Below are 144,179 nucleotides of genomic sequence, written 5' to 3'. Positions count from 1 at the left end.
TCATTTTATGTCTATTTTCATCCCCAATTGGAGCCATATCAATTGGACTTGTAAAATTTCATTTTTGGTCCTTCAAAGTTGACTTGGTCATGCTGCCAGCAGCATGACCACACTCCCTCCGAATTTAGCTTTAATTCCAATCATCCCAACACAACTCATTTGGTCATAAATGACCATTTTTCACTTCACAATAGGTCAAATACATCATATGGCTCATTCTCAAAATTTTTTCCCCAAACCCTAGGTGCCAAGAACCCTAAATTTTCAACTTCTCAATTCTAAGCAATGCAAGGTAACCTCAACCTATACATCATATAAGCATCACTAATCAAGCTAGAAGGCATGTTTAATTAAATCAAAACACATCAATTCCATAAACTTCCATGGCTGCCAAAAATTCATTATTTCTATACAAGCATCAATTCTACCATTACATATGATATTTCAACTCAACTTCACTTAATTAACCTAAAGAAAAAGATTAAATTAACTTACCTCTCTTGTGAGATTTCCTCTTCTCCAATCCTTCAATTTTCCTTATCTTTTGTTTTTCAAGCTTCAAATCAAAGCTCAAGGAAATTTTTTCTTAAGGGAGTTGTGAAATTAATGGAGGTTTTTAGGGTTGTGAGAGCTTAACACAAGCTTTCATAGTGGAGGAAGAAAATGAGAGAGATGAGAGAAAAAGATGAATCGGCAAGAAGGAGAAAGAAAGAAGCAAAATGAATTTCTTTTTGTTTTTTTATGTTATTTATCTCTTAAATTAGCCATTTGACTTGGTCAATTATTGGGCAAAATTAATTTTTATTTTGACATCATTTGTGATGTCATCAAGATGATGAAATAAAGCTTTTTTTTCATTAATTTTTCAATAGTTCTTTAATTTAATTCTCGACTCCGAAATTTTTTTTTCTCTGATTTTATTTGACAATTAGGTCAGGAGTCAGCTCTCGGGGTCAATTGACCAAATTGCCCCTCACCGGTTCAACCCAGTTTGCAATTAATTCAATATTTCTTCCGGCTCCCTGACCTAATTATTTGACTGACTTAACAGTTCTTTTTCGTGATTTTCTCTTTTCCACTGTGTTCGTAAGGGTCCTAAGGACCGCAGCGTCACATTTTACGGTTCGAAATTTGAGTTTAAAACGACTTCGCAGTCCTTCCCGAGAAGGTCACCCATCGCTGTGACTCTCGGCTCGTTTAACTTCTTATGTTCTGTTTTTCTTATTTATACTTAGTTAATTGAACATTACTAATTATTTGTGTTTATGGCTTCTCTAATTGACTTAAGTGTGGTTCTAATCCCCTTAATTGTCCGGACCGACACCGGTCACTGGAACAGTGAAATCTACCAGGCTATGCAAACGGGGGTGTTATAGACATAAAATAAGTCTTAGTGGGCAAAAATTGATCATCTTCAACCTTCAAAAAAAACTAGCCGAAATACTCACCATTGAAAGAACTCCATAGCCGTCCATGGTGAGCTCCATGCAACCTTGATCAAGTCACCTTTTACACTAGATTCCTTCACTAAACCTTGTCTACACACCTTGGGTAGTAATAAGGGAGCAAGAAAGATAAGTTTTGGTGGAGTTTTGAAGAAGTCCAAAAGAGTTAACTGGTTATTTTCAATTCTTGTTTCATTAAAAGTGTAACTAAGGTTGTGGGTAGTTGAATTATGGAAGAATTTTTGAGGTTTGATGAATTGTTGGTGATGGAGCATTTTGGCAGCCATGGAACTTCATCATGTACAACTTGTCTTTGCATGTAAATGGTTGTTTGAGATGTTAAATTAAGTGTTTAAATGTATTGGAGTTGGTTTTCATGTATAAAGTTTGATTTGTAAGCTTGAAAAGTGAAAATGAAAGTTAATGTGTATGTGTAAATTTTGGGCAGCCTCAAAATGGAAATTATTAATGTTTAAATTCATGAAATGTTATTGAAGTATTGTACAAAAAAATGGCAGCCTATGTGTGTGGAATAGTAGTGATAGGTATGTAATTTGATAATGGAAGTATGTGTGATAATTAGAAGTATTTATGTATATATATTATTGGGTTTGAACTTTGTAAATTCTGACTGCAATTGGTGTATTTTGAAGTGGTTATATTCTATCCAAGTTGACCTATAATGTAGAGAATTGAATGGTTTTGGTTAGTGCCAAATGCAGAATGTTGTGGGGAAGTGAAGATGTAATTGGTAAACATGCGTTTGGTTTGGCGTTTGAAAAGCATGTAGAGGGCAGTGTGCAAATGGACCTATAACCCTAAGTGTGTGGCTCCAATTTGTATGAGGCCAATTGGAGGTGAAACTAGGCACAAAATGTGCCAACTTTCATGAAGAAAGCCTACCTAAATTCTTTCCAGAAAGTGACTTGAAAAATGACCAAATCCGTATTAGTGACTTGAAAACCTGAAAATTGACCATTTTGGCAGCAGTTAGTGTTTTGGGCATAACTCACTCAAAATAGGTCCAAATAACCTGAAATTTTAACCATGAATAGATTAGACATAAAGCTACAATTCTTATGAAGACAAAAAAAACCAAGAAATGATCATAAGCAAGTCAAATAGCTTGCACAGGTTCGGGTGTAAAAACTGCTAGAACCAGAAATGACCTAAAAATGACCTAAAGTTGCCATTTTAGTGTAATCTGTCCAGCTTTATTAAATTGACCATATCTTGGTCTATACAATTCAGAATGACCTAAAATTTTTCCCCGAGTGCAATAAGACATGGAGCTACAATTTTGCTTCTTTGACCAGAAGCTAAAAACCAAGAGAAGTAGGACTTTAAGCTAGACCAATCTAGCACACAAAAATTGAGAATTTGACATTTACATACAATGATGCTTGAAATAGTTTGGCAATGAATGCCAACTTGTACAAATGGTAAAATGCACTATATTGGTAGCATATTGAAATGCAAAATGTGAAATATTGGTAACTTTAAACCTAATTCACCTAGAGTGCATCAAGGGTCAACATTATTGGTTGACTAAGGAAAATAATAGAATTAATAAATTAATTATTGAACCTTATTGTTAGAGATAGTATAAATGAGTACTGAAACACTTCAAATTGTGTGCTTTAGTTAGCAAAGACTTAGGGAAGGGGAAGGAAACACTGAGTCAGGGCCAAGAGGTTACTCTTAAGAGGTTTGTGCACAATAATTATTTCTTTTGAATTTTCACTGGAAATAAATTATGACAATTTGTATGTTATTGCTTAAATTATGAAAAATTTTGTTTGAATGATATTTGATGGATACTTATTAATTGAAAAATATTGCAAATGGTTTGAAACCACAGCTATCATATATATTTGATTGAATTCCTCGCTAGCTTGTCTAGTGGGATGAATTAGCTTTGAATTCCCTCTCTGACTGAAGTGTTGAGGTGTGTGTAAGTTGAGGACGAATATGATGAGTACTCATTTAATTGCTAGCTAGCTATATTATTCCTCACTAGCCATTGGCTTTTGGGACGAATTGGACTATGGAATCATGATTAAGCTGTGTGTGTGATTTATTAATATTTATTGTGATATTGTGAAATGGAGTTTAAATTCTTTATGACATTCACTGTCTTTTGAATTTAACTATGATTTTAAGTATTCACAGTTCATATGATTTATGGTTTATGGTTTTAAATTGTATTTTCTTAATTTTGTGCACCACTGAGACATTGTTTCAGCGATAGCTTTTTCATTGCTGTCGCAAGTAGACAGACGGACAGAGCAGCAGAGTAGGCTGCTTGTGCCACATTTTGAGATTTCGCCGAGTATATCGAGTATATCATATTTTGTAGTTTTTGTTGTAATGTATGTGCACTGTATGTATATATTGTACCTGGTCTTGAGCAGTTGTAAACTAAAATTATAAATTATTTTGGCTTTTAAAAATATTTTGACATAATTCTCTTATCTCGGATTTTGGAAACACTGGAAATTTATTGTGTTGAACTAAGTTGATAATGTTGAACAAATTTATTAGAGCTTAGGATAGAACAAATTATTGGAAGTGCTTTTTACAGGTTTTTGAAGAACTGTTTTATTCAAAATACAGATGGCACTCTGCCAAAATTTTTACAGAAATTATTAATACTTCAAATGTGTTATTTGGTTTCACTTTAGTTAAAAAAAAAAATTAACACCTGTCAATAGTGCTCACCACTATAAAAAGAAGTAAGAAAAGTTTTAAAATCCCTTGTAGTATATTTAATGGGTTATCAGTAGACGAAGTTGATAATTCATTAGGTATACTACGTGTAACACCCCTAAGTTCGGTAGTGCGTTCTGCTGTTCCAGTGACCAGTGCTGTCCGGACAGCTAGGATGCCTAGGACAACATTTCAATATGAGTGAGGAGACATAAAATAATGAAATACAAGAAAAGAAAATACAAGAAAAATAAAGGAAAAATAATAGCAAAGAAATGTGATCAAGTTAAGCGAGCCGGGAAACCTAGCGATGGGTGACCGCACCGGGAAGTCACGGCGTGAACCGTTGACTAGCCCTGGACTGCGGGAAACCCTGGAAAACATTTTTAGGACTTAAATAGACCCTTGATGAAGAATAAATATCATTAGAAATATCAAAGAAAAATTAAATAAATAGTACAAAGAAAAGTGAGAAATCGAAAAACAGACAAAACCCGGTAATACCGAAAAATCGGGAACGTAACCCGAACAGGGGCATTATGGTCATTTGACATCCCGAATTGTCTTTTGACCTAAATGTCCATTAAAAATAAATAATATTACACTTAGAAAATGAAATGAAAAATTAGTTTAGTGGTACCTAATACAAATAGCTAAAATCATGGGTTAATGTGGAATAAATGCACATTTGGCTTATTATATGATATAATTTTTTTTAGTGGACCACTAAGAACATTAAATGGATTAAAAATACTCATAAGTGGGCAGATTTCTCCCACTCAAACCTCATCTTCCTCACTTAGCTCAACCATGCCGTGAATGAAGATGAAAGAATCCACCATTGACGTTTTGCATGAGCTCACTTAACCTCCCCATTTTCAACTCCAATCCTTTAAGTTCCTTCATAAAAAATGGTCTACACATCACAAGGAAGATATTGATACCAAATTTGAGAAGTTTGGTGAAGGTTTAGCAAGTTACAAATAAAGGTAAGTTTACATTTTTGAGAATTTCCTTGTTAAACTTTATGTTTATGTTATGGGTGTTAGTTTTGTGAAGGAAATTTTGAAGTTTAAATAGTTATTGAGATAGCCATTTTTGGACAGCCATGGGGTCACACATTTGATGATTTATTATGCATATAATTGATGAGAAATAATGTTGATAATGGTAAATTAATATCCTAATGAATTGTTTCACATATATATTGTGATTTTGGCACTTGGATGAGAATTGATGGATTGTAGGGCAATGTGGTGTTGAAGGACAATTTCGGCAGCTTGGGAACCCTTGCATAATTGTATGTATTGATGGAAATATAGGCAGAATATTGACCTAGAAGGATTGATGGATATGTATGTAGATTGATATTGTAAAGTGTATGTAAGATTTGTAATGGTTAGGTGTGTATGTAATGGTATTTAGAACTTGTAAATGTGAATTATATTTGGTGTGTTGAGGGTAATTGTAATCTGCCCAAAGTAATGTTAATGTAAAGTAGAAAATGCTTTTGGTAAGGTACCAAAACAGATTGGTAGGGAAGTGAACCAAATTGCAAGGTATATGTGTGTTTGAATTAGGGTTTGAAAGACATATAGAGGACAGTGTGCAAATAGACCTATAACTTTAAATGTGTAACCTCAATTGGTATGAGACCAATTGGAGGTGGAACTAGGCACAAAATTTGCCAACTTTCATTGAGAAAACATACCAAAATTTTGCTTGCAAGGTGACCTAAGAAAATGACCAATTCGGATTAGGTGCAATTAGGACCTGAAAAATGACCAATTGGGCAGCAGTGAGTGTTTAGGCCATAACTCACTCAAACCAGGTCCAATTGACCTGAAATTTTAACCATGAATAGTTAAGACCCATACCTACAAGTCTTATGAAGACACCAAAGCCCAGAAATGACCATAGGCAAGTCAAACAACTTGCACAAGTTCGGGTCCAAAAACTGGCCGAACCAAAGTTGACCAAATTGACCTAAAATTGACCTAATTTGATGCCAATTGACCAGCAATAGTGTAATGACCATAACTTGGTCTACTTAACTCGGATTGACCTGAAATTTTGCCCCGCGTGCAATAAGACCTAGATCTACAAGTTTGTAGTTTTGACCGAAACCCGAAAACCGAGGGAACTAGGCCGTCCGGCTAGGTCAAACCAGTATCCCGGAATCCAGCAAGTTGCATTAAAATGCACTAAACAAGGAAACGAGTTTGGCAAAACGTACCAAACCTAAAACCCTATCGAATGTGACATATTAACGACACTAAAACCTAATTTACCTAAAACGCAACGAGGGTCGGTATATTAGGTGATTAAGTGAATAATTGAGTTCAGTGCATTATTTACCAAACACCATCGATAGAGACAATTTAATTTGGTACTGAAACACTTCAAATTGTGTTTCTCAGTTAACAAGGACTCAGCAAAAGGGAAAGAAATACTGAGTCAGGACCAGGAGACAAATATCAGAGGTTTGTGCACAACGGCTATTTCTTTTGAATTTTTCAATTGAAATAAATTATGACTATTTGTATATTATTGTTTCAAATTGTGGAAATGTGTTTGGTGGACACTTATTGATTGAAAAACATTGTGAATGGTTTGAAACTGTGAAAAATTGTTTGAATGATATTGATGGATACTTATTGATTGAAAAGCACTGTAAATGGTTTTTGTGGAAATTGAAGTGAATTACGAATTGTGTTGCCATTTTGTGAATGAAATTATAACTTTGGAAATTTATTGGATTCTTACGGATCATTTGAATAAAATGTTTGGAAATGTTTTGACTCACAATTGGCATGACACGGATATTATGTTCCTCCTCCATTAATGGGGTGAGTGTGATTATTCCTCCCTCTTTGACTTATCAGTCTGGGGTGAGTATGATTATGTTCCTCCTCTTTGACTTCCCACCGAGGTGAGTATGGATGAGTACTCATTAGATAGCTAGCTTCCTCCCTCATTGATTTCGATTATTGGGGTGAGTATGTCTTGTCGTGGTGTACAACACGGCATATATGGAAAAATTTGTGTCATGACCTAAATTGTGTTATTGATTGGCAACATTGTATTGTTCAATTATTTGATCGAATTGTGTTATTGATTTGCAAAATGATATTATTCAATTATTTGATCGAATTGTGTTATTGATTTGCAAAACGATATTATTCAATTATTTGATCGAATTGTGTTATTGATTTGCAAAACGATATTATTCAGTTATTTGATCAATTGTGTTATTGATTTGCAAAAAGGTATTATTCAGTTATTTGATCAAATTGTGCATGAATTGGCAATACGGTATTCTTAAACTATTTGAATAAATTGTGTTATTATGAATTTTGATAATTTGTGAATTGGAGTTTAAATTCCTTATGACATTCATTGTCTTGAATTTAACTATGGTTTTAAGTATCCACTATTGATATGATTTATGAATTGTGAATTAAAATTGTATTTGGTTAATGTTGTGCACCATCGAGACATTGTCTCGTGATAGCTTTATTCTTTATCGCAGTAGAGACAGCAGTGAGGCGGCAGACTAGGCTGCTAATACATCCAGTGAGGGATTACCTGGTATAATGAGTATACCAATATTTTGCATTTAAGATCAGAATGTATGACCTTTGTATGTACATTTTGTTTTTGGTTTTGAGCAGTTGTAAATTCAAATTGTACCTTGAAGTTGTAAATTTATTATGAGTTATTTGACTTATAAAAATTGTATTATATTTCCTTATCTCAGACTTTGAAAAATTTCTATGGAATTGAGTTGAGAAATGTGTTGTATTGAGAAAAATGTTGGAGTTGAGATTTGGAAAATTATTGAAGTGCTTTTACAGTTTTTCAAGAAATGTTTTATCCAAAATACAAATGGCACTCTGCAAAAATTTTTAAATAAATTACAAATAAAACAAATGAGTTAATTATTTCACTCGTTCACCAAAGTCTTTAACACTGTAAATAGTGCTCACCATCGTAAAGAAGTAAGAAAAATTTTTAAAATCCCTTGTAGTGTATTTAATGGGTTATCAGTAGACGGAGTTGGTAATTCATTAGGTATACTACAGGATCATGTTATGCCTTACAGAGGGGTAGGGTGTGACATGTTTTTGGTGGTATCAGAGCAAAGTTTTTAAATTCTGTTTTCACATGTTATTTGAATATTCTTTCTTCACGATAACAACTGCTCAATATCATTGTTTGATACATACAGTACATTACATTATAAATATGCACTAACGGGAGGAAATCTCCTTGTATTATTGTACAGGAGGTCTAGAATCCTCGCATTGACTATGGAAGAGGGTGATCGTTTAGTCGATCAATCTATAGAGGCTGAGGTGCAAAGGGATGCCCCAGCCGTACATAATGTTAGTGGTTCAGTAGCACCAGCCCCTCTGATCTGCAGATTTCTGCTCGATTCGCTCGTGAGATGGCTGCAATGTCCCAACAAATGGTGGTAATGTGCCTACTCAAGTCCCAATCTGAGACACCAGTGGTACAACCACGATCTTACGCAAGGCAATATGATAAATTGATGAAATATGGGGCTCAGAGTTCAAGGGACGATAGATCCTCTAGAAGTCTGAGCAGTGGTTAGAGAGGATGGATAGAGTATTCAAGAAAGCGCATTGCAGAGGAGCTCAGATTTGAATACTCGGTATCTTTGCTCTGGGGATGCTTATGATGGTGGAAAACCATTCCCCACGATGCAGTAGAACCTACTGATATTAACATGGAATGACTTTCTCAGAAATTCAGACGAAATATGTCACGATGCTTATGTGGACCGAGTCGCAAGAGTTCCTAAGTCCAAACAGAGCAGATCGGTCGAGTATGAAAGAGAATTTTTCCGCCTAAGCCATTATGCAGTAAGTCTACTTTCTACCAGTAGGGAGAGATGTAAGAGGTTTGAAACCGGCTTGAAGCCTAGTATCAGATTACAAGTGGTCGGATTCAAACATAACAACTTCTCTGAACTATTTCTCAAGCACTAGAATTAGAAAGAATTGAATCTGAAGCGGCTCTTGAGAAAAAGAAATCAGAGAAGGCACAAAAAGAGGGAAAGTTAGCAGAACAGAGTTCTAGTGGTCCTACTGGAAAGAGGAAAAACTTTGGGGGATACGACAGAGATAGTAAGAAGTCTGGTAGAGATAGATCTTTTGGACAGAAACCACCTCGATCCGATCAGCAAACTCAACAGAAACCCAGAAATGCGCTGTCAGATCGACTTTGTGAAACTTGTGGTAAACCACATAGTGGGGTATGCTATAGAGCCGTAGGAGCATGTTTTAACTGTGGAGAGACTGGTCATTTTACTAGGGATTGTGTAAATCCAGGTCGTTCTGGATCATTTACTACACCAAAGGGATCAACCCAAGTTTCTACCCCAAATAGTTCACCATTAGTTAGTAGAGGCAAAGGTAGAGGTAGGGGTAGTACACCTAGAAGTCAGACTACTGTGAATCAGCCAAAACAGGGTGATGCTTCAACTAGAGTATACGCTATACGACAGAAAAGAGACTGAGACTTTTGACATCATTGCTGGTACTTTCTCAATTAGCAACTAAGATATATATATGTATTGTTTGACCTGGAATTTGCATATTTTTACGTTAGTGTTAGAACTATATGTTCTGTTGTTATTCCTTTACAGGGGAATAAATTTTGACGCATTAGTGATTAGCCCTTAAGATAAGGATTGTGATAATAAGTGAAATTAGTTTTGAAAGAGTTTATCGGCCAAAAGTATTTTCTAACACACCATAAATTATAAAGCTAATTAGCGAGCCTACTTAATGTAAGGCAAGAGGACGTAAAAGTAAGATGCAGTAATGGAATTGCTCTAGATGAGGGCAAGGAGGTTACTGTTAGAAATTGCTAATGGATATTGTAATCAGAATAAGATTCGAATATCAGTGAATTCAAAAAGAATAAAAGATAACAAAGTTTGATCTATTGGGATGTATCGTAGTAACTATGCAATGTTCTTGATGTTTATACTGTAAGCTGCAGATTACAGTACTGACTTGAGATTATTGTGTAGAGCTACGTACTATTCGATAGTACACCTAGATAAGAATAGTTGCCAACATCATCTGTTTTGGTATAGTTATGCCATGACAGAATTTAATTGTTAGAAATAAGTTTGAAAATCCTACTTAGGGATCTAAAACTCAAAAGTTAAAATATCGAAAGGTTATAGTTCAGTACAAGAGGAAGTAAGTTATAGAATATTGTGAGATAAAAGAGTTATGAAAGTAGAGAATTGAACAGTTGATTCATGTGTAACAAAGAAATATTACAAATGTGAGGAAGACTATGGACTAGAATGGTCAGAGGACCAATGACTGATGAATGATTCTAACATGACCTCAAGGGTCATTCAAGGAGCAACGTGAACCAAAATATTAGACAGCATAATAGTAAGAGGAGATTGGTGTTATCCAAACAAATTAAACATTGTATTAGATTGTTAAAAGTCTTACGATCATATAGAAAGGAGAAATAAACGTATGACTATTGTAAGATGGCTACTGGGTAAAAATTTCATGGACGAAATTTATTTAAGGGGGGGAGAATTGTAACACCCCTAAGTTCGGTAGTGCGTTCTGCTGTTCCAGTGACCAGTGCTGTCCGGACAGCTAGGATGCCTAGGACTACATTTTAATATGAGTGAGGAGACATAAAATAATGAAATACAAGAAAATAAAATACAAGAAAAATAAAGGAAAAATAATAGCAAAGAAATGTGATCAAGTTAAGCGAGCCGGGAAACCTAGCGATGGGTGACCGCACCAGGAAGTCACGGCGTGAACCGTTGACTAGCCCTGGACTGCGGGGAACCCTGGAAAACATTTTTAGGACTTAAATAGACCCTTGTTGAAGAATAAATATCATTAGAAATATCAAAGAAAAATTAAATAAATAGTACAAAGAAAAGTGAGAAATCGAAAAACACACAAAACCCGGTAATACCGAAAAATCGGGAACGTAACCCGAACAGGGGTATTATGGTCATTTGACATCCCGAATTGTCTTTTGACCTAAATGTCCATTAAAAATAAATAATATTACACTTAGAAAATGAAATGAAAAATTAGTTTAGTGGTACCTAATACAAATAGCTAAAATCATGGGTTAATGTGGAATAAATGCACATTTGGCTTATTATATGATATAATTTTTTTTAGTGGACCACTAAGAACATTAAATAGATTAAAAATACTCATAAGTGGGCAGATTTCTCCCACTCAAACCTCATCTTCCTCACTTAGCTCAACCATGCCGTGAATGAAGATGAAAGAATCCAACATTGACGTTTTGCATTAGCTCACTTAACCTCCCCATTTTCAACTCCAATCCTTTAAGTTCCTTCATAAAAAATGGTCTACACATCACAAGGAAGATATTGATACCAAATTTGAGAAGTTTGGTGAAGGTTTAGCAAGTTACAAATAAAGGTAAGTTTACATTTTTGAGAATTTCCTTGTTAAACTTTATGTTTATGTTATGGGTGTTAGTTTTGTGAAGGAAATTTTGAAGTTTAAATAGTTATTGAGATAGCCATTTTTGGACAGCCATGGGGTCACACATTTGATGATTTATTATGCATATAATTGATGAGAAATAATGTTGATAATGGTAAATTAATATCCTAATGAATTGTTTCACATATATATGGTGATTTTGGCACTTGGATGAGAATTGATGGATTGTAGGGCAATGTGGTGTTGAAGGACAATTTCAGCAGCTTGGGAACCCTTGCATAATTGTATGTATTGATGGAAATATAGGCAGAATATTGACCTAGAAGGATTGATGGATATGTATGTAGATTGATATTGTAAAGTGTATGTAAGATTTGTAATGGTTAGGTGTGTATGTAATGGTATTTAAAACTTGTAAATGTGAATTATATTTGGTGTGTTGAGGGTAATTGTAATCTGCCCAAAGTAATGTTAATGTAAAGTAGAAAATGCTTTTGGTAAGGTACCAAAACAGATTGGTAGGGAAGTGAACCAAATTGCAAGGTATATGTGTGTTTGAATTAGGGTTTGAAAGACATATAGAGGACAGTGTGCAAATAGACCTATAACTTTAAATGTGTAACCTCAATTGGTATGAGACCAATTGGAGGTGGAACTAGGCACAAAATTTGCCAACTTTCATTGAGAAAACATACCAAAATTCTGCTTGCAAGGTGACCTAAGAAAATGACCAATTCGGATTAGGTGCAATTAGGACCTGAAAAATGACCAATTGGGCAGCAGTGAGTTTTTAGGCCATAACTCACTCAAACCAGGTCCAATTGACCTGAAATTTTAACCATGAATAGTTAAGACCCATACCTACAAGTCTTATGAAGACACAAAAGCCCAGAAATGACCATAGGCAAGTCAAACAACTTGCACAAGTTCGGGTCCAAAAACTGGCCGAACCAAAGTTGACCAAATTGACCTAAAATTGACCTAATTTGATGCCAATTGACCAGCAATAGTGTAATGACCATAACTTGGTCTACTTAACTCGGATTGACCTGAAATTTTGCCCCGCGTGCAATAAGACCTAGATCTACAAGTTTGTAGTTTTGACCGAAACCCGAAAACTGAGGGAACTAGGCCGTCCGGCTAGGTCAAACCAGTATCCCGGAATCCAGCAAGTTGCATTAAAATGCACTAAACAAGGAAACGAGTTTGGCAAAACGTACCAAACCTAAAACCCTATCGAATGTGACATATTAACGACACTAAAACCTAATTTACCTAAAACGCAACGAGAGTCGGTATATTAGGTGATTAAGTGAATAATTGAGTTCAGTGCATTATTTACCAAACACCATCGATAGAGACAATTTAATTTGGTACTGAAACACTTCGAATTGTGTTTCTCAGTTAACAAGGACTCAGCAAAAGGGAAAGAAATACTGAGTCAGGACCAGGAGACAAATATCAGAGGTTTGTGCACAACGGCTATTTCTTTTAAATTTTTCAATTGAAATAAATTATGACTATTTGTATATTATTGTTTCAAATTGTGGAAATGTGTTTGGTGGACACTTATTGATTGAAAAACATTGTGAATGGTTTGAAACTGTGAAAAATTGTTTGAATGATATTGATGGATACTTATTGATTGAAAAGCACTGTAAATGGTTTTTGTGGAAATTGAAGTGAATTACGAATTGTGTTGCCATTTTGTGAATGAAATTATAACTTTGGAAATTTATTGGATTCTTACGGATCATTTGAATAAAATGTTTGGAAATGTTTTGACTCACAATTGGCATGACACGGATATTATGTTCCTCCTCCATTAATGGGGTGAGTGTGATTATTCCTCCCTCTTTGACTTATCAGTCTGGGGTGAGTATGATTATGTTCCTCCCTCTTTGACTTCCCAGTCTGAGGTGAGTATGGATGAGTACTCATTAGATAGCTAGCTTCCTCCCTCATTGATTTCGATTATTGGGGTGAGTATGTCTTGTCGTGGTGTACAACACGGCATATATGGAAAAATTTGTGTCATGACCTAAATTGTGTTATTGATTGGCAACATTGTATTGTTCAATTATTTGATCGAATTGTGTTATTGATTTGCAAAATGATATTATTCAATTATTTGATCGAATTGTGTTATTGATTTGCAAAACGATATTATTCAATTATTTGATCGAATTGTGTTATTGATTTGCAAAACGATATTATTCAGTTATTTGATCAATTGTGTTATTGATTTGCAAAAAGGTATTATTCAGTTATTTGATCAAATTGTGCATGAATTGGCAATACGGTATTCTTAAACTATTTGAATAAATTGTGTTATTATGAATTTTGATAATTTGTGAATTGGAGTTTAAATTCCTTATGACATTCATTGTCTTGAATTTAACTATGGTTTTAAGTATCCACTATTGATATGATTTATGAATTGTGAATTAAAATTGTATTTGGTTAATGTTGTGCACCACTGAGACATTGTCTCAGCGATAGCTTTATTCTTTATCGCAGTAGAGAGCAGACAGGCGTGAGACTAGGCCGCTAATACATCCATGAGGGATTACAGGTATAATGAGTATACCAATATTTTGCATTTTATCTTGTAATGTATGACCTTTGTATGTACATTTTGTTTTTGGTTTTGAGCAGTTGTAAATTCAAATTGTACCTTGAAGTTGTAAATTTATTATGAGTTATTTGACTTATAAAAATTGTATTATATTTCCTTATCTCAGACTTTGAAAAATTTCTATGGAATTGAGTTGAGAAATGTGTTGTATTGAGAAAAATGTTGGAGTTGAGATTTGGAAAATTATTGAAGTGCTTTTTACAGGTTTTCTGAAGAACTGTTTTATCCAAAATACAAAGGGCACTCTGCCAAAATTTTTACAGAAATTCCAAATAAACCAAATGAGTTAATTATTTCACTCAGTTCACCAAAGTCTTTAACACCTGTAAATAGTGCTCACCACTGTAAAAGAAGTAAGAAAAGTTTTTAAAATCCCTTGTAGTGTATTTAATGGGTTATCAGTAGACGGAGTTGGTAATTCATTAGGTATACTACGGGATCATGTTATGCCTTACAGAGGGGTAGGGTGTGACACTACGAGATCATGTTATGCCTTACGGAGGGGTAGGGTGTGACATGTTTTAGTGGTATCAGAGCAAGTTTTTAAATTCTGTTTTGACCTGTAATTTGAATATTCTTTCTTCATAATATAACTGCTCAATATCATTGTTTAATACATACAGTATATTACATTATAAAAATGCACTAACAGGAAGAAATCTCCTTGTGTTATTTGTTCAGGAGGTCTAAGATCCTCAAATTGACCATGGAAGAGTGGGATCGTTCAGTCGATCAATCAATAGAGGCTGAGGTACAAGGGAATGCCCCAGCCCTACACAATGTGCATGGATCAGCCCCACCAGCCCCCTCAATACTGCAGTTCCCTACTCAGTTCGCTCAGCAGATGGCTGCAATGTTCCAACAGATGGCTGATAACATGCCTACTCAAGTCTCACTACAGACACCAGTGGTACAACCACAGTCTTCAGCTAGTGTCACACCCTACTCCCCTGTAAGATGTAACATGATCCTATAGTACACCTAATGAATTACCATACTTCGCCTACCGATAACTTATTAGATATACTACAAGGGATTTTAAAATAATTTTCGTGAAATTTAAATTATCGATTAAAATCTGGTGTTATAAAATTTTTTTCAAAATTTCGGCAAGGTGCCGGCTGTATTTTGAGAAAACAGTTCTTCAATCCTATAAAAGAAAATACTCCCAATATGTTTTCTCAAATACAATTTCAATAACTTCATTTCAACTCACAATTCAAATCTCAATAAACAATCAATTTTCATTTTTAAACCAACCTCATCATAAAAGAAACATTTCATTGATTACAAGGCTCAAAAATTAATATTACAAAACTATTCAGGTAAATGAAACCTCAAATTTACATTTACAATAATTTACATTTAATTACATGCCAAATTATTTTACAAGAGTTTTTATACAACTACTCAAATAATTTACATACATATTATTACATACAAACATCAAAACCCATGTACATGGGTATACCTAAAGCTGATCTGAATGTCTCTTCAAAGAAACTTACTCAATTGCTCTATGCTCTTTTCACCTGCGACAGCATACAAAGCTATCGCTGAGTGGTGAACTCAGTGGTGCACAACTATAATTTAAAACATAGTACAATATACATTGACAAAATTTACAGCAAATAATTTGGAAATCCGAATATTCATCAAATTCCAAAACTCAAAATATTCATTGCCAATAATGTAAATCATTTGTATAAAATGACTTTGATCACGAAATTTAATTTATCAAATCATAACTAACCATTTAAGGTAATTCCAACAAAATCAATTATACATAAATCATAATTGAAATCACAATTCTTTATTATTCAAAAGCATTCTGTATCTCAAAAACCATTATGTATCTCACTAACTATGCAAGACTAATCCGAAAGGGCCATCTTCGGGGTGATTCTAACTCCCTATGGTCGGGGAGGTCGAATCAGATTCTAACTCCCTATGGTTGGGGAGGTCAAATCATTGTGCACAGTACACACCATAATAATGAATCTTCCACAAGGGCCATAACATAAAAAAAACTTAGATCTAACCCCTAATAAGAGGAGAATCTAAGTCTGTGCACGTACCATGGTAATCAAAATACAACTAACTCCATTGTCTTCTCAACAAATGAGAGAGACAGGTAAAACCTAGTCAAGCATCTATAGTGAGATATAAAATAATATCACAATCCTTTTAGTGAGCATAAATCACAATACAATTCGATTCAAAGTCAATTCCAATATCCAATAATTTTTTCATGCTCATCACAATTCAAATCATAAATTTGCATTTTTCTATGCAAATTACCCATCACAATTCAAAACATGTTCTATCACAATTTTCCAAAATATAATTTATTCAATCCACAACAATGCTTAGTACTTGTGGAAATACCATTTCACAAAACTAAATTCATACATACTATAACAATTTCAATAATTATTGAATTAAATCCAATGCTTGTTAAACATAATACATAAGAAAAATATATCATTTAATCATATGAAATATTCAGAACAAAATCAGTTAAAAACTAGTTGTGCACAAACCTCTGATAACTGTCTCTTGGCTCTGACTCAGTGTTTCTTTCCCTTTCCCTGAGTCTTTGCTAACTGAAACACATAATTTGAAGTGTTTCAGTACTCATTTAAACTGTCTCTAACGATAATGCTTAATAATTAATTTATTGAATACTATTATTTCCTTAGTCAACCTAAGATGTTGACCCTCGATGCAGTCTAGGTGAATTAGGTTTTAATGTTACCAATATGTCACATTTGTAGCCTTTTAGTATTGGTACATGTTACCAAATTCATTTCCATGTATATTGCATTTTATTGCAATTTGTCGGATTCCGGTATACTAATTTGACCTAGCCGGATGACCTAGTTCCCTCGGTTTCGGGTTTTAGTCAAAACTACAAATTTGTAGGTCTATGTCTTATTGCACGCGGAGCAAAATTTCAGGTCATTCTGAGTTATGTAGACCAAGTTATGATCAATCTACCAATGCTGGACAGAATGTATCAAAATGGTCACTTTAGGTCGTTTTTAGGTCACTTTTGGTTCAGCCAGTTTTAGGACCTGAACTTGTGCAAGCTATTTGGCTTAGTTCTGGCCATTTCTGGGCTTTGGTCTCTTCATAAGAATTATAGATATATGTCTTAACTATTCATGGTAAAAATTTCAGGTCAATTGGACTTGTTTTGAGTGAGTTATGGCAAAAACATCAACTGCTACCCAAATGGTGAATTTTCAGGCCTTAAATGCACTAATCCGGATTTGGTCATTTTTCAAGTTACCTTCCAAGTAGAATTTTGGTAAGCTTCCTTCATGAAAGTTGGCACATTTTGTGCCTAGTTTCACCTCCAATTGGTATCATACCAATTGGAGTCACACACTTAAGGTTCTAAGCCCAAAACATACTCTACCCTATTGTACATTATTCACCACTCATCAATTACACATTTAACACTTACCAAATCATTTCCTTCATGCCATTTCTGGTTTGTACCATAACATAAACACATTTTACTTCATATTGTTGGTCATCTTGGCAGCTTGTAACCACACTCAATATGCACATTATAGTACAGAATTTTCCAAGTTCAAATTACAAACAATTTAACCACATGACAAGCTCATTTACATGTTCAAACTCAAACCTTTATACACATATACAAGTTGCCATAACAAGCACCATAATTCAACCATATAATTCTACAAACCAAACCATGAAATAACATATTTTGGTCCACACTTCAAGTTTGCCGAATTGTACATCTCTTTCAATTACTTCAAAGCTTCCAAAATCAAGTGTACAATCACACACACATTTAGTATACATTATCCAATTTATTCCTACACACATAAACACTTTATCAACACTTTAATCTACCATTTATATGCAAGGATAAATTGCCCTTATTGAAGTTCCATGGCTGCCAAAAATATACCTCTCCCTTAACTCATCAAACTTCAAAAATCCTTCCACAATTCAACTACCCATAACATCCTGACAAGGTTTAATAAAAAAATAATAAAAAATATATACTTACCACCTTTAAACCTCTTCAAAACTTCACCAAAACTTGATTTTCTTGCTGCCTATCTACTGCCCAAGTGGTGTAGAATAATTTTAGTGAAGGATTCAAGTGGAAAAATGGCTTGGATCATGGGAAATGGTAGCTTGCATGAATTCGGCCATGGAGGAATATCTTTCTTCCATTTTCGGCTGGTTTTTGCAATGTTGGAGAAAGTGAGTTTCTGCTGTCCAAAATGAAGGTTAATGGTCCACTTTAGGTGTTAGTGGACCACTAAGTGGAGATTTAATGTTTGTTTATTCTTAAATTTCCAAATTCTCACATTAAGCTCCTGTCTTTGGCTAATTGAATTACGTACCACCAATTTAATTTTTCATGACATTTTCTAAGTGTAATATCATGTATTTTTAATGGACATTTAGGTCAAAAGACAACTAGGGGTGTCAAATGACCACAATGCCCCTGTTCGGGTGGCATTCCGGATTTTTTGTTAACATCGAATTTTATCGTTTTCTCGATTTCTCACTTTTTTTTGTACTAATTAATTAATTTTTCTTTGATATTTCTAATGATATTTATACTTCAATAGGTCTTTAATTATGTCTTAAAAATATTTTCCAGGGTTCCCCGTGGTCCAGGGCTAGTCAACGGTCCACGCCGCAACTTCCCAGTGCGGTCACCCATCGCTAGGGTTCTCTGCTCGTTTAACTTGGTTACATTTCATTGCTATTATTTTTCCTTTGTTTTTCTTGTATTTTCTTTTCTTGTATTTTATTATTTTATGTCTCCTCATCCATAGCTAAGTGTAATTCTAGGCATCCTAGCTATCCGGAAAACACTGGTCACTGGAACAATAGAACGCACTGCTGAACGTAGGGGTGTTACAATTCTGCCCCTCCTTAAAATAAATATTGTCTAAAAATTTTGCCTGGCATTAGTCTCTGAACAGCTGTGGGTGCTGTCTCCTCATATCCTCTTCACGTTCCCAAGTAGCTTCCTAGCCTGAATGATGGTTCCACAGCACTTTAACCAAGTGTATCTGTTTGTTCCTTAGCTGCTTCACCTCATATGCCAGAATTTCTATGGGTTCTTCCTCATATGAGAGGTCTGGATTTACCTCAATCTCTTTAACTGATATTACATGAGATGGGTGAAGGAACGGAAGTGTGAAAAACACAAGTTTATACCATTGAATTCAAAAATTTTCACCTAGGGTCACATGCATCATGCAAGATTTATTTTTATCTATTTGATTTCAATGATAAACAACATATTAAAACTCTTTTAATATGTTTTTGGATCTGTATTTGCCATTTAAGATTTTAAAATTAATCAGATTAATTTTAGAACCCTAGATTAAATCAAGAACGATTACACTAACCTCTTGATGTACTGCAGCGTGTCTGCGCCTTTGAGATTCGTCTTTAGGACACCAGATGTTGTCCCTCTAGCTTGTCCACACCAAGAACACCTATGGCAGCCCTTGACCAGATTCTAAAGCTTTTTCTATTAATCAGAAATTCAAGTTCTGCATTTTAAGAGATTAGAGATATAAACAGGACACTAGAAACAATTTCTAGCGTTCTTAATTCAAGAGATTGATGGCTAATCTCTTTGAATTGATGAGAGATGAAGAAGAATAGATGAAAACCCTCAAAGTGGCGTGACAAAGGAGAGGAGTGGCTGCTGGTTCTTTTTCTTTTCATAACCACACTTAAATAGCTAGGTTAACACATTAAACCCTTGCCACATGTCACCCATTTATTAGCTCTAAGTTTAAGTGACCCAATCACATTGTGGCAAGTGTCAAACTTATATTTAATCTTGATTTTAATCATCTTACATGATTAAAAAACATTTGGCAAGCTTATGTGTAATCCCATGTGTCACCATCTCATGGTGCCACGTGTCACACCAATGAAATGACCAAAATGCCCCTGTGTCTTAATTTTGAGTTCTTAACCCAAAATAATTATTTTCTTCTTCTAATTAATTTATATCAAATATAAATTAATTAATTAATCTCTATTAATTAATTTCTCATTAATTAAATTCATATTTAAACACTTTAAATATAAATTTAATTTATATTATACATCTAATAATCTAGATTTGGTTTCAAGTCATGCTAGGGACTTTGCAATCTAATTGCAAACCAAATCTATTTAATTAATCAATTAAACTCTTTAATTAATTAATTAAATCATATTTAATTAGGTGATAACTTGTGTATGTGTGTGACTTACTAGGCTCATCACTAATTGGCAATGAGACATGATATCAACTCTTAATATCATCAGAACTCTTTCTTACCATAAATGATTTCTCTAAATCATTTTATGAACCTCATTGACCATGGTTAACACCTAGCATAGCATGCCATGGCCACCCAATTAGTAATAAGGTTTACCTTAAATGAACCTATAATCATATGTTACCATGCACTAGAATCTCTCTGTTACAAAATCCCAACTCAAGCTGGAGTCATGGTTTATGTCAAACTCCATTTGCTATGAATATTATGTTCTCTTTTAATTCCAGTTCTTGATTAAAAAGATTTTCTCATCAGAAACTCTTTTCTGAATAAATCTATCTGTCCTGACCAGGAACTTGAAACATCAAGAACAATTAAATGAATATAGGATTTTATCTCTATTTACTTAGAGGAACAGATTCCATCTTGATCAACACCTACCTCCATATATAACTAGTAGGAGCCAACACATGCCCATATACCCATACACAGTACAAGTATGAAAGCAGTATCAAACTCAAACTACCTATATACAAGATAACTGTGCTATCTCAGGTCTAAAGATTATATGCACTGATATGATTTATGACAAAACATTGACAAGAGTAAACTCCATGTGCTTGTCACAAGTGTCACTGGTTCGGCCTACTTATCATTTATAAGTGCCTATCATGTTTGTTATATGGCATGAGACTCACCATTCCATCTTATTTATATCTCATATAAATAACTTGGGAACAAACATGAATACAATATTTTTAGATAAGTCATGTCCTTATTATGAAGTATCCTAGATTGTGAACCTATTTATGATACTTCGTGCTAGAAATATTGTCACTCATATTCTTAACAACTTAAGAATAATATTTCTAACAAAATATCAATGGATCTTTTCTATTACACATAAATATATTATGTAAATAGAAAAGTGGAAATGCCTTTTATTAATAAAAATATGTACAAGATACATACTAAATGATATGCTCTAGGGCATACTACTAACAATCTCCCACTAGCACTAGAGCTATTCATTACAATATCTTAGACCTATCTTCTCACGATGTCGGTCTAACTGAGTCTGTGACATAGGCTTAGTGAATGGATCAGCTAGATTTTCAGCTGATGCTATTTTCTGCATGGCTACATCGCCTCGCCCAACTATTTCTCTGATAATGTGGTAGCGCCTTTCTATGTGTTTGGATTTCTGGTGAGACCTTGGTTCCTTAGCCTGTATGACTGCTCCATTATTGTCACAGTGTAGTGGGCTGGCGACTCAATGGAAGGAACTACTGTAAGTTACATCACGAACTTCTTTATCCAAACGACTTCCTTTGCGACATCGATGCGACAATATACTCGACCTCTGTAGTGGAATCTGCGATCGTGCTCTGTTGGAACTCTTCCAACCGATCGCACCTCCATTACAAATGAACACATATCCGGTAGACTTTCTATCATCGATATCTGATTGGAAATCAGAATCGGTATAACCATCCAATTGCAAGTCTCCACCTCCATAAATCAAGAATAAATCCTTAGTTCTTCTCAAGTACTTAAGAATATTCTTGACAGCTATCCAGTGTTCCAAACCTGGATTGGATTGATACCTGCTAGTCAAACTAATAGCATATGCGATATCCGGCCTAGTACACAACATTGCATACATTAAACTTCCAATAGCCGAAGCATATGGAATCCTGGCCATCTTATCTCTTTCTTCAGGTGTCTTTGGAGACATCTCTTTAGAAAGATGGATACCATGTCTCACTGGTAACAATCCTCTCTTGGAATCAAGCATGTTAAACCTCTTTAACACCTTTTCCAAGTATAGACTTTGGGATAAACCAATTATTCTTTTCGCTCTATCTCTATATATGCGAATCCCAAGAATATAGGTTGCCTCCCCTAAGTCTTTCATGGAGAATATATTTGACAACCATACCTTTATAGTCGTCAACATACTTGTGTCATTACCCATCAACAGTATGTCATCCACATATAAGACAAGAAAAGTGATAGCACTGTCACTAACCTTCTTATATACACATGGCTCATCCTCATTTTTGATAAAACCAAAGGATTTAATGGCTTCATCAAAATGGATGTTCTAACTCCTCGAAGCTTGTTTCAACCCATAAATGGATCGCTTTAGCTTGCATACTTTGGAACCATCTTAGGATTCAAAACCCCTAGGTTGTTCCATGAAAATGTTTTCTTCAATGTATCCATTGAGAAAAGCTGTTTTGACATCCATCTGCCAAATCTCATAATCATAGTATGCAGCTATTGCTAATAAAATCCTAATTGATTTAAGCATGGCAACAGGCGAGAAAGTCTCCTCATAGATGATTCCTTGCCTTTGGCGAAACCCTTTCACTACTAGCCTTGCCTTATAGGTCTCTACCTTTCCATCAGAACCAATTTTCTTCTTGAAAACCCATTTGTTCCCTATAGGTATAATACCTTCAGGTGGGTCAACAAGATCCCAAACTTGATTATTATACATGGAATCAATCTCGGATTTCATAGCTTCAATCCATTTTGAAGAGTCTATATCTGATATAGCTTCTTCATAAGTAAGTGGATCATCTCCATGATCTACTTCTTCATGAGTAGACAACTCTTATTCTTCTTCATGAAGAAAACCATATCTCACTGGTGGGTGAGATACCCTGGTTGTTCTATGAGGAACAGCTGTAGATGTTTCATCAACGGGTATAGGTTGACTAGATGGATCTATATCCATCTGATCTATTGGTTGGTCAGAATTCTCCAATTCTAACTCTATTTGCCTTCCTTTGCCTCCTTCTTGAACAAACTGTTGTTCAAGAAATGTGGCATCTCTACTTATCACAACCTTTTGTGAAGTAGGCAAATAAAAATAATATCCAAAACTATCTTTTGGATATCCAACAAATCGACCCTTTTCTGATCTGGTCTCCAATTTATCAGTGTTCAGCTTTTTGATATAAGCTGGACAACCCCAAATCTTAACATGCTTAAGATTTGGTTTTCTTCCATGCCATATCTCATAAGGTGTGGAAGAAACTGATTTTGATGGAATCCTATTCAGAATATACAAAGCTGATTCTAATGCAAATCCCTAAAAGAAGATTGGCATATCAGTATAGCTCATCATACTACGTACCATATCCAATAGGGTACGATTTCTCCTTTCAGATACACCATTCAACTGTGGCGTTCCTGGAGGAGTCAGCTGAGAAACAATGCCATGCTCTCTCAAGTATTCATCAAATTCAGTACTCAAATATTCACCTCCACGATCTGATCGAAGAGCTTTAATACTCTTTCCTATTTGATTTTCTACTTCAGATTTAAATTCTTTGAATTTTTCAAAAGATTCATGTTTGTATTTCATCAAATACAAATACCCAAACCTTGATTTATCATCAGTAAAGGTAATAAAATAATGAAAGCCCCCTCTAGCCATTTCTTTAAATGGACCACATACATCACTATGTATTAGCTCCAAAATATTTTCAGCTCTTAGCCCTTGTCCAACAAAGGGTGATCTAGTCATTTTGCCCTGAAGGCAAGATTCACAAGTTGGAGTAGGCTCAGAGCCCAATGAGGATATAATCCCCATTTTCTCCAGTTTTGCAATCCTATCTTCTGCAACATAACATAACCTTAAGTGCCAAATATATTTTGAACTTGAGTTGGTTTTTCACCATGGCATTGTATTCTTTTAGATTGCTATACTCTGGACAGTGGAAACACTTTCCTACTGGCAGTGGAAACACTTTCCTGTTGGCAATGGAAACACTTTCCTATTGGTAGTGGAAACACTTTCCTTTGCCTTTGTCAGCTTTGGTCTTCCATTTCTGTTTAGCTATTTTCTTAGAAGGACCAGGAATCTGAGATTTCTTTTTCTTATTGCCCTTCTTCTTGTTGGACTTTCCAGTAGAAAAAGATGCAATCAAAGCTACCTCTTTTCCTTTATTGCCCGGCATATTCTTTTGGGCAATAACTAGCATGTTGAGTAAACTAGCTAAGGTGCATTCCTGTGTAGTCATACGAAAATTTGTCACAAAATTCCCAAAAGACTCAGGAAGGGACTGAAGGATCAAATCCGTCTGTAGTTGGAAATCCATGTTGAAGTCAAGATGTTCCAACTGCTCAATTAGCCGAATCATCTTGTGGACATGATCCCCAACAGTCTGTCCCTCAGACATCCTCATACGGAATAGTTGTCTAGATATCTCATACCTAGCATTCCTGCTGTGCTCACCATACAACTCTTGCAGGTGAAGGAGGATCTCACTCGTACTCTGCATGTTCTCATGTTGCTTCTATAACTCATTACTCATGGAAGCAAGCATGTAACACTTAGCTCTCATAACATGCTCCTTCCACTTGTCCAAAGTTTCATGTTCCTCTTGAGTGGCCTCTGGAGGTAAGGGACCAGGAACATTTGAATCTAGAACATATCCTATATGTTCAAGGTTCAAGACAAGTTTCAAATTTCTTAGCCAATCAGACAGATTAGGTCCTGTCAACCTATTGCGATCAAGTATGCTTGCAAGGATATTGGATGGTGGTGGTTGTTTTGTGCTCATTATTATCAGAAAATTAATTGCAGAAATAACCAGATTAATTAGTAAATGTATCATGTAATTAACCAAATATGATTATGGTCTTTTAATCAAATTGGTCTTCCCACTAACTTAGCGAATCCTACACTTCCAAAGTAGAAAACGGAAATCCTAGTTGGATGGATTTATAGTGGGTGATTGAATTCTTTTAATTCTATTGATCATCCTAAGGTACATCCATTATTGGAATTACAATAAACTATAAGTGAGCAACTCCTTGCCCATCACATCTCATGTGAGGTTCAATCCTTTACCTAGCCCCTAATGCTCAAAATCTCAGGTACATCCATTATTGACTTATCTTGCATTAGTTAAGTTGATCCCATTGAGCCAGTAATTATGCAAATAATTTTAATGTCCTCAGGTACATCCAATATTGGCCACTAAACCATTTACATATTTACAACATCTCATGCTTAACAATTATTCTTAAGAAAATCTCTTAAATTAATTGCATCTTATGCAACTATTTAAAATTTCTTAAAATAATTGCCCCAATGGAGGGCCTATGTTATAATTATTTTAATTATAGCATTTCCAACTTAATCATTTGTTTGGAAGATTTTATGGTCATTCTAATTACTATTAAGGTCTCACTTTGCACATTATCCATTTAGCATGCATATATCATATAATTGCATACATTCCCATACATCTCATGCATTTATGGATAATCAGTAAATATGGTATGATCATGGACTTTCTAAGGGATTCAATTCTGAGCCACCAAGAATTGAATCAGGGCATTCCTAGGTGCATTGCATTCATTCATTCATTTTACAAGAGTTGTTGAAGGAGTACATAATCAACACTTGATCTTGAATTCCTCCCACTGGTCCCACCAATGCTCTTGACCTCCTTGAACTTCTTGCAATCCAATATTACATGGTAATCCTTGGCATACAAAGGCGAATTTACAAGAACTTAAATAAATGAAATTACAACCAAAATTATTACAAACATAATAATACATGCCCAAAATAAATTAAAATAAATTAATTAATTTACAATCCCAAAGAAAAATAAAAGAAATAAATCCAATCACATTGGTCTTTTATAGTCCATGATCATCCATCATGCATATCACTATTTAACAATTAAATAAAATATACATACTTAAATTAAATTGAATATCTCATATTCAACTTAAAAATCCAGATTTGAATATGATTCAAATAAATTTAAAAATTCAGATTTGAATCTCATTCAAACAAATTTAAAAATTCAGATTTGAATCACATTCAAACAACTTTAAAAATTCAGATTTGAATCACATTCAAACATTTTTTAAAAAATCAGATTTGAATCACATTCAAATATTTTTTTAAAAATCAGATCTGAATTTTATTCAATCAATTTTAAAAAATCAGATTTAAATATGATTCAAACAACTTTAAAAATTCAAATTTGAATCACATTCAAACAACTTTTAAAATTCAGATTTGAATCACATTCAAACAATTTTTAAAATTCTGATTTGAATCATAATTTAATTGTGTGATAAAAATTCTAATTAAACAATTTAATTAGACATAAAATGGATCTTAGATCATACAACAATTGCACATTCACCATCCATTTACCTTTGCACACCATTGTGATGCATCAACCATGCGCACCATGGTGTTCATCATTTGTGCCGCCACCTTGATTTTGTAACCAGCAATAAACTTTTGATCTCATGATCAAACACACAATTAAATCATATAAACATCAATCTAAATGGCAAATATAGTGGCTCTGATACCAATTGAAGGAACGGAAGCGTGAAAAACACAAGTTTATACCATTGAATTCAAAAATTTTCACCTAGGGTCACATGCATCATGCAAGATTTATTTTTATCTATTTGATTTCAATGATAAACAACATATTAAAACTCTTTTAATATGTTTTTGGATCTGTATTTGCCATTTAAGATTTTAAAATTAATCAGATTAATTTTAGAACCCTAGATTAAATCAAGAACGATTACACTAACCTCTTGATGTACTGCAGCGTGTCTGCGCCTTTGAGATTCATCTTTAGGACACCAGATGTTGTCCCTCTAGCTTGTCCACACCAAGAACACCTATGGCAGCCCTTGACCAGATTCTAAAGCTTTTTCTATTAATCAGAAATTCAAGTTCTGCATTTTAAGAGATTAGAGATGTAAACAGGACACTAGAAACAATTTCTAGCGTTCTTAATTCAAGAGATTGATGGCTAATCTCTTTGAATTGATGAGAGATGAAGAAGAATAGATGAAAACCCTCAAAGTGGCGTGACAAAGGAGAGGAGTGGCTGCTGGTTCTTTTTCTTTTCATAACCACACTTAAATAGCTAGGTTAACACATTAAACCCTTGCCACATGTCACCCTTTGATTAGCTCTAGGTTTAAGTGACCCAATCACATTGTGGCAAGTGTCAAACCTATATTTAATCTTGATTTTAATCATCTTACATGATTAAAAAATATTTGGCAAGCTTATGTGTAATCCCATGTGTCACCATCTCATGGTGCCACGTGTCACACTATGAAATGACCAAAATGCCCCTGTGTCTTAATTTTGAGTTATTAACCCAAAATAATTATTTTCTTCTTCTAATTAATTTATATCAAATATAAATTAATTAATTAATCTCTATTAATTAATTTCTCATTAATTAAATTCATATTTAAACACTTTAAATATAAATTTAATTTATATTATACATCTAATAATCTAGATTTGGTTTCAAGTCATGCTAGGGACTTTGCAATCTAATTGCAAACCAAATCTATTTAATTAATCAATTAAACTCTTTAATTAATTAATTAAATCATATTTAATTAGGTGATAACTTGTGTATGTGTGTGACTTACTAGGCTCATCACTAATTGGCAATGAGACATGATATCAACTCTTAATATCATCAGAACTCTTTCTTACCATAAATGATTTCTCTAAATCATTTTATGAACCTCATTGACCATGGTTAACACCTAGCATAGCATGCCATGGCCACCCAATTAGTAATAAGGTTTACCTTAAATGAACCTATAATCATATGTTACCATGCACTAGAATCTCTCTCACATAAAATCCCAACTCAAGCCGAGTCATGGTTTATGTCAAACTCCATTTGCTATGAATATTATGTTCTCTTTTAATTCCAGTTCTTGATTAAAAGATTTTCTCATCGTAAACTCTTTTCGAATAAATCTATCTGTCCTGGCCAGGAACTTGAAACATCAAGAACAATTAAATGAACATAGAATTTTATCTCTATTTACTTAGAGGAACAGATTCCATCTTGATCAACACCTACCTCCATATATAACTAGTAGGAGCCAACACATGCCCATATACCCATACACAGTACAAGTATGAAAGCAGTATCAAACTCAAACTACCTATATACAAGATAACTGTGCTATCTCAGGTCTAAAGAGTATATGCACTGATATGATTTATGACAAAACATTGACAAGAGTAAACTCCATGTGCTTGTCATAAGTGTCACTGCTTCGGCCTACTTATCATTTATAAGTGCCTATCATGTTTGTTATATGGCATGAGACTCACCATTCCATCTTATTTATATCTCATATAAATAACTTGGGAACAAACATGAATACAATCTTTCTGGATAAGTCATGTCCTTATTATGAAGTATCCTCGATTGTGAACCTATTTATGATACTTTGTGCTAGAAATATTGTCACTCATATTCTTAACAACTTAAGAATAATATTTCTAACAAAATATCAATGGACCTTTTCTATTACACATAAATATATTATGTAAACAGAAAAGTGGAAATGCCTTTTATTAATAAAAATATGTACAAGATACATACTAAATGATATGCTCTAGGGCATACTACTAACAATGGGTCAGATCTGTACCTCCCTAACATGGACACATGAAAGACACTGTGTATCCTATCTAAGTTCGGAGGTAATGCCAACCGATATGCCAAAGGACCCACTCTCTCCATAACCTCATATGGTCCGATGAAACGAGGACTCAGTTTCCCCTTCTGACAAATCTCATAATCCTCTTCCAAGGAGAAACTTTGAGGAATACCTTATCACCCACTACATATTCAATATCTATTCTCTTCAGACCAATATAGGACTTCTGACGGTCTGATGCAGTCTTGAGTCTATCTCTGTTCAATCTGATCTTTTCCTCTATCTGCTGAACAATTTCTAGCCCAATCATCTTCCTTTCACCTACTTCATCCCAACATAGGGGAGTTCTATACTTCCTTCCATACAAAGCTTCATATGGAGGCATCCCAATACTTGATTGATAGCTGTTGTTATAAGCAAAATTAATCAAAGGCAAGTGTATATCCCAACTACCTTCAAACTCAATCACACAAGTTCCTAGCATATCCTCCAATATCTGTATTACCCTCTTAGACTGGTCATCTATCTGTGGGTAGAATGCCGTGCTGAAGTTTAATCTAGTTCCTAGGGCTCTCTAAAGACTACCCAAGAATCTAGAAGTGAACCTAGGATCTCTATCTGATACAATCAATACTGGCACTCCATGCAGTTTTACAATCTCATTTATGTACAATCTGGCCAATCTCTCTAACTGTAGTCCATCTGGACTGGCAAAAAGTGAGCAAAGTTGGTTAGTCTATCAACTATGACCCATACCGCATCATGACTATTCTGTGTCCTCGGAAGTCTCATCACAAAATCCATAGTTATCCGTTCCCTTACAATGTTTCATAGGGTGCCGTCTGTATGCTAGCTTAACACTTATTATTATATACAAATTCTGTTAGTGGAAGGTACCTGTCCCATCTTCCCTCGGATTCAAGGACACAAGTTCTCAGTATATTTTCGAGGGCTTATTACATTTTACAGGTTATTATTATCATTTCATTTCATTATTTATAGATACTCAATGAGTTTCAAAATTTACCTGAATCACTTGTTTCGACTGTCTATTCGTCTGAGGATGATAAGTCGTACTGATATCACTAAGCTTATAGCAATTACTGTGGTACAGGTAGTTCACAATAATGTAACTGAGTCACTGACTCTAGCTACCTTACAAGTGTAGTCGTTTGATAGGCTAGTTCTAAAGTTTTAAATTTCTTACTAGAATTTTCATATTTATTTCCCGTAATAGTACTCTATTCGGGCGCAACTATGTCAAATTATAGATTACTTACAAATATTCTTAATTTATTGTACCATGAGGAAGCACGTAGCTCTATATAACAATCCCATGTCGGTACTGTAATCTGCAGCTTACAATACAAATATCAAGAACATTACATAGTCACTACGTTATAACCTCATGGACTAGGTTTTCTAACATCTTATCTTTCTCGAATCCACTAATATTCTAAACCGATTCTGGTTACAATATCCCTTGATAATTACTAACAGTAACATCTTTGCCCTCTTCTAAAGCAATTCTATTACTGTAACTTACTTTTAGGTCCTCTTGCCTTATATTAAGTAGGCTCGCCAATTAACTTTATAATTTATGGTGTGTTAGAAAATACTTTTAGCTAACAATTCTTCCAAAATTAATGTCAATCATACTTGTTATTATAGTTTTTATCCTAAAGGACTAGTCACTAATACATCAAAATTCATTCCCATGTAAAGGAATAGCAACAGAACATATAGTTCTAACACTAACATACAACTAAGTAGTGTTGGGATCAAATAATAACTAATTGTTTCTTTCAAAAATTAAGAACTTACCAGCAGCTACATCCAAAGTTTCTGTTCTTTCTCCTTAGTGCATAGTACACACTTTGACTGGTGTGCTACTATATTGGGGTTGATTCACTGTGTTATAGTGGTGAGGAGTACCAACTCTATTTCTATCTCGACTCTGACTGACGGTCTATGAACTCCGGAGAGCAGATCGAGGTGCTCTAGTACAATCTCTAACAAAGTGTCCAAGCTTTCCACAATTGTAGCAGGCTCCAGAGGCCTTACGACAAATACCTCCATGTAGCTTATCACAAACATGGCAGAAACAGGTAGAATAGGAACTTCTGGTTGCTCGACAACTAGATCATGGTGTTCTCTGCCCTGATGATCCGCCTCTGCCATATCCCTGAGCTCGGGGTTCCTCAAATTCTTTTCTCTTCCCCAAATTACTGCTCGAGCTCTGACCCATATGTTTCTCCCTCTTCTCCATTTCACACTGCCTTTGTGGGGGTTGGGTTTTTACTTGAGCTTGAGCTAACAGAGTATCAGCCATTTGTTGAAATAAAGTGGCCATTTGCTGGGCCATGTGTGCAGTAATTTATACCGGTAAAACTGGTACAGTCTAGCCTTCAACACTCTGAGGAGCTGAGGCCTCAATTTGTACTTTCGCCATCACGGACTGTTCTATTTTCTCATTCTTCTCTTCCATATGTTTTCACAAGATTTTCTATTCTTGTACAACCAACAAAAGGAGATTTCTCTCTATTAGTTCATATTTATGATGTAAATGCACTATATGTATCAAACATTTGAGCAGTTGTAGTTACCGACAATAAGATTTCAAATTCACAGTTCAAAATTTACTTTAAAACCATTGCTCTGATACCACAAAACATGTCACACTCTACTCCCCTATAAGATGTAACATGATCCCGTAGTACACCTAATGAATTACCATACTTCGCCTACTGATAACCTATTAGATATACTACAAGGGATTTTAAAACAATTTTCGTGAAATTTAAATCATCGATTAAAATCTGGTGTTATAAAATTTTTTCCAAAATTTTGGCAATGTGCTAGCTGTATTTTGAGAAAACAGTTCTTCAATCCTGCAAAAGAAAATACTCCCAATATGTTTTCTCAAATACAACTCCAATAACTTCATTTCAACTCACAATTCAAATCTCAATAAATAATCAATTTTCATTTTTAAACCAACCTCATCATAAAAGAAACATTTCATTGATTACAAGGCTCAAAAATTAATATTACAAAACTATTCAGGTAAATGAAACCTCAAATTTACATTTACAATAATTTACATTCAATTACATACCAAATTATTTTACAAGAGTTTTTATACAACTGCTCAAATAATTTACATACATATTATTATATACATACATCAAAACCCGTGTACATGGGTATACCTGGAGCTGATTTGAATGTCTCTTCAAAGAAGCTTACTCAATTGCTCTATGCTCTTTTCACCTGCGACAGCATACAAAGCTATCGCTGAGTGGTGAACTCAGTGGTGAACAACTATAATTTAAAACATAGTACAATATACATTGACAAAATTTACAGCAAATAATTTGGAAATCTGAATCCTCATCAAATTCCAAAACTTAAAATATTCATTGCCAATAATGTAAATCATTTGTATAAAATGACTTTGATCACAAAATTCAATTTATCAAATCATAACTAACCATTTAAGGCAATTCCAACAAAATCAATTATACATAAATCATAATTGAAATCACAATTTTTTATTATTCAAAAACATTATGTATCTCAAAAATCATTCTGTTTCTCAAAAACCATTATGTATCTCACTAACTATGCAAGACTAATTCGAAAGGGCCATCCTCGGGGTGATTCTAACTCCCTATGGTCGAGGAGGTCGAATCGGATTCTAACTTCCTATGGTCGGGGAGGTCGAATAATCGTGCACAGTACACACCACAATAAGGAATCTTCTGCAAGGGCCATAACATAAAAAAAAACTTAGATCTAACCCCTAATAATAGGAGAATCTAAGCCTGTGCACGTACCATGGTAATCAAAACACAACTAACTCCATTGTCTTCTCAACAAATGAGAGAGACGGGTAATAACCTAGTCAAGCATCTATAGTGAGATATGAAACAATATTACAATCCTTTTAATGAGCATAAATCACAATACAATTTGATTCAATGTCAATTCCAATATCCAATAATTTTTTCATGCTCATCACAATTCAAATCATAAATTTGCATTTTTCCATGCAAATTACCCATTATAATTCAAAACATGTTCTATCACAATTTTCCAAAACATAATTTATTCAATCCACAACAATGCTTAATACTTGTAGAAATACCATTTCACAAAGCTAAATTCATACATACTATAACAATTTCAATAATCATTGAATTAAATCCAATGCTTGTTAAACATAATACATAAGAAAAATATATCATTTAATCATATGAAATATTCAGAACAAAATCAGTGAAAAACTAATTGTGCACAAACCTTTGATAACTGTCTCTTGGCTCTGACTCAGTGCTTCTTTTCCTTTCCCTGAGTCTTTGCTAACTGAAACACATAATTTGAAGTGTTTCAGTACTCATTTAAACTGTCTCTAACGATAATGCTTAATAATTAATTTATTGAATACTATTATTTCCTTAGTCAACCTAAGATGTTGACCCTCGATGCAGTCTAGGTGAATTAGCTTTTAATATTACCAATATGTCACATTTGTAGCCTTTTATTATTGGTACATGTTACCAAATTCATTTCCATGTATATTGCGTTTTATTGCAATTTATCGGATTCCGGTATACTAATTTGACCTAGTCGGATGACCTAGTTCCCTCGGTTTCGGGTTTTAGTCAAAATTACAAACTTGTAGGTCTATGTCTTATTGCAGGCGAGGAAAAATTTCAGGTCATTCTGAGTTATGTAGACCAAGTTATGGTCAATCTACCAATGCTGGACAGAATGTATCAAAATGGTCACTTTAGGTCATTTTTAGGTCACTTTTGGTTCGGCCAGTTTTTGGACCTGAAATTGTGCAAGCTATTTGGCTTGGTTTTGGCCATTTCTGGGCTTTGGTCTCTTCATAAGAATTATAGATATATGTCTTAACTATTCATGGTAAAACTTTCAGGCCAATTGGACCTGTTTTGAGTGAGTTATGGCCAAAACATCAACTACTACCCAAATGGTCAATTTTCAGGCCTTAAATGCACTAATCCGGATTTGGTCATTTTTCAAGTTACCTTCCAAGCAGAATTTTGGTAAGCTTCCTTCATGAAAGTTGGCACATTTTGTGCCTAGTTTTACCTCCAATTGGTCTCATACCAATTGGAGTCACACACTTAAGGTTTTAAGCCCAAAACATACACTGCCCTATTGTACATTATTCACCACTCATCAATTACACATTTAACACTTACCAAATCATTTCCTTCATGCCATTTCTGGTTTGTACCATAACATAAACACATTTTACTTCACATTGTTGGTCATCTTGGCAGCTTGCAACCACACTCAATATGCACATTATAATATAGAATTTTCCAAGTTCAAATTACAAACAATTTAACCACATGACAAGCTCATTTACATGTTCAAACTCAAACCTTTATACACATATACAAGCTACCATAACAAGCACCATAATTCAACCATATAATTCCATAAACCAAACCATGAAATAACATATTTTGGTCCACACTTCAAGTTTGCCGAATTGTACATCTCTTTCAATTACTTTAAAGCTTCCAAAATCAAGTGTACAATCACACACACATTTAGTATACATTATCTAATTTATTCCTACACACATAAACACTTAATCAACACTTTAATCTACCATTTATATGCAAGGATAAACTGCCTATTGAAGTTCCATGGCTGCCAAAAATATACCTCTCCCTTAACTCATCAAACTTCAAAAATCCTTCCACAATTCAACTACCCATAACTTCCTTACAAGGTTTAGTGAAACAATAATAAAAAATATATACTTACCACTTTTAAACCTCTTCAAAACTTCACCAGAACTTGATTTTCTTGCTGCCTATCTACTGCCCAAGTGGTGTAGAACAATTTTAGTGAAGGAATCAAGTGGAAAAATGGCTTGGATCATGGGAAATGGAAGCTTGCATGAATTCGGCCATGGAGGAATTCCTTTCTTCCATTTTCGGCTGGTTTTTGCAATGTTGAAGAAGGTGAGGTTCTGCTATCCAAAATGAAGGTTAATGGTCCACTTTAGGTGTTAGTGGACCACTAAGTGGAGATTTAATGTTTGTTTATTCTTAAATTTCCAAATTCTCACATTAAGCTCCTATCTTTTGCTAATTGAATTAGGTACCACCAATTTAATTTTTAATGACATTTTTCAAGTGCAATATCATGTATTTTTAATGGAAATTTAGGTCAAAAGACAACTCGTGGTGTCAAATGACCACAATGCCCCTGTTTGGGTGGCATTCTCGATTTTTCAGTAACATTGAATTTTATCGTTTTCTCGATTTCTCACTTTTCTTTATACTAATTAATTAATTTTTATTTGATATTTCTAATGATATTTATAATTCAATAGGTCTTTAGTTATGTCTTAAAATTATTTTCTAGGGTTCCCCGCGGTCCAGGGCTAGTCAACGGTCCATGCTGCAACTTCCCGATGCAGTCACCCATCGCTAGGGTTCTCTGCTCGTTTAACTTGGTTATATTTCATTAACTTTGTTTTTCTTGTATTTTATTTTCTTGTATTTCATTATTTTATGTCTCCTCATCCATATCTAAGTGTAGTTCTAGGCATCCTAGCTGTCTGGACAACATTGGTCACTAGAACAATAGAACGCACTACCAAACGTAAGGGTGTTACAGCTAGGCAGTATGACAAGCTGATTAAATATGGGGCTACTGAGTTCAAGGGGACAGTAGATCCTCTAGAGGCAGAACAATGGTTAGAGAGAATGGATAGGGTGTTGAAGAAACTACATTGTACAGAGGAGCTCAGATTTGAGTATTCGATGTCACTACTACAGGGAGATGCATATGACTGGTGGAAAACCATTCCTCATAGTTTGGTGGAACCTCTAGTACTAACCTGGGATGACTTTCTGCAGGAGTTTAGACAAAAATATGTCCCAGATGCCTATGTGGACCAGAAGCTACAAGAGTTCTTAGGTGTGAAACAGGGAAGTAGGTCAGTGGCAGAATATGAAAGAGAATTTTCCCGCCTGAGCCACTATGCTGGAAGTCTCCTTGCTACCAGTAGGGAAAGATGTAAGAGGTTTGAAACCAGCTTGAAGCCCAGTCTCATACTACAAGTGGTCAAATTCAAGCATACTAACTTCTCTGAGCTTATTTCTTAAGCACTTGAATTAGAAAGAATTGAGTTAGAAGCGGCCCCAGAGAAAAAGAAATTAGAGAAGACAGAAAAAGAGAAAGAGGGGAAGTCAGTAGATCAAAGTTCCAATGGTCCTACTGGGAAGAGGAAGAACTTTGGGGGACACAACAAGGATGGTAAAAAGTCTGGTAGGGGAAGATATTAGGGACAAAAACCTCCTCCATATGGTCAGCAGACAACCAGAAGTTCCTACCCTCCCCGCCAATGTGAAACTTGTGGTAGAAGTCATGGTGGGGTATGCTATAAGGCCATAGGAGCCTGTTATAATTGTGGAAGCACAGGACATTTTGCCAAGGACTGCACCAGTGCCCACAGAGTTGGGCCACCTCCTACTACTGCTGAAGGGTCAGTTCAGAATCCTGTCACTAGAGGTTCACAACCACCTAACAGAGGTAGAGGTAGGGGTAGAGGTAGTCCAGCAGGCAGCCAAGGCACAGTGAATCAATCAGAGCAAGGCAGTGCTCCAATCAGAGTCTACGTAATGAGACAGAGAGAAGAGGCTGAGACACCTGACATTGTGGCTGGTACCTTATCAACTTTTAATCAAGATGTGTTTGTGTTATTTGATCCAGGTTCTACCCATTCCTATGTGAGTACTAGCATCATTGATTGCATTGTTGTTCCGTGAGTGAAAATGGACTTTGAGGTACTAGTAACAAGTACGCCAAGACAAGAGGTCAGGGTTAATAGAATGTATAGGGATTGTCCTTTGGTGACCCAAGGACATACTTTTCTATCTGATCTCATTGAAATGCCCTTCAGAGATTATGATATCATCTTGGGGATGGATTGGTTAGCCAGGCATCACGCCATGATTGATTACGCCATGATTGATTGTAGACTGAAGACAGTCACTTTTGGTCTCCCTCAGTACAGTGATGTGTGAATATATGGGGAGAGTCAGCTATTGCCATCAAACATCATTTCGGTTGCACTAGCCAGAAAAATGATCAGAAAGGAGTGTGAAGCATACTTGGCACATGCGGTAGACACCCAAGTGGGGAGTTCAGCATTGAGGGACATCCCTACAGTATATGACTTTCCAGATGTGCTTCCTGATGAATTGCCAGGATTACCTCCAGAAAGAGAAGTGCAGTTTAAAATTAATGTTATGCCTGGTGTGGATCCAATCTCCATAACACCATATAGAATGGCACCAGCAAAGTTGAAGGAGTTGAAGGTACAGTTGCAAGAACTACTTGAAAAGGGCTTCATCCACCCTAGTGTGTCACCTTGGAGAGTGCCAGTATTATTTGTTAAGAAGAAAAATGGCACTCTCCGCTTATGTATTGACTACCGCCAGTTGAATAAAGTGACAATAAAGAACAGATATCCATTGCCTGGCATTGATGATTTGTTTGATCAGTTGAAGGGTGTAGCTGTATTCTCCAAAATTGATTTGCGATCTGGTTATTATCAGTTGAAAGTGCAAGAGTAGAGTATTCCAAAAACTACTTTCAAAACTCGATATGGCCATTATGAGTTTCTGGTAATGCCATTCGGGTTAACTAATGCTCCAGCTGCTTTTATGGATCTGATGAACACTATCTTCAGACCATATCTCGACCAGTTTATGGTGGTGTTTATTGATGATATTTTGATATATTTGAGGAATGCAGAGGAGCAGGACAGACATCTGCAGATTGTACTGCAGATTTTGAGGGAAAAACAGCTATATGCCAAATTATCGAAATGTGAATTTTGGCTGAAAGAAATCTCTTTCTTGGGACATGCTGTGTCAGCTGAAGGGATCAAGATAGATTCCAGCAAGGTAGAAGCTATCCTTAATTGAAAGCCACCTAGGAATATCATAGAAATTTGCAGTTTTTCTGGGTTTAGCTGGATATTACTGCCAGTTTGTGAAAAGGTTTTCTATGTTAGCTTCTCCACTGACCAAGTTGCTTCGGAAAGATGTAAAATTTCAGTGGACAAATAAATGTCAGCAGAGTTTTGATGAGTTGAAGAGGTGTTTGACTGAAGCTCCAGTCCTTACTTTACCTACCCCGGGTAAAGAATACACAGTTTGTAGCGATGCTTCTCACAATGGGTTAGGCTGTGTACTGATGCAAGATCGGAATGTCATTGCATATGCATCACGCTAGCTGAAACCGCATGAGAGGAACTATCTGACACATGATTTGGAGCTTGCAGCTATTATTTTTGCTCTGAATATTTAGAGACACTATTTGTATGGGGAAAAATGCTACATTTACACAGATCACAAGACCTTAAAGTATTTGGGCACCCAGAAGGAATTGAATTTTAGGCAGAGGAGATGGTTAGAACTGATTAAAGACTATCATTGCTTAATAGACTATCAGCCAGGGAAAGCAAATGTGGTGGCTAACTCCTTAAGACGCAAGACTATGGCAATTCTCAGAGTTTCTCCTTTGTCCATGGTACATGAATTAAAAACACAGCACACTAGTTTGGAGATTGATGATGAGGGACAGACAGTAGTTGCATGGCATGTACAGCCAGTGTTGATTGATTAGATCAGAATGGCTGCTCAGAGTGATGAAAAATATCAGAAGCTACTAAAAGAAGTCCAGCAGGGCAAAAAACCTGAATTCTCTGTGAGAGATGATGGTTTATTACTACATCAGGGCAGAATGTGCGTTCCTAATGATGTGGAATTGAGACGGATCATTATGAAGGAAGCACATAAGTCTCCTTTTACTATGCATCCTGGTGGAACTAAAATGTACAGAGGCCTGAAAGAGCATTACTGGTGGATGGGTATGAAGAGGGATGTAGCTGATTTTGTTTCCAAATGCCTAACTTATTAGCAAGTGAAGGTAAAACATCAAGTTCCAGCTGGATTTGTTGCATCCATTGCCAATACCAGAGTGGAAATGGGAACGGATACTATGGATTTTGTGATGGGACTTCCGAGGACACAGAATAGTCATGATGCAGTATGGGTTATAGTTGATAGACTAACTAAGTCTGCTCACTTTTTGCCAGTTTGGATGGACTATAGTTTGGAGAGATTGGCCAGATTGTACATAAATGAGATTGTAAAACTGCATGGAGTGCCAGTATCGATTGTATCAGACAGAGATCCTAGGTTCACTTCTAGATTCTGAGGAAGTCTTCAGAGAGCCCTAGGAACTAAATTAAACTTCAACACAGTATTCCACCCACAGATAGATGGCCAGTCTGAGAGGGTAATTCAGATATTGGAGGATATGCTACGAACTTGTGTGATTGAGTTTGAAGGTAGTTGGGATATACACTTGCCTTTGATTGAGTTTACTTATAACAATAGCTACCAATCAAGCATTGGGATGCCTCCATATGAAGCTTTGTATGGCAGGAAGTGCAGAACTCCCCTATGTTGGGATGAAGTAGGTGAAAGGAAGATGATTGGGCCAGAAATTGTTTAGTAGACAGAGGAAAAGATCATATTGATTAGAGATCGACTCAAGACTGCATAAGACCGTCAGAAGTCCTATGTTGATCTGAAGAAAAGAGATATTGATTATGCAGTGGATGATAAGGTATTCCTCAAAGTTTCTCCTTGGAAGAGGATTATGAGATTTGGCAGAAAGGGGAAACTGAGTCCTCGTTTCATCGGACCATATGAGGTTCTGGAAAGAGTGGGTCCTTTGGCATATCGGTTCGCATTACCTCCAGAGCTAGAAAGGATACACAGTGTCTTCCATGTGTCCATGTTAAGGAGGTACAGATCTGACCCATCTCATGTACTATCAATTAAAGAGATTGAGGTAAATCCAGACCTCTCATGTGAGGAAGAACCCATAGAAATTCTGGCATATGAGGTGAAGTAGTTGAGGAATAAACAGATACACCTGGTTAAAGTGCTGTGGAACCATCATTCAGGCCAGGAAGCTACTTGGGAACGTGAAGAGGACATGAGGAGACAACACCCACAGCTGTTTAGAAACTGATGCCAGGTAAAATTTCGAGACGAAATTTATTTTAAGGGGGAAGGAGAATTGTAACACCTCTATGTTCGGTAGTGCGTTCTACTGTTCTAGTGACCAGTGTCTGTCCGGACAGCTAGGATGCCTAGAATTAAATTTAAATATTAGTAAGGAGACATAAAATAATGAAATACAATAGAGGGAAATACAAGAAAAACAAAGGAAAAATAATAACAATGAAATGAAACTAAGTTAAACGAGCCAGCACCGCAGCGATGGGTGACCGCACGGGGAAGTTACGGCGCAAGCAATAGCCGACCCCAGGACTGCAGGAAACTCTTGGAATTTAGTTTCAAGACATAATTAAAGGCTTATTGAAGTATAAATATCATTAGAAATATCAAAGAAAAATTAATTAATTAGTACAAAGAAAAATGAGAAATCGAGAAAACGACAAAACTCGGTGTTATCGAAAAATTTGGAATACAACCCAAATAAGGGCATTTTAGTAAATTGACACCCCGAGTTATCTTTTGACCTAAATTTCTATTAAAAATAAATGATATTAGGCTTTGAAAATGTCATAAAAAAGTTAAATTGTGGTACATAATGTAAATATTGAAAACATGGTGACAAAATTACAAAATTAGAAACATTGGATTATTAAATCATTAACCAAAGTTTAGTGCTCCACTAACTACATTATGAGAGACATAAAATAAGTCTTAGTGGGCAGAAATTGATCATCTTTAACCTTCACAAAAAACCAGCCGAGACACTCACCGTTGAAAGAACTCCAAAGCCGTCCATGGTGAGCTCCATGCAACCTTGATCAAGTCACCTTTTCCACTAGGTTCCTTCACTAAACTTTGTCTACACACCTTGGGCAGCAATAAGGGAGCAAGAAAGATAAGTTTTGGTGGAGTTTTGAAGAAGCCCAAAAGAGGTAAGTGGTTATTTTCAATTCTTGTTTCATTAAAAGTGTAACTAAGGTTGTGGGTAGTTGAATTATGGAAGAATTTTTAAGGTTTGATGAATTATTGGTGATGGAGCATTTTGGAAGCCATGGAACTTCATCAGGTATAGCTTGTCTTTGCATGTAAATGGTTGTTTGAGATGTTAAATTAAGTGTTTAAATGTATTGGAGTTGGTTTTCATGTATAAAGTTTGATTTGTATGCTTGAAAAGTGAAAATGGAAGTTGATGTGTATGTGTAAATTTTGGGTAGCCCCAAAATGGAAATTGGTAATGTTCAAATTCATGAAATGTTGTTGAAGTGTTGTACAAAAAAATGGCAGCCTATGTATGTGGAATAGTAGTGATAGGTATGTAATTTGATAATGGAAGTATGTGTGATAATTATAAGTATTTATGTATATATATTGTTGGGTTTGAACTTTGTAAATTGTGACTACAATTGGTGTATTTTGAAGTGGTTATATTCTGTCCAAGTTGACCTATAATGTAGAGAATTGAATGGTTTTGGCTAGTGCCAAATGCAGAATGTTGTGGGGAAGTGAAGATGTAATTGGTAAACATGTGTTTGGTTTGGTGTTTTAAAAGCATGTAGGGGCAGTGTGCAAATAGACCTATAACCCTAAGTGTGTGGCTCCAATTTCTATGAGGCCAATTGGAGGTGAAACTAGACACTAAATGTACCAACTTTCATGAAGAAAGCCTACCTAAATTATGTCCAGAAAGTGACTTGAAAAATGACAAAATCCAGATTAGTGACTTGAAAACCTGAAAATTGACCATTTGGGCAGCAGTTAGTGTTTTGGCCATAACTCACTCAAAACGGTCCAAATGACCTGAAATTTTTACCATGAATAGATTAGACATAAAGCTACAATTCTTATGAAGACACAAAGACCCAAAAATGACCATAAGCAAGTCAAATAGCTTGCACAATTTCGGGTATAAAAACTGCCAGAACCAGAAATGACCTAAAAATGACCTAAAGTTGCTATTTTAGTGTAATCTGTCCAGCTTTATTAAATTGACCATATCTTGGTCTGTACAACTCAGAACGATATGAAATTTTGCCCCGAGTGCATTAAGACATAGAGCTACAATTTTGCTTCTTTGACCAGAAGCTAAAAACCAAGAGAAATAGGACTTTAAGCTAGACCAATCTAGCACACAAAAATTGAGAATTTGATATTTATATACAATGATGCTTGAAATAATTTAGCAATGAATGCCAACTTGTAAAAATGGTAGGTTGCACTATATTGGTAGCATATTGAAATGCAAAATGTGAAATATTGGTAACATTAAATCTAATTCACCTAGAGTGCATCAAGGGTCAACATTATAGGTTGACTAAAGAAAATAATAGAATTAAATAAATTAATTATTGAACCTTATTGTTAGAGATAGTTTAAATGAGTACTGAAACACTTCAAATTGTGTGTTTTAGTTAGCAAAGACTCAGGGAAGGGGAAGGAAATACTGAGTCAGGGCCAAGAGGTTACTCTTCAGATGTTTGTGCACAACAGTTATTTCTTTTGAATTTTCACTGGAAATAAATTATGACAATTTGTATGTTATTGCTTAAATTGTGAAAAATTTTGTTTGAATGATATTTGGTGGGTACTTATTGATTGAAAAATATTGTAAATGGTTTGAAACCACAGCTATCATGTATATTTGATTGAATTCCTCGCTAGCTTCTCTAGTGGGATGAATTGGCTTTGAATTCCCTCTTTGACTAAAGTGTTGAGGTGTGTGTTAGTTGAGGACGAATAGGATGAGTACTCATTTAATTGCTAGCTAGCTATATTATTCCTCACTAGCCATCGACTTTTGGGACGAATTGGACTATGGAATCATGATTAAGCTGTGTGCGTGATTTATTAATATTTATTGTGATATTGTGAAATAGACTTTAAATTCTTTATGACATTCACTGTCTTTTGAATTTAACTATGATTTTAAGATCCACAGTTCATATGATTTATGGTTTTAAATTGTATTTTCTTAATGTTATGCACCACTGAGACATTGGCTCAGCGATAGCTTTTTCATTGCTGTCGCAGGTAGACAGACAGAAAGAGCAGCAGAGTAGGCTGCTTGTGCCACATTTTGAGATTTTGCCGGGTATATCAAGTATGCCATATTTTGTAGTTTTTGTTGTAATGTATGTGCACTGATGTATATATTGTACCTGGTCTTGAGCAGTTGTAAACTAAAATTGTAAATTATTTTAGCTTATAAAAATATTATGACATAATTCACTTATCTCAGATTTTGGAAACACCGAAAATTTATTGTGTTGAACTGAGTTGATAATGTTGAACAAATTTATTAGAGTTTGGGATTGAACAAATTATTGGAAGTGCTTTTTACAGGTTTTTGAAAAACTGTTTTATTCAAAATACAGATGGCACTCTATGAAAATTTTTACAGAAATTATTAATACTTCAAATGTGTTATTTGGTTTCACTTCAGTTAAAAATTTTTTTAACACCTGTCAACAGTGCTCACCACTATAAAAAAAAGTAAAAAAAGTTTTAAAATCCCTTGTAGTGTATTTAATGAGTTATCAGTAGACGTAGTTGGTAATTCATTAGGTATACTACGGGATCATGTTATGCCTTACGGAGGGGTAGGGTGTGACAATGGTAGACCCTTGAATAGCTTCTAAAGCTTTTCCAATCAATTAGAAAATCAAGTTTTGCCTTCTGAGATATTACAGATGTAAACAGGACACTAGAAACGATTTATAGTATTTCTAATTCAAGAGATTGTTGGTAAATCTCTTTGAATTGATGAGAGATGAAGAAGATGAGAGGGAGAGCAAGCCAAGGGTGGCGGCACAAAAGAATGAATGGCAGCTTGTTTATTTTGTTCTTTCATCCTTACACTTATATAGCTAGGTCACCACTTAAAACCCTTTCCACATGTCACCTTTTGATTGGCTCTAGGTTTAATTGACCCAATCACATTGTGCCAAGTGTCAAACCAATATTTAATATTTACTTTAATCATCTTGCATGATTAAAAGACATATGGTAAGCTTATGTGTAGTGCCATGCATCACCATCTCATGGTGCCACATGTTACCCTATGAAATGACCAAAATACCTTTGTGTCTCAATTTTGAGTTCTCAACCCAAAATAATTATTTCTCTTCTTCTAATAAATTTATATCAAATATAAATTAATTAATTAATCTATATTAATTAATTTCTCATTAATTAAATTCTTATTTAAACACTTTAAATATAAATTTAACTTATACTATACATCTAATAACCTAGATTTGGTTTCAAGCCATACTAGGGACTTTGCAATCTAATTGCAAACCAAAACTATTTAATAAATCAATTAAACTCTTTAATTAATTAATTGAATCATATTTAATTTGGTGATTACTTGTGTATGTGTGTGACTTACTAGGCTCATCACTAATTGGTAATGAGACATGATATCAACTCTTAGTATCATCAGAACTCTTTCTTACCATAAATGATTTCTCTAAATCATTTTATGCACCTCATAGATCATGGTTAACACCTAGCATAGCATGCCATGGCCACCCAATTAGTAATAAAGTTTACCTTAAATGAACCTATAATCATATGTTACCATACACTAGAATCTCTCTGTTATAAAATCCCAATTGGAGCTGGAGTCATGGTTTATGTCAAACCCCATTTGCTTTGACTATTATGTTCTCTTTTAATTCCAGTTCTTGATTAAAAAGATTTTCTCATCAGAAACTCTTTTCTAATTAAATCTATCTGTCCTGGCCAGGAACTTGAAATATGAAAAACAATTAAATGAACATAGGATTTTATCCCTATTTACTTAGGGTAACAGATTCCATCTTGATCAATACCTACCTCCATATATAACTAATAGGAGCCAACACATGCCCATATACCTATACATAGTACAAGTATGAAAATAGTATCAAACTCAAACCACCTATATACAAGATAACTATGCTATCTTAGGTTTAAAGATTATATGCACTGATATGATTTATGACAATACATTGGCAAGAGTAAACTCCATGTGCTTGTCATAAGTGTCACTGGTTCGACCCACTTATCATGTATAAGTGCCTATCATGCTTGTTATATGGCACGAGACTCACCATTCTATCTTATTTACATCTCATATAAATAACTAGGGAACAAACATGATTATAATCTTTCTGGATAAGTCATGTCCTTATTGTGAACCAATTTATGATACTTTGTGCTAGAAATACTGTCACTCATATTCTTAACAACTTAAGAATATAATTTCTAACAAAATATCAATGGACCTTTTCTATTACACATAAATATATTATGTAAACAGAAAAGTGAAAATGCCTTTTATTAATAAAAAGATGTACAAGATACATACTAAATGATATGCTCTAGGGCATACTATTAATAATCTTCCACTAGCACTAGAGCCATTCATTATAATATCTTAGACCCATCTTCTCAAGATACCGATCTAGCTTAGTTTATGACATAGGCTTAGTGAATGGATTAGCTAGATTTTCAGCTGATGCTATTTTCTGCATGGCTACATCGCCTCACCCAACTATTTCTCTGATAATGTAGTAGCGCCTTTCTATGTGTTTGGATATTGGTGATGCTGGGGTTCCTTAGCCTGTATGACTGCTCCATTATTGTCACAGTGAAGTGGAATTGCTGACTCAATGGAAGGAACTACTGCAAGTTCTATCACTAACTTCTTTATCCAAACAGCTTCATTTGTAACATCTGATGCAGCAATATACTCAGCCTCAGTAGTGGAATCTGTAGTCATGCTCTATTTGGAACTCTTCCAACTGACTGCACCTCCATTACAAATGAACACATGCCCAGAGTTAGACTTTCTATCATCGATATCTGATTGGAAATTAGAATCAATATAACCATCCAATTGCCAGTCTCTACCTCTATAAATCAAGAATAAATCCTTAGTTCTTCTTAAGTACTTAAGAATATTCTTGACAGCTATCCAGTGTTCCAAACCTAGATTGGATTGATACCTGCTAGTCAAACTAATAGCATGTGCGATATCCAGCCTAGTACACAATATTGCATACATCAAACTTCCAATAGCCAAAGCATATGGAATCTTGGCCATTTTATTTCTTTCTTCAGGTGTCTTTGAATACATCTCTTTAGAAAGGTGGATACCATGTCTCATTGGTAACAATCCTCTCTTAGAATCAAGCATGTTAAACCTCTTTAACACCTCTTTCAAGTATAGACTTTGGGATAAACCAATTATTCTTTTTGCTCTATCTATATAGATGTGAATCCCAATAATATAGGTTGCCTCCCCTGAGTCTTTCATGGAGAATGTATTTGACAACCATACCTTTATAGTTGTTAACATACCTGTGTCATTACCTATCAACAGAATATCATCCACATATAAGACAAGGAAAGTGATAGCACTGTCACTAACTTTCTTATATACACATGGCTCATCCTCATTTTTGATAAAACCAAATGACTTAATGGCTTCATCAAAATGGATGTTCCAACTCCTCGAAACTTCCTTCAACCCATAAATGGATCACTTTAGCTTGCATACTTTGGAATCATCTTGGGATTGAAAACCCCTAGATTGTTCCATGAAAATGTTTTCTTCAATGTATCCATTGAGAAATGTTGTTTTGACATCCATCTGCCAAATCTCATAATCATAGTATGCAGCTATTGCTAATAGATCCTAATTGATTTAAGCATAGCAACAGGCGAGAAAGTCTCCTCATAGTCGATTCCTTGCCTTTTGCGAAACCCTTTCACTACTAGCCTTGCCTTATAGGTCTCTACCTTTCCATCAAAACTAATTTTCTTCTTGAAAACCCATTTGTTCCCTATAAGTACAATACCTTCAGGTGGGTCAATAAGATCCCAAACTTGATTCTTATACATGGAATCAATCTCGGATTTCATAACAACAATCCATTTTGAAGAGTTTATATCTGATATAGCTTCTTCATAGGTAACTGGATCATCTCCATGATCTACTTCTTCATGAGTAGACAACTCTTGTTCTTCTTCATGAAGGAAACCATATCTCATTGGTGGGTGAGATACCCTGGTTGTTCTATGAGGAACAGCTGTAGATGTTTTATCAATAGGTGTAGGTTGACTAGATGGATCTATATCCATCTGATATGTTGGTTGGTCAGAATTCTCCAATTCTAACTCTATTTTCCTTCCTTTGCCTCCTTCTTGAACAAACTGTTGTTCAAGAAATGTGGCATCTTTACTTACCATAACCTTTTGTGGTGTAGGAAAATAAAATTAATATCCAAAACTATCTTTTGGATATCCAACAAATCGACCCTTTTCTGATCCGGTTTCCAATTTATCAGTGTTTAGTTTTTTAATATAAGCTAGACAACCCCAAATCTTAACATGCTTAAGACTTGGTTTTCTTCCATGCCATATCTCATAAGGTGTGGGAGATAATGATTTTGATGGAATCCTATTCTGAATATACAAAGCTGATTCTAATGCAAATCCCCAAAAAGAGATTGGCATATCGGTATAGCTCATCATACTACGTACCATATCCAATAGGGTACGATTTCTCCTTTCAGATACACCATTCAGCTGTGGTGTTCCTAGAGGAGTCAGCTAGGAAACAATGCCATGCTCTCTCAAGTATTTATCAAATTCAGTACTCAAGTATTCACCTCCACGATCTGATCGAAGAGATTTAATACTTTTTCCTGTTTGATTTTCTACTTCAGATTTTAAATTCTTTGAACTTTTCAAAGGATTCATGTTTGTATTAAATAGAAATACTCAAACCTTGATTTATCATCAGTAAAGGTAATAAAGTAATGAAAACCGCCTCTAGCCATTTCTCTAAATGAGCCACATTTATCACTATGTATTAGTTCCTAAATATTTTCAGCTCTTAGTCCATGTCTAATAAAGGGTGATCTAGTCATTTTACCCTGAAGGTAGGATTCACAAGTTAGAGTAGGCTTAGAGCCCAATGAGGATAAAATCCCCATTTTCTTCAGTTTTGCAATCCTATCTTCTGCAACATGACCTAATCTTAAGTGCCAAATATATTTTGAACTTGAGTTTATTTTCATCATGGCATTGCATTCTTTTAGATTGCTATACTTTGGGTAGTTCCCTTTCCGGTGCCCATCCTGCTGGCAATGGAAACACTTTCCTTTGCCTTTGTCAGCTTTGATCTTTGTTTTTCTGTTTGGCTATCTTCCTGGAAGATCCTGGAACTTGAGGCTTCTTTTTCTAATTGCCCCTTTTCTTATTGGACTTTCCAGCAGAAGAAGAAGTAATCAAAGCTACCTCTTTTCCTTTATTGCCCAGCATATTCTTTTGGGCAATAATCAGCATGTTGAGTAAACTAGCCAAGGTGCATTCCTGTTTAGTCATATGGAAATTTGTCACAAAATTCCCAAATGTCTCAAGTAGGGACTGAAGGATCAAATCTGTTTGCAGTTGGAAATCCATGTTAAAGTTAAGATGTTCCAGCTGCTCAATCAGCCGACTCATCTTGTGGACATGATCCCCAATAATCTGCCCCTCAAACATCTTCATGCGGAATAGCTGTCTAGATATCTCATACCTAGCATTCCTGCTATGTTCACCATACAACTCTTATAGGTGAAGGAGGATCTCACTCGCACTCTACATGTTCTCATGCTGCTTCTACAACTCATTACTTATAGAAGCAAGCATGTAACACTTGTCTCTCATATCATGCTCCTTCCACTTATCCAAAGATTCATGTTCCTCTTGAGTGGCCTCTAGAGGTAAGGGAGCAGGAACATTTGAGTTTAGAACATCCCATATGTTTAAGGTTCAGGACAAGTTTCAAATTTCTTAGCCAATCAGATAAATTAGTTCCTGTCAATCTATTGCGATCAAGTATTCTTGCAAGGATATTTGATGGTGGTGGTTGTGGTGTGCTCATTATTATAAGAAAATTAACTGTAGAAAATAACCAGATTAATTAGTAAATGTATCATATAATTAACCAAAATGATTATGGTTTATTAATCAAATTGGTCCTCCCACTAACTTAGCGAATCCTACACCTCCAAAGTAGAAAACGAAAATCCTAGTTGGATGGATTTCTAGTGGGTGATTGAATTCTTATAATTCTATTGATCATCCTCAAGTACATCTATTATTGGAATTACAATAAACTATAAGTGAGAAACTCCTTGCCTATCACATCTCATGTGAAGTTCAATCCTTTACCTAGCCCCTAATACTCAAAATCTCAAGTACATCCATTATTGACTTATCTTGCATTAGTTAAGTTGATCCCATTGAGCCAGTAAATATGCAAATAATTTTAATGTCCTCAGGTACATCCAATATTGGCCACCAAACCATTTACAAATTTATAGCATCTCATGTTTAGCAATTACTCTTAAGAAAATCTCTTAAATTAATTGCATCTTATGCAAGTATTTAAAATTTCTTAAAATAATTGCCTCAATGGAGGGCCCATGTTATAATTACTTTAATTATAGTATTTCTAACTTAATCATTTATTTGCAAGATTTTATGGTCGTTCTAATTACTATTAAGGTCTCACTTTACACATTATCCAATTAGAGTGCATATATCATATACTTGCATTCATGGATAATAAATAAATATGGTATGATAATGGACTTTCTAAGGGATTCAATTTTGAGCCACCAAGAATTGAATCAGGGCATTCTTAGGTGTATTTCATTTATTCATTTTACAATAGTTGCTGAAGGAGTACATAATCAACACTTGATCTTGAATTCCTCCCACTGGTCCCACCAATGCTCTTGACCTCCTTGTTCTTCTTGCAATCCAATTACATAGTAATCCTTGGCATACCAAGGTGAATTTACAAGAACTAAATAAATGAAATTATAACCCAAAAATATTACAACCTTTATAATACATGCCACCAAAATAAATTAAAATAAATTAATTAATTTACAACCCAAAGAAACATAAAAGAAATAAATCTAATCACATTGGTCTTTTATTGTCCATGATCATCCATCATACATATCACTATTTAACAATTAAATAAAACATACATACTTAAATTAAATTGAATATCTCATATTTAACTTAAAAATCCATATTGGAATATGATTCAAACAAATTTTAAAATTCAGATTTGAATCACATTCAAACAAATTTAAAATTTCAGATTTGAATCTCATTCAATCAAATTTAAAAATTTAGATTTGAATCACATTCAAACAAATTTAAAAATTAAATTAAATTAAATTGAATATCTTATATTCAACTTAAGAATCAAGATTTGAATATGATTCAAACAAATTTAAAAATTCAGATTTGAATCACATTCAAACAAATTTAAAAATTCAGATTTGAATTACATTCAAATAAATTTAAAAATTCATATTTGAATCAAAATTTAATTGAGTAATTAAAACTCCTAATTAAACAATTTAATTAGTCATGGGCCTAATTATGGGCCTTGAAACCAAGCCCACAAACAAGCCCAAATAGCCATGCGCTTGGTTGAATGCATCAAACCATGTGCACCATGGTGTTCTTCATCAAGCCGCCACCTTTGTTGGTCCAACCAACAATGAAACAAACATCTCATGATCAAATAACACAATTAAATCATATAATCAACAATCTAAATGGAAAATATAGTGGCTCTGATACCAATTGAAGGAGCGGAAGCATGAAAAACATAAGTTTAGATCATTGAATTCAAAAATTTTTCATCTAGGGTCACATGCATCATGCAAGATTCAATTTTATCTATTTGATTTTATTGATAAAGCATATTAAAAATCTTTTAATATATTTTTGGATCTACATTCGCCATTTAAGATTTTAGAATTAACAAATTAATTCATTAGAACCCTAGATTAGATCAAGAATAAGTGCACTAACCTTTTGATGCACTACAGTATGTTTGACACCTTTGGGATGTGCCTAGGACACCAGATGTTGTCCCTCTAGCTTGTCCACACCAAGATAACTAATGGCAGCCCCTTGAATAGCTTCTAAAGCTTTTCTAATCAATTAGAAAATTAGGTTTTCCCTTCTGAGAGATTACAGATGTAAACAGGACACTAGAAACAATTTCTAGTATTTTTAATTCAAGAGATTGTTGGTAAATCTCTTTAAATTGATGAGAGATGAAGAAGATGAGAGGGAGAGCAAGCCAAGGGTGGCGGCACAAAAGAATGAATGGCAGCTTGTTTATTTTGTTCTTTCATCCTTACACTTATATAGCTAGGTCACCACTTAAAACCCTTGCCACATGTCACCTTTTGATTGGCTCTAGGTTTAATTGACCCAATCACATTGTTCCAAGTGTCAAACCTATATTTAATCTTGACTTTAATCATCTTACATGATTAAAAAACATATGGTAAGCTTATGTGTAGTGCCATGTGTCACCATCTCATCGTGTCACATGTTACCCGGTGAAATGACCAAAATACCTCTGTGTCTTAATTTTGAGTTCTCAATCCAAAATAATTAATTCTCTTCTTCTAATCAATTTATATCAAATATAAATTAGTTAATTAATCTCTATTAATTAATTTCTCATTAATTAAATTCATATTTAAACACATTAAATATAAATTTAACTTATACTATGCATCCAATAACCTAGATTTCGTTTCAAGCCATGCTACAGACTTTGCAATCTAATTGCAAACCAAACCTATTTAATTAATCAATTAAACTCTTTAATTAATTAATTAAATCATCTTTAATTTGGTGATTACTTGTGTATATGTGTGACTTACTTGTATCTATGAGAGATGATATCAACTTTAATATCATCAGAACTCTTTCTTACCATAAATGATTTCTCTAAATCATTTTATGGACATCATAGATCATGGTTAACACCTAGCATAGCATGCCATGGCCACCCAATCAGTAATAAGGTTTACCTTAAATGAACCTATAATCATATATTGCCATGCAGTAGAATCTCTCTGTTACAAAATCCCAATTCGAGCTGGAGTCATGGTTTATGTCAAACCCCATTTGCTACGAATATTATGTTCTCTTTTAATTACAGTTCTTGATTAAAAAGATTTTCTCATCAGAAACTCTTTTTTGATTAAATCTATCTGTCCTGTCCAGGAACTTGAAACATCAAGAACAATTAAATGAACATAGGATTTTATCCCTTTTTACTTAGGGTAACAGATTCAATCTTGATCAACACCTACCTCCATATATAACTAGTAGGAGCCAACACATGCCCACATACCCATGCACAGTGCAAGTATGAAAGCAGTATCAAACTCAAACCACATATATACAAGATAACTATGTTATCTCAAGTATAAAGTGAAGGAGCGGAAGCATGAAAAACATAAATTTAGATCATTGAATTCAAAAATTTTTCATCTAGTGTCACATGCATTATGCAAGATTCATTTTTATCTATTTGATTTCAATGATAAACAACATATTAAAACTCTTTTAATATGTTTTTGGATCTACATTTGCCATTTAAGATTTTAGAAATAACATATTAATTCATTAAAACCCTAGATTAGATCAAGAACAAATGCACTAACCTTTTGATGCACTGCAGTGTGTTTGACACCTTTGGGAAGCATCTAGGACACCAGATGTTGTCCATCTAGCTTGTCCACACCAAGATCACCAATAGTAGCCCTTGAACAGCTTCTAAAGCTTTTTCTATGAATTAGAAAATCAAGTTTTTCCTTTTGAAAGATTACAGATGTAATGAAGGAGCGGAAGCATGAAAAACACAAGTTTAGATCATTGAAATTCAAAATTTTTCTTATAGGGTCACATACATCATGCAAGATTTAGTTTTATCTATTTGATTTCAATGATAAACAGCATATTAAAACTCTTTTAATATATTTTTTGGATCTACATTTTCTATTTAAGATTTTAGAATTAACAGATTAATTCATTAGAACCCTAGATTAGATCAAGAATAAGTGCACTAACCTGTTTGATGCACTACAGTGTGTTTGGCACCTTTGGGATGCGCCTAGGACACCAGATGTTGTCCCTCTAGCTTGTGCACACTAAGATCACCAATGGAAGCCCCTTGAAGAGCTTCTAAAGCTTTTACAATCAATTAGAAAATTAGGTTTTGCCTTTTGAGAGATTACAGATGTAAACAGGACACTAGAAACGATTTCTAGTATTTTTAATTCAAGAGATTGTTGGGAAATCTCTTTGAATTGATGAGAGATGAAGAAGATAAAAGGGAGAGATGCTTTGGGGTGACACCAATGAAACAAATAGCAGCTAGGTATTTTTCTTTTCATCCTTTTCCTTATATAGCTTGGTCACTAGTTAAAACTCTTGCCACATGTCACCTTCTGATTAGCTCTAGGTTTAATTGACCCAATCATATTATGCGAAGTGTTAAACCTGTATTTAATCTTGACTTTGATCATCTTACATGATTAAAAAATATATGGCAAGCTTATGTGTTGTTCCATGTGTCACCATCTCATGGCGCCACATGTCACCCTATGAAATGAACAAAATACCTCTGTGTCTTAATTTTGAGTTCTCAACCTAAAATAATTATTTCTCTTCTTCTAATCAATTTATATCAAATATAAATTAATTAATTAATCTCTATTAATTAATTTCTCATTAATAAAATTCATATTTAAATACTTTAAATATAAATTTAACTTATACTATACATCCAATAAGTTAGATTTGGTTTCAAGCCATGCAAGGGACTTTGCAATCTAATTGCAAACCAAACCTATTTAATTAATCAATTAAACTTTTTAATTAATTAATTAAATCATATTTAATTTGGTGATTACTTATGTATGTGTGTGACTTACTAGGCTCATCACTAATTGGCAATGAGAGATGATATCAACTCTTAATATCATCAAAACTCTTTCTTACCATAAATGATTTCTCTAAATCATTTTATGGACATCATAGATCATGGTTAACACCTAGCATAGTATGACATGGCCACCCAATTAGTAATAAGGTTTACCTTAAATAAACCTATAACCATATGTTGCCATGCACTAGAATCTCTCTGTTACAAAAATCCTAACTCAAGCTGGAGTCATGGTTTATGTCAAACCCCATTTGCTATGAATATTATGTTCTCTTTTAATTTTAGTTCTTGATTAAAAAGATTTTCTCATCAGAAACTCTTTTCTGAATAAATCTATTTGTCCTGGCCAGGAACTTGAAACATCAAGAATAATTAAATGAACATAGGATTTTTTTTCCCTATTTACTTAGAGGAATAGATTCCATCTTGTTTAACACCTACCTCCATATATAACTAGTAGGAGCCAACACATGCCCATATACCCATACACAGTACAAGTATGAAAGCAGTATCAAACTCAAACCACCTATATACAAGATAACTGTGCTATCTCAGGTCTAAAAATTATATGCACTAATATGATTTATGACAATACATTGACAAGAGTAAACTCCATGTGCTTGTCATAAATGTCACTGGTTCGTCCTACTTATCATGTATAAGTGCCTATCATGTTTGTATATGGCATGAGACTCACCATTCCATCTTATTTACATCTCATATAAATAACTTGGGAATAAATATGATTACAATCTTTCTGGATAAGTCATGTCCTTATTGTAAAGTATTCTCGATTATGAATCTATTTATAATACTTTGTGCTAGAAATATTGTCACTCATATTCTTAACAACTTAATAATAGAATTTCTAATAAAATATCAATGGACCTTTTGTTAGTAGTATGCCCTAGAGCATATCATTTAGTATGTATCTTGTACATATTTTTAATAATAAAAGGCATTTCCACTTTTCCGTTTACATAATATATTTATGTGTAATAGAAAAGGTCCATTGATATTTTGTTAGAAATATTATTCTTAAGTTGTTAAGAATATGAGTGACAATATTTCTAGCACAAAGTATCATAAATAGGTTCACAATCGAGGATACTTCATAATAAGGACATGACTTATCCAGAAAGATTGTATTCATGTTTGTTCCCAAGTTATTTATATGAGATATAAATAAGATGGAATGGTGAGTCTCATGCCATATAACAAACATGATAGGCACTTATAAATGATAAGTAGGCCGAACTAAAGGACACTTATGACAAGCACATGGAGTTTACTCTTGTCAATGTTTTGTCATAAATCATATCAGGCATATAATCTTTAGACCTGAGATAGCACAGCTTATCTTGTATATAGGTAGTTTGAGTTTGATCTCGCTTTCATACTTGTACTATGTATGGGTATATGGGCATGTGTTGGCTCCTGCTAGTTATATATGGAGGTAGGTGTTGATCAAGAAGGAATCTTCCTCTAAGTAAATAGAGATAAAATCCTATGTTCATTTAATTGTTCTTGATGTTTCAAGTTCCTGCCAGACAGATAGATTTATTCGTAAAAGAGTTTCGATGAGAAAATCTTTTAATCAAGAACTGAATTAAAAGAGAACATAATATTCATAGCAAATGGAGTTTGACATAAACCATGACTCACTTGAGTTGGGATTTTGTAACAGAGAGATTCTAGTGCATGGTAACATGTGATTATAGGTTCATTTAAGGTAAATCTTATTACTAATTGGGTGGCCATGGCATGCTATGCTAGGTGTTAACCATGGTCTATGAGGTTCATAAAATGATTTAGAGAAATCATTTATGGTAAGAAAGAGTTCTGATGATATTAAGAGTTGATATCATGTCTCATTGCCAATTAGTGATGAGCCTAGTAAGTCACACACATACACAAGTTATCACCTATTTAAATATGATTTAATTAATTAATTAAAGAGTTTAATTGATTAATTAAATAGATTTGGTTTGCAATTAAATTGCAAAGTCCCTAGCATGACTTGAAACCAAATCTAGATTATTGGATGTAGTATAAATTAAATTTATATTTAAAGTGTTTAAATATGAATTTAATTGATGAGAAATTAATTAATAGAGATTAATTAATTAATTTATATTTGATATAAATTAATTAGAAGAAGAAAATAATTATTTTGGGTTAAGAACTCAAAATTAAGACACAGGGGCATTTTGGTCATTTTGTGCAGACACGTGGCACCATGAGATGGTGACACATGGCATAACACATAAGCTTACCAAATATTTTTAATCATGTAAGATGATTAAAATCAAGATTAAATATAGGTTTGACACTTGGCACAATGTGATTGGGTCACTTAAACCTAGAGCTAATCAAAAGGTGACATGTGGCTAGGGTTTAATGAGTTAACCTAGCTATTTAAGTATGGTTATGAAAAGAAAACATAACCAGCAGCCTCTCCTCTCATATGTCACGCCACTTTGAGCCTCTCCAGCTATTTCTCTTCATCTCTCATCAATTCAAAGAGATTAGCCATCAATCTCTTGAATTAAGAACACTAGAAATTGTTTCTAGTGTCCTGTTTGCATCTCTAATCTCTTAAAAGGCAGAACTTGAATTTCTAATTAATAGAAAAGGCTTTAGAAGCTGTACAAGTGCTGCCATAGTTGTTCTTGGTGTGGACAAGCTAGAGGACAACATCAGGAGTCCTCAAGATGAATCTCAAAGGAGAAGACACGCTGAAGAGAATCAAGAGGTTAGTGAAATCGTTATTGATTTAATCTAGGTTCTAAAATTAATCTGATTAATTTTAAAATCTTAAATGGCAAATATAGATCCAAAACATATTAAAAGAGTTTTAATATGTTGTTTATCATTGAAATCAAATAGATAAAAATAAATCTTGCATGGTGCTTGTGAACCTAGTTGAAAATTATTTAATTCAATGGTATAATCTTGTGTTTTTCACGCCTGCTCCATCAATTGGTATCAGAGCCACAATAATTGGCATATAGATTTTTGATTATATAATTAAAATGTGTGTTTAATCATGAGATCAAGAGATTCATTGCTGGTTGGATCATGAGATGTGGCGTCACACATGGTGAAGCCACCATTGGTATGCAACAATGGTTCCATGGGTGGTTCAAGGTTTGGCTTTTAATTCTGCAATTGTTGTATGATCTAAGGCCTATTCTTTGACTAATTAAAGTGTTTAATTAGTTGTTTTAATCACACAATTAAATTATGATTCAAATCAGAATTTTAAAAATTGTTTGAATGTGATTCAAATCTGAATTTTAAAAGTTGTTTGAATGTGATTCAAATCTGAATTTTTAAAGTTGTTTGAATCATATTTAAATCTGATTTTTAAAATTGATTCAATAAAATTCAGATCTGATTTTTAAAAATATTTGAATGTGATTCAAATCTGATTTTTTAAAAAATGTTTGAATGTGATTCAAATCTGAATTTTTGAAGTTGTTTGAATGTGATTCAAATCTGAATTTTTAAATTTGTTTGAATGAGATTCAAATATGAATTTTTAAATTTATTTGAATCATATTCAAATCTGAATTTTTAAGTTGAATATGAGATATTCAATTTAATTTAAGTATGTATGTTTTATTTAATTGTTAAATAGTGATATGCATGATGGATGATCATGGACTATAAAAGACCAATGTGATTGGATTTATTTCTTTTATGTTTCTTTGGGATTGTAAATTAATTAATTTATTTTAATTTATTTTGGGCATGTATTATTAAGTTTGTAATAATTTTTGGGTTGTAATTTCATTTATTTAAGTTCTTGTAAATTCGCTTGGTATGCCAAGGATTACTATGTAATATTGGATTGCAAGAAGTTCAAGGAGGTCAAGAGCATTGGTGGGACCAGTGGGAGGAATTCAATATCAAGTGTTGATTATGTACTCCTTCAGTAACTCTTGTAAAATGAATGAATGAAATGCACCTAGGAATGCCCTGATTCAATTCTTGGTGGCTCGTAATTGAATCCCTTAGAAAGTCCATGATCATACCATATTTATCGCTTATCCATGAATGCATGAGATGTATGGGAATGTATGCAATTATATGATATATGCATGCTAAATGGATAATGTGCAAAGTGAGACCTTAATAGTAATTAGGATGGCTATAAAATCTTCCAAACAAATAATTAAGTTGGAAATGCTATAATTAAAGTAATTATAACATAAGCCCTCCATTGGGGCAATTATTTTAAGAAATTTTAAATAGTTGCATGAGATGCAATTAATTTAAGAGATTTTCTTAAGAATAATTGTTAAGCATGAGATGTTGTAAATATGTAAATGGTTTGGTGGCCAATATTGGATGTACCTGAGGACATTAAAATTATTTGCATAATTACTGGCTCAATGGGATCAACTTAACTAATGCAAGATAAGTCAATATTGGATGTACCTGAGATTTTGAGCATTAGGGGCTAGCAAAAGGATTGAACCTCACATGAGATGTGATGGGCAAGGAGTTGCTCACTTATAGTTTATTGTAATTCCAATAATGGATGTACCTGAGGATGATCAATAGAATTATAAGAATTCAATCACCCACTAGAAATCCATCCAACTAGGATTTCCGTTTTCTACTTTGGAAGTGTAGGATTCGCTAAGTTAGTGGGAGGACCAATTTGATTAAAAGACCATAATCATATTTGGTTAATTACATGATACATTTACTAATTAATCTGGTTATTTCTGCAATTAATTTTCTGATAATAATGAGCACAGAACAACCACCACCATCCAATATCCTTGCAAGCATACTTGATCGCAACAGGTTGACAGGACCTAATCTGTCTGATTGGCTAAGAAATTTGTAACTTGTCTTGAACCTTGAACATATAGGATATGTTCTAGATTCAAATGTTCCTGGTCCCTTACCTCCAGAGGCCACACAAGAGGAACATGATACTTTGGACAAGTGGAAGGAGCATGATATGAGAGCTAAGTGTTACATGCTTGCTTCTATGAGTAATGAGTTACAGAAGCAACATGAGAACATGCAGAGTGCGAGTGAGATCCTCCTTCACCTACAAGAGTTGTATGGTGAGCACAGCAGGAATGCTAGGTCTGAGATATCTAGACAGCTATTCCGTATGAGGATGTCTGAGGGACAGAATGTTGGGGATCATGTCCACAAGATGATTCGGCTGATTGAGCAGTTAGAACATCTTAACTTCAACATAGATTTCCAACTACAAACGGATTTGATCCTTCAGTCCCTTCTTGAGTCTTTTGGGAATTTTGTGACAAATTTCCATATGACTAAACAGGAATGCACCTTAGCTGAATTACTCAACATGCTGGTTATTGCCCAAAAGAGTATGCCAGGCAATAAAGGGAAAGAGGTAGCTTTGGTTGCATCTTCTTCTGCTGGAAAGTCCAACAAGAAGAAGGGTAATAAGAAAAAGAAACCTCATATTCCTGGTCCTTCCAAGAAAATAGCTAAACAGAAAAGGAAGATTAAAGCTGATAAAGGCAAAGGAAAGTGTCTCCACTGCCAACAGGAAAGTGTTTCCATTGCCAACAGGAAAGTGTTTCCATTGTCAGTAAGAAAGTGTTTCCACTGGCCAGAGTATAGTAATCTAAATGAATGCAATGCCATGGTGAAAACCAACTCAAGTTCAAAATATATTTGGCACTTAAGGTTATGTCATGTTGCAGAAGATAGGATTGCAAAATTGGAGAAAATGGGGATTCTATCCTCATTGGGCTCTGAGCCTACTCCAGCTTGTGAATCTTGCCTTCAAGGCAAAATGACTAGAACACCCTTTGTTGGACAAGGGCTAAGAGCTGAAAATATTTTGGAACTAATACATAGTGATGTATGTGGTCCGTTTAAAGAAATGGTTAGAGGGGGCTTTCATTATTTTATTACCTTTACTGATGATAAATCAAGGTTTGGGTATTTGTATTTGATGAAATACAAACATGAATTTTTTGAAAAGTTCAAAGAATTTAAATCTGAAGTAGAAAATCAAACAGGAAAGAATATTAAAGCTCTTCGATCAGATCGTGGAGGTGAGTATTTGAGTACTGAATTTGATGAATACTTGAGAGAGTATGGCATTGTTTCTCAGCTGAATCCTCCAGGAACGCCACAGATGAATGGTGTATCTGAAAGGAGAAATCGTACCCTATTGGATATGGTACGTAGTATGATGAGCTATACTGATTTGCCAATCTCCTTTTGGGGATTTGCATTAGAATCAGCTTTGCATATTCTGAATAGGATTCCATCAAAATCAGTTTCTTCCACACCTTATGAGATATGGCATGGAAGAATACCAAGTCTAAAGCATGTTAAGATTTGGGGTTGTCCAGCTTACATCAAAAAGTTGAACACTGATAAATTGGAGACCAGATCAGAAAGAGGTCGATTTTTTGGATATCCAAAAGATAGTTTTGGATATTATTTTTATTTGCCTACTTCACAAAAAGGTTGTGATAAGTAGAGATGCCACATTTCTTGAACAACAGTTTGTTCAAGAAGGAGGCAAAGGAAGGCAAATAGAGTTAGAATTGGGGAATTCTGACCAACCAATGCATCGATGGATATAGATCCATCTAGTCAACCTATACCCATTGATGAAACATCTACAGCTGTTCCTCGTAGAACAACCAGGGTATCTCACCCACCAGTGAGATATGGTTTTCTTCATGAAGAAGAACAAGAGTTGTCTATTCATGAAGAAGTAGATCATGGAGATGATCCACTTACCTATGAAGAAGCTATATCAGATATAGACTCTTCAAAATGGATTGATGCTATGAAATCCGAGATTGATTCCATGTATAAGAATCAAGTTTGGGATCTTGTTGACCCACCTGAAGGTATTGTACCTATAGGGAACAAATGGGTTTTCAAGAAGAAAATTGGTTCTGATGGAAAGGTAGAGACCTATAAGGCAAGGCTAGTAGCGAAAGGGTTTCGCCAAAGGCAAGGAATAGACTATGAGGAGACTTTCTCGCCTGTTGCCATGCTTAAATCAATTAGGATTTTATTAGCAATAGCTGCATACTATGATTATGAAATTTGGCAGATGGATGTCAAAACAGCTTTTCTCAATGGATACATTGAAGAAAACATTTTCATGGAACAACCTAAAGGATTTGAATCCCGAGATGGTTCTAAGGTATGCAAGCTAAAGCGATCCATTTATGGGTTGAAACAAGCTTCGAGGAGTTGGAACATCCGTTTTGATGAAGCCATTAAATCTTTTGGTTTTATCAAAAATGAGGATGAGCCATGTGTATATAAGAAGGTTAGTGATAGTGCTATCACTTTCCTTGTCTTATATGTGGATGACATCTTGTTGATGGGTAATGATACAGTATGTTGACGACTATAAAGGTATGGTTGTCAAATACATTCTCCATGAAAGACTTAGGGGAGGCAACCTATATTCTTGGGATTCGCATCTATAGAGATAGAGCGAAAAGAATAATTGGTTTATCCCAAAGTCTATACTTGGAAAAGGTGTTAAAGAGGTTTAACATGCTTGATTCCAAGAGAGGATTGTTACCATGAGACATGGCATCCACCTTTCTAAAGAGATGTCTCCAAAGACACCAAGAAAGAGATAAGATGGCCAGATTCCATATGCTTCGGCTATTGGAAGTTTAATGTATGCAATGTTGTGTACTAGGCCTGATATCGCATATCGTTAGTTTGACTAGCGGTATCAATCCAATCCGTTTGAAACATCTGGATAGTCATCAAGAATATCCTTAAGTACTTGAGAAGAACTAAGGATTTATTCTTGATTTATGGAGGTGGAGACTTGCAATTGGATGGTTATACCGATTCGATTTCCAATCGATATCGATGATAGAAAGTCTACCTCTGGATATGTGTTCATTTGTAATGGAGGTGCGATCGGTTGGAAGAGTTCCAAACAGAGCACGATTGCAGATTCCACTATCGAGGTGAGTATATTCCGCATCGATGTCGCAAAGGAAGTCGTTGGATAAAGAAGTTCGTGATGTAACTTACAGTAGTTCCTTCCATTGAGTCAGCAGTTCCATTACACTGGGACAACAATGGAGCAGTCATATAGGCTAAGGAACTAAGGTCTCACCCACAATCCAAACACATAGAAAGGCACTACCACATTATCAGAGATATAGTTGGGCAAGGCAATATAGCCATGCAGAAAATAGCATCAGCTGAAAATCCAGCTGATTCATTCACTAAGCCTTTGTCACAAGCTCAGTTAGACTGACATCTTGAGAAGATGGGTCTAAGGTATTGTAATGAATGGCTCTAGTGCTAGTGGGAGATTGTTAGTAGTATGCCCTAGAGCATATCATTTAGTATGTATCTTGTACATATTTTTAATAATAAAAGGCATTTCCACTTTTCCGTTTACATAATATATTTATGTGTAATAGAAAAGGTCCATTGATATTTTGTTAGAAATATTATTCTTAAGTTGTTAAGAATATGAGTGACAATATTTCTAGCACAAAGTATCATAAATAGGTTCACAATCGAGGATACTTCATAATAAGGACATGACTTATCCAGAAAGATTGTATTCATGTTTGTTCCCAAGTTATTTATATGAGATATAAATAAGATGGAATGGTGAGTCTCATGCCATATAACAAACATGATAGGCACTTATAAATGATAAGTAGGCCAACCGGTGACACTTATGACAAGCACATGGAGTTTACTCTTGTCAATGTTTTGTCATAAATCATATCGATGCATATAATCTTTAGACACGAGATAGCACAGTTATCTTGTATATAGGTAGTTTGAGTTTGATCTCGCTTTCATACTTGTACTATGTATGGGTATATGGGCATGTGTTGGCTCCTGCTAGTTATATATGGAGGTAGGTGTTGATCAAGAAGGAATCTGCTCTCTAAGTAAATAGAGATAAAATCCTATGTTCATTTAATTGTTCTTGATGTTTCAAGTTCTGGCCAGACAGATAGATTTATTCGTAAAAGAGTTTCGATGAGAAAAATCTTTTAATCAAGAACTGGAATTAAAAGAGAACATAATATTCATAGCAAATGGAGTTTGACATAAACCATGACTCAAATTGAGTTGGGATTTTGTAACAGAGAGATTCTAGTGCATGGTAACATATGATTATAGGTTCATTTAAGGTAAATCTTATTACTAATTGGGTGGCCATGGCATGCTATGCTAGGTGTTAACCATGGTCTATGAGGTTCATAAAATGATTTAGAGAAATCATTTATGGTAAGAAAGAGTTCTGATGATATTAAGAGTTGATATCATGTCTCATTGCCAATTAGTGATGAGCCTAGTAAGTCACACACATACACAAGTTATCACCTATTTAAATATGATTTAATTAATTAATTAAAGAGTTTAATTGATTAATTAAATAGATTTGGTTTCCAATAAAATTGCAAAGTCCCTAGCATGACTTGAAACCAAATCTAGATTATTGGATGTGTAGTATAAATTAAATTTATATTTAAAGTGTTTAAATATGAATTTAATTGATGAGAAATTAATTAATAGAGATTAATTAATTAATTTATATTTGATATAAATTAATTAGAAGAAGAAAATAATTATTTTGGGTTAAGAACTCAAAATTAAGACACAGGGGCATTTTGGTCATTTTGCAGTGTGACACGTGGCACCATGAGATGGTGACACATGGCATAACACATAAGCTTGCCAAATATTTTTAATCTTGTAAGATGATTAAAATCAAGATTAAATATAGGTTTGACACTTGGCACAATGTGATTGGGTCACTTAAACCTAGAGCTAATCAAAAGGTGACATGTGGCTAGGGTTTAATGAGTTAACCTAGCTATTTAAGTATGGTTATGAAAAGAAAACATAACCAGCAGCCTCTCCTCTCATATGTCACGCCACTTTGAGCCTCTCCAGCTATTTCTCTTCATCTCTCATCAATTCAAAGAGATTAGCCATCAATCTCTTGAATTAAGAACACTAGAAATTGTTTCTAGTGTCCTGTTTGCATCTCTAATCTCTTAAAAGGCAGAACTTGAATTTCTAATTAATAGAAAAGGCTTTAGAAGCTGTTCAAGGGCTGCCATAGGTGTTCTTGGTGTGGACAAGCTAGAGGGACAACATCTGGTGTCCTGAAGACGAATCTCAAAGCGCAGACATTGCGGCACATCAAGAGGTTAGTGTAATCGTTCTTGATTTAATCTAGGGTTCTAAAATTAATCTGATTAATTTTAAAATCTTAAATGGCAAATACAGATCAAAAAACATATTAAAAGAGTTTTAATATGTTGTTTATCATTGAAATCAAATAGATAAAAATAAATCTTGCATGGTGCTTGTGACCCTAGGTGAAAATTTTTGAATTCAATGGTATAATCTTGTGTTTTTCACGCTTCCGTTCCATCACCTTTTCTATTACACATAAATATATTATATAAACGAAAAAGTGAAAACGCCTTTTATTAATAAAACATATACAAGATACATACTAAATGATATGCTCTAGGGCATACATACTAAACATCTACATGCTCGATTTGGAACTCTTCCAACTGACTGTACCACCATTACAAATGAACACATACCCAGAGGTAGACTTTCTATCATCGATATCTGATTAGAAATCAGAATCAGTATGATCATCCAATTGCAAGTCACCACCTCCATATATTAAGAATAAATCCTTAGTTCTTCTCAAGTACTTGAGGATATTCTTGACAGCTATCCAGCGTTCCAAACCTAGATTGGATTGGTACCTGCTAGTCAAACTAATAGCATATGCGATATCTAGCCTAGTACACAGCATTGCATACTTCAAACTTCCAATAGCCAAAGCATATGGAATCCTGGCCATTTTATCTCTTTCTTCTGGTGTCATTGGAGACATCTCTTTAGAAAGGTGGATACCATGTCTCATTGGTAACAATCCTTTCTTGGAAACAAGCATGTTAAACCTCTTTAACACCCTTTCCAAGCATAAACTTTGGGATAAACCACTTATTCTTTTTGCACTATCTCTATAGATGTGAATCCCAATAATATAGGTCGCCTTCCTTAAGTCTTTCATGGAGAATGTATTTGACAACCATACCTTTATAGTTGTTGTAACACCCCTCACCCGACTATAGTGTAGCCGAGCAAAGTGTGCTACATTCGGTGTCGGAGCACCCTATCTTATCTTACTTTATTCCTTTCATATTTTGATCTCAATATATTTTAATATTAATAAATTTTTTGACGGAGAAACCAGCGGAGTTTCCCCTATTTTATTACCAGTTGACGTATTTTACTATTTACCTGTTTGAAAGTTTCAATAATATTTTACAAATAAAATCTCATCAATTATTTTCATAAGCATCTCATAATTCACATCTCATTCATATATCTCAATTTCATATTCATTTCCATGCATTATCTATATATTTCAAATCTGTCTTCGAATCCATACAATCTCATTCATGCTCAAATCACATAAGTAAAATTTTCAAATTTCTTTAATTTACATAATTTCATAATTTACATGATATATAAATTAATTACATATGAAAAAGCTAATTTATTAAATTACATTACATTTCTATTAATTACATGCTCATAATCTACATTATAATACAATATCTAGCATTTTATACTAAATACAAAATATGATCTATATGGGCCCTATCTACATGCATTGCTGAGGAGGTGACAACCTTGAATACTCCAGCCACTTCTACAGATCTGGACTCCAAAAATCTTAGTCAAAGTACCTGCGCGAGGAAACAAATCCATCGCGCTAAGCATTGCTGCTTAGTGGTGCAATAATAGAACAAGAAAATAAAATATACAAATAAAGAAAGAACGAAGCATAATTTGAATATTTAAGAATCAATTTAATTTAATACAATGTGTCTAATATTAATTATCTTTTGTTCTCATTTGTTTCGCTTTGAAAGCGTTTAATTCCGAAATTCACAGGGATAATGTACAACATACAGAATTAATAAAAATACTCAGTTTATATTTATATGACAATAGAAGGTACATTTAAAATATTTAGTTAAGTTATACCTATTTTTGTAACTCTTTTATCATTTTACTTAACAATTTTTATGTGGTTTGGATCATTTCATAATTATAACTAATTCTTTTGAAGTCTTATTAACTCATTTATTTGATTTCTAATATTTTTAATTACTAATAGTCTTAATTTATTTTAATAAAATACACTGCCCAAGTAACCTATGACAGGCTGACTAAACTGGATAACGGGTCGTTGGCACTGGACACCGCGGTGCCTCGGGCCATCATACCATGGGACGCAGAACGTCAACCACGTATGCAGTCAGTATGGCTAAAAGGGCCATGATAACACAATCGGGCATAAAAGCCATAAATGTTGGCATAAAGCCATGAATACGGGCATAAAGCCTTTCGCAGTACTGCTAAAACAATACCCTATTGGCATGCTAAACTATCCAATCTGACACACATGTCTAGGCAATACACAGGCACATAATATCATTAAATATTAATATATTGTGTTTTATGACTTCATTATTTCATGATAAATTTCAATTATAATTCATACATTCATTTGATCATTTATATGATCACAATTCACATCAATTATCCTTTTATACCATTGTACTTAAAATACTTCTCCTCTCTACAATAATGAGAACTAATGTCTCATTCATACATTAATATGGTTCATTTATTCATTCATTATGTTATTCATATTAATCACAATTCTAAACAATGGTTCCCTTGTACCATTGTATTCAAAACATTTTCCCTTTTCTCATTTATACATTCAAGAATCTACTTATGTAATTACAAATTTTATATTTCAAGTTGAATTATTAATATTTTATGAATTCCATTTGTGATGGGCACATAAGCCCTAACTAATTATTCACATCAATTTGGTGACTTATTTTTCATGTTTCAAGTAATCCATAAATATTTCATGGATTTCAAATTTATGGCCTTAATTTCTTTTTAACAATTTTGACTAGGATGCATAGTCCACATTTGTCATACAATTCTAAGCATTTAAGCTTAGAATTGGTTCTAGGTCTTCATCTTAATTTACTAATCATTTTGAATACTATTCACCTTACTAGTCAACCCAAAATGTTGACCTTTTTATACTTAATGGATATATTAATTCTAATTATACCAAGATCCCACATTTTTAGTTTTACATTTGCTAGTATTAATTGCCAATTGCAATTTAAAGTCCCCTAGATGCATTTCTAATTTCAAAATTTTAATTTTCAAGTTTTGGTGTCACTATTCACCTTATTGGTCAACAAAAATGTTGACTTTTGGATAGAAAATAGGTACATTGGTTTTAACACACCAAACATACCACATTTTGCATTGAAAACTTGTTGGCATTAAGCATTAATACCATTTCTAAACTTAAACCAAGGGAAGCAGAATTTTCAGTTTTTGAAGCCTAACTTTACTGTTCCATTAAGCACTGTTGCAGTGGGAATTTGAGGAAATGGTAAACACAAAAGTTGTTCCTTATTTTGTCTAGTTGAATTAATTTTTTTAAATCACTCCATTTGGAGTTTTGTAGCCCCAGATATGGTCCAAAAACTATAGCTGGCCGGATTGGAAAAACTGCAGAATTATCAAATCTACAGTACCATGAACAGTGACTGCCACTGTCTTGTTGGATAGGTTCTGGTCATAATTTGGGTAGGTTTCTTCCTGAAAGTTGTTTGTCTATGTCTTAACTTGTTGCTGTAAAAATTTCAGGTCAATTGACCATATCTACAGTGAGTTATGGCCAAATAAACAGTTACTGTTCATTTGGTCATTTCTGCAGGTGCTGTTGCAGGCTATCCGGATGGGGGCCAACTTTTGGTCCACTTGCTCTGGTCTTTTGGACATGATTTCTTCAGAAAAATTGTGCCATTATAAGTCTAGTTTCATGTTCAATTGGCCAAACACAAATTGGACCTACACAGCCAAAGTTATGGCTATCTAAATGGGCTGGAATCACAGCCTCATTGCTGCTGTCTCTAGGCAGCCTTCCCATTTCAATTTGCCATACATTAGCTCACTTCAAATTATGATTAACTTGCCTCAAATGGTCACTAATTGACCATTAGAATGTCCATTAATCATTCCATAAGCCAAGTCCAATTTTTCACTCCCAAAACCCTAATTTTCCCTTTCAATTCACCCATACACCTAGTTAAGCACTTTCATTCATTCTATATGTGTATATACACCTTAAACATAATCTCTAATTCATTTTAAGTCCATTAAAACCATCAAAAACACTCCATCATTGTTCCTTCCTTAGGGCTGCCGAAATTCATGGTGGACATACACATATATTTGGTTCATTTAATTCACAAATTCTTACTCAATTCAAGTCTCTAACATGGAAATAAAGAGTTTAAGGTTTATATGTGCACTAACCTCTTGTAGGGCAGATTTTTCCAAGCTCAAACTTCACTTTCTTTCCTTTTCTAGGCTGCCAAACACTTTCCCAAGATGAGTGGACAAGTTTTAATGAAGAGAAGAAGGGATTTTATGGTGGGGAGTGAAGGGAATCAAGCTTGAAACAAGAGCTTCAATGGAGGTCTCTTTCTTTTTTTCTTTCTCTTTCTTTCTTATTCCAGCCCGTATGAAGAAGGAAACTGCTGGTTTCCTTTGTTTTTTTATCTCATTTTAAGTCATTTTTATCTCTTTTTATTGGTTTGTCAAATGGTGATTGGAGGGGGCTTTTAAATGACATCATCATAAGTCATAATTAAGCATTTTCCTTCATTTTCTTTTCTTCTTTTCTCTACTCATTTTCAATTCAATTTTTAGTAATGTTTATTCATATTTTATGTCATATTAATTATTTACTCAACTGGACAAGTCGACCAAAAATCACCTCTGAAGGCGAAATGACCAAAATGCCCTCCGTTTGGCTTAACGGGTCAAAATTGTCTGTACCGATTGAAAATTTTTTCTAAATATTTTCTTGGCATTCTAATGACATAGGAACCTCAATGACTCTTCTCTGGAGTCCCAAAAATTATTTTATGAATTTTTCCCCAGGTCTAGGGCTCCTAGTTGCGAAAACCGCAACTTCCCGCTGGGTTACCCATCGCTAGGGCACCGGCTCATTTAACTTGGTTGTATTTTATTTCTAAAATTTTTACTAAATTTTTATTATCAATATTTAAGTTATTTATGCTTCCTCACTTTAGTCTAATTATTTTTCCAGACGTTCTAGCTGTCCGGACCGACACTGGTCACCAGAACAGTAAAATGTATGGAATTGCTACAGTGAGGGTGTTACAGTTGTCAACATACCTGTGTCATTACCTATCAACAGAATATTATCCACATATAAGATAAGAAAAGTGACAAGACTATCACTAACCTTCTTATATACACATGGCTCATCCTCATTTTTGAAAAAATCAAATGACTTAATGGCTTCATCAAAACGGATGTTCCAACTCCTTGAAGCTTGTTTTAACCCATAAATGGATCGCTTTAGCTTGTGTACTTTGGAACTATCTTGGGATTCAAAACCCCTAAGTTGTTCCATGAAAATGTTTTCTTCAATGTATCCATTGAGAAAAGCTGTTTTGATATCCATCTGCCAAATCTCATAATCATAGTATGCAACTATTGCTAATAGAATCCTAATTGATTTAAGCATGGCAACAGGCGAGAAAGTCTCCTCATAGTCGATTCCCTACCTTTGGCGAAACCCTTTCGCTACTAGCCTTGCCTTATAGGTCTCTACCTTTCCATCAGAACCAATTTTCTTCTTGAAAACCCATTTGTTCCCTATAGGTACAATACCTTTAGGTGGGTCAATAAGATCCCAAACTTGATTCTTATACATGGAATAAATCTCGGATTTCATAGCATCAATCCATTTTGAAAAGTCTATATCTGATATAACTTCTTCATAGGTAAGTGGATCATCTCCATGATTTACTTTTTCATGAGTAGACAACTTTTGTTCTTCTTCATGAAGGAAACCATATCTCACTGGTGGGTGAGATACCCTGGTTGTTCTGCGAGGAATAGCTGTAGATGTTTCATCAATAGGTGTAGATTGACTAGATGGATCTATATCCATCTGATCTGTTTTTTGGTCAGAATTCTCCAATTCCAACTCTATTTGCCTTCCTTTGCCTCCTTCTTGAACAAAGTGTTGTTCAAGAAAAGTGGCATCTCTACTTATTGCAACCTTTTGTGATGTGGGCAAATAAAAATAATATCCAAAACTATCTTTTGGATATCTAACAAATCGACCCTTTTCTGATATGGTTTCCAATTTATCAGTGTTTAGCTTTTTGATATAAGCTGGACAACCCCAAATCTTAACATGCTTAAGACTTGGTTTTCTTCCATGCCATATCTCATAAGTTGTGATCAAGTATGCTTGCAAGAATATTGGATGGTGGTGGTTGTTCTGTGCTCATTATTATCAGAAAATTAACTACAGAAAATAACCAGATTTATTAGTAAATGTATCATGTAATTAACCAAAATGATTATGGTCTTTTAATCAAATTGGTCCTCCTACTAAATTAGTGAATCCTATACTTCCAAAGTAGAAAACGGAAATCCTAGTTAGATAGATTTCTAGTGGGTGATTGAATTCTTATAATTCTATTGATCATCCTTAGGTACATCCGTTATTGAAATTACGATAAACTATAAGTGAGCAACTCCTTACCCATCACATCTCTTGTGAGGTTCAATCCTTTACCTAGCCCCTAATGCTCAAAATCTCAGGAACATCCATTATTAACTTATCTTGCATTAGTTAAGTTGATTCCATTGAGCCAGTAATTATGCAAATAATTTTAATGTCCTCAGGTACATCCAATATTGGCCACCAAACCATTTACATATTTACAACATCTCATGCTTAAGCAAATAATTTTAATGTCCTCAGGTACATCCAATATTGGCCACCAAACCATTTACATATTTACAACATCTCATGCTTAATAATTATTGTAACATCCTCACTTTAGCTAGTCCATACAGTTTACTGTTCTGGTGACCAGTGTCAGCCCGGACAGCTAGAACGTCCGGAAAAATATCTAAACTAAAGTGAGGAATCATAATTAACTCAAATATTAATAAGAAAAATTTAGGAAAAATTTTAGAAATAAAATACAACCAAGTTAAATGAGCCGGTGCCCTAGCGATAGGTAACCTATTGAGAAGTTGCGGTTCTCGCAACTAGGAGCCCTAGACCCGGGGGAAAAATTATAAAATAATTTCTGAGACTCCAGAGAAGGGTTATTGCGGTTCTTATGGCATTAGAATGCCAAGAAAATACTTAGAAAAAATTTTCAATCGGTACAGACAATTTTGGCCCGTTAAGTCAAACGGAGGGCATTTTGGTCATTGCGCCTTCAGAGGTGATTTTTGGCCGACTTTTTCAGTTAAGTAAATAATTATTATGACATAAAATGTGAATAAATATTACTAAAAATTGAATTGAAAATGAGTAGAAAAGAAAAGAAAAAAAATGAATTAAATAGGAATTTATGACATCACATGATGTCATTAGTGTGCCTTCACCCAACCCAATGTTTACAGATGGCATAACTATATTTAAAAGAGACAAATGGGCTGAAAAATGAGAGAAAAACCAGATTTTTCATTTCTTCTTTCTTCCTTGCCGCAAACCATTCCTTCCCTAACCTCCATGGACAAGCTTTTTCAAGCTTGATTTTCCCTAGCTTCCACACCATAAAAGCCCTAGTTGTCTTCACAAAAAATTCACCCCACACCTTGAGGAAGCTTTGGGCAGCAAAATTTTGAAGAAAAATTAAAGTTTTGGTTGGCTTGGATTTGAGCTAAAAGAGGTTAGTGACTTAAACTTATGTTTCTCTTCAAATTTATGTTGAGTAAGTATAATTGAGTGTAAATTACAAAGAAAAATTATTGAATACCAATTGTATGTAAACCCTAAATTTTTGGCAGCCATGGTTAGGGTTTGTTTATGATGATTTAATGAAGTTAAAAGGTTATTATGGCTGCCCTTAATGTGCATTTTGTAAGTGGATTGAAGAAATGCAATGAAAATGCATGAATGGTAATGTTTGAGTTAGGGTTTGGGGTGGAGAAATGGGACTTTGACCATGTGATGATGAAAATGGGTATTAATGGTAAATTAGTAACCATTTAGTTCTATTTAAACCAAAAATGAAGTGTGTTGAGTGATGGGATTTAGGTTTAGTGTGGCTGCCCTAAGTGACCTGCAGAATTGGACATGAGTCCATCAGGTTTGGGCAGCCATAACTTGAATTCTAGAGGTTCAATTGGTATTTGGCCAATTGTACATGAAACTATACACATAATGGCACAACTTTGGTGAAGAAACCATGCCCATAAGACCAAACCAAGTGGACCAAAAGCTTGCCCCAATCCGGGTGACCTGCAGTCTGTTTCTGCAGAATGACCAAATGAACAGTGTTTAGTCATTTGGCCATAACTCAGTGTAGAATGGTCCAATTGACCTGAAATTTTACCCACAACAAGCTGAGATATAGACCAACAACTTTCATGAAGAAATCTAACCCAAATTATGACTAGAACCTATCCAACAGGTGAGTTGAAGTCACTGTTCACTGCACTATAGATATGGTCAGTCCAGAAAAATTTCAATCCGCCCAGTTGTGGTTTTTGGACCATAACTTGAGTTAAATAACTCCAAATGGAGTGATTCAAAAAAAGAAATTCAACTAGACAAAATAAGGAACAACTTTCATGTTTATCATTTTTCCAAATTCCTACTGCAACAGTAACTAATGGAACAGTAATCTCAAAGCTTGAAAACTGAAAATTCTATCCAATTCACATTAAGCTTAGAGATGGTATTGGCAACCAATACCAACAAGTTTAAAATGTAAAATGTGGTATGTTGATGATATTTAAACTAATTTACCAATTGCCAATGCAAAAGTCCACATTTTGGTTGACCAATGAAATGAATAGTAATCATAAAAATTCAATTTCAAAGAATTACATAAATAAAAAGTGTTAAATGCCCTAGTAGGCCTAATGTGATTGGTTTGGATAGGTTGGCATGCCAATAGGGTTCTGTTAGCAGTACTGCATATGGCTTCATGCCATTCTGTATTTCATGGCTTTCCATGCCATTCTGTGACATAATAGCCTTTGGCTATGATATTGAGTTGTTATGCTCGGGTTTAATCCCCGATAATTATTACAGCTTATTAGCTGCTCACACACCGGGAGACACTATGTGACCGATGGTGTGATGGTCCGAGGTACTTAGTACCCAGTACCAGTTTACCCGTTTATCCAGTCCAGTCAACTAGTATAGGTTACTCGGGCAATATTAATAAATCTTACCAAACTTTAATCGAATAATAGTACAATAAATATTTGAAATTAAGTCTACCAAAAATGTAAACATATATTCTGCATACATGTTATTATTTTATTTTATTTTATTTTATTATTGTCACCACTAAGCAGAATTGCGTAGCGCGTCGCTTTTGCCACGCGCAGGTACTGGAGACATAGCTGGGGAAGTCCAGTAGACCTCATACAGGGTGAGTTTTCAGATCTGCACTCAGAGTTCAAAGTCACCTCACAAATTGCAGTGCATCGGTAGGACATTGGGCTACCTAAGTCTTTTGTATTTGTAAACTTTTGTTATGTATATTATAAACTCATTTAATCATATTTTTGCTGTAATTACCTATGAGCTATGTTCAGAAATAAATATGAGTATTTCTCATTGAATTGGGTGTGATATGAGATGAATGTGAATTTTGAGATACTGAATTGGTTTGAGAAATTATTGAAAAATGTTGGTGGTTGATTAAGATTGAGATTATAATTATATTGGAAGTGTTTTTAAACAGGTTCAAAAGAACTGTTTTCCAATTTATAGCTGGCACTCTGCCGGATTTTCTATAAAATTTGCGGAAAAATTTAGATTTATCAAAATTATAAATAAATGAATAAAAAGGGATTAATTGAAATTGAAACATGAATTGGTGTTCCGACACACTGAGTGGCATAACTTGCTCGGCTACACTGTAGACGGGTAAGGGGTGTCACAATTATTCTTAAGAAAATCTCTTAAATTAATTATATCTTATGCAAGTATTTAAAATTTCTTAAAATAATTGCCTCAATGGAGGGCTTATATTATAATTACTTTAATTATACCATTTCTAATTTAATCATTTGTTTGGAAGATTTTATGGTTGTCCTAATTACTATTAAGGTCTCACTTTGCACATTATCCATTTAGCATGCATATATCATATACTTGCATACATTCCCATACGTCTCATGCATTCATGGATAAACAGTAAATATGGTATGATCATGGACTTTCTAAGGGATTCAATTCTGAGCCATCAACAATTGAATCAGGGCATTCTTAGGTGCATTTCATTCATTCATATTACAAGAGTTGCTGAAGGAATATATAATCAACACTTGATATTGAATTCCTCCCACTGGTCCCACCAATGCTCTTGACCTCCTTATTCTTCTTGCAATCCAATTACATAGTAATCCTTGGCATACCAAGACGAATTTACAAGAACTAAATAAATGAAATTACAACTCAAAAATTATTACAACCTTAATAATAGATGCCCAATATAAATTAAAATAAATTAATTAATTTACAACACAAAGAAACATAAAAGAAATAAATCTAATCACATTGGTCTTTTATAGTCCATGATCATCCATCATGCATATCACTATTTAACAATTATATAAAACATACATACTTAAATTAAATTGAATATCTCATATTCAACTTAAAAATCCATATTTGAATATGATTCAAACAAATTTAAAAATTCAGATTTGAATCACATTCAAACAAATTCAAAAAATTAGATTTGAATCACATTCAAACAACTTTAAAAATTCAGATTTGAATCATATTCAAACAACTTTTAAAATTCAGATTTGAATCACATCCAAACAACTTTAAAAATTCAGATTTGAATCACATTCAAGCAACTTTTAAAATTCTAATTTGAATCCAAATTTAATTGTGTGATTTAAAACTCTAATTAAACAATTTAATTAGACATAAAATAGACATAATTATGAGCATTAGATCATACAACAATTACACAAACATTGCCCAAACAATGCGCAGCATAAGAAGTACTCAAACCATGCGCACATATGGAGTCTTCATCAAGCCTCCACCTTTATCATTGCAACCAGCAATGGATCTATCATATCATGATCAAACCACACAATTAAATCATATAATCAAGAATCTAAATGGCATATATAGTGTCTCTGATACCAATTGAAGGAGTGGAAGCACGAAAAATACAAGTTTAGATCATTGAAATTCAAAATTTTTCTTCTAGGGTCACATGCATCATGCAAGATTTATTTTTATCTATTTGATTTCAATGATAAACAGCATATTAAAACCCTTTTAATATATTTTTTGGATCTACATTTTTCATTTAAGATTTTAGAATTAACAGGTTAATTAATTAGAACCCTAGATTAGATCAAGAACAGTGCACTAACCTATTTGATGCACTGCAGTGTGTTTGACACCTTTGGGATGCGCCTAGGACACCAGATGTTGTCTCTCTAGCTTGTCCACACCAAGATCACCAACGGTAGCCCTTTGAATAGCTTCTAAAGCTTTTCCAATCAATTAGAAAATTAGGTTTTGCCTTTTGAGAGATTACAGAAGTAAACAGGACACTAGAAACGATTTCTAGTATTTTTAATTCAAGAGATTGTTGGGAAATCTCTTTGAATTGACAAGAGATGAAGAAGATGAAAGGGAGAGGTGCTTTGGGGTGGCACCAATGAAACAAATAGCAGCTAGGTATTTTTCTTTTCATTCTTTCCCTTATATAGCTAGGTCACCACTTAAAACCCTTACCACATGTCACCTTTTGATTGGCTCTAGGTTTAATTGACCCAATCACATTGTGCCAAGTGTTAAACCTATATTTAATCTTGACTTTAATCATCTTACATGATTAAAAGACATATGGCAAGGTTATGTGTGGTGCCATGTGTCACCATCTCATGGTGCCATATGTCACCCTATGAAATGACTAAAATACCCCTGTGTCTTAATTTTGAGTTCTCAACCCAAAATAATTATTTCTCTTCTTCTAATCCATTTATATCAAATACAAATTAATTAATTAATCTCTACTAATTAATTTCTCATTAATTAAATTTATATTTAAACACTTTAAATATAAATTAAACTTATACTATACATCTAATAACCTAGATTTGGTTTCAAGCCATGCTAGGGACTTTGCAATCTAATTGCAAACCAAACCTATTTAATTAAACAATTAAACTCTTTAATTAATTAATTAAATCATATTTAATTTGGCGATTACTTGTGTATATGTGTGACTTACTAGGCTCATTACTAATTGGCAATGAGACATGATATCAACTCTTAATATCATCAGAACTCTTTCTTACCATAAATGATTTCTCTAAATCATTTTATGCACCTCATAGACCATGGTTAACACCTAGCATAGCATGTCATGGCCACCCAATTAGTAATAAGGTTTACCTTAAATGAACCCATAATCATATGTTACTATACACTAGAATCTCTCTGTTACAAAATCCCAACTCAAGCTGGAGTTATGGTTTATGTCAAACCCCATTTGCTATGAATATTGTGTTCTCTTTTAATTCCAGTTCTTGATTAAAAAGATTTTCTCATCATAAACTTTTTTTTGAATAAATCTATCTGTCCTGGCCAAGAACTTGAAATATCAAGAATAATTAAATGAACATAGGATTTTATCCCTATTTACTTAGAGGAACAGATTCTATCTTGATCAATACCTACCTCCATATATTACTAGTAGGAGCCAACACATGCCTATATACCCATACACCATACAAGTATGAAAGTAGTATCAAACTCAAACCACTTATATACAAGATAACTATGCTATTTCAGGTCTAAAGATTATATGCATTAATATAATTTATGACAATACATTGACAAGAGTAAACTCCATGTGCTTGTCATAAATGTCACTGGTTCGGCCTACTTATCATGTATAAGTGCCTATCATGTTTGTTATATGGCATGAGACTCACCATTCCATCTTATTTACATCTCATATAAATAACTTGGGAACAAACATGATTATAATTTTTCTAGACAAGTCATGTCCTTATTGTGAAGTATCCTCGATTGTAAACCTATTTATGATACTTTGTGCTACAAATACTATCACTCATATTCTTAACAACTTAAGAATAGAATTTCTAACAAAATATCAATGGACCTTTTCTATTACACATAAATATATTTTGTAAATGGAAAAGTGAAAATGCCTTTTATTAATAAAACATATACAAGATTCATACTAAATGATATGCTCTAGGGCATACTACTAATATGTAAATAAGACACTAGACACAATTTCTAGTATTTTTAATTCAAGAGATTGTTTGCTAATCTCTTTGAATTGATGAGAGATGAAGAAGAAGAGAGGAAGAGTGTTCTTTAGGTGGCAGCACCAAAGAGTAAGTGGCAGCTTGTTATTTTTCTTTTTCATAACAACACATTATATAGCTAGGTCACCACCTAAAACCTTTGCCACATGTCACCCTCTGATTGGTTCTAGGTTTAATTGACCCAATCACATTGTGCCAAGTGTCAAACCTATATTTAATCTTAATTTTAATCATCTTACATGATTAAAAGACATTTGGCAAGCTTATGTGTAATGCCATGCGTCACCATCTCATGATGCCACATGTCACCTTATGAAATGACCAAAATACCCATGTGTCTTAATTTTGAGTTCTTAACCTAAAATAATTATTTCTCTTCTTCTAATCAATTTATATCAAATATAAATTAATTAATTAATCTCTATTAATTATTTTCTAATTAATTAAATTCATATTTAAATACTTTAAATATAAATTTAACTTATACTATACATCCAATAACCTAGATTTAGTGTTAAGCCATTCTAGGGACTTTGCAATCTAATTGCAAACCAAACCTGTTTAATTAATCAATTAAACTCTTTAATTAATTAATTAAATCATATTTATTTTGGTGATTACTTGTGTATGTGTGTGACTTACTAGGCTCATCACTAATTGGTAATGAGATATGATATCAACTCTTAATATCATCAGAACTCTTTCTTACCATAAATGATTTCTCTAAATCTTTTTATGCAGCTCATAGACCATGGTTAATACCTAGCATAGCATGCCATGGCCACCCAATCAGTGATAAGGTTTACCTTAAATGAACCTATAATCATATGTTAACATGCATTAGAATCTCTCAGTTACAAAATCCCAATTTGAGCTGGAGTTATGGTTTATGTCAAACCCCATTTGCTATGAATATTATGTTCTCTTTTAATTCCAATTCTTAATTAAAAAGATTTTCTCATTAGAAGCTCTTTTCTGATTAAATCTATCTGTCCTGGTCAGGAACTTGAAACATCAAGAACAATTAAATGAACATAGGATTTTATCGCTTTTTACTTAGGGTAACAGATTCCATCTTGATCAACACCTACCTCCATATATAACTGGTAAGAGCCAACACATGCCCATATACCCATATGTTAGTAGTATGCCCTAGAGCATATCATTTAGCATGTATCTTGTGCATATTTTATTAATAAAAGGCTTTTTCGCTTTTCCGTTTATATAATATATTTATGTGTAATAGAAAAGGTCCATTGATATTTTATTAGAAATATTATTCTTAAGTTGTTAAGAATATGAGTGACATTATTTCTAGCACAAAGTATCATAAATAGGTTCAAAATCGAGGATACTTCATAATAAGGACGTGACTTATCCAGAAAAATTGTATTCATGTTTATTCCCAAGTTATTTATATAAGATATAAATAAGATGAAATGGTGAGTCTCATGCCATATGACAAACATGATAGGTACTTATAAATGATAAGTTGGTCGAACCAGTGACACTTATGACAAGCACATGGAGTTTACTCTTGTCAATGTTTTGTCATAAATCATATCAGTGTATATAATCTTTAGACCTGAGATAGCACAGTTATCTTGTATATAGGTAGTTTGAGTTTGATACTATTTTTATACTTGTACTGTGTATGGGTATATGGGCATGTGTTGGCTCCTACTAGTTATATATGGAGGTAGGTGTTGATCAAGATGGAACCTGTTCCTCTAAGTAAATAGAGATAAAATCCTATGTTCATTTAATTATTCTTGATGTTTCAAGTTCCTGGCCAGGACATATAGATTTATTCAGAAAAGAGTTTCTGATGAGAAAATCTTTTTAATCAAGAACTAGAATTAAAAGAGAACATAATATTCGTAGCAAATGGAGTTTGACATAAACCATGACTCCAGCTTGAGTTGGGATTTTGTAACAGAGAGATTCTAGTACATGGTAACATATAATTATAGGTTCATTTAAGGTAAACCTTATTACTAATTGGGTGGCCATGGCATGCTATGCTAGGTGTTAACCATGGTCTATGAGGTGCATAAAATGATTTAAAGAAATCATTTATGGTAAGAAAGAGTTCTGATGATATTAAGAGTTGATATCATATCTCATTGCCAATTAGTGATGAGCCTCGTATGTCACACACATATACAAGTTATCACCTAATTAAATATGATTTAATTAATTAATTAAAGAGTTTAATTGAATAATTAAATAGGTTTGGTTTGCAATTAGATTGCAAAGTCCCTAGCATGACTTGAAACCAAATCTAGATTATTGTATGTATAGTATAAGTTAAATTTATATTTAAAGTGTTTAAATATGAATTTAATTAATGAGAAATTAATTAATAGAGATTAATTAATTAATTTATATTTGATATAAATTGATTAGAAGAAGAGAAATAATTATTTTGGGTTAAGAACTCAAAATTAAGACATAGGAGCATTTTGGTCATTTCACAGGGTGACATGTGGCACCATGAGATGGTGACACATGGCATTACGCATAAGCTTGCCAAATGTCTTTTAATCATGTAAGATGATTAAAATTAAGATTAAATATAGGTTTGACACTTGGCACAATGTGATTGGGTCAATTAAACCTAGAACCAATCAGAGGGTGACATGTGGCAATGGTTTAATGTATTGACTTAGCTATATAAGTGTTGTTATGAATTAAAAATAAGACAACCAGCAGCCACTCCTCCTTTGTCACGCCATTTTGAGGCTCTCCATCTCTTCTTCTTAATCTCTCATCAATTCAAAGAGATTAGCCATCAATCTCTTGAATTAAAAATACTAAAAATCGTTTCTAGTGTCCTATTTACATCTTTAATCTCTTAAAAGGCAGAACTTGATTTGCTAAATAATAGAAAAAGCTTTAGAAGCTGTTCAAGGGCTGCCATAGGTTTTCTTGGTGTGGACAAGCTAGAGGGACAACATCTGGTGTCCTGAAGACGCATCTCAAAGGCGCAAATACACTGCAGTGCATCAAGAGGTTAGTGTGTTTGTTCTTGATTTAATCTAGAGTTCTAAAATTAATCTGATTAATTTTAAAATCTTAAATGGAAAATATAGATCCAAAAACATATTAAAAGAGTTTTAATATGTTGTTTATCATTGAAATCAAATAGATAAAAATAAATCTTGCATGATGCATGTGACTCTAGGTGAAAATTTTGAATTCAATGGCATAAACTTGTGTTTTTCACTCTTCCGTTCCTTCACCACACACAGTACAAGTATGAAAGCAGTATCAAACTCAAACCACCTATATACAAGATAACTGTGCTATCTCAGGTCTAAAGATTATATGTACTGATATGATTTATGATAATACATTGACAAGAGTAAACTCCATGTGCTTTTCATAAGTGTCACTGGTTCGACCTACTTATCATGTATAAGTGCCTATCATGTTTATTATATGGCATGAGACTCACCATTCCATCTTATTTACATCTCATATAAATAACTAGGGAACAAACATGATTACAATCTTTCTGGAGAAGTTATGTTCTTATTGTGAAGTATCCTCGATTGTGAACCAATTTATGATACTTTGTGCTAGAAATACTATCACTCATTTTCTTAACAACTTAAGAATAGAATTTTTAACAAAATATCAATGGACTTTTTTTATTACACATAAATATATTATGTAAATAGAAAAGTGAAAATGCCTTTTATTAATAAAACATGTACAAGATACATACTAAATGATATGCTCTAGGGTATACTACTAACAATCTTGCACTAGCACTAGAGCCATTCATTACAATACCTTAGACCCATCTTCTCAAGATGTCGGTCTAACTGAGCTTATGACAAAGGCTTAGTGAATGGATCAGCTAGATTTTTCAGCTGATGCTATTTTCTGCATGGCTATATCGCCTTGCCCAACTATCTCTCTGATTATGTGATAGCGCCTTTCTATGTGTTTGGATTTCTAGTGAGACCGGGGTTTCTTATATCTAAACAACTTTTTTTGCAGCATCTGATGCAGCAACATACTCAGCCTTTGTAGTGGAATCAGTAGTCGTACTCTGTTTGGAACTCTTCCAACTAACTGCTCTTCCATTACAAATGAACACAAACCTAGAGGTAGACTTTCATCATCGATATCTAATTGGAAATTAGAATCAGTATAACCATTCAATTGCAAGTTTCCACCTCTATATATCAAGAATAAATCCTTAGTTCTTCTAAAGTACTTAAGGATATTCTTGACAGCTATCCAGTATTCCAAACCTGGATTGGATTGATACGTGCTAGTCAAACTAATAGCATATGCGATATCCGGCCTTGTACACAACATTGCATACATCAAACTTCCAATAGCCAAAGCATATGGAATCTGTAACACCCTCCTTATAGCAACTCCGTACATTCTACTATTTCGATGACCAGTGTCTGTCCAGACAGCTAGAACATCCGGAATAATATTTAAACTAAATTGAGGAACCATAATTAACTCAAATATTAATAAGAAAAATTTAGGAAAAATTTTAGAAAAAAAATACAACTAAGTTAAATGAGTCAGTGCCCTAGCAATGGGCAACCTAGTGGGCAGTTGCGGTTCTTGCAACTAAAAGCCCTTGACCGGGGGGAAAATTCATAAAATAATTTTTGGGACTCCAGAGAAGAGTAATTGAGGTTTCTAAGGCATTAGAACGTCAAGAAAACGCTTAGAAAAAATTTTCAATCGGTATAGACAATTTTAGTCTGTTAAGCAAAACGAAGGGCATTTTGATCATTTCGTCTTCAGAAATAATTTTTGGCCGACTTGTCCAATTAAGTAAATAATTATCATGACACAAAATGTGAATAAATATTGCTAAAAATTTAATTAAAAATGAGTAGAAAATAAAAGGAAAGAAAATGAAAGAAAATGGGAATTTTGACATCATTATGATGTCATTAATACAATTTTAACCAATCACATGATGACACATGGCTAGCACTCACTTAGAATAAATAAATGGGCAACAAATGAAAGAAAAAAAATCAGAATTTCCTTATTTTCTTCCTTTGGCCGAGCCAGCACCTCCATCCTCTTCCTCCACTAATGCTTTTCCAAGGTTTGGTTCACCCATCAAACTATCTCAAAACCCTAACTTGCCTTCATTAAAAATTATCCCTACCATAAGAGCAAGCCTTGTGCAGCAATTTAAAAGGAAGAAAGTGAAGTTTTGAAGCCTTGGAAAGTGCCTAAGTCAAGGTTAGTGCCAATTTATTCTAAAAATTTTGTGTATGGCTGCCATTGAACATGATGTTGGTGTTGTAAACCATGGATTGTATGTGTATGAAAATTTTAGTTGTTGGAGTTAGGGTTTGAGGCACAAAACTTAAATTTTGTTCATGTGTTGATGAATGCAAGTTAAAATGGTCAATTAGTGACCATTTGGCTATGTATGATGAGGAAATGAAGAGAGTTGTGGCTTAGTATTTGAGATTGGTAAGCTGCCTTGGCTGACCTGCAGGACTGACCATGAGTCCAGCAGGTTTGGGCAGCCATAAATGGAGTTGTATAGGTTCAATTGGTACAAGGCTAATTGGGCATGAAACTAAACACATAATGGCACAACTTTGGTGAAGAAACCCTACCCAGAAAAACAAACCAAGTTGACCTAAAAATTGCCCTAATCTGGATGACTTGCATTCTGCCTGGGCAAAATGACCAAATAAACAGTGTTTATTCATTTGGTCATAACTTAGTGTAGACAGGTCCAATTGATCTGAAATTTTACCAGTAGAAAGATGAGATATAGACCTACAACTTTCATACCTAACCTAAATTTTGACCATAACATATTCAAAAAGTGACCTGCAGTCACTAGACAAAACAATGCAGATTTGGTCAGTCCAGAAAATCTGGAAAGTTTCTAATCCGGCCAGTTATGGTGTTTAGGCCATAACTTGAGATACAAAACTCCAAATGGAGTGATACAAAAAAATAAATGTAACTAGACAAAATAAGGAACAACTTTCATGAAGACAACTTTGCGAAATTCCTACTGTAAAAATGACCAATGGAATAATAAACACAAGGCTTGAAATTTAAAAATTTTGAACAACTAGCACTAAGCTTAGAAATGGTACTGGTAACCAATACCAACAACTTTAGAATGCAAAATGTGGTATGTTGGAAGTATTAGAACCAATGTACCTATTGCCTATGCAAAATTCAACATTTTAGTTGACTAATGAAATGAATAGTAATACCTAAACTTAAATTTCAAGAATTATACAATTAAAAGTGTAACATGCCCTAGTACACTTAGCAAGATTGGTTTGGATAGGTTGGCATGCCAATAGGGTTCAGTTAGCAGTATTGCACATGGCACTATGCCATTCTATGATTTTATAGCTTTTAGCCATTCTGACATTGTGTTGAGACTTGGCCTTGTGCCTAATATTATTACAGCTTATTAGCTGTTCTGTTGCACACCGGGAGATACATATATAACCAATGGTGTAACGGCTCGAGGTACTTGATACCCAATGCCAGTTGTAACGCCCCAAAGTTCGGTAGTGCGTTCTGCTGTTCCGGTGACCAGTGTTGTCCGGACAGCTAGGATGCCTAGAACTACACTTCGATATGAGTGAGAAGACATAAAATAATGAAATACAAGAAAAACAAAGGAAAAATAATAGCAAAGAAAGGTAATCAAGTTAAGCGAGCCGGGAATCCTAGCGATGGGTGACCGCACTGGGAAGTCACGGCGTGGACCGTTGACTAGCTCCTCGGATCATGGGAACCACGAAAATATTTTTAGGACTTAAATAGACCCTTATTGAAGAATAAATATCATTAGAAAGATCAAAGAAAAATTAAATAATTAGTACAAAGAAAAGTGAGAAATCAAAAAACAAACAAAAACCGATATTACCGAAAAATCGGGAATGCAACCCGAACAGGGGCATTATGGTCATTTGACATCCCGAATTGTCTTTTGACCTAAATGTCCATAAAAAATAAATAATATTACACTTAGAAAATAAAATGAAAAATTAAAAGAGTGGTACCTAATATGATTAATGAAAGTGTGATAGCCAAATTGCAATTTTTGAAACTTTAAATAAATAATTATATTAAGTTAGTTAGTGCTCCACTAAAACTTCATTTGGCCACTTAAAAGCTGAAGTGGCACAGCTGTAGAACCCTTACCTTCTTCTTCCTCAATTCATTCTCTTCTTGGCCGCATCCTCCCTTCCATGGAAAACTCCATGGCCGTCCACCATCAAGCTCAAGTCCACCTATGATCCAAGCCATTTTCTGTTAGTAGTATGCCCTAGAGCATATCATTTAGTATGTATCTTGTACATATTTTTAATAATAAAAGGCATTTCCACTTTTCTGTTTACATAATATATTTATGTGTAATAGAAAAGGTCCATTGATATTTTGTTAGAAATATTATTCTTAAGTTGTTAAGAATATGAGTGACAATATTTCTAGCACAAAGTATCATAAATAGGTTCACAATCGAGGATACTTCATAATAAGGACATGACTTATCCAGAAAGATTGTATTCACGTTTGTTCCCAAGTTATTTATATGAGATATAAATAAGATGGAATGGTGAGTCTCATGCCATATAACAAACATGATAGGCACTTATAAATGATAAGTAGGCCGAACCAGTGACACTTATGACAAGCACATGGAGTTTACTTTTGTCAATGTTTTGTCATAAATCATATCAGTGCATATAATCTTTAGACCTGAGATAGCACGCTTATCTTGTATATAGGTAGTTTGAGTTTGATATCGCTTTCATACTTGTACTATGTATGGGTATATGGGCATGTGTTGGCTCTGCTAGTTATATATGGAGGTAGGTGTTGATCAAGAAGGAATCTGTTCCTCTAAGTAAATAGAGTTAAAATCCTATGTTCATTTAATTGTTCTTGATGTTTCAAGTTCCTGCCAGACAGATAGATTTATTCGTAAAAGAGTTTCGATGAGAAAATCTTTTAATCAAGAACTGGAATTAAAAGAGAACATAATATTCATAGCAAATGGAGTTTGACATAAACCATGACTCTAGCTTTGAGTTGGGATTTTGTAACAGAGAGATTCTAGTGCATGGTAACATATGATTATAGGTTCATTTAAGGTAAATCTTATTACTAATTGGGTGGCCATGGCATGCTATGCTAGGTGTTAACCATGGTCTATGAGGTTCATAAAATGATTTAGAGATATCATTTATGGTAAGAAAGAGTTCGATGATATTAAGAGTTGATATCATGTCTCATTGCCAATTAGTGATGAGCCTAGTAAGTCACACACATACACAAGTTATCACCTATTTAAATATGATTTAATTAATTAATTAAAGAGTTTAATTGATTAATTAAATAGATTTGGTTTGCAATAAAATTGCAAAGTCCCTAGCATGACTTGAAACCAAATCTAGTTTATTGGATGTAGTATAAATTAAATTTATATTTAAAGTGTTTAAATATGAATTTAATTGATGAGAAATTAATTAATAGAGATTAATTAATTAATTTATATTTGATATAAATTAATTAGAAGAAGAAAATAATTATTTTGGGTTAAGAACTCAAAATTAAGACACGAGGGCATTTTGGTCATTTTGCAGTGACACGTGGCACCATGAGATGGTGACACATGGCATAACACATAAGCTTGCAAATATTTTTAATCATGTAAGATGATTAAAATCAAGATTAAATATAGGTTTGACACTTGGCACAATGTGATTGGGTCACTTAAACCTAGAGCTAATCAAAAGGTGACATGTGGCTAGGGTTTAATGTGTTAACCTAGCTATTTAAGTGGGGTTATGAAAAGAAAACATAACCAGCAGCCTCTCCTCTCATATGTCACGCCACTTTGAGCCTCTCCAGCTATTTCTCTTCATCTCTCATCAATTCAAAGAGATTAGCCATCAATCTCTTGAATTAAGAACACTAGAAATTGTTTCTAGTGTCCTGTTTGCATCTCTAATCTCTTAAAAGGCAGAACTTGAATTTCTAATTAATAGAAAAGGCTTTAGAAGCTGTTCAAGGGCTGCCATAGGTGTTCTTGGTGTGGACAAGCTAGAGGGACAACATTTGGTGTCCTGAAGACGAATCTCAAAGGCGCAGACACGCTGCAGTGCATCAAGAGGTTAGTGTAATCGTTCTTGATTTAATCTAGGGTTCTAAAATTAATCTGATTAATTTTAAAATCTTAAATGGCAAATACAGATACAAAAACATAGTAAAAGAGTTTTAAGATGTTGTTTATCATTGAAATCAAATATATAAAAATAAATCTTGCATGGTGCATGTGACCCTAGGCGAAAATTTTTGAATTCAATGGTATAATCTTGTGTTTTTCACGCCTGCCTTCAATTGGTATCGAGCCAATATATTTGCCATTTAGATTGTTGATTATATAATTTAATTGTGTGTTTGATCATGAGATCAAGAGATTCATTGCTGGTTGGATCATGAGATGTGGCGTCACACATGGAGAAGCCACCATTGGTGGCGGCAACAATGGTTCCATGGGTGATTCAAGGTTTGGCTTTTAAGTCTGCAATTGTTGTATGATCTAAGGCCTATTCTTTGACTAATTAAAGTGTTTAATTAGTTGTTTTAATCAAACAATTAAATTATGATTAAAATCATAATTTTAAAAATATTTGAATGTGATTCAAATCTGAATTTTAAAAGTTGTTTGAATGAGATTCAAATCTGAATTTTTAAAGTTGTTTGAATCATATTTAAATCTGATTTTTAAAATTGATTCAATAAAATTCAGATCTGATTTTTTAAAAATATTTGAATGTGATTCAAATCTGATTTTTAAAAATGTTTGAATGTGATTCAAATCTGAATTTTTGAAGTTGTTTGAATGTGATTTAAATCTGAATTTTTAAATTTGTTTGAATGAGATTCAAATCTAAATTTTTAATTTTATTTGAATCATATTCAAATCTGTATTTTTAAGTTGAATATGAGATATTCAATTTAATTTAAGTATGTATGTTTTATTTAATTGTTAAATAGTGATATGCATTATGGATGATCATGGACTATAAAAGACCAATGTGATTGGATTTATTTCTTTTATGTTTCTTTGGGATTGTAAATTAATTAATTTATTTTAATTTATTTTGGGCATGTATTATTAAGTTTGTAATATTTTGGGTTGTAATTTCATTTATTTAAGTTCTTGTAAATTCGCCTTGGTATGCCAAGGATTACTATGTAATATTGGATTGCAAGAAGTTCAAGGAGGTCAAGAGCATTGGTGGGACCAGTGGGAGGAATTCAATATCAAGTGTTGATTATGTACTCCTTCAGCAACTCTTGTAAAATGAATGAATGAAATGCACCTAGAATGCCCCGATTCAATTCTTGGTGGCTCGAATTGAATCCCTTAGAAAGTCCATGATCATACCATATTTACTGCTTATCCATGAATGCATGAGATGTATGGAATGTATGCAATTATATGATATATGCATGCTAAATGGATAATGTGCAAAGTGAGACCTTAATAGTAATTAGGATGGCTATAAAATCTTCCAAACAAATGATTAAGTTGGAAATGCTATAATTAAAGTAATTATAACATAAGCCCTCCATTGGGGCAATTATTTTAAGAAATTTTAAATAGTTGCATGAGATGCAATTAATTTAAGAGATTTTCTTAAGAATAATTGTTAAGCATGAGATGTTGTAAATATGTAAATGGTTTGGTGGCCAATATTGGATGTACCTGAGGACATTAAAATTATTTGCATAATTACTGGCTCAATGGGATCAACTTAACTAATGCAAGATAAGTCAATATTGGATGTACCTGAGATTTTGAGCATTAGGGGCTAGTAAAAGGATTGAACCTCACATGAGATGTGATGGGCAAGGAGTTGCTCACTTATAGTTTATTGTAATACCAATAATGGATGTACATGAGGATGATCAATAGAATTATAAGAATTCAATCACCCACTAGAAATCCATCCAACTAGGATTTCCGTTTTCTACTTTGGAAGTGTAGGATTCGCTAAGTTAGTGGGAGGACCAATTTGATTAAAAGACCATAATCATATTTGGTTAATTACATGATACATTTGCTAATTAATCGTTATTTCGCAATTAATTTTACGATAATAATGAGCACAAAACAACCACCACCATCCAATATCCTTGCAAGCATACTTGATCACAACAGTTGACAGACCTAATCATGCGATTGGCTAAGAAATTTGAAACTTGTCCTGAACCTTGAACATATAGGATATGTTCTATATTCAAATGTTCCTGGTCCCTTACCTCCAGAGGCCACACAAGAGGAACATGATACTTTGGACAAGTGGAAGGAGCATGATATGAGAGCTAAGTGTTACATGCTTGCTTCCATGAGTAATGAGTTACAGAAGCAACATGAGAACATGCAGAGTGCTAGTGAGATCCTCCTTCACCTACAAGAGTTGTATGGTGAGCATGAGGGAATGCTAGGTATGAGATATCTAGGCACTGCTCCGCATGAAGATCTCCGAGGGACGTAATGTTGGGGATCATGTCCACAAGATGATTCGGTGATTGAGCGCTTGGAACATCTTGACTTCAACATGGATTTCCAACTACAAACGGATTTGATCCTTCACCCTTCCTCGAGTCTTTTGGGAATTTTGTGACAAATTTCCATATGACTAAACAGGAATGCACCTTAGCTGAATTACTCAACATGCTGGTTATTGCCCAAAAGAATATGCCAGGCAATAAAGGAAAAGAGGTAGCTTTGGTTGCATTTTCATCTGCTGGAAAGTCCAACAAGAAGAAGGGCAATAAGAAAAAGAAACCTCAGATTCCTGGTCCTTCTAAGAAAATAGCTAAACAGAAAAGGAAGACTAAAGCTGATGAAGGCAAAGGAAAGTGTTTCCATTGCCAACAGGAAAGTGTTTCCACTGCCAACAGCAAAGTGTTTCCATTGCCAATAGGAAAGTGTTTCCATTGCCAGTAAGAAAGTGTTTCCACTGGCCAGAGTATAGCAATCTAAAAGAATACAATGCCATGGTGAAAACCAACTCAAGTTCAAAATATATTTGGCACTTAAGGTTATGTCATGTTGCAGAAGATAGGATTGCAAAATTGGAGAAAATGGGGATTCTATCCTCATTGGGCTCTGAGCCTACTCCAACTTGTGAATCTTGCCTTCAAGGCAAAATGACTAGATCACCCTTTGTTGGACAAGGGCTAAGAGCTGAAAATATTTTGGAGCTAATACATAGTGATGTATGTGGTCCATTTAAAGAAATGGCTAGAGGGGGCTTTCATTATTTTATTACCTTTACTGATGATAAATCAAGGTTTGGGTATTTGTATTTGCTGAAATACAAACATGAATCCTTTGAAAAGTTCAAAGAATTTAAATCTGAAGTAGAAAATCAAACAGGAAAAATATTAAAGCTCTTCGATCAGATCGTGGAGGTGAATATTTGAGTACTGAATTTGATGAATACTTGAGAGAGCATGGCATTGTTTCTCACCGACTCTCCAGAACGCCACATTTGAATGGTGTATCCGAAGGAGAAATCGTACCCTATTGGATATGGTACGTAGTATGATGAGCTATACTAATATGCCAATCTCCTTTGGGGATTTGCATTAGAATCAACTTTGTATATTCTGAATAGGATTCCATCAAAATCGCTTTCTTCCACACCTTATGAGATATGGCATGGAAGAAAACCAAGTCTTAAGCATGTTAAGATTTGGGGTTGTCCAGCTTATATCAAAAAGCTGAACACTGATAAATTGGAGACCAGATCAGAAAAGGGTCGATTTGTTGGATATCCAAAAGATAGTTTTGGATATTATTTTTATTTGCCTACTTCACAAAAGGTTGTGATAAGTAGAGATGCCACATTTCTTGAACAACGCTTTGTTCAAGAAGGAGGCAAAGGAAGGCAAATAGAGTTAGAATTGGAGAATTCGACCAACCAATGCATCGATGGATATAGATCCATCTAGTCAACCTATACCCATTGATGAAACATCTACAACTGTTCCTCGTAGAACAATTGTGGTATCTCACCCCCCGGTGAGATATGGTTTTCTTCATAAAGAAGAACAAGAGTTGTCTACTCATGAAGAAGTAGATCATAGAGATGATCCACTTACCTATGAAGAAGCTATATCAGATATAGACTCTTCAAAATGGATTGATGCTATGAAATCCGAGTTTGATTCCATGTATAAGAGTCAAGTTTGGGATCTTGTTGACCCACCTATAGGTATTGTACCTATAGGGAACAAATGGGTTTTCAAGAAGAAAATTGGTTACGATGGAAAGGTAGAGACCTATAAGGCAAGGCTAGTAGCGAAAGGGTTTCGCCAAAGGCAAGGAATAGACTATGAGGAGACTTTCTCGCTGTTGCCATGCTTAAATCAATTAGGATTTTATTAGCAATAGTGCATACTATGATTATGAGATTTGGCGATGGATGTCAAAATGCCTTTTCTCAATGGATACATTGAAGAAAACATTTTCATGGAACAACCTAGGGATTTGAATCCCAAGATGGTTCCAAGGTATGCAAGCTAAAGCTATCCATTAATGGGTTGAAACAAGCTTCGACTAGTTGGAACATCCGTTTTGATGAAGCAATTAAATCTTTTGGTTTTATCAAAAATAATGATGATCCCTGAGTATATAAGAAGGTTAGTGATAGTGCTATCACTTTCCTTGTCTTATATGTGGATGACATAATCGTTGATGGGTAATGATACGTATGTTGACGACTATAAAGGTATGGTTGTCAAATACATTCTCCATGAAAGACTTAGGGAGGCAACCTTTATTCTTGGGATTCGCATCTATAGAGATAGAGCGAAAAGAATAATTGGTTTATCCCAAAGTCTATACTTGGAAAAGGTGTTAAAGAGGTTTAACATGCTTGATTCCAAGTGAGGATTGTTACCATGAGACATGGTATCCACCTTTCTAAAGAGATGTCTCCAAAGACACCAAGAAAGAGATAAGATGGCCAGATTCCATATGCTTGGCTATTGGAAGTTTAATGTATGCAATGTTGTGTACTAGGCCTGATATCGCATATCTCGTTAGTTTGACTAGCAAGTATCAATCCAATCCAGGTTTGGAACATCGATAGTCATCAAGAATATCCTTAAGTACTTGAGAAGAACTAAGGATTTATTCTTGATTTATGGAGGTGGAGACTTGCAATTGGATGGTTATACGATTCGATTTCCAATCGATATCGATGATAGAAAGTCTACCTCTGGATATGTGTTCATTTGTAATGGAGGTGCGATCGGTTGGAAGAGTTCCAAACAGAGCACGATTGCAGATTCCACTCATCGAGGTCGAGTATATTCTCGCATCGATGTCGCAAAGGAAGTCGTTTGGATAAAGAAGTTCGTGATGTAACTTACAAGAGTTCCTTCCATTGAGTCAGTTCCATTACATCGCGACAACAATGGAGCGATCATCTGAGCTAAGGAACCAAGGTCTCACCGTAAATCCAAACACATAGAAAGGCGCTACCACATTATCGAGAGATATAGTTGGGCAAGGCGATATAGCCATGCAGAAAATAACATCGCCTAAAAATTCAGGTGATCCATTCACTAAGCTTTTGTCACAAGTTCGATTAGACCGACATCTTGAGAAGATAGGTCTAAGGTATTGTAATGAATGGCTCTAGTGCTAGTGGGAGATTGTTAGTAGTATGCCCTAGAGCATATCATTTAGTATGTATCTTGTACATATTTTTAATAATAAAAGGCATTTCCACTTTTCCGTTTACATAATATATTTATGTGTAATAGAAAAGGTCCATTGATATTTTGTTAGAAATATTATTCTTAAGTTGTTAAGAATATGAGTGACAATATTTCTAGCACAAAGTATCATAAATAGGTTCACAATCGAGGATACTTCATAATAAGGACATGACTTATCCGTAAAGATTGTATTCATGTTTGTTCCCAAGTTATTTATATGAGATATAAATAAGATGGAATGGTGAGTCTCATGCCATATAACAAACATGATAGGCACTTATAAATGATAAGTAGGCCGAACCAGTGACACTTATGACAAGCACATGGAGTTTACTCTTGTCAATGTTTTGTCATAAATCATATCAGTGCATATAATCTTTAGACCTGAGATAGCACAGCTTATCTTGTATATAGGTAGTTTGAGTTTGATCTCGCTTTCATACTTGTACTATGTATGGGTATATGGGCATCTGTAGGCTCATGCTAGTTATATATGGAGGTAGGTGTTGATCAAGAATGAATCTGTTCCTCTAAGAAAATATAGTTAAAATCCTATGTTCATTTAATTGTTCATGATGTTTCAAGTTCTGCCAGACAGATAGATTTATTCGTAAAAGAGTTTCGATGAGAAAAATCTTTTAATCAAGAACTGAATTAAAAGAGAACATAATATTCATATCAATTGGAGTTTGACATAAACCTTGTCTACAGCTTGAGTTGGGATTTTGTAACAGAGAGATTCTAGTGCATGGTAACATATGATTATAGGTTCATTTAAGGTAAATCTTATTACTAATTGGGTGGCCATGGCATGCTATGCTAGGTGTTAACCATGGTCTATGAGGTTCATAAAATGATTTAGAGAAATCATTTATGGTAAGAAAGAGTTCGATGATATTAAGAGTTGATATCATGTCTCATTGCCAATTAGTGATGAGCCTAGTAAGTCACACACATACACAAGTTATCACCTATTTAAATATGATTTAATTAATTAATTAAAGAGTTTAATTGATTAATTAAATAGATTTGGTTTGCAATAAAATTGCAAAGTCCCTAGCATGACTTGAAACCAAATCTAGATTATTGGATGTAGTATAAATTAAATTTATATTTAAAGTGTTTAAATATGAATTTAATTGATGAGAAATTAATTAATAGAGATTAATTAATTAATTTATATTTGATATAAATTAATTAGAAGAAGAAAATAATTATTTTGGGTTAAGAACTCAAAATTAAGACACGAGGGCATTTTGGTCATTTTGCGGTGTGACACGTGGCACCATGAGATGGTGACACATGGCATAACACATAAGCTTACAAATATTTTTAATCATGTAAGATGATTAAAATCAAGATTAAATATAGGTTTGACACTTGGCACAATGTGATTGGGTCACTTAAACCTAGAGCTAATCAAAAGGTGACATGTGGCTAGGGTTTAATGTGTTAACCTAGCTATTTAAGTGGGGTTATGAAAAGAAAACATAACCAGCAGCCTCTCCTCTCATATGTCACGCCACTTTGAGCCTCTCCAGCTATTTCTCTTCATCTCTCATCAATTCAAAGAGATTAGCCATCAATCTCTTGAATTAAGAACACTAGAAATTGTTTCTAGTGTCCTGTTTGCATCTCTAATCTCTTAAAAGGCAGAACTTGAATTTCTAATTAATAGAAAAGGCTTTAGAAGCTGTTCAAGGGCTGCCATAGGTGTTCTTGGTGTGGACAAGCTAGAGGGACAACATTTGGTGTCCTGAAGACGAATCTCAAAGGCGCAGACGCTGCAAAGACATCAAGAGGTTAGTGTAATCGTTCTTGATTTAATCTAGGGTTCTAAAATTAATCTGATTAATTTTAAAATCTTAAATGGCAAATACAGATCCAAAAACATATTAAAAGAGTTTTAATATGTTGTTTATCATTGAAATCAAATAGATAAAAATAAATCTTGCATGGTGCATGTGACCCTAGGCGAAAATTTTTGAATTCAATGGTATAATCTTGTGTTTTTCACGCTTCCGTTCCTTCATTTTCCACTAGCTTCCTTCACATAAATTATTCTACACCACTTGGATAGTTGATAGGCAGCAAGAAAGGGAAGTTTAATCAAGGTTTAACAAGTTCCAACCATAAGGTAAGTTAGCATTTTTGAAGATAGCTTTGTTAAACTTTGTGTTCATGTTATGGGTGTTGGTTTTGTGAAGAAAATTTTGAAGTTTGAAGAGTTATTGAGATGTTCATTTTGGACAGCCATGAAGTCATGTAATTGATGAAATAATTGTGCATATATTTGATGAGAAATGTTGTTGGTTATGATGATTTAATATCCTAATAAATTACTTTATATGTATATAGTGATTTTTGCACTTGGATGGAAATTGATGAATTGTGGGATACTTTGGTGTTGAGGAAATTTTCGGCAGCCTTGAGATTCTTGGATAAATGTATATGTTCATGAAGGTATTGGCAGAATATTGACCTTGAGAATTGATGGATATGTGTAAAGATTGATTGTGTAAAGTGTATGTAAGAATTAGTGATGTTTAGGTGTGTATGTGATTGTATTTAGACTTTGTAAATGTGAGCTTTAATTGGTGTATTAAGGATGTTTGTAATCTGCCCAAAGTGATGTTAATGTAAAGTGGGATATGGTTTTGGTAATGAACCAAAACAGAAATGGTAAGGGAAGTGAACATATAGTAAGGTACATATGTAATTGATGTGTGTTTAAGCATGGTAGTTAAGGGCAGTATGCATTTTTGTCAATAACTTTAGATGTGTAACCTCAATTGGAATGAGACCAATTGGAGGTGAAACTAGGCACAAAATGTGCCAACTTTCATTGAGAAAGCATACCAAAATTCTGCTTGCAAGGTGATATGAAAAATGACCAATTCGGATTAAGTGCAATTGAGACCTAAAAACTGACCATTTGGGCAGCAGTTAGTTTTTAGGCCATAACTCACTCAAAACAGGTCCAATTGACCTGAAATTTTAACCATGAATAGTTAAGACCCATACATACAAGTCTTATGAAGACACCAAAGCCCAAATATGACCAGAAGTAAGTCAAAAAGCTTGCACAAGTTCGGGTCCAAAAACTGGCCGAACCAAAGTTGACCAAATTGACCTAAAATTGACCTAATTTGATGCCATTTGACCAGCAATAGTGTAATGACCATAACTTGGTCTTCTTAACTCGGATTGACCTAAAATTTTGCCCTGCGTGCAATAAGACATAGATCTACAAGTTTGTAGTTTTGACCGAAACCCGAAAACCGAGGGAACTAGGTCGTCCGGTTAGGTCAAACTAGTATCCCGGAACCCAGCAAATTGCAAGAAAATGCACTAAACAAGGAAATGAGTTTGGTAAAACGTACCAACCCTAAAACCCTATCGAATGTGACATATTAAGGGCACCAAAACCTAATTTACCTTAAACGCATCGAGGGTTGGTATATTAGGTAATTGAACAAATAATAGCCTTCAGTGAATTACTTATCGAACATTATCGTTAGAGACAGTTTAATTTAGTACTGAAACACTTCAAATTGTGTTTCTCAGTTACCAAAGACTCAGGAAAAGGGAAGGAAACACTGAGTCCAGACCAGGAGACAATTATCAGAGGTTTGTGCACAACTAGTTTTCAACTGATTTTGCTCTGAATAAGATTTCTTATGATTAATTGTATGTTATTGATTTAAATTGTGTTTGTTCACAACTAGTTTTCAACTGATTTTACTCTGAATAAGATTTCATATGATTAATTGTATGTTATTGATTTAAATTGTGTTTGTGCACAATAGTATTTCTTTTGAATTATTTTCAATTGAAATTAATTATGACTATTTGTATATTATTGTCTTAAATTGTGAAACTGTGAAAAATTGTTTGAATGATATTTGATGGATACTTATTGCTTGAAAAGCATTGTAAATGGTTTGAAACTGTGGAAAAAATTATTTAGTGTGATTTGTGGAAATTGAAGTTACTTATGAATTGTGTTGCCATTTTGTGAATGAAATTATGACTTTGGAAATTTATTGGATTCTCACGAACCATTTGAATAAAATGTTTGGAATTGATTTTGTGTTCACACTTAGCATGACAGTATCGTATCATTCCTTCTCCATTTATGGGGTTGTGATCGTTTATTTTCCTTCTCCATTTATGGAGTCGTGATCGTTTATTTTTCTCCCTCTCTGGTTTACCAGTTGAGGTGATCGGATGAGTACTCATTATATAGCTAGCTCCCTTCCTCATTGATTTCGATTAGTGGGGTTGTGATTGCTTTGTCGTGGTGTACAACACGGCATTGATCGGAAATTTGTGTCATGGCTTAAGTTGTGAATGAATTGGCAATACTGTATTCTTAACTTATTCGACTAAATTGTGTTGTTGTGCAATTTGATAATTTGTGAAATGGAGTTTAAATTCTTATTGACATTTACTGTCTTTCGAATTTAACTATGTTTTGATTATTGAGATTTATTTTGATATTGTGTTAAATTCCTTATGACAGTATTGTCTTGAATTTAACTATGGTTTTTAAGTATCCATTATTTATATGATTTATGAATTGTGATTTTAATTGTATTTGGTTAATGTTGTGCACCACTGAGACATTGTCTCAGCGATAGCTTTTTATTGCCGCCGCAGTAGACAAGCAGATGCAGTAGCATCAGGCTGCTAGTACCTCCAGCGAGAGACTACCGGGTATAATGAGTATACCAATATTTTATTTTTTGTAATGTAATGTATGTTCACTGTATGTACATATTGTTGTTGGTTTTGAGCAGTTGTAAATAAAAATTGTACATTGAAGTTGTAAAGTAAATTATGAGATATTTTGACTTGTAAAAATTGTATTATATTTCTTTATCTCAGTCCTTGAAAAATTACTGTGAATTTGACTTGAGAACTGTGTTGGGTTGAGAAAAATGTTGAAGTTGAGATTTGGAAATTTATTGAAGTGTTTTTCACAGGTTTTCTGAAGAACTGTTTTATCCAAAATACAGATGGCACTCTGCCAAAATTTTTACAGAAATTCCAAATAATTCAAATGTGTTAGTTCTATCACTTCAATTCAAAAAGATTTTTAATACCTGTAAATAGTGCTCACCACTGTAAAAGAAGTAAGAAAAGTTTTTAAAATCCCTTGTAGTATATTTAATGGATTATCAGTAGACGGAGTTGGTAATTCATTAGGTATACTACGGGATCATGTTATGCCTTACAGAGGGGTAGGGTGTGACACCAGTTTACTCATTTATCCAGTCCAGTCATCCAGTATAGGTTACTTGGGCAACCAAAAATGAAAGTGGGTAAATTTAATGAAATTATGAATAAAACAAGTACATAATAAAGAAGATTACCAATAATGAACGAAAAATGGTCTGCATAAGACATCAGAACCCGCACTGCATATTTATTTTCTGTTATTTCATTTTATTCTATTATTGGCACCACTAGGCATTATTACTTAGCGCATTACTTTTTGCCATGCGTAGGTTCTGGAGAGACCGATAGAGAGCCCAGTAGACCACAGGCTGGGTGAGATCATCTGCAGCTCTGCATAGTGTCCGTGTCACCTCATCGTCATCAGTGCATTGGTAGGACACTAGGTTTTATTTTGGTATTTTGTAATTAACTTTTATTTTTTCATATGTAATTGAAACTTATTTAATGTATTTTGGTATTACTATAAATAGTGGAAATCATGTTTATGAATGAAAAAGTGAATATTATTTATGACTTTCACATAAATATCATATGAGATGAATGAATGAGAAATAAAAATATTGTTGAAAAATATTGAGACTTTGTTGATGAAATGGAGTTTGGGATTGATTGAAAACATATAGGAAGTGTTTTTCACAGGTTTCGAAGAACTGTTTTATCCATTTTTAGCCGGCACTCTACCAGATTTTCAATAAAATTTGCAGAACCCCAAATAAATTATAATTTCAATAAATGACTTAAATGAATCATATTTCACAAATTGTACTTTATAACTATGATTAAAAAAATAAATTAAGGAAGAATAAAAATGATTGAGATAAAATAGAGTGTTTTGGTACACTGTGTGACATATCTTACTCGCCTATACTGTAGATGGGTAAGAGGTGTCACATTTAGTGGTATAAGAGCACGGTTTAGGCGTTTCTGGGCCTAGATCGAGTCCATACCATGCATTGTATTTGTAAGAGTTGAGGTGACACTAATGCAGATCTGTTTGTCTTTGTTATTTTGAATAGGATATAGACCCCACATCTCAAATGGCAGTTAAGGAGGAAGTGGAGAGTCATGCTCCACCTGTAGTAGCTGAGATTGGTGGTAGGGGAAAACCTGCTCCACCAGCTCCAACAGAGCCTGCTCAGCCTTTGTAGGCCATGTTCCAGCAAATGGCCGAGTTCTTCAGACAAATGGCTAGGGTAATGCCACCACCATAATGACCTCCACAGCAGCAATCACATCTAGAAAGATTAAGAAAATTTGGAGTAGTGGATTTCTTTGACAAGAGAGAAGATGATTCTGTTGCAGTCGAAAATTGGTCGAACAGAACAGAAAGGGTTTTAAAACAACTCCACTCACTCCAGAGCAAAACTTAGAGGCTGATGTATCTCTGTTGCAAGATGATGCATATGAATGGTGGGATACAGTGTCCAGTGAAGTACAGCCAGAAGTAATAACTTGGGACTTCTTCATCTCATAATTCAAGAAGAAATATGTGGGTAGTATATACTTGGAAGAGAGAAGAAGAGAGTTCATTAACCTGAGGCAGAGACAGCTGACAGTGGCAGAGTATGAAAAGGAATTTGTCAGATTGAGCTGCTACGGAAGAGTGATAGTCCCTAATGAGGCCGAAAGGTGTAAGAGATTTGAAGAGGGATTAAATGATAATATAAAGATCATGATTACGACCTTGGAAATCACAGACTTCGCCAAGTTAGTAGAAGCTGCATTAAAAGTTGAAAAGGTTAGAATAAGTGAGCAGACCAGAAGGGAGAGACAGCAGAATAGGGGCTCAGGTCAATCTAGCTCATCTCCTATACCAGGAAAAAAGTTCAAAGGTCCACCTGCACAGAGTTTAGGTCAACCTCAAGGCCAGGGTCAGTCCCAGGGGCCCAGGCCACAGTTCACCCCTAGGTGAGGTCAATCCACACCATCAGTGGGCAGCTCTCTAGGGACGGGGTTCAGGGGACCAGCCCCAGCATCTTCTGCATGTCCACATTGCCTAAAGTGGCATAAGGGGGAGTGTTGGAGAGTGACTGGTGCCTGCTTAAGGTGTGGGTCGACAGAGCATTAGTTGAGGAATTGTCCACGCATAACTGCTACAACTGCTCCAACACAAGCAGACAGACCTGCTCCTGCACCACAAAGGGGTAGGAAATCTGGGAAATCTGAGGTAGTGGAACCATCACAGAGGCCTGCATCTAAGCCAGCAGAGAGGCCTGAGGGTAGAGCACCTGCCAGAGCCTATGACATAAGAGCTTAGGAGGAGCAAGATGCCCCGAACGTCATCAGGGGTACATTCTCCCCTTACAATACATCTGTACATGCATTGGTGGATCCAAGATCCACTCATTCATAAATCTACATCAACCTACCCGTAGAAAGGGGGATATTAGTAGGGGAGAGTGACCAAAACATTCTGGTCACTAATCCATTGGGCCATAGTGTTGTGGTGAACAAAGTGTACAAGGGTTGCCCGTTAAGGATTCAGGGGTATGAATTCTTAGCAGACCTGATTGAGTTGCCTTTCCATGAGTTTGACGTGGTTTTGGGAATGGACTGGTTGTTATGTCATCAAGCAATGGTTAATTGTAAACTGAAGAGGATTTCTTCGAAAACTCCTAAGGGTATTGAGATCACAGTTGTGGGGGTAAGGACAGATTTCTTGTCCAATGTCATTTTAGCAACCGTTGCAAAAAAACTAATGAGAAAAGGCTGTGAAGCCTACTTAGCACATGTGGTGGATACTAGGCAGGCTAAGCCAAATTTGTGTGACATACCCATAGTAAAAGACTTCCCAGATGTGTTTCCTGAAGAATTGCCTGGCTTGCCACCAAAAAGGAAAGTCAAATTTACTATTGAGATACTATCGGGTACAGCACCAATCTCTATTGCTCCTTATAGGATGGCACCTACTGAGGTAAAGGAACTGAAAATCCAGTTACAGGAGTTGCTGGATAAGCGGTTCATATGCCCCAGTGTGTCACCATGGGGAGCTCCAGTGCTGTTTGTGAAGAAGAAGGATGGGACTTTGAGGTTATGCATCGATTACCTGCAATTGAATAAAGTGACTTTGAAGAACAAATATCCATTGCCTAGAATTGATGATATGTTTGATTAGTTGAAGGGAGCATGAGTATTTTCCAAAATTGATCTCAGATCAGGGTATCATCAATTAACGGTAAAGGATGCAGATGTGCCAAAGACTGCATTCAAGACCCGGTATGGGCATTATGAGTTCCTAGTGATGAACTTTGGCCTAACAAATGCACCAGCGGCATTCATGGACCTTATGAACTATATCTTCCATCCATACCTAGATCGGTTCGTAGTGGTCTTTATTGATGATATTTTGGTGTATTCTAAGACCAGAGAAGAATATGATGAACATTTGAGGATTGTTCTGCAAACCCTGAGAGAAAAGAAGCTGTATGCTAAGTTGTCCAAGTGTGACTTCTGGATGAATGAAATTGCATTCCTTGGACACATAGTGTTAGCTGATGGGATTAGGGTGGATCCCAAGAAAATAGAAGCAATGATGGAATGGAAGCCTCTCAGGAATACAACTGAGGTCAGAAGTTTCTTGGGGCTAGCTGGGTATTACAGAAGATTTGTGAAGGGATTTTCTTTAATAGCTGCTCCAATGATCAAGTTGTTACATAAGAATGTCAGATTTAACTGGAATGACAAGTGTCAGGCCAGTTTTGAGAAGTTGAAGGCTATGTTGACAGAGGCACCAGCAGCACACGGCCGGTGTCGAAAGGACTTTGTGGTCTATAGTGATGCCTCCCATAATGGGTTAGGGTGTGTATTGATGCAAGAGGGGAAGGTGGTCGCCTATGCTTCCAGGCAGCTAACCCCACAAGAACAGAATTACCCTGCCCATGATCTAGAGCTTGCAGCAATTATCTTCGCATTGAAGATATGGAGGCATTACTTGTATAGTGAAAAGTGCTACATTTACATAGACCACAAAAGTCTGAAATACTTGCTAACCCAGAAGGAGCTCAACCATAGACAGAGGCAATGGATTGAGTTCCTAAAGGACTATGATTGTGTGATTGATTACCATCCTGGGAAGGCAAATGTAGTTGCTGACGCTTTGATCAGAAAATCCATCACCGCTCTGAGATCATTGAATGCCCACCTATCTTTGGCTCGAGATGGAGCTATTTTGGCTAAGTTGCAAGTGAGGCCAAACCTATTACAGCAGATTTTAAATGGGCAGAAGGTAGATGAAAAGTTAATGACTACTGTGCGTAAAGTCTCAGAAGGGAAAGTAACTGACTATGAGGTGAAAGCAAATGGGTGTCTGTACTATAAAGAAAGAGTATGTGTACCAGCTAATGGGGAATTAAAAGCCAGTATTCTAAAAGAGGCACACACCAGTGTTCATGCTATTCACCCAAGAAGTACAAAAATGTATCATGATCTGAAGCTTTAGTATTGGTGGCCTGGTATGAAGAAGGACATAGCTGACTATGTGACTAAATGCTTGACATGTCAGCAAGTCAAGGCAGAACATCAAGTTCCATCGGGTTTGCTACAGCCTATACGCATACTTGAATGGAAATGGGATCGAGTCACCATGGATTTTGTAAGTGGTCTACCTCTCATCCAGAAGAAGCATGATGCAGTATGGGTGATAGTAGATAGATTGATGAAGTTAGCACACTTTCTGCCAATAAGGACTGACTACTCATTGGAGAAGTTAGCAGAATTATATATCAGTGAGATAGTTAGACTGCATGGAATTCCACTTCCATTATATCTGATCGAGACCCAAGGTTTATATCGAGATTTTGAAAGAAATTGCATGAATCCTTGGGTACACAAATCTACTTCAGCACAGCTTTCCATCCTCAAACGGATGGGCAATCAGAAAGAGTAATCCAAGTAAACAATTGAAACCAATTGAACTAATACAAATATTGAACTGAAATGATAATAATAATATAAAATATATGGCAGGTCCTTGAGGATATCTTGAGGAGTTGTGTCATTGAGTTTGAGAGAAGTTGGGATAGATACCTCCCATTGGCAGAATTTGCACACAACAATAGCTCTCAAACTAGTATCCAAATGGCCCCGTATGAAGCACTGTATGGGAGGAAATGTAGAACTCCAGTGTGCTGGACTGAATTGGGCGAAGACAAACTGATAGGGCCAGACCTGGTGAAATAAATTGAGGAAAAGATAAAGCTAATTAAAGCCAATCTGCAGGTTGCCTCAGACAAACAAAAATCCTTTGCCGACCTGAAGAGAAAAGAAATAGAATATGTGGTTGGCGACAAAGTGTTCCTCAAGGTGTCAACGTGAAAGAAGGTGCTGAGGTTTGGAAGAAAGGGTAAGTTAAGCCCTAGGTTCATTAGCCCATATGAAGTCATTGAAGGTGTGGGTCCAGTGGCCTACAAGCTAGCTTTACCACAAGAGCTGAACAAGATCCATAATGTGTTCCACGAATCTATGCTAAGAAGATACAGCTCAGATCCTTCACATGTCATCTCCATGGAAGAAATTGAAGTACAACCAGATTTGACATATGAAGAAGAACCCATATGGATCCTGGCTTAGGAAGTGAAAGAGTTGAGGAATAAGCAGATTCCACTGGTGAAAGTGTTTTGGAGGCACCACAACACCGAAGAGGCAACTTGGGAAAGTGAAGAGACAACGAGGCAATAGTTCCCTCAATTATTTGCATCAGGTAAATTTTGAGGACGAAATTTAAATTAGAGGGGAATAGTTGTAACACCCTCTGTACATTCTACTGTTCTGGTGACCAGTGTCAGTTCGGATAGCTAGAACGTCCGAAAAAATATTTAAAATAAAGTGAGGAACCATAATTAACTCAAATATTAATAAGAAAAATTTATAAAAAATTTTAGAAATAAAATACAACCAAGTTAAATGAGTCGGTGCCCTAGCGATGGGTAACCTAGTGGGAAGTTGCGGTTCTCGCAACTAGGAGCCCTAGACCCAGGGGAAAATTCATAAAATAATTTTTGGGACTCCAGAGAAGAGTCATTGAGGTTTCTAAGGCATTAGAATGCCAAGAAAAGGCTTAGAAAATTTTTTCAATCAGTACAAACAATTTTAGTCTGTTAAGCTAAATGGAGGCATTTTGGTCATTTCGTCTTCAGAGATGATTTTTGGCCGACTTGTCCAGTTAAGTAAATAATTATCATGACACAAATTGTGAATAAATATTGCTGAAAATTTAATTGAAAATGAATAGAAAATAAAAGGAAAGAAAATGAAAGAAAATGGGAATTTTGACATCATTATGATGTCATTAAAACAATTTTAACCAATCACATGATGACACATTGCTAGCACTCACTTAAAATAAATAAATGGGCAGCAAATGAAAGAAAAAAAATTAGAATTTCCTTATCTTCTTCCTTTGGCTGAACCAGCACCTCCAACCTCTTCCTCCATTAATGCTTCTCCAAGCTTTGGTTCACCCATCAAACTACCATAAAACCCTAACTTACCTTCATTAAAAATTATCCCTACCACTAGAGCAAGCCTTGTGCAGCAATTTGAAAGGAAGAAAGTGAAGTTTTGAAGCCTTGGAAAGTTCCAATGTCAAGGTTAGTGCCAATTTCTTCAAAAAATTTTGTGTATAGCTGCCATTGAACATGATGTTGGTGTTGTAAACCATGGATTGTATGTGTATGAAAATTTTAGTTGTTGGAGTTAAGGTTTGAGGCACAAAACTTAAATTTTGTTCATGTGTTGATGAATGAAAGTTGAAATGGTCAATTAGTGACAATTTGGCTGTGTATGATGAGGAAATGAAGAGAGTTGTGGCTTAGTATTTGAGATTGGTAAGCTGCCTTGGCTGACCTGCAGGACTGACCATGAGTCTAGTAGGTTTGGGTAGCCATAAATGGAGTTGTATAGGTTCAATTAGTGCAAGGACAATTGGGCATGAAAGTAGACACATAATGGCACAACTTTGGTGAAGAAACCCTGCCCAGAAAACCAAACCAAGTTGACCTAAAAATTGCCCTAATCTGGATGACTTGCATTTTGCCTGGGCAAAATGACCAAATGAATAGTGTTTATTCATTTCGTCATAACTCACTGTATAAAGATCCAATTGACCTGAAATGTTAGCAGCAGAAAGAAGAGATATAGACCTACAACTTTCATGAAGAAACCTAACCCAAATTTTGACCATAACATATTCAAAAAGTGACCTGCAATCACTGCACAAAACACTGTAGATTTGGTTAGTCCAAAAAATCTGGAAAGTTTCCAATCCGACCAGTTATGGTGTTTAGGCCATAACTTGAGCTAGAAAACTCCAAATGAAGTGATTCAAAAAAATAAATGTAACTAGACAAAATAAGGAACAACTTTCATGAAGACAACTTTACCGAATTCATACTATAAAAATGACCAACGGAACAGTAAACACAAGGTTTGAAATCTAAAATTTTTGAACAACTAGCAATAAGCTTAGAAATGGTATTGGCAACCAATACCAACAACTTTAGAATGCAAAATGTGGTATTTTGAGAGTATTAGAACCAATGTACCTATTGCCTATGCAAAATTCAACATTTTAGTTGACTAATGAAATGAATAGTAATACCTAAACTTAAATTTCAAGAATTATACAATTTAAAAGTGTAACATGCCCTAGTACACCTAGCAAGATTGGTTTGGATAGGTTGGCATGCCAGTAGGGTTCAGTTAGCAGTACTGCACATGGCACTATGCCATTATGTGATTTTATGGCTTTTAGCCATTCTAACATTGTGTTGAGACTTGGCCTTGTGCCTAATATTATTACAACTTATTAGCTATTCTATTGCACACCGTGAGATACATATATAACCAATGGTGTGACACCCTGAGGTACTTGATACCCAGTGCCAGTTTACCCGTTTATCCAGTCCAGTCGTCCAGTATAGGTTACTTGGGCAACCAAAAATGAAAGTGGATAAATTTAATGAAATTATGAATATAACAAGTACATAATAATTAAGAGTACCAATAATGAACGAAAAATGGTCTGCATAAGACATCAGAACCTACACTGCATATTTATTTTCAATTATTTCTTTTTATTCTATTATTGGCACCACTAAGCATTATTGCTCAGCGCATTGCTTTTTGCCATGCGTAGGTTCTAGAGAGACCAATAGAGAGCCCAGTAGACCACAGACTAGGTGAGATCATCTGCAGCTCTGCATAGTGTCCATGTCACCTCACCGTCATCAGTGCATTGGTAGGACACTAGGTTTTATTTTGGTATTTTGTAATTAACTTTTATTTTCTCATATGTAATTGAAACTTATGTAATGTATTTTGGTATTAATGTAAATAGTGAAAATTGTGTTTATGAATGAAAAAGTGAATATTTATTTATGACTTTTACATGAATATCATATGAGATGAATGAATGAGAAATGAAAATATTGTTGAAAAATATTGAGACTTTGTTGATGAAATGGAGTTTGGGATTGATTGAAAACATATAGGAAGTGTTTTTCACAGGTTTCGAAGAACTGTTTTATCCATTTTTAACCGGCACTCTACTGGATTTTCAATAAAATTTGCGGAACCTCAAATAAATTATAATTTCATTAAATGACTTAAATGAATTATATTTCACAAATTGTACTTCATAACTATGATAAGAAAATAAATTAAGGAAGAATAAAAATGATTGAGATAAAATAGAGTGTTCCGGTACACTGTGTGACATATCTTACTCGGCTATACTGTAGACGGGTAAGGGGTGTCACAGAATCATAGCCATTTTATCTCTTTCTTCAGGTGTCTTTGGAGACATCTCTTTAGAAAGGTAGATACCATGTCTCAAAGGTAACAATCCTCTCTTGGAATCAAGTATGTTAAGCCTCTTTAACACCTTTTCTAGGTATAGATTTTGGGATAAACCAATTATTCTTTTCAATTTATCTCTATAGATGTGAATCCCAAGAATATAGGTTGCCTCCCCTAAGTCTTTCATGGAGAATGTATTTGACAACCATACCTTTACAGTTGTCAACATACCTGTGTCATTACCCATCAATAGAATATCATCCACATATAAGACAAGGAAAGTGATAGCACTTTCACTAACCTTCTTATATACACTTGACTCATCCTCATTTTTTGATAAAACTAAATGACGTAATGGCTTCATCAAAACGGATGTTCCAACTCTTCAAAGTTTGCTTCAACCCATAAATGGATTGCTTTAGCTTGCGCACTTTATAACCATCTTGGGATTCAAAACCCCTAGGTTGTTCTATGAAAATGTTTTCTTCAATGTATCCATTGAGAAAAGCTGTTTTGACATCCCTCTGTCAAAGTTCATAATCATAGTATGCAGCTATTGCTAATAGAATCCTAATTGATTTAAGCATGGCTACAGGTGAGAAAGTCTCCTCATAGTTGATTCCTTACCTTTGGCGAAACCCTTTCGCTACTAGCCTTGCTTTATAGGTCTCTACCTTTCCATCAGAACTAATTTTCTTCTTGAAAACTCATTTGTTCCTTATATGTACAATACCTTCAGGTGGGTCAATAAGATCCCAAACTTGATTCTTATACATGAAATCAATCTCGGATTTCATAGCAACAATCCATTTTGAAGAGTCTATATCTGATATAGCTTCTTCATAGGTAAGTGGATCATCTCTATGATTTACCTCTTCATGAGTAGACAACTCTTGTTCTTCTTTATGAAGGAAATCATATTTCACTGGTGGGTGAGATACCCTGCTTGTTCTACGAGGAACAACTGTAGATGTTTCATCAATAGGTGTAGGTTGACTAGATGGATCTATATCCATCTGATCTATTTTTTGGTCAGAATTCTCCAATTCCAACTCTATTTGCCTTCCTTTGCCTCCTTCTTGAACAAACTGTTGTTCAAGAAATGTGGCATCTCTACTTATCACAACCTTTTGTGGTGTAGGAAAATAAAAATAATATCCAAAACTATCTTTTGGATATCCAACAAATTGACCCTTTTCTGATCCGATTTCCAATTTATCAGTGTTCAGCTTTTTGACATAAGCTAGACAACCCCAAATCTTAACATACTTAAGACATGGTTTTCTTCCATGCCATATCTCATAAGGTGTGGAAGACACTAATTTTGATGGAATCCTATTCAGAATATGCAAAGCTGATTCTAATGCAAATCCCCTAAAAGGAGATTGGCATATGAGTATAGCCCATCATACTACATACCATATCCAATAGGGTACAATTTTTCCTTTTAAATACACTATTTAGCTGTAGTGTTCCTAGAAGAATCAGCTGGAAACAATGCCATGCTCTCTCAAGTATTCATCAAATTCAGTACTCAAGTATTCATCTCCACGATCTGATTGAAGAGCTTTAATACTCTTTCCTGTTTGATTTTCTACTTTAGATTTAAATTCTTTGAATTTTTCAAAGGATTCATGTTTGTATTTCATCAAATACAAATACCCAAACCTTAATTTATCATCAGTAAATGTAATAAAATAATGAAAACTGCCTCTAGCGATTTCTTTTAATGGATCACATACATCACTATGTATTACCTCCAAAATATTTTCAGCTCCTAGCCCTTGTCCAATAAAGGGTGATCTAGTCATTTTGTCCTGAAGGCAGGATTCATAGTGGAGTAGGTTTAGAACCTAATGAGGATAAAAACCCCATTTTCTCCAGCTTTGCAATCCTATCTTCTGTACTATGACCAAACCTTAAGTGCCAAATATTTTTTTGAACTTGAGTTGATTTTCGTCATGGCATTGCATTCTTTTAGATTGCTTGCATTACATTTGTATTTAACATTATTATCTAGATAATAAAGCCGATCATGCATATAACCCGAACCAACATATTTATTTCCAAAATAAATATTGCAAACATCATTTATGAACTGAAATTCATAACCATCTCTATTCAAACTAGATATAGAAATGATGTTCTTAAAAAGCATCAGGTACGTGCAAAACCTTACTTAAATACAAAACATGTGTCACACCCTACCCCTCTGTAAGGCATAACATGATCCCGTAGTATACCTAATTAATTACCAACTCCGTCTACTGATAACCCATTAAATACACTATAAGGGATTTTAAAAACTTTTCTTACTTCTTTTACAGTGGTGAGCACTATTTATAGGTATTAAAAACTTTGGTGAACTGAAGTGAAACAACTAACTCATTTGGTTTATTTGGAATTCTTGTAAAAATTTTGGCAAAGTGCCATCTGTATTTTGGACAAAACAGTTCTTCAGAAAACCTGTAAAAAGCACTTCAATAATTTTCCAAATCTCAACTCCAATACATTTCTCAACACAACAATTTATCAACTCAATTCCATAGAAATTTTTCAAAGTCTGAGATAAGGAAATATAATACAATTTTTACAAGTCAAATAACTCATAATTAATTTACAACTTCAAGGTACAATTTGAATTTACAACTGCTCAAAATCAAAACAAAATATACATACAGTGAATATACATTACAGTACAAAATGCCAAATGTGGTATACTCACTATACCAAAAAATCTCTCGCTGACGGTATTAGCAGCCTAGTCTGCTGCCCTGTCTGTCTCTCTACTGCGATAAAGAATAAAGCTATCGCTGAGACAATGTCTCAGTGGTGCACAACATTAACCAAATACAAGTTTAAATCGCAATTCATAATTCAAATAAATGATGGATACGTAAAACCATAATTAAATTCAAGACAATAAATGTCATAAAGAATTTAACACAATATCACATTAAATCTCGAATCAAACATAGTTAAATTCAAAAGACAGTAAATGTCAATAAGAATTTAAACTCCATTTCACAAATTATCAAATCGCATAATAACACAATTTAGTCAAATAATTTAAGAATACAGTGTTGCCAATTCATTCACAACTTAAGCCATGACACAAATTTCCGATCAATGCCGGGTTGTACACCACGACAAAGCAATCACAACCCCACTAATCGAAATCAATGAGGAAGGGAGCTAGCTATATAATGAGTACTCATCCGATCACCTCAACTAGTAAACCAGAGAGGGAGAAAAATAAACGATCACGACTCCATAAATGGAGAAGGAAATAAACGATCACAACTCCATAAATGGAGAAGGAATGATATGATACTGTCATGCTAAGTGTGAACACAAAATCAATTCCAAACATTTTATTCAAATGATTCGTGAGAATCCAATAAATTTCCCAAGTCATAATTTCATTCACAAAATGGCAACACAATTCATAATTAACTTCAATTTTCACAAATCACACTAAACCAATTTTTTCACAATTTCAAACCATTTACGATGCTTTTTAAGCAATGAGTATCCATCAATATCATTCAAACAATTTCTCACAGTTTCAAATCATTTACAATGCTTTTCAAGCAATAAATATCCATTCAAACACATTTCCACAATTTAAAACAATAATGTACAAATAGTCAATATTTATTTCAATTGAAAAATTCAAAAGAAATAGTTGTTGTGCACAAACCTCTGATATTTGTCTCCTGGTCCTGACTCAGTATTTCTTTCCCTTTTGCTGAGTCCTTGTTAACTGAGAAACACAATTTGAAGTGTTTCAGTGCTAAATTAATTTGCCTCTAACGATAATGTTCGCTAAACAATTCACTGAATACCTTTATTTGCTAAATCACCTAATATACCGACCCTCGATGTTTTTTAGGTAAATTAGGTTTTAGTGTCATTAATATGTCACACTTGATAGGGTTTTAGGTTTGGTACGTTTTGCCAAACTCGTTTCCTTGTTTATTGCATTTTAATGCAACTTGCTGGATTCCGGGATACTAGTTTGACCTAGCCGGACGGCCTAGTTCCCTTGGTTTTCGGGTTTCGGTCAAAACTACAAACTTGTAGATCTATGTCTTATGGACCGCGGTGCAAAATTTTAGGTCAATCCGAGTTAAGTAGACCAAGTTATGATCATTATACTATTGCTGGTCAAATGGTATCAAATTAGGTCATTTTTAGGTCAATTTGGTCAACTTTGGTTCGGCCAGTTTTTGGACCCGAACTTGTGCAAGCTTTTTGACTTGCTTATGGTCATTTCTGGGCTTTGGTGTCTTCATAAGACTTGTAGGTATGGGTCTAAACTATTCATGGTTAAAATTTCAGGTCAATTGGACCTGTTTTGAGTGAGTTATGGCCTAAACACTCACTGCTGCCCAATTGGTCATTTTTCAGGTCCTAATTGCACCTAATCCGAATTGGTCATTTTCTTAGGTCACCTTGCAAGCAGAATTTTGGTATGTTTTCTCAATGAAAGTTGGCACATTTTGTGCCTAGTTCCACCTCCAATTGGTCTCATACCAATTGAGGTTACACATTTAAACTTATTGGCTAAAATGTACACTGCCCTTGGTTACTTTGCTTAACACACATCAATTACACACATTTACCTTGCAATATGTTTACTTCCCTACCAAATCTGTTTTGGTACATACCAAAAACACATTCCCCTTTACATTAACATCATTTTGGGCAGATTACAATTATCCTCAATACACCAATTAACACTCAATTTACAAGTTCTAAGTACAATCACATACACACCTAACCATTACAAATTTTTGCATATACTTTACACAACATGTTCATATACATATCCATCAATCCTTCTATGTCAATATTCTGCCAACACTTCCATGAATACATACATTTATTCAAGTGTCCCCAAGCTGCCGAAAATCTTCTTCAACACCAAATTGTCCTACAATTCATCAATTCCCATCCAAGTGCCAAAATCACCATATAAATATGAAGTAATTCACTAGGTTTATTAAATCATCATAACTAACATAATTCTCATCAAATATATGTACAATTACTTCATCAATACATGATTACATGGCTGCCCAAAAATGGATATCTCAATACTCTTCAAACTTAAAATTTTCCTTCACAAAACCAACACCTATAACATGTATACAAAGTTTATCAAAGAAATCTTCAAAAATGCTAACTTACCTTATGGTTGGAGCTTGTTAAACCTTGCTTAAACTTCTTAAATTTGGTATCAAACTCTTCCTTGTGATGTGTAGACAAACTTTAATGAAGAACCCTAGGTGATTGGAGTTGAAATGGAGGAGTGCATGGAGCTTGTTTGAAAAATGGCCATGGAGGATTTTGGGGAGTTTTTCATTCACGGCAAATGGAGGTTTCAATGTTGAAGATGATCTTTTAGTGGAGCAATCTGCCCACTTATGCTTATTTTTAATTCATTTTATGATTCTTAGTGGTCCACTTACTTACTTTAAATCATATAATATGTTGAATTTCCACTTATTCCACATTAAACCCTTCATTTTTGCTATTTACTTTAGGTACCACTAAACTAATTTTTCATTTTATTTTCTAAGTGTAATATTATTTATTTTTAATGGACATTTAGGTCAAAAGACAATTCGGGATGTCAAATGACCATAATGCCCCTGTTCGGGTTGCATTCCCGATTTTTTGGTAATACCGGGTTTTGTCTGTTTTTCGATTTCTCACATTTCTTTGTACTAATTATTTAATTTTTCTTTGATATTTCTAATGATATTTATTCTTCAACAAGGGCCTATTTAAGTCCTAAAATGTTTTCCAGGGTTCCCGCAAATCGGGCTAGTCAACGGTCCACGCCGTGACTTCCTAAGGCCACCGATCGCTAGGGTTTTCGGCTCGCTTAACTTGGTTACATTTCTTTGCTATGATTTTTCCTTTGTTTTTCTTGTATTTTCTTTTCTTGTATTTCATTATTTATGTCTCCTCATTCATATTGAAGTGTAGTTCTAGGCATCCTAGCTGTCCGGACAGCACTGGTCACCGGAGCAGTAGAACGCACTACCGAACTTAGGGGTGTTACAACATGTCCATACATGTATAAAGATTTAGATTGTGACACCCCTTACCCGTCTATGGTGTGGTCGAGCAAGATATGCCACACAGTGTATCAGAACACCATAACTTTTCTCATTGATATTTATCAGTTCTTAATTTATTTATTATAGTTATTAAGTGAAATTTATGAAATTGATCTCACTTAGATCATTTATTGAAATTATAAATTAATTTGTGGCTCCAAAAATTTTATAGAAAATCCGACAGAGTGCCGGCTAAAAATGGAGAAAATAGCTCTTCGGAACTTGTGGAAAAAACTTCCAATAATAATTCAAATCACAACTCCAATTCTCACATCAATTTATAACAATTTCTTAACAATTCCTCCATTTGTCATTCATTCATTTCACATCATCATCATGCTCAAAGTATAAATAAATTCTCATATGTTATTTATAAACATAAAGTTACAAATACTTACATTAATATAAAATTATGTTACATAGGTTTCAAATATACATGATAAATAAGAGTTTAATTACAAAACTTTCAAAAATCACAAAATACTAAAATGGGACTTAGTGTCCTACCAATGCACTGTAGTCTGTGAGGTGACACAGACACTATGTAGAACTGTGAACGGCCTTACCCAATCTGTGGTCTACTGGGCCCTCTGCCCAAATCTTTAGTACCTACGCGTTGCAAAAGCGACGCGCTAAGCATAAAGCTAAGTGGTGCCAATAATACAAGAAAATATAATATGCAAATAAAAATAATAATTTACTAGTTATTATGTTCATAAAAAAAATGAATAATTACTAACTTATTGTTTAGTCGTAGGCTAATTACATTTTATGATATTAACTTCTTCATGCATTTTGTTAATTGTTTTCTTGATGATTTTGAGCTTCTTTATTTCATGGTAATCATTCTTGATCTTTATTTTGATAATTCATGTGACACCCCTTACCCGTCTACAGTGTAGCCGAGCAAGCTATGCCACACGGTGTACCGGCACACTCTATTTTACCTTGATTAATTTTTGTCAAGGTTTTGAATATAGTTTATGAAATATAGTTCATTTATTGAAATTATAATTTATTTGAGGTTCCGAAAATTTTATAGAAAATCCGGCAGAGTACCGGCTAAAAATGGAGAAAACAGTTCTTCGGAACCTGTTAAAAACACTTCCAAAATTTGTATTCAATCATCTCAAACTCCAATACCCAAAATCTCAACAATATTTCTCAATTTCAGTTCTCAATAACCTTTTCATTTCTCAAACATCCATTTCTCATAATACTCATATACAAGCAATAAATAAATGCTCAAATTTTGCATTCATAGTCATAACTTTCATTATTTACATGAACATCAAAATATATTACATAAGTTCAAATACATATGAGAAAGTAAAAATTTGCTACAAAATATCAAAATGACACCTAGTGTCCTACCAATGCACTGCAGAAGTTGAGGTGACAAGGACACTGTGCAGAACTGCAGGATGGACTCACCCAGTCTGTGGTCTACTGGGCTCACGATCGGGATCTCCAGTACCTACGCGTGGCAAAAGCAACGCGCTAAGCAATAATGCTTAGTGGTGCAATAATATAATAAAAGAAAATAGCAAGAAAATAAATGTGTATAGAATGTGTATGCTTTCTTTGTTTGGTGTTGGTATATTCATTATTTCATTAACTTTGTTCACTTTTATTCATTTGGTTGCCCCAAGTAACCTACACTAGACGACTGGACTGGATAACGGGTAAACTGGCACTGGGTACCTAGTACCTCAGGCCGTCACACCATCGGTCACATATGCATCTCCCGGTGTGTAACAGAACAGCTAACAAGCTGTAAATAATATCAGGCTCAAGGCCAAGTCTCAATACAAAGTCAGAATGGTTAAAAACCATAAAATCACAGAACGGCATATTGCCATGTGCAGTACTGCTAACTGAACCCTATTGGCATGCCAAACTATCCAAACCAATCATGTTAGGTATACTAGGGCATTTGAAAATTTTAATTTCTTCAATTTGTGCATTTCAAGTTTTGATGTCACTATTCACCTCATTGGTCAATAAAAATATTGACTTTTGGATAGAAAATAGGTGTATTGGTTTTAACACCCCAAACATACCACATTTTGTATTTAAAACTTGTTGGAATTGATTGCCATTTCCATTTCTCAACTTAATTCTAAGAGGGCAGAAATTTCAGTTTTTGAGACCCAACTTTACTGTTCCATTGGGCCCTGTTGCAGTGGGAATTTGAGGAAATGACAAACATCAAAGTTGTTCCTTATTTTGTCTAGTTGAATTTCCTTTTTTGAATCACTCCATTTGGAGTTTTGTAGCTCCAGATATGGCTCAAAAACCACAGCTGGCCGGATTGCCAATCTGCAGAATTGACCATATCTACAGTAACATGAACAGTGGCTGTGATTGCATTTTTGAATTGGTTCTGGCCATAATTTGGGGTAGGTTTCTTCATTAAAGTTGTTTTTATATGTCTTAACTTGTTGCTGTAAAAATTTCAGGTCAATTGACCATATCTACAGTGAGTTATGGCCAAATGAACAGTTACTGTTCATTTGGTCAATTCTGCAGAATCAGTTGCAGGGTATCCGGATTGGGGCCAAGTTTTGGTCCTCTTGCTTTGGTCTTTTGGGCATGGTTTCTTCAGAAAAAAATGTGCCATTATAAGCCTAGTTTCATGTCCAATTAGCCAAACACCAATTGGACTAACACAGCCAAAGTTATGGCTGTGTAATTGGACTGAAATTTCAGTCCATTTCTTTATGTCTAGGGCACTTACCCCTTGACTTTGCCATACCATTTTTCAGTCCAAATTGTGGTCAACATACCTCAAATGGTCACTTATTGACCATTAGAGTGTTCTTTAACAGTTTGATAAGCCAAGTCAATTTTTACTTCTCAAAACCCTAATGTCCAATGCAATTTACCCATAAACCTCAATTAGCACACTAGTTCAACATCTATGCATATTCACACCTTAAATACCCTTTCTAACTCACTTTAAGTCCATTAAAACAATCAAAACCATTCCTCTATTAGGGCTGCCAAATTTTTTGGTGGACATACACATGAATTTGTTTCATTTATTTCACAATTTCTCATCCATTACAAGCCTCAATCATGGAATTAATGAGTTTTAACTACATATGTGCTCTAACCTCTTGTAGGGAGATTTTTCTCAAGCTCAAAACTTCACTTTCCTTCTTCTTCTTGGCTGCCAAAAGCTTCCCCAAGTGATATGGTCAAGGTTTAATGAAAGGGGTTAGGGAAATATGGTGGAAATGATGGAAATCTAAAGCTTGAAAAAGCTTTAATGGAGGGTGGCTATGGGATTAGGGTTTCGGCTGCATGAGGAAGGAGGGGTGGCTGCTGCAATTTTTGGTTATTTAGTCTTCATTTAGTCTTTTTATTAGTTAGTCAATTGATGGCTTAATTGTGATTGGTCAAAATTTTCTTAATGACATCACCATGATGTCATAAATAAGCTTTTTCCTTATTTTCTTTCCTTTCCTCCACTACTCATTTTCAATTTAATTTCTAGTAATGTTTCTTCATATTTTATGTCATATTAATTATTTACTCAACTGGACAAGTCGGCCAAAAATCACCTCTGAAGGCGAAATGACCAAAATGCCCTCCGTTTGGCTTAACGGGTCAAAATTGTCTGTACCGATTGAAAAATTTTTCTAGGTATTTTCTTGGCATTCTAATGCCATGGGAACCTCAATAACCCTTCTCTGGAGTCCCAAAAATTATTTTATAATTTTTCCCCCGGGTCTAGGGCTCCTCGTTGCGAGAACTGCAACTTCCCTCTGGTTACCCATCGCTAGGGCACCGACTCGTTTAACTTGGTTGTATTTTATTTCAAAAATTTTTACTAAATTTTTCTTATTAATATTTGAGTTAATAATGATTCCCAACTTTAGTTTAAATATTTTTCCGGACGTTCTAGCTATCCGGACCGACACCGGTCACCAGAACAGTAGAATGTACGGAGTTGGTATAGGGAGGGTGTTACAACTCTTCCCCTCTAATTTAAATTTCGTCCTCGAAATTTACCTGATGCAAACAGTTGAGGGAACTGTTGCCTCATCGTCTCTTCACTTTCCCAAGTTGCCTCCTCGGTGTTGTGGTGCCTCCAAAGCACTTTCACCAATGGAATTTACTTGTTTCTCAACTCTTTCACTTCCCGAGCCAAGATCCGTAGAGGTTCTTCTTCATATGTCAAATCTGGTTGTATTTCAATTTCTTCTCTGGAGATGACATGTGAAGGATCTAAGCGGTATCTTCTGAGCATGGACACGTGGAACACATTGTGGTTCTTGTCCAGCTCTGGTGGTAAAGCTAGCCTATAGGCCACTGGACCCACACGTTCAATGACTTCATATGGGCCAATGAACCTAGGGCTCAACTTACCTTTTCTTCCAAACCTCAACACTTTCTTCCATGGTGACACCTTGAGGAACACTTTGTCGCCAACCACATATTCTATTTCTTTTCTCTTCAGGTCGGCATAAGATTTCTGTATGTCTGAGGCAACCTTTAAGTTGGCTTTGATTGATTTTACCTTCTCCTCAGCCTGTTTCACCAGGTCTGGCCCTACCTGTTTGTCTTCGCCCAATTCAGTCCAGCACACTGGAGTTCTACATTTTCTCCCATACAGTGCTTCATATGGGGCCATTTGAATGCTATCTTGGTAGCTATTGTTGTATGCAAACTCTGCCAGTGGGAGGTATCTATCCCAACTTCCCTCAAACTCAATGACACAACTCCTCAACATATCCTCAAGGACCTGACATATATTTCATGTTATTGTTATCATTTCAGTTCAATAGTTGTATTAATTCAATTGGTTCAATTGTTTACCTGGATTACTCTTTCTGATTGCCCATCCGTCTGAGGATGGAAAGCTGTGCTGAAGTGGAGTTGTGTACCCAAGGATTCATGCAACTTCTTCTAGAATCTTGATGTAAATCTTGGGTCTCGATCAGATATGATGGAAAGTGGAATTCCATGAAGTCTAACTATCTCACTGATATACAATTCTGTTAACTTCTCCAGTGAGTAGTCAGTCCTAACTGGCAGAAAGTGTGCTGACTTGGTCAATCTATCCACTATTACCCATGCTGCATCATGTTTTTTCCGGGTGAGAGGTAGACCACTTACAAAATCCATGGTGACCCGATCCCATTTCCATTCAAGTATGCGTATAGACTGTAGCAAACCCGATGGAACTTAATGTTCTGCCTTGACTTGCTGACATGTCAAGCATTTAGTCACATAGTCAGCTATGTCTTTCTTCATACCAGGCCACCAATATCAAGCTTGGATCATGATACATCTTTGTACTTCACGGTGCATAGCATATACACCGGTGTGTGCCTCTTTTAGAATCTGGCTTTCAATTCCCCATTATCCGTACACACGCTTTTCCTTTGTAGTGCAGACACCCATCCGCTTCGCCTCATAGTCACCGCTTTTCTCCGGGAGTTTGCTCATAATAGCCATTAGCTTCTCATCCACCTTACGCCCATCTAAAATCTGTCAGAGTGAGTTTGGCCTCACTTGCAACTCAGCCAAAATAGCTCCATCTCGAATCAAAGTGAGACGGGCATTCAATGATCTCAAAGCTGTGATGGACTTTCTGCTCAAAGCATTAGCAACTACATTTGCCTTCCCAGGATGGTAGTCAATTACACAGTCATAATCCTTCAGGAACTCAATCCATCGCCTCTATCTAAGGTTGAGCTCCTTCTGGGTTGGCAAGCATTTCAGGCTTTTGTGGTCTGTGTAAATGTAGCACTTTTCACCATACAAGTAATGCCTCCATATCTTCAGTGCGAAGATAATTGCTGCAAGCTCTAGATCATGGGTAGGGTAATTTTGTTCATGTGGCCTTAGCTGCCTGGAAGCATAGGCGACCACCTTCCCCTCTTGCATCAATACACACCCTAACCCATTATGTGAGGCATCACTGTAGACCACAAAGTCCTTTCCTGACACTGGCTGTGTTAACACTGGTGCTTCTGTCAATATAGCCTTCAACTTCTTAAAACTGGTCTGACATTTGTCATTCCAGTTAAATCTGACATTCTTGTGTAACAACTTGGTCATTGGAGCAGCTATTAGGGAAAATCCCTTCACAAATCTTCTTTAATACCCAACTAGCCCCAAGAAGCTTCTGACCTCAGTTGTATTTCTGGGAGGCTTCCATTCCATCACTGCTTCTATTTTCTTAGGATCCACCCTAATCCCATCAGCTGACACTGTGTGTCCAAGGAATGCAATCTCATTCAACCAGAAGTCACACTTGGACAACTTAGCATACAGCTTCTTTTCTTTCAAGGTTTGCAGAACAATCCTCAAATGTTCATCATGTTCTTCCCTGGTCTTGGAATACACCAAAATATCATCAATAAAGACCACTACGAACCGATCTAAGTGTGGATGGAAGATATGGTTCATAAGGTCCATGAATGCTGCTGGTGCATTTGTTAGGCCAAAGGGCATCACTAGAAACTCATAATGCCCATATCGGGTCCTGAATGCAGTCTTTGGCACATCTGCATCCTTTACCCTCAACTGATGATACCCTGATCTGAGATCAATCTTAGAAAATACTCCTGCTCCCTTCAACTGATCAAACAGATCATCTATTCTAGGCAACGGATATTTGTTCTTCACAGTCACTTTATTCAACTGCCGTTAATCAATACAAAGCCTCAAAGTCCCATCCTTCTTTTTCACAAACAACACTGGAGCTCCCCATGGTGACACACTGGGGCGTATGAACCCCTTATCCAGCAACTCTTGCAACTGAGTTTTCAACTCCCTCAATTCCGTGGGTGCCATCCTATAAGGAGCAATGGAAATGGGTGTTGTACCCGGTAGTGTCTCAATAGCAAATTCAACTTCCCTTTCTGGTGGCAAACCAGGCAATTCTTCAGGAAATACCTCTGGGAAGTATCTCAATGTGGGTATATTACTCAGGTTTGGCTTAGCCTGCCTAGTATCCACCACATGTGCTAGGTAGGCTTCACAGCCTTTTCCCATCATTCTTCTTGCATCTGTGGCTGAGATAACATTGGACAGGAAATCTATCCTTTCCCCCACAACTATAATCTCATTACCCTTAGGAGTTTTCAGAGAAATTCTCTTCAATTTGCAATCAACTATTGCCTGATGACGTGACAACCAGTCCATTCCCAAAATCACGTCAAACTCGTGGAAGGACAACTCAATCAGGTCTGCCAAGAATTCATACCCCTGAATTCTTAACGGGCAACCCTTGTATACCTTGTTCACCACTACACTGTGACCCAATGGATTAGTGACCAGAATGTCTTGGTCACTCTCCCCTATTAGTATCCCCCTTTCTACGGGTAAGTTGATGCAAATGTAGGAATGAGTGGATCCTGGATCCACCAATGCATGCACAGGAGTATTGTAGAGGGAGAACGTACCCCTAATGATGTCCGGGGCATCTTGCTCCTCCTAAGCTCTCAGGGCATAATTTCTGGCAGGTGGTCTGTTATCTGGCCTCTCTGCTGGCTCGGATGCAGGCCTCTGTGATGGTCCCACTGCCTCAGATTTACCAGATTTTCTACCTCTCTGTGGTGCAGGAGCAGGTCTGTCTGCTTGTGTTGGAGCAGCTGTAGTAGTTCTACGTGGACAGTTCCTTAACTGATGCTCTGTTGACCCACACCTTAAGCAGGCACCAGTTACTCTCCAACACTCCCCCTTATGCCACTTCAGGCAGTGTGGACACGCAGAAGATGCTGGGGCTGGTCCCCTGAACCCCATCCCTGGAGAGCTGCCCACTGATGGTGTGGACTGACCTCTCCTAGGGGTGAACTGTGGCCTCGGCCCCTGAGACTGACCCTGACCCTGGGGCTGAGCTGAACTCTGTGCAGGAGGACCCTTGAACTTCTTCCCAAATGCAGGAGCTGAACTAGACTGACCTGGGCCCCTCTTCTGCTGTCTTTCCCTTCTAGTCTGTTCACTGATTCTTACTTTTTCAACCTTTATTGCAGCTTCCACTAACTTGGTAAATTATGTGATTCCCAAGGCAGTGAGCTGGATCTTGATGTTGTCATTTAGTCCCTCTTCAAATCTCTTACACCTTTCAGCTTCATTAGGGACTATCTCCCTTCCGTAGCGGCTTAATCGGACAAATTCCTACTCATACTCGGCCACTGATAGCTGTCTCTGCCTCAGGTTAATGAACTCTCTTCTTCTCTCTTCTAGGTATACAGTACCCACATATTTCTTCTTGAACTCGGAGAGAAAGAAGTCCTAAGTTACAGCTTCTGGCTGCACTTCACTAGACACAGTGTCCCACCATTCGTAGGCATTATCTTGCAACAAGGATACTGCAGCTTCTAGATTTTGCTCTGAGGTGCAGTGAAGTTGTTTTAAGACTCTGCCCGTTCTGTTCAACCAATTCTCGGCTGCAACAGAGTCATCTTCTCTCTTACCGAAAAAGTCCACTGCTCCAAACTTTCTTAACCTTTCCAGGTATGATTTCTGCTGTGGAGCTGGTGGTGGTGGTGGTGGTGGTGCTGGCATTACCCCGGCCATTTGTCTAAAGAAATCGGCCATTTGCTGAAACATGGCCTGTGGAGGCTGAACGGGCTCTGCCTGAGCTGGTGGAGCAGGTTCTCCCATACCCCCAGTCTCAGCTGCTGCAGGTGGAGCATGACTCTCCACTTCCTCCTCAACAGCTCTCTGAGATGAAGGGTCCATATCCTATTCAAAATAACAAAGACAAACAGATCTGCATTAGTGTCACCTCAACTCTTACAAATGCAATGCATGGTATGGACTCAATCTAGGCCCAGAAACGCCTAAACCGTGCTCTGATACCACTAAATGTGACACCCCTTACCCGTCTACAGTGTAGCCGAGCAAGCTATGCCACACGGTGTACCGGCACACTCTATTTTACCTTAATTAATTTTTGTCAAGGTTTTGAATATAGTTTGTGAAATATAGTTCATTTATTGAAATTATAATTTATTTGAGGTTCCGAAAATTTTATAGAAAATCCGGAAGAGTACCGGCTAAAAATGGAGAAAACAATTCTTCGGAACCTGTTAAAAACACTTCCAAAATTTGTATTCAATCATCTCAAACTCCAATATCCAAAATCTCAACAATATTTCTCAATTTCAGTTCTCAATAACCTTTTCATTTCTCAAACATCCATTTCTCATAATACTCATATACAAGCAATAAATAAATGCTCAAATTTTGCATTCATAGTCATAACTTTCATTATTTACATGAACATCAAAATATATTACATAAGTTCAAATACATATGAGAAAATAAAAATTTGCTACAAAATATCAAAATGACACCTAGTGTCCTACCAATGCACTGCAGAAGTTGAGGTGACAAGGACACTGCATGTAATCAGAGGATGGACTCACCCAGTCTGTGGTCTACTGGGCTCACGATCGGGATCTCCAGTACCTATGCGTGGCAAAAGCAACGCGCTAAGCAATAATGCTTAGTGGTGCAATAATATAATAAAAGAAAATAGCAAGAAAATAAATGTGTATAGAATGTGTATGCTTTCTTTGTTTGGTGTTGGTATATTCATTATTTCATTAACTTTGTTCACTTTTATTCATTTGGTTGCCCCAAGTAACCTACACTAGACGCATCGGATGGATAACGGGTAAACTGGCACTGGGTACCTAGTACCTCGGGACGTCACACCATCGGTCACATATGCATCTCCCGGTGTGCAACAGAATAGCTAACAAGCTGTAAATAATATCAGGCACAAGGCCAAGTCTCAATACAAAGTCAGAATGGTTAAAAACCATAAAATCACAGAATGGCATATTGCCATGTGGAGTACTGCTAACTGAACCCTATTGGCATGCCAAACTATCCAAACCAATCATGTTAGGTATACTAGGGCATTTGAAACTTTTAATTTCTTCAATTTGTGCATTTCAAGTTTTGATGTCACTATTCACCTCATTGGTCAACAAAAATGTTGACTTTTGGATAGAAAATAGGTGTATTGGTTTTAACACCCAAACATACCACATTTTGTATTTAAAACTTGTTGGAATTGATTGCCATTTCCATTTCTTAACTTAATTCTAAGAGGGCAGAAATTTCAGTTTTTGAGACCCAACTTTACTGTTCCATTGGGCCCTGTTGCAGTGGGAATTTGAGGAAATGACAAACATCAAAGTTGTTCCTTATTTTGTCTAGTTGAATTTCCTTTTTTGAATCACTCCATTTGGAGTTTTGTAGTTCCAGATATGGCTCAAAAACCACATCTGGCCGGATTGCCAATCTGCAGAATTGACCATATCTACAGTAACATGAACAGTGGCTGTGATTGCATTTTTGAATAGGTTCTGTCCATAATTTGGGGTAGGTTTCTTCATGAAAGTTGTTTTTCTATGTCTTAACTTGTTGCTGTAAAAATGTCAGGTCAATTGACCATATCTACATTAAGTTATGGCCAAATGAACAGTTTTTGGTCAATTCTGCAGAATCAGTTGCAGGGTATCTGGATTGGGGCCAAGTTTTGGTCCTCTTGCTTTGGCCTTTTGGGCATGGTTTCTTCAGCAAAAATGTGCCATTATAAGCCTAGTTTCATGTCCAATTGGCCAAACACCAATTGGACTAACACAGCCAAAGTTATGGCTATGTAATTGGACTGAAATTTCAGTCCATTTGCTGCTGTCCTAGGGCAGCTTACACCTTGACTTTGCCATACCATTTTTCAGTCCAAATTGTGGTCAACATACCTCAAATGGTCACTTATTGACCATTAGAGTGTTCTTTAATAGTTTGATAAGCCAAGTCAATTTTTACTTCTCAAAACCCTAATGTCCAATGCAATTTACCCATAAACCTCAATTAGCACACTAGTTCAACATCTATGCATATTCACACCTTAAATACCCTTTCTAACTCACTTTAAGTCCATTAAAACAATCAAAACCATTCCTCTATTAGGGCTGCCAAATTTTTTGGTGGACATACACATGAATTTGTTTCATTTATTTCACAATTTCTCATCCATTACAAGCCTCAATCATGGAATTAATGAGTTTTAACTACATATATGCACTAACCTCTTGTAGGGAGATTTTTCTCAAGCTCAAAACTTCACTTTCCTTCTTCTTCTTGACTGCCAAAAGCTTCCCCAAGTGATATGGTCAAGGTTTAATGAAAGGGGTTAGGGAAATATGGTGGAAATGATGGAAATCTAAAGCTTGAAAAAGCTTTAATGGAGGGTGGCTATGGGATTAGGGTTTCGGATGCATGAGGAAGGAGGGGTGGCTGCTGAAATTTTTGATTATTTAGTCTTCATTTAGTCTTTTTATTAGTTAGTCAATTGATGGCTTAATTGTGATTGGTCAAAATTTTCTTAATGACATCACCATGATGTCATAAGTAAGCTTTTTCCTTATTTTCTTTCCTTTCCTCCACTACTCATTTTCAATTTAATTTCTTGTAATGTTTCTTCATATTTTATGTCATATTAATTATTTACTCAATTGGACAAGTCGGCCAAAAATCACCTCTGAAGGCGAAATGACCAAAATGCCCTCCGTTTGGCTTAACGGGTCAAAATTGTCTGTACCGATTGAAAAATTTTTCTAGGTATTTTCTTGGCATTCTAATGCCATGGGAACCTCAATAACCCTTCTCTGGAGTCCCAAAAATTATTTTATAATTTTTTCCCCGGGTCTAGGGCTCCTCGTTGCGAGAACCGTAACTTCCCTCTGGTTACCCATCGCTTGGGCACCGGCTCGTTTAACTTGGTTGTATTTTATTTCAAAAATTTTTACTAAATTTTTCTTATTAATATTTGAGTTAATTATGATTCCCGACTTTAGTTTAAATATTTTTCCGGACGTTCTAGCTGTCCGGACCGACACCGGTCACCGGAACAGTAGAATGTACGGAGTTGGTACAGGGAGGATGTTACAATTCATTTCCTTATTTTCTTTAATAATCAGTTCAATTACAATTATACTTTTTCATGCCCAAGTAACCTATACAAATTGACCGGACTGGATAAATGAGTAAACTAGCACTGGGTACCAGGTACCTCGGGCCATCACACCATCGGTCACAATGTGTCTCCCTGTGTGCAAACAGAATGGCTAATAAGCCATAAAAGCAATAAGGCATAAAGCCAAGTATAACATCATAATCAGGATACCCATAGGTTATCATCACAGAATGGCAATGAAGCCATACATCATACGCAGTACTGCTATCAGAACACTATTGGCATGCTAACCTATCCAAACCAATCACATTAGGCCTACTAAGGCATATTACAAAATCATTTCTTGAATATTTGTACTTTACATGTAAGGTTACTATTCATTTCATTAGTCAACTAAAATATTGACTTTTTCATAGACAATAGGTATATTGGTTTTAATATCCCCAACATACCACATTTTTCATTCTAAAGTTGTTGGTATTCATTGCCAATACCATTTCAAAGCTTAGTATTAGTTATTCACAATTTTTAGATTTCAAGCATTAAGTTTACTGTTCCATTGGTCATTTGTACAGTAGGAATTTGGCAAAATTGTCTTCACGAAAGTTGTTCCTTATTGTGTCTGGTTACATTTCTTTTTTTGAATCACTCCGTTTGGAGTTTTGTAGCTCAAGTTATGGCTTAAATACCATAATTGGCCGGATTGCAATTTTCCAGATTTTTCCGCGTAACCAATCTGCAGTTTTGTGCATCGATCGCAGTCGCTTTTTGAACATGTTATGATCAAAATTTGGGTTTGATTTCTTCATGAAAGTTGTAAGTCTATATCTCAGCTTTCGGCTGGTAAACTTTCAGGTCAATTGGCTTTTTCTAGACTGAGTTATAAATAAATGAATAAATACTGTTCATTTGGTCATTTTGCCCAGGCAGAATGCAAGTTACCTGGATTAGGGCAATTTTTAGGTCAACTTGGTTTGGTTTTCTGGGCAGGGTTTCTTCACCAAAGTTGTGCCATTATGTGTCTAGTTTCATTTACAATTGGCATTGCACCAATTGAATCTCTACCACTCCATTTATAGATGCCCAACCTGCTGGACTCACACCCAGTCCTGCAGGTCACCAAGGGCAGTACACCTCATTTTAACTCCAACACCCTTACTCACTTCAATTCCTTCTCACACACATTCAAATGGTCACTAATTGACCATTACAATGTTAACATACCATTACATGAGCAAACCCTATTGTTATTCAAATGTCCAAGTTCTCAAGTTCATTCATGCACTATACTTACATTTCACTTACACAATCATGTTCAAGCACTCATCTCATGCTATGGGCAGCTCATAAACACTTTACTTCAAGTAAATTCATCAAACCCTAACCACCCTTAGGCTGCTGAAATTTATAGGGATAGACACACATAATTTTTGTTTTGTTTTTCTTACATTTTCTACTTATCTCACGGCATTAAGCATGAATCAAGTAAAAGTGCTAAGAGATTGAACACTAACCTCTTTTGCTCACTCTTCAAAGTCTCCAAAACTTCCTTCTTTCTTCTTCTTTTTGCTAGCTAGGGGTTGTTCAAGATGCAACATCACTTTTTTGTGAAGCAAGGTAGTGGTTTCAAGGTGAGATGAGGTGAGGTTTGAAGCTTTCATTAAGCTTCCATGGAGGAATGGGTTTGGAAAAGGAAAACGTGTGGTTTGGGGTGAGGAAGAGCAGATTGTGTTTTGTTAATTTTTACCTCATTTTACTTCTTTTTAATTGGTTTTTAATAGCTTGTTCAAATGTGATAGGTGGGAGCACTTTTAATGACATCATATGATGTCATAATTCCTTATTTCTTTCATTTTTCTTTCTTTTTCTGTTCTACTCATTTTCAATTAAATTTTTAGCAATATTTATTCATATTTTAGATCATAATAATTATTTACTTAACTGGACAAGTCAGCCAAAAATCACCTCTGAAGGCGAAATGGCCAAAATGCCCTCCGTTTGGCTTAACAGACTAAAATTGTCTGTACCGATTGAAAAAGATTTCTAAGCATTTTCTTGGCATTCTAATGCCATAGAAACCTCAATGACTCTTCTATGGAGTCCCAAAAATTATTTTTTGAATTTTGTCCCAGGTCTAGGGCTTCTAGTTGCGAAGACCGCAACTTTCCTCTGTGTTACCCATCACTAGGGCACCGACTCATTTAACTTAGTTGTATTTTATTTCTAAAATTTTTCCTAAATTTTTCTTATTAATATTTGAGTTAATTATGGTTCCTCACTTTAGTTTAAATATTTTTCTAGACGTTCTAGCTGTCCAGACTGACACTGGTCAGTGAAACAGTAGAATGTACGGAATGGATAAAGTGAGGGTGTTACAACTCTTCCCCTCTAATTTAAATTTCGTCCTCGAAATTTACCTAACTTAAGTAATCGTGGAGTTGCTACCTCCTTGTTTCTTCACTTCCTTGTATCGCCTCATCAGTGTCTGGGTTTGGCTCCTCCTTAGCCTCCATATCATATACCTATGGTGCCACCCTGACTTCGGGCCTTTCAACTGTCTCAGAAACAATCTTCTGTGAAATGTCAGCCATTTCTACTTTACCCGATCTTTTACCCCTTTGAACTGTAGGGGTAGGTCTATCAACTTGTACCAGAGCTATTGAACCACTCCTCTGAGGGAAATCTCTTATGAAATGATCCGTAGCCCCACACTTGAAACACTCTTTAGTTAACAGTCGACACTCCCTTCTGTGTCTCCTACCACAGTGCATACATTCAGGCACTGGGGCAAATCCCCTTGTTATAGTGCCTGGGGAGCTAACTATAAATATCCCAGTCTGGCCTCTCTGGCCCTATGTCTAATCTTGTGAACTAGAACTCTTAAGCTTCTTACTATCAGTCGGTATACTTGACTGCACTGGTTTAAATTCCCTCTTATGCTGCCTATCTTTCCTATTCTGTTCACTTACTTTGACCCTTTCCACTTTCAGTGCGGCTTCAACTAATTTCGTGAAGTTCGTAATCCCCAAGGTAGTGATCATTATTTTAATGTTGTCATTTAGCCCCTCTTCAAACCTTTTGCACCTCTTTGCTTCTGTGGGGACCATCTCTCTTTTATAGCAGATTAGTCTGACAAACTCCTTCTCATACTCTGCTACTGATAACTACCTCTGCCTCAGATTAATAAACTCACTTCTTTTGTCTTCCAGATACACACTTCCCACATATTTCTTCTTAAATTCAGCGAGGAAGAAATCCCAAGTTACCAGTCCTGGCCAGACTTCACTAGATACGGTGTCCCACCACTGATAGGCATCATCTTAAAGTAGGGACACAACACCCTCCAAGCTTTGCTCTAGGGTGCAATGCAGTTGCGATCTAGCCAATTCTCAGCCACCACCGAGTCATCTTCTTTCTTACCAATAAAGTCCACTACCCCAAATTTTTTTAGTCTTTCTAGATGTGATTTCTGCTGTGGAGGTGGTGGTGGTGGCATAACCCCAGCCATTTGCGTGAAGAATTCAGCCATTTGCTGAAACATAGCCGGCGGAGGCTGTGCAAGCACTGCTAGTGCTAGTGGAGCAGGTTCTTCCTGGGCCCCAGTCTTAGCTGCAGGTGGAGCACGACTCTCCACTTTCTCATCTAGTGCTCTTTGTGACGTGGGGTCCATATCCTAATCAAAATAAGAAAGACAAACAGATCTGCATTAGTGTCACCTTGACTCTTATAAATGTAATGCATGGTATGGACTCGATCTAGACCCAAAAACGCCTAAACCGTGCTCTGATACCACTAAATGTGACACCCCTTACCCGTCTGCACTGTAGCCGAGCAAGATATGCCACATAGTGTATCGGAACACCATAATTTATCTCATTGATATTTATCAGTTCTTAATTTATTTATTATAGTTATTAAGTGAAATTTATGAAATTGATCTCATTTAGATCATTTATTGAAATATAAATTAATTTGCGGCTCTGAAAATTTTATAGAAAATCCCGCAGAGTGTCAGCTAAAAATGGAGAAAACAATTCTTCGGAACCTATAGAAAACACTTCCAAAAATGGTTCAAATCACAACTCCAATTCTCACATCAATTTGCAATAATTTCTTAACAATTCCTCCATTTATCATTCATTCATTTCACATCATCATCATGCTCAAATCATAAATAAATTCTCATATGTTATTTATAAACACAAAGTTACAAATACTTACATTAATATAAAATTATATTACATAGGTTTCAAATATACATGATAAATAAGAGTTTAATTACAAAATTTACAAAAATCACAAAATACAAAATGGGACCTAGTGTCCTATTAATGCACTGTAGTCTGTGAGGTGACACAGACACTATGCAGAATTGTGAACAGCCTTACCCAATCTGTGGTCTACTGGGCCCTTTATCCAAATCTTTAGTACCTATGCATTGCAAAAGCGACGCGCTAAGCATAAAGCTTAGTGGTGCCAATAATACAAGAAAATATAATATGCAAATAAAAATAATAATTTACTAGTTATTATGTTCATAAAAAAAATGAATAATTACTAACTTATTGTTTAGTCGCAGGCTAATTACATTTTATGATATTAACTTCTTCATGCATTTTGTTAATTGTTTTCTTGATGATTTTGAGCTTCTTTATTTCATTATAATCATTCTTGATCTCTATTTTGATAATACATTTCCTTATTTTCTTTAATAATTAGTTCAATTACAATTATACTTTTGCATTTTCATTACAATTGCATTTACTTTTACCCCTTTGAACTATAGGGGAAGGTCTATCAACTTGTACCGGAGCTATTGAACCACTCCTCTGAGGGCAATCTCTTATGAAATGATCCGTAGCCCCACATTTGAAACACTCTCCAGTTAACAGTCGACACTCCCCTCTGTGTCTTCTACCACAATGCATACATTCAGGCTTTGCGGTTGATCCCCTTGTTATTGTGCCCGGGGAACTAGCTATAGATATTCCAATCTGGCCTCTGTGGCCCTGTGTCTGATCTTGTGAACTAGAACCCTTAAACTTCTTACTATCAGTTGGTATACTTGACTGTCCTGGGCCCCTCTTCTGCTGTCTCTCCCTTCTGGTCTGCTCACTGATTCTTACCTTTTCAACCTTTATTGCAGCTTCCACTAGCTTGGTAAATTCTGTGATTCCCAAGGTAGTGAGCTGGATCTTGATGTTGTCATTTAGTCCCTCTTCAAATCTCTTGCACCTTTCGGCTTCATTAGGGACTATCTCCCTTCCATAGCGGCTCAATCTTACGAATTCCTTCTCATATTCGGCCACTGACAACTGTCTCTGCCTCAGGTTAATAAACTCTCTTCTTCTCTCTTCTAGGTATACATTACCCACATATTTCTTCTTAAATTCTGAAAGAAAGAAGTCCTAAGTTACAGCTTCTGGCTGCACTTCACTGGACACAGTGTCCCACCACTCATATGCATCGTCTTGCAGTAAAGAGATAGCAGCTTCTAGATTTTGCTCAGGGGTGCAGTGGAGTTATTTCAAGACTCTGCCCGTTCTGTTCAACCAATTCTCGGCTGCAACAGAGTCATCTTCTCTCTTACCATTGAAGTCCACAGCTCCAAACTTCCTTAGTCTTTTCAGGTGTGATTTCTGCTGTGGAACTGGTGGTGGTGGTGGTGGTGCTGGTATTACCCCGGCCATTTGTCTAAAAAAGTCGGCCATTTGTTGGAACATGGCCTGTGGAGGCTGAGCAGGCTCTGCTTGAGCTGGCGGAGCAGATTCTCTCATGCCCCCAGTCTCAGCTGCTGCAGGTGGAGCATGACTCTCCACTTCCTCCTCAACGGCTCTCTGAGATGAAGGGTCCATATCCTATTCAAAATAAGAAGAATAAACAGATCTGCGTTAGTGTCACCTCGACTCTCACAAATGCAATGCAAGGTATGGACTCAATCTAGGCCCAGAAACGCCTAAACCGTGCTCTGATACCACTAAATGTGACACCCCTCACCCGACTACAGTGTAGCCGAGCAAGTTATGCCACTCAGTGTGCCGGAGCACTCTATTTTATCTTAATTCATTTTTATTGTAGTTTTGAATATAACTTGCGAAATATAATTCATTTATTGAAATTGTAATTTATTTCAGGTTCCGAAAATTTTAAAGAAAATCCGGCGGAGTACCGGCTAAAAATGGAGAAAACAGTTCTTGGGAACCTGTGAAAAACACTTCCGTCATATAAGCTAAAAATGGAGAAAACACTTCCGGTCACAATGTGTCTCCCGGTGTGCAAACAGAATGGCTAATAAGCCATATAAGCAATAAGGCATAAAGCCAAGTAAAACATTATAATCAGTATAGCCATAGGCTATCACATCACAGAATGGCAATGAAGCCATACATCATACGCGATCGCTATCGTAACCCTATTGGCATGCCAACCTATCCAAACCAATCACATTAGGCCTACTAGGGCATTTGATACTTTTGAATTCTTCAATTTTTGAATTTCAAGTTTTTATGTCACTATTCACTTCAATAGTCAACAAAAAGTTGACTTTTGCATAGATCATAGGTGCATTGGTTTAAACACTCCCAATGTACCACATTTTGCATTTAAAACTTGTTGGTTGTGGTCACTTTCTCAAAGCTTAGGTCATTTTGGCAAAATTGCCAATTTTCGGTTTTGGTGTCACTATTCACCTCATTGGTCAACAAAAATATTGACTTTTGGATAGAAAATAGGTGTATTGGTCTTAACACCTCAAACATACCACATTTTGTATTTCAAACTTATTGGTATTAGTTGCCAATACCATTTTTAAGCTTAATTCTAATTGAGCAAAATTTTCGGTTTTCATGCTTCATCTTTACTGTTCCATTTGTTATTTTTACAGTGGGAATTTGAGGAAATGGTAAACATGAAAGTTGTTCCTTATTTTGTCTGGTTGAATTTCTTTTTTTGAATCACTCCATTTGGAGTTTTGTAGCTCAAGTTATGGCCAAAATAAGTTTACTGTTCACGCAATCGCTCATGCTTTGAGATTTTGGGTCCGCAGATTTTTGGTCCAAATTTGGTCAGTAATTTGATCAAGTTAAGTTCATAATTTGGTCTAACTTTCTTCATATGAAATGTTCTACTATGCCTTAGGTTTCCATCGGTTCAAGAATCGCCTAAATCCGAGTTTTCTAGAGAGAGTTATAGTCCTCCAATAATTGCTGCTCAAATGAAAATCTGCAGAGTTGCAGGTTTGAACAGTAACTGTGACTGCCATTTGGGTTAGGTTCTGGTCATAATTTGGGGTAGGTTTCTTCATGAAAGTTGTTTGTCTATGTCTTAACTTGTTGCTATAAAAATTTCAGGTCAATTGACCAAATCTACAGTGATTTATGGCCAAATGAACAGTTACTGTTCATTTGGTCATTTCTGCAGAATCAGTTTCAGGGTTCCGGATTGGGGCCAATTTTTGGTCCTCTTACTTTGGTCTTTTGGGCATGGTTTCTTCAGCAAAAATGTGCCATTATAAGCCTAGTTTCATGTCCAATTGGACTAACACAGCCCAAGTTATGGCTGTGCAAAGGGACTGAATTTTCAGTCACCATTCTGCACCCTCTAGGCAGCACACACCTTCCCTTTGCCATGCTTTATTCCAGTCCCAATTAAGGTTAAATTCCTTCAAATGGTCACTAATTGACCATTAGGATGTACTTTAACAATTTCATAAGCCAAGCTAATTTTTACTCCCCAAAACCCTAGCTTCACAATATAATTTCTACAAGGTGCCTTAGTTAGCATACCAATTCATCACCTATATATATATATATATATATCCTCAACATCATTTTTAGTCCACTTTAAGACCAACAAAACACTCCTACATATTTCTTTTCTAGGGCAGCCAAAAATTCAAGAGCTCGTACACATAGGTTTTTGTTCATTTAAATTACAAGTCTTACTAAATTTCAAGTCCAAAATCATGAAATTTAAGAGTTTTATGTTTATAGTTGCACTAACCTCAACTTGAAGAATCTCCAAGCTTGCCAACTTTAATTTCTCTTCTCCCTTTTTCTCCCAAACACCTTAGCAAGCTTCTAGAATAAATTTTTGTGTTGAGAACTTGAGGAAATATGGTGGGAGTTTAGGGCTTCATGAGCTTGCCAAGCTCATCAATGGAGGGAGGGGAAAGTCACGTTTTGGTGAAGAAGAAGAAGAATGGCTGCTGCTCACGTTTTTTTTTCCTTTCCTTTGGTCTTTAATTTGTCTCTTTTAAGTATTTAAGAAAGCTTATTAGCTTGTGATTGGTTGGTAATTTATAAATGACATCATGTGATATCATTATTTGCATTATTTTGATTTTTCTTTGCTTTTCTTTTCTACCACATTTCAATTTAATTTTTGGCAATATTTATTCATATTTTGAGTCATAATAATTATTTACTTAACTGGACAAGTCGGCCGAAAATCACCTCTGAAGGCGAAATGACCAAAATGCCCTCTGTTTGGCTCAACGGGTCAAAATTGTCTATACCGATTGAAAAATTTTTGTAGGTATTTTATTGGCATTCTAATGCCATGGGAACCTCAATAACCCTTCTCTGGAGTCCCAAAAATTATTTTATAATTTTTCCCCTGGGTCTAAGGCTCCTCGTTGCGAGAACCGCAACTTCCCTCTGGTTACTCATCGCTTGGGCACCGGCTCATTTGACTTGGTTGTATTTTATTTCTAAAATTTTTTTCTAAATTTTTCTCATTAATATTTGAGTTAATTATGGTCCCTCACTTTGATTTGAATATTTTTCGGGACGTTCTAGCTGTCCGGACCGACACCGGTCACCGGAACAGTAGAATGTACGGAGTTGCTACGGGGAGGATGTTATAACTCTTCCCCTCTAATTTAAATTTCGTCCTCGAAATTTACCTGACTTAAGTAATCGGGGAGTTGCTACCTTCTTGTTTCTTCATTTCCTTGTATCCCCTCATCAGTGTCTGGGTTTGGCTCTTCCTGAGCTTCCATAGCATATACTTGTGGTACCACCCTGGCTTCAGGCTTTTCAACTGTCTCAGAAACAATCTTCTGTGTAATGTCAGCCGTTTCTGCTCTACCCGATCTTTTACCCCTTTGAACTATAGGGGAAGGTCTATCAACTTGTACCGGAGCTATTGAACCACTCCTCTGAGGGCAATCTCTTATGAAATGATCCGTAGCCCCACATTTGAAACACTCTCCAGTTAACAGTCGACACTCCCCTCTGTGTCTTCTACCACAATGCATACATTCAGGCTTTGGGGTTGATCCCCTTGTTATTGTGCCCGGGGAACTAGCTATAGATATTCCAATCTGGCCTCTGTGGCCCTGTGTCTGATCTTGTGAACTAGAACCCTTAAACTTCTTACTATCAGTTGGTATACTTGACTGTCCTGGGCCCCTCTTCTGCTGTCTCTCCCTTCTGGTCTGCTCACTGATTCTTACCTTTTCAACCTTTATTACAGCTTCCACTAGCTTGGTAAATTCTGTGATTCCCAAGGCAGTGAGCTGGATCTTGATGTTGTCATTTAGTCCCTCTTCAAATCTCTTGCACCTTTCGGCTTCATTAGGGACTATCTCCCTTCCATAGCGGCTCAATCTTACGAATTCCTTCTCATATTCGGCCACTGACAACCGTCTCGCCTCAGTTAATAAACTCTCTTCTTCTCTCTTCTAGGTATACATTACCCACATATTTCTTCTTAAATTCAAAGAAAGAAGTCCTGTTACGACTTTCCGCTGCACTTCATCGGACACAGTTGTCCCACCACTCATATGCATCGTCTTGCGGAAAGAGATAGCGACTTCTAGATTTTGCCTGTGGGTGCAGTGGAGTTGTTTCAAGACTCGCCTGCCTGCTCAACCAATTCTACCGCAATGCAGTCATCTTCTCTCTTACCATAGAAGTCCACACCCAAACTTCCTTAATCTTTCCAGTGTGATTTACTGTGGAGCTGGTGGTGGTGGTGGTGGTCTTGGCATTACCCGGCCATTTGTCTAAAAAGTTGGCCATTTGTTGGAACATGGCTGTGGAGGCCGAAAGGCTCGCTTGAGCCGGGCGAGCAGATTCTCTCATGCCCCGGGCCTCACCGTGCTGCAGGTGGAGCATGACTCTCCACTTCCTCCTCAACGGCTCTCTGAGATGAAGGGTCCATATCCTATTCAAAATAAGAAGGATAAACAGATCTGCGTTAGTGTCACCTCGACTCTTACAAATGCAATGCAAGGTATGGACTCAATCTAGGCCCAGAAACGCCTAAACCGTGCTCTGATACCACTAAATGTGACACCCCTCACCCGACTACAGTGTAGCCGAGCAAGTTATGCCACTCAGTGTGCCGGAGCACTCTATTTTATCTTAATTCATTTTTATCGTAGTTTTGAATATAACTTGCGAAATATAATTCATTTATTGAAATTGTAATTTATTTTAGGTTCCGAAAATTTTAAAGAAAATCCGGCGGAGTACCGGCTAAAAATGGAGAAAACAGTTCTTCGGAACCTGTGAAAAACACTTCCTATATTCATTTTCCATCATCTCAACTCCATTTATCAAATTCTCAACAATGTTCAATTTCAGTTCTCATTCATCCATCTCATGTGGTACCATGCATAAATCATAGATAAACATTCACTTTTCCATTTACAACCACACTTTTCATTATTTACATGAATATCAAAATACATTACATAAGTTCGAATACATATGAGAAAATAAAATCAATTACAAAAAACCAAAATGACATCTAGCGTCCTACCAATGCACTGCAGACAGTGAGGTGACACAGACACTATGCAGAACTGTGAACTGCCTTACCGAATCTGTGGTCTACTGGGCCCTCTGTCCAATCTTTCGCACTACGCGTTGCAAAAGCGACGCGCTAAGCATAAAGCTTAGTGGTGCAAATAATAATATAGAAAGAAATAATATGCAAATAAAAATCATAATTTCTTAGCCATTGTGTTCATAAGAACTGAATAATTACCAACTTAATGTTTAATCGAGGGCTAATTACGTTTTATGATATTAACTTCTTCATGCATTTTGTTTATTTATTTTCTTCATGATCTTGAGTTTCTTTGTATTCTATCGTAATCATTTCTAATATTTAATTTTCGTATTTTTTTTAACAATCAGTTCAATTACAGTTATACTTTTCCATGCCCAAGTAACCTATACAAATTGACCGGACTGGATAAACGGGTAAACTAGCACTGGGTACCAGGTACCTCGGGCCGTCACACCATCGGTCACAATGTGTCTCCCGGTGTGCAAACAGAATGGCTAATAAGCCATATAAGCAATAAGGCATAAAGCCAAGTAAAACATCATAATCAGTATAGCCATAGGCTATCACATCACAGAATGGCAATGAAGCCATACATCATACGCAGTACTGCTATCAGAACCCTATTGGCATGCCAACCTATCCAAACCAATCACATTAGGCCTACTAGGGCATTTGATACTTTTGAATTCTTCAATTTTTGAATTTCAAGTTTTTATGTCACTATTCACTTCAATAGTCAACAAAAAGTTGACTTTTGCATAGATCATAGGTGCATTGGTTTTAACACTCCCAATGTACCACATTTTGCATTTAAAACTTGTTGGTTTTGGTCACTTTCTCAAAGCTTAGGTCATTTTGGCAAAATTGCCAATTTTCGGTTTTGGTGTCACTATTCACCTCATTGGTCAACAAAAATGTTGACTTTTGGATAGAAAATAGGTGTATTGGTCTTAACACCTCAAACATACCACATTTTGTATTTCAAACTTGTTGGTATTGGTTGCCAATACCATTTTTAAGCTTAATGCTAATTGAGCAAAATTTTCAGTTTTCATGCTTCATCTTTACTGTTCCATTTGTTATTTTTACAGTGGGAATTTGAGGAAATGGTAAACATGAAAGTTGTTCCTTATTTTGTCTGGTTGAATTTCATTTTTTGAATCACTCCATTTGGAGTTTTGTAGCTCAAGTAATGGCCAAAATAAGTTTACTGTTCACGCAATCGCTCATGCTTTGAGATTTTGGTCCGCAGATTTTTGGTCCAATTTTGGTCAGTAATTTGATCAAGTTAAGTTCATAATTTGGTCTAACTTTCTTCATATGAAATGTTCTACTATGCCTTAGGTTTCCATCGGTTCAAGAATCTCCTAAATCCGAGTTTTCTAGAGAGAGTTATAGTCCTCCAAACATTGCTGCTCAAATGAAAATCTGCAGAGTTGCAGGTTTGAACAGTAATTATGACTGCCATTTGGGTTAGGTTCTGGTCATAATTTGGGATAGGTTTCTTCATGAAAGTTGTTTGTCTATGTCTTAACTTGTTTCTGTAAAAATTTCAGGTCAATTGACCAAATCTACAGTGAGTTATGGCCAAATGAACAGTTACTGTTCATTTGGTCATTTCTGCAGAATCAGTTTCAGGGTTCCGGATTGGGGCCAAGTTTTGGTCCTCTTACTTTGGTCTTTTGGGCATGGTTTCTTCAGCAAAAATGTGCCATTATAAGCCTACTTTCATGTCCAATTGGCCAAACACCAATTGGACTAACACAGCCCAAGTTATGGCTGTGCAAAGGGACTGAATTTTCAGTCACCATTCTGCACCCTCTAGGCAGCACACACCTTCCCTTTGCCATGCTTTATTCCAGTCCCAATTAAGGTCAAATTCCTTCAAATGGTCACTAATTGACCATTAGGATGTACTTTAACAATTTCATAAGCCAAGCTAATTTTTACTCCCCAAAACCCTAGCTTCACAATATAATTTCTACAAGGTGCCTTAGTTAGCATACCAATTCATCACCTATATATATATATATATATATATATCCTCAACATCATTTTTAGTCCACTTTAAGACCAACAAAACACTCCTACATATTTCTTTTCTAGGGCAGCTAAAAATTCAAGAGCTCATACACATAGGTTTTTGTTCATTTAAATTACAAGTCTTACTAAATTTCTAGTCCAAAATCATGAAATTTAAGAGTTTTATGTTTATAGTTGCACTAACCTCAACTTGAAGAATCTCCAAGCTTGCCAACTTTAATTTCTCTTCTCCCTTTTTCTCCCAAACACCTTAGCAAGCTTCTAGAATAAATTTTTGTGTTGAGAACTTGAGGAAATATGGTGGGAGTTTAGGGCTTCATGAGCTTGCCAAGCTCATCAATGGAGGGAGGGGAAAGTCACGTTTTGGTGAAGAAGAAGAAGAATGGTTGCTGCTCACGTTTTTTTTTCCTTTTCTTTGGTCTTTAATTTGTCTCTTTTAAGTATTTAAGAAAGCTTATTAGCTTGCGATTGGTTGGTAATTTATAAATGACATCATGTGATGTCATTATTTGCATTATTTTGATTTTTCTTTGCTTTTCTTTTCTACCACATTTCAATTTAATTTTTAGCAATATTTATTCATATTTTGAGTCATAATAATTATTTACTTAACTGGACAAGTCGGCCAAAAATCACCTCTGAAGGCGAAATGACCAAAATGCCCTCCGTTTGGCTCAACGGGTCAAAATTGTCTGTACCGATTGAAAAATTTTTCTAGGTATTTTCTTGGCATTCTAATGCCATGGGAACCTCAATAACCCTTCTCTGGAGTCCCAAAAATTATTTTATAATTTTTCCCCCGGGTCTAAGGCTCCTCATTGCGAGAACCGCAACTTTCCTCTGGTTACTCATCGCTTGGGCACCGGCTCATTTGACTTGGTTGTATTTTATTTCTAAAATTTTTTTCTAAATTTGTCTCATTAATATTTGAGTTAATTAAGGTCCCTCACTTTGATTTGAATATTTTTCCGGACGTTCTAGCTGTCCGGACCGACACCAGTCACCGGAACAGTAGAATGTACGGAGTTGCTACGGGGAGGATGTTACAGGGTACCAGGTACCTCGGGCTATCACACCATCGGTCACAATGTGTCTTCCGGTATGCAAACAGAATGGCTAATAAGCCATAAAAGCAATAAGGCATAAAGCCAAGTATAACATCATAAATAGTATAGCCATAGTCTATCATCACAGAATAGCAATGAAGCAATATATCATACGCAATACTGCTATCAGAACCCTATTGGCATGCCAACCTATCCAAACCAATCACATTAGGCCTACTAGGGCATATTACAAAATCATTTCTTGAATATTTGTATTTTACATGTAAGGTTACTATTTATTTCATTAGTCAACTAAAATATTGACTTTTTCATAGACAATAGGTATATTGGTTTTAATATCCCTAACGTACCACATTTTGCATTCTAAATTTGTTGGTATTGGTTGCCAATACTATTTCAAAGCTTAGTATTAGTTATTCACAATTTTTAGATTTCGAGCATTAAGTTTACTGTTCCATTGGTCATTTGTACAGTAGGAATTTGGAAAATTTGTCTTCATGAAAGTTGTTCCTTATTGTGTCTAGTTGCATTTTTTTTTTTTTGAATCAGTCCATTTGGAGTTTTGTAGCTCAAGTTATGACCTAAATACCATAATTGGCCGGATTGCAATTTTCCATATTTTTCTTGGCAGAACCAATTCTACAAGTTTTGTGCACTGACTTTAGGTTAGTTTTTAAACATGTTATGGTTAAATTTTGGGTTTGGTTTCTTCATGAAAGTTGTAGCTCTATGTCTCGGCTTTCTGCTGGTAAAATTTCAGGTCAATTGGAACTTTCTAGACTGAGTTATAACCAAATGAATAAACACTATTCATTTGGTCATTTTGCCCAGGCAGAATGCAAGTCACTCGGATAAGGGCAATTTTTAAGTCAACTTGGTTTAGTTTTCTGGGTAAGGTTTCTTCACTAAAGTTGTGCCATTATGTGTCTAGTTTCATGTCCAATTTGCATTGCACAATTTGAACCTCTACAACTCTATTTATAGCTGCCCAAATCTACTGGACTCATACCCAGTCCTGCAGGTCACTAAGGGTAGCACACCTCTTTTCAACTCCAACACCCTTACTCACTTCAATTCCTTCTCACACATATTCAAATGGTCACTAATTGACCATTACAATGTTAACATACCATTACATGAGCAAACCCTAATGTTATTCAAATGTCCAAGTTCTCAAGTTCATTTATGCACTATACTTGCATTTCACTTACACAATCATGTTCAAGCACTCATCTCATGCTATGGGTAGCTCATAAATACTTTATTTCAAGTAAATTCATCAAACCCTAACCACCCCTAGGCTGCTGAAATTTATAGGGATGGATACACATAACTTTCATTTTGTTTTTCTTACATTTTCTACTTATCTCATGGCATTAGGCATGAATCAAGTAAAAGTGCTAAGAGATTGGACACTAACCTCTTCTGCTCACTCTTCCAAGTCTCCAAAACTTCTTTCTTTCTTCTTCTTTTTGCTGGCTAGAGGTTGTTCAAGAAGCAAGATCACTTTTTTGCGAAGCAAGGTAGTGGTTTCAAGGTGAGATGAGGTGAGGTTTGAAGCTTTTATTAAGCTTCCATGGAGGAATGGGTTTGGGAAAGGAAAACGTATGGTTTGGGGTGAGGAAGAGCATATTGTGTTTTGTTGATTTTTACCTCATTTTACCTCTTTTTAATTGGTTTTTAATAGCTTGTTCAAATGTGATTAGTGGGAGCACTTTTAATGACATCATATGATGTCATAATTCCCTATTTCTTTCATTTTTCTTTCCTTTTCTTTTCTACTCATTTTCAATTAAATTTTTAGTAATATTTATTCATATTTTAGATCATAATAATTATTTACTTAACTGGAAAAGTTGGCCAAAAATCACCCCTGAAGGCGAAATGACCAAAATGCCCTCCATTTGGCTTAACAGACTAAAATTGTCTCTATCGATTGAAAAAATTTTCTAAGCATTTTCTTAGCATTCTAATGCCATAGAAACCTCAATGACTCTTCTATGGAGTCCCAAAAATTATTTTATGAATTTTGTCCCAGGTCTAAGGCTTCTAGTTGTGAAGACCGCAACTTCCCATTAGGTTACCCATCACTAGGGCACCGGCTCATTTAACTTGGTTGTATTTTATTTCTAAATTTTTTCCTAAATTTTTCTTATTAATATTTGAGTTAATTATGGTTCCTTGCTTTAGTTTAAATATTTTTCTAGACGTTTTAGCTGTCCAGCCGACACCGGTCACCGAAATAGTAGAATGTACGGAATAGATAAAGTGAGAGTGTTACAACTCTTCCCCTCTAATTTAAATTTCATCCTCCAAGCTATGCTCTGGGGTGCAATGCAGCTGCTTCAATACCCTTATGGTGTGGTCTAGCCAATTCTCAGCCACTACTGAGTCACTTCTTTCTTACGAATAAAGTCCACAGCCCCAAATTTTCTTAGTCTTTCTAGATGTGATTTCTACTATAGAGGTGGTGGTGGTGGCATAACCTCAGCCATCTGTCTGAAGAATTAAGCCATTTGCTGAAACATAGCCGGCGGAGGCTGTGCAGGCACTGTTGGTGCTGGTGGAGCAGGTTCTCCCTGGCCTCTAGTCTCAGTTGTAGGTGGAGCAGGACTCTCCACTTCCTCATCTTGTCATACCCTACCCCTCCGTAAGGCATAACATGACCCATAGTATACCTAATGAATTCCCAACTTCGTCTACTGATAACCCATTAAATACACTACAAGGGATTTTAAAACTTTTCTTACTTCTTTTTACAGTGATGAGCACTATTGACAGGTGTAAATTTTTTTTTTTTTTTTTTTTTAACTGAGGTGAAACCAAATATCACATTTGAAGTATTAACAATTTCTGTAAAATTTTGGCAGAATGCCATTTGTATTTTGAATAAAACAATTCTTCAAAAACCTATAAAAGCACTTCAAATATATAATTCCTCAATCCCAAATTTCAATAATTTGTTCAACACAATAAATTTCTTAACATTATCAACTCAGTTCAATAATTAATTCTCCAGTGTTTTCAAAAGCTGAGACAAGATAAATTTATCACAATACTTTTACAAGCCAAAATAATTTACAATTTTAGTTTACAACTGCTCAAGACCAAGTACAATATATACATACAGTGCACATACATTACAACAAGAACTACACAATATGATATACTCGATATACCAGATAAAATCTCAAAATATAGCACAAGCAGCCTACTCTGCTGCTCTGTCCGTCTATCTACCTGCGATAGCAATGAAAAAGGTATCGCTGAGTAAAATTTACTCAGTGGTGCACAATAACAATTTAATATGTGGTATGTAAAACTTTTATTGACAATTTACAATCCAAACAATTCACAATTTTTCAAAGCTCATATAACACAAATTTGATCAAATAACTGAATAACACAGTTTTGCCAATCAATAACACAATTTGATCAAATAACTGAATAACACAGTTTTGCCAATCAATAACACAATTTAGGCCATGACACAAATTTTTTCGGACATGCAGTGTGTACACCACGACAAGGCACACTCACCTCAATAATCGAAATCAATGAGGGAGGAAGCTAGCTAGATAATGAGAACTCATCCATACTCACCTTAGACTGACAAGTCAAAGAGGGAGGAATATAATCACACTCACCCAATAAATGGAGGAGGAACATAGTAATATTGTCATGCCAAGTGTGAATCAAAATAATTCCAAATCACAATATTTAAATATTTTATAAAAACGATAAATCACATTTTAACTCAAAATTTTCATTTGCAAAGTAGGCAACACAATAATTTCCAAATAAAATTCCCAAAGCCAAAACAATAAAAAATTATTCATAACTCATTTTTCCAAATAAATTTTCTGGTAAAAGTAGTGAATATAAAAAGTATTGTGCACAAACCTCTGATATATGCCTCTTGGCCCTGACTCAGTGTTCCTTATGCTTCTCAATATCATTTTCAACTGAAACACACAATTTAAAGTGTTTCAGTACTCAATGAATTCGTTTCTAACAATAAATCCAATATTTAAATTTTCTTGGTACTATTTCCTTCAATTCATTTCATTAGTCAACCTATAATATTGACCCTTGATGCACTCTAAGTGAGTCAATTCTAATGTTACCAATATGTCACATTTTATAGCCCTTAAGTGTTGGTATATGTTACCAAGTTCATTTCCAAGTGTATTGCATTTTATTGCAATTTATTAGATTTCGGTGTACTATTTTGACCTAGCCGGACGACCTAGTTCCCTCGGTTTTTGGGTTTTGGTCCAAACTAAAAACTTGTAGGTCTATGTCTTATTACTCACAGGACAAAATTTCAGGTCAATCTGAGTTAGTATAGACCAAGATATGGTCAATTTACCAATGCTTGACAGAATGCACTAAAATGGTAGGCTTAGGTCATTTTTAGGTCACTTTTGGTTCGGCCAGTTTTAGTACCTGAAATTGTGCAAGCTATTTGGCTTGGTTCTCGCCATTTTTGGGCTTTGGTGTCTTCATAAGAATTGTAGATATATGTCTAAACTATTCATGATAAAAATTTCAGGTCATGTGGACCTATTTTGTGTATGTTATAGTCAAAACACTAACTACTGCCCAAATGGTCAATTTTCAGGCTTTCAAGTCACTAATCCGGATTTGGTCATTTTTAAGGTCAGTTTCTAGGAAGAATTTTGGCAATATTTCTACATGAAAGTTGGCCTATTTGGTGTCTAGTTTCATTCCCCATTGGCCTCATACCAATTGGGTTCACAGTTTTTCACTTATGACCTAATTTAGGTGCTGCCTACATACACAACCTGCACAAGACAATTACACTTCCAATTTAACATTCCTCCTCCTCCTCATGACTTCATTATTTATTCATAGCACTTCTACAAATACTAAACACAATTCCAGCAAGCATATTGGGTAGAACACTCAAGTTCTCAATGCACACAATTTACCATTAAAGTCTAACATTCACATCCACCCAAATTCAATGTACATCAACACTTATTTTACACATACACTTCTATGGCAATTATAAAAACTGCCCACAATTCAACACCATCATATTTCATTAATAAACTTCATATTCACACACACAAATTCATGATATTATAGGCTGCCAAACATGGCAGTTTGCCAAAGCATCAAGGTCCCATTTCAAACTCTTAATTCAAGCACTAACATGCACATACTTGGACATTAACCTACTACCACTTCTATTTGAGTTAATCAACCTTAATTCCCATCAAATGCATATAAGAATAAGTCACTAACCATGCATTTTCATGGCTGCCAAAACTAAGGTTCACCAATAGTCATCATTTCCTCAATTTTTCTTAGCAATTCAACTTACCCAAAGCTCAACACAAGGATTAGTGAAGGTAAATGGAAAGATTAAGCACTAACCTCAACTTGAGCTTCACAAATCCTTGGAATTTCCTCTCTTTTTTGCTGCCCACATACTGCCATGGTGTGAAGACCACTTTTAATGAAGGGAGTTTGAAGAAATATGGCTTGAATCATGGTAGATTTGAGCTTATGCATGAATGGCCATGGAGGAAGCTTGGAAGAACATTTGGCCATGGAAGAACTTGAGAAAACAATTCGGCAAAGTGAAAAAAATGAGGAAGAAAGTGAATTTGCATGCTGTCCATTTGGTTTTATATGTCCACTAATCCCACTTAGTTGAGCACTAACCATAAATTAATGATTTAATTAGTTAAAGTTCCATAATTTGCACATTTGCCTCATTTCTTTCACTATTTAAATAATGTACCACATTTTTATTTTTCATGACATTTTCAAAGTGTAGTACCACTTATTTTTAATGGATA

Source organism: Hevea brasiliensis, chromosome 1 (genome assembly GCF_030052815.1).
Source record: "Hevea brasiliensis isolate MT/VB/25A 57/8 chromosome 1, ASM3005281v1, whole genome shotgun sequence".
Classification (NCBI taxonomy): Eukaryota; Viridiplantae; Streptophyta; class Magnoliopsida; order Malpighiales; family Euphorbiaceae; genus Hevea; species Hevea brasiliensis.
This window is presented reverse-complemented; position numbering follows the sequence as displayed.